Source organism: Crocodylus siamensis, chromosome 1, assembly GCF_052110815.1.
Source record: "Crocodylus siamensis isolate JL-2025a chromosome 1, ASM5211081v1, whole genome shotgun sequence".
Lineage (NCBI taxonomy): Eukaryota > Metazoa > Chordata > Crocodylia > Crocodylidae > Crocodylus > Crocodylus siamensis.
In genome coordinates, this window is record NC_143395.1 from 391036919 (window position 1) to 391150452 (window position 113534).

General features: G+C 42.6%; 2 protein-coding genes across 4 annotated transcripts; one reads left to right on the forward strand and one right to left on the reverse strand.

The window, feature by feature from the left end:
- Nucleotides 1–2080: 2080 nt before the first annotated feature.
- AASDHPPT (aminoadipate-semialdehyde dehydrogenase-phosphopantetheinyl transferase) lies at nt 2081–72458 on the reverse strand. 2 transcript variants are annotated; one of them, XM_090029934.1, is made up of 6 exons: nt 72293–72458; nt 69079–69304; nt 27510–27631; nt 26769–26930; nt 8182–8259; nt 2081–4405 (listed from the first exon to the last, which is right to left on the reverse strand). In XM_090029934.1, the coding sequence occupies exons 1-6, from the start codon at nt 72434–72436 to the stop codon at nt 4247–4249; spliced, it is 891 nt and encodes a 296-aa protein (XP_089886060.1). In that variant the 5' UTR covers nt 72437–72458; the 3' UTR covers nt 2081–4246. The 2 variants fall into 2 exon arrangements, with proteins under 2 accessions (XP_089886060.1, XP_089886051.1); XM_090029925.1 differs by lacking the exons at nt 2081–4405; nt 8182–8259 and adding an exon at nt 17650–18188.
- A 269-nt stretch (nt 72459–72727) lies between these two features.
- KBTBD3 (kelch repeat and BTB domain containing 3) lies at nt 72728–107249 on the forward strand. Of its 2 annotated transcripts, none has more exons than XM_090029948.1 (3): nt 72728–72853; nt 94405–94652; nt 97897–107249. In XM_090029948.1, the coding sequence occupies exons 2-3, from the start codon at nt 94429–94431 to the stop codon at nt 99515–99517; spliced, it is 1845 nt and encodes a 614-aa protein (XP_089886074.1). In that variant the 5' UTR covers nt 72728–72853; nt 94405–94428; the 3' UTR covers nt 99518–107249. The 2 variants fall into 2 exon arrangements, with proteins under 2 accessions (XP_089886074.1, XP_089886081.1); XM_090029955.1 differs by lacking the exon at nt 72728–72853 and adding an exon at nt 79868–80573.
- The last annotated feature ends 6285 nt before the right edge of the window (nt 107250–113534 follow it).

Genomic DNA, 113534 nt, shown 5'->3' on the forward strand with positions numbered 1-113534 from the left:
AAGAGGAAGAAGGTAAGCAGTTTGCTGTCACCTCCAAGAGGAGGTGCAAAGTGGTGGTGATTGAAGACTCCCTCCTGTGGGTCACTGAGAGACGTATCTGTCATCCATACCCCCTAGCTCATGAGGTCTGCTGCCTCCCAGGGGCTCACATCCAAGATGTAGCGGAGAAGCTCCCCAGGTTCATCCGGCCCTCCTACTACTGCTCCATGCTCCTTATCCACATGGGAACTAATGACGTGGCCAGAAGTAATCCAGACTGGGTCATGAGTGACTACAGGGCTCTGGGGGCTAGGCTCAAGGGGTTGGGGGCCCAGGTAGTCTTTTCTTCTGTGTTCCCTCTTTCAGGCTGCAGTCTCAGAGGGGAAGGATGCATTGAGGAAGTGAACTGGTGACTCTGATGTTGGTGCCACTGAGAAGGCTTCAGATTCCTTGACCCGGCTTCACACCACGCATTTCAGGGAGAGAGGACTCCTGGGAAGGGACAGCATCCACTACAGGAGGAAAGGTAAGTCCCTGTTCGTGGCCAAGATGGCCAATCTTCTGGATAGGGCTTTAAATTAAAATTGCTGGGGGACGGGGATACATAAATTCAAACATGTCCAGGGATCAACATACAAGTAAGCCCTGTATATAGGGATGCTTGGGAAGCCACTTTTGTGGGAGCTGAGGGAGTAGTTCTCCATCAGTGGTACAGGGAGATGCGGGCCTCAGTAGGAAGATTCAGGTCCCTATATACTAACACCAGGAGCAGGGGGAACAAGCAGGATCTAGCCCTCCTACTCTCTAGTGTGCATTATGATCTAGTAGGGATTACAGAGACCTGGTGGGACTCCTCACATGACTGGAGTGTAGCTATAGAGGGCTACACCCTGCATAGAAGGGACCAGATAGGGAAGAAAGATGGAGGCATTGCTCTCTATGTGAAACAGCAGTACACCTCCTGGAAGGCTGACATTGGCTCCAAAAATGGACAGCATGAAACTCCCTGGGTCAAGTTATGGGGGGTTGGGAAGGGGGCGTGGTGAGACCTAACTGTAGGTGTATACTACAGGTCACCAAACTAGGGGGAGGAACTTGATCTGGAGTTTACCTGAGAACTGACTGAGGCCACATGTGCACATGACATGGTTGTCACGGGCTATTTTAATTATCCATACATCTCCTGGAAGGAACACTCAGCCAAGCTGGATTGGTTCCAGTCCTTGCTGACCTGTGTTGAGGAGTGCTTCCTGGCTCAGGGGGTGCATGGGCCAACCAGAAGTGATGCTCTGCTAGAATTGGCCCTGGCCAAAGGAGACAACCTTGTGACCAACTTAAATATAGAGGGAAGTCTGGGCAACAGCAACCGTGAAACCATCATGTTCACTGTCCGATATAAGGCAGACAAATCAGATAGCAGGATTGAAGTCTTGGACTTAAAAAATGCAAATTTCAACAAGCTTATACACTTTTCAGCCTCCCTGGTACGGGTCAGAAAGCTGGCAATGTGCTGAAAGGTTGTGGCAAGCAGGAAGGTGGACACCCAATGTAGGAGCTGTGGCTCAGGCAAGAAACAAGTCAATAGCTGCTTTGATTGCTTCTTGGTCGTGCAGTGGAAGGAACTTGTAATGTATTCACAGATATGCTTCCAGCTTGTTCCTGGCCATGTGTGGGAAAACTAGCCTGCAGGATCCAGGGCTGATGAAATTTCAAGGGTAGAGCTCAGCACATGGGTAGGAGCTGGAAGACCAAGGGAGAGCATGGCAGCAGCCTTCACTGCTACTTTTGAAAGGAGACACAGCAGCTGATGAATGGTGTGCATCATGATGGCCCTCTTGACTAGGCTGGCACAGCCATCCTACTCAAGAGTACCATCATGACACACTAAATGTAGTAAAAGCTAATGCTAGTGTTGTGTAAGCCATCAACCAGTAGCTCTTTGTGTGCATATATGCACTGGACAGGTGCCTGTGTCACTGACATGCTTCAGACTGGAGAGAAAATTCCACCAAACTGCTTTAGTTGCCTTCACTGAGCAGGCCAATGGCTGCAATGGTGCTAATCATGCCCCCAGCACCCATGGGACACCCACAACTACCTCCACCCTCACCCCCAAATACCAACAAAGCACCAGCACTCAGTATGAAATTTGGCTGGGAGGGGGCACAGAGGGGAAGAGGAGGACATAGGATGGGTAAGGCCAAATTGACTTTGTAGGACCACACTCATTTTCTTCCCACTTTAAATCTTATTTAACACCAGAGGCATGACTTTAATGGTTGTAAATACAAACAGATTCTCATCCAATCAGAAAATGGAATAGCAACCCACTTGGACACAATACTGCTTCCACTGAAGTCAACAGGAATCATATTTGACTACTGTGGGAAAAGAATTAAGACTTTTATCTGAGGTCTCTTTATCTGGTCCCTATCCATCTCTTGAACCTTTTAATTGTTCTCAAGGATCTTTGCCTCCTAGACAAACAAAACAAAACAAAACAGGATACAAAATGAGATTTTTTTTAAAAAGGGATGAGAAATATTTGAAAATTCAAATCCTTACTGATCTCTCCAAAATGACTTTATTTTTTATATTACAATACTTTATATCCCCATGCTTTGGCTTTGCAGTCTGGCTTGGAAGACAGCACAACTCTGGGATATTTCAAAAGCAGTGATCTCCAAAGTAGCAGAGAACAGAAATAAATGTCAATCTAGGACTGCAGACATACTGTTAGGTATGTATCTGCTAACCAGGGAGCAAATACCAAGCCAGAAGACAAGATATTTGTATGGTATCAATGGAATAGGAGTACTAAAACAGATGTGAGAGAAAGGCTGACTGAGGCACTTATTAGGCCCGTGCGAAGCGGCTAGTATTTGCTTCCGATTCAGATTTGGCCAATTTGGGGGACACTGATTTGATTTGGTGATTTGAATCACTGTCCCAAATCAATTTGTCCAAATCTGGTTCTGAGATTCAGCCACTGCCGAATCTCCAAACTGAACAGGCCTCATCCCCCACCCACTCTCCCGGTCCCGTCAACAGCTGCCCCACCTGGCCTCAGCGTCCCAGCACTTTAAAAAAAAAAGCCCCACACTCACCAGCTCCTGTCAGGCAGGGGGGTAATCCCTGCTGCCCCCCAGTGCCCCATGTTGCATGGGGGGCGCTCTGCCATGAGCCCCCAAGGGGTCCCAACAGCGGCTGCAGCAACTGGTGAGTGCGGGGCTTTTCTGTTGTTTTTTTGTGCCAGAACGCTGTGGCCAGCAGAGCAGCCATTGATGGGGCTGGGAGAGTGGGTGGGGGTTGGGGGATACTCAGGGAGGCTGGGGGAGCAGGCAGGGGATGGGGCCTGATGGGGGTCCCCCCCATAGCCCTCCACACTTACTGGCACCGAGCCCAGGTCCAGCTCCCTGCGGCAGCAAGGGGAGACTGCCTAATCTCCGAATCTTTTCCAAATCTATTTGGAGGCTTCAAATCAATTCGGACCTTTTAATTGGTCTCCTGATTTGATTCGGATTTAGCCACCGAATTAGGCCGAATCTCCTCCAAATAGGTTAAGCAACTGAAGCTTCGCACAGACCTAGCACTTACCTTTGGAAGTCCAGGAATGACAACATGACTAGAAATGTCTTTCTCAAACTGGTTTTTATGCAGGTGTTGCTTCCCTAGCATCAAGAGTTGCTTCTGATTTACCCATCAGTCTCCTCTTGTACCAGATTAAGTTTAATCATGTTCTATAGAATATGCACTGTATAACAGCACCATCATCAGTACCCAACCCTGCTTTACTTTGGCTTTTCACATCCATTTGGGAATAAAATTATAATTTCATAAACGAGAGGAAATAATATTGCTTAAACACCAGCAGCATAAATTAAGTAAAAAACCACATTCTCTTTAAATATTAAACACTTGTTGGCTCGTTAAGAGCCACATTAACATAGCTCTGCTCATTGCTCCTGGCAGGGGGCAATGAGGGAGATGTGAGAACTGCATATCAGGAAAAGCAAATTACATAAGGAAGAAAAGGTGTGGGATCAACCTAGACTTCTAATTTCAGAGTCTCTTCAGTCTGAAATGAACCTATTATCTGGGACAAAGGGGCAAAGACATCAGCTTTGTGAATCTGGCACACCTTATCTTTGGCTGCATAGAGCAATATATTTTTTATCTGTATACAAACACCCATTCACAATTGTGGACCGTAAGTGTGAAGTCTTTGAAAATGTTCAGGTTTTTTTCCCCCCTTGTAAATGCAGTCTTATCTTGAATGAGAACTCTGTCGTGCTGGGCACTCCTGCTTTGAACAAAAGATATCCCACTGTGCAGGGTCTTCAGGTGATATAGGAATACCAGAGGCAACTAAATCTTCAAAAGTCAACACAGTGAACTGTGGCTGTGTCAGTTCTGTAGAAAGAACCTAAGGAGAATACAGTTTGGATTAGACACTTGAACCAATTTAATTATTCTTCCTTTGTTCACCTGCTGCCCTCCACGCCCCACTCAGTTCAAACTGTTCTAACTACCAACAAGAATAAAAAGAAAGGTTCAGATTTTCAGTAATATGAACCTTATCAGTACTGTCCTACAGAGGCAGAGCAATAGGGCAATCAAGACAGTCTGAAGATTTAGGGCCAGATTCTGTTCTAACTATGCAATCCTATTCCATCTTACTTGAGTCTGTGGAAAAAAAATTAACAGGCTTACTTTTATAACACGCCATCTCAGCCTTTAATCTAAAATAACAAAATGCACTGAGAAGGAGGACTCATTAAGTTCTTGCATTAACCATTTTTTGGGGAACTTAAGTAGTGAAATAGGATTTGGTCCTTAAATTCTGGTGTAAGAAATGAAGGGACAAAAAGAAAGCCAGAATGAGGAAAGTACTTATTCTACAGTAAATATGGTGCTTTGTTGTCACAGTGTGGATGCCTGAACCCTGAACATGCATGGGAGACCAGATCAATTTGAACAGCAGCAACCACTGGAGTTACACGTGTGGCCTTTGCCTCCTTGTTCTTATTTAAGAAAACATAAGGTATGAGTTGGCTCTGATCTTCCCTCAATTCCGCTGCTCCTTGAATACCACAATAACTGTGGTCTCCAAAAGCATATGGGGGTTACAACTGTTTTTTAGAAGGCAAGTTGTTGGTCAGTATCTCAAAAAACCCCTTTTATTTTCTTTGATTATGTGTCTGTGGATTTGATAGTAAGTGACTTGCAAGTAATGCCTTTTCTGGGTGGTAAGATGGACAGTATTTGCTACATCAAACAAGGATGGCCTGGCTCTATTCAAATTTGGCATCAGCTCTGGCAGCAGACTCCAACAAATATTGCCTGACAAAATTCTGTGATGTTACTGATTAGTGCCTTGTACCTCCACATACGAGTACATTTTTTATGCAAACAGAGGATGCTGTTTGAACTTTGGTGGAGTGAGCCTTGACATCTGGCAGAGAGATCAACTGATATTACCAGTGAGAAAGTTTACTACCCACTGAGCCATTTTGAATGGCTGCCTTTAGCCACAAATACATGGAGCAGCACACTTCTGGCAGTATAATATAGCAAAATTTTGGAAATATCCAGCATATGTATACTAAATATTTCTCTCCCTGTGAGAAGTTGTGTTTCCAAAAAAAGATAGGCAGTAAGGCTGTGCGAAATAATACCACTTCATCTCGACTTCTGTTTTACCGTTTCAAAGGGACACTGCTCCATTTTGTTTAACTGAAACTCTTTAGCTGTTTTGATGTTTTACCCATAGACAATCATGGGGAATCATGAAAATGCCTATAAACTTTGTCATTTCTTGCCTGATTCAGATGAAAATACCAGGGATGGTAGCTCCTTTTGAGGCCATAAAGCTTGCCACGTTTCAAGGAGATAGGTGCAGGGGTTTATAGGCAACTATACCTCAAACTGTTCAAAGCAAAACTCGTATCACATGCCAGCAGTGGAAGCCTGCTGTCATCCCACGTACAGATCTGAGGGTCCTCGCCCCCAGGGAGGGCTACAGGGCTGTGTTGGACTCTTCCCAGGGGGAACAGGTCCCCAGATCTGCATGTGGGATGACAGCATGCTGCCACTGCCAGCTGGGGCCAACGCCAGCACCTGAGTCTGTTCAGCACAGCCTGTGCCGAATGCCAGGAAGAACCCAGCACTGGCTCCAGCTGGCAGCAGCAGCCTGCTGTCATCCCACACACAGATCTCGAGGACCATGCCCCCTGAGAGGGCTGCGGGGTTGTGCCAGACTCCTCCGGGGGGGAGAGGGGGGAGGCAGGCCCCCGGATCTGCGCATAGGATAACAACAGGCTACCATTGCTGGCTGTGGCCAGCGTCAGCTTGGGTACTTCCTGGCTCTCAGTGTGGGCTGTCATCCTGCATCATCTGGGGGCCTGTGCCCCCCGGGAAGAACTGGGGGAAGCAATCAGAGAGCTGGGGAATCGAACAGGGAGCTAGATGTCAATATCAGAGCAATCTTTCTCCCTCTTCCCCCTCCCTCTCCTACTTTTTGTTTAGCTGCAGCAAGCCTGGTTTTGAAACTCAAAACGTTTCAAAATTTTCCAAGTGTCCTTGTTTAGATTCGAAACTGTTTCAAAGCCTTTTGTTTCATATTGATTTCAGTTTTGAGCTCAAAACACGTCAAACCAGATTCAAAATGAAACACCCATTAATCAGCCCTGATATGCAGTTTAATTAACTGATGCAAATAGGGTCATGAGGTAGACTTGGTGGAAGTGAGTGGAAGGTCAGAAGGCTTCAGATGCAACAAACAGTCCAGGACCCAGGGTGGTATGACTAGCGTAAGGTTCAGGTCTTGATCATAGAAAGTTAGGGTTGGAAGGGACCTCAGGAGGTCATTTAGTCTAACCTCATGCTCAGAGCAGGATCATCCCCAACTACATCACCCTAGCTAAAGCTTTGTCTAGACAGGTTTTGAAAACCTTCAAGGATGGAGACTGTCTGGGTAAAGTGATCCAGTGGTTTACTACCTTTCTAGTGAAAAGGGTCTTCCTAATATCTAACCTAAACTTCCCTTGCTGCAACCTGAGACTGTTGCTCCTTGTTCTGTCATCTGCCACCAGTTAAAACAATCTAGCTCCATCCTCTTTGGAAACCTCCCTTCAGGTAGTTGAAAGCTGCTATTTAGTGGTCTCTCAGTCTCCTCTTCTCTAGGCTGAATAAGCCCACAGAGTAATCAAAGATACTACTGATCTCCTCTTCCTACACCTGCATCCAAAAATCTTGTGCTTTCTTAGCTACAGCATCACACTGACCACATCTTCAAATGAATCTGTTGCAGGACCTGCAGGTGCTGTCCAGAACCACTAAATTCATGGATAAGACTTACAAGCATCTTGTTTCTAAATGTATTTGTCCTTCCCAGTTGTACCTGACCTTTTTTTGTCCCGCAGGCCAAACAGGCACTGCAAGATATGTCTGCAGGCTGGATGGGAGATTCCAGGTCTGTCTGTGGGCGGGATCTGGTTGGTATTCAGGGCTGGCTCAGCAGGGGCCTCTCTGGCAATGTGGGTGGGGAGGAAATGGGGGATGTGCAGCCTTTATCCAGATACGCAGGGGACTGGTTCTGATCTGGATGCACTGCAGTTGGAGGGAGTAGCTCAGCCCTGATCTGGATGTTTGGGGGCAACAGGGAGCAGCCTGGACCAATGTGGCCACGTGTGGGAGGAGTGACAGGGAGGGAGGCAACCTGGCCCCGATCCCATTGTGTGTTGGGTGGGGAGGGGAAGGATGGGGAACAGCCTGTCAATTCTGAGTTGCTGGGGTTTTTTTTTCCAATTAGGGAGGACCCATTATCCTTATTATAAGGACAGTATTATAGAATATGGGAAAATGAAATGCATGGCCACAATTTTTATTTCTCTGTTTAAGATACAGAATTTTAGGTAGTTCCCCCATAAAAAGAGTCTATCCACATGGTCCTGCTGTACCTGCACTAAAAAGTGAAAGAATGTGAGAAAGCCACCATTAAAGTGAGTCTGGACATATGCCAATATGCACATCCACGGCAGAGGTACCTGGCATACTAAGCAGTGGTTATATTACATTTTTTGGCATGTGATAAAGAACAGTGGGAGCAAGGGGACAGAGAGTGTTTTTACAGCAATTCTCCCAGAACTATGAGAAGCCCAATAAATTTGTCCTGAGAGAAAATAATTCATGAAGTCTTACTTCAGAATGCTTTTGTCCAATTCCTTTTGGTTTCCCAAGAGCAACTGCAACATGGTGGTGATCATCTAACCGGGTTTCCTAGTTGAGAGAAAGATGGACAGACAGACAGACAGAGAATAACTGTGAAGTTTCAGTGTATTCCATTTCTCCTTAGGTACACACTTAAGCTTAGTACTTGCAGAATATGTGATTTTTTTAAGAAAGGCTCGTAATTTGCCCAAGAAAAAAATCAATATCCTTTGAAACGCAGCAAATTATTATTGTAGAATAATGTGAATTCTAAAGCCAAATTGCCACTCAAGTATACTGACTATAAGGTAATTCTTTGTATTAATTTGAAAAATGCATTTTTCATTCTTGTCCAAACATGGCGATACAATTTTTGCTCAAACTTGCTAGAGATCAAGCACAGACAACTCAATCCAGAAAAGTGAAAGTTTTATAAAGTCCTCAGTGAGTGAAAATAGACTAAAATACTAGAGACTTTTGTACACTACAGCTGTTCTTAACATACGGCTACTGCAATGATTCTGTTGAGACAGTAATGCTAAAGCGAACATTAAGCTTTCTGTTAGGGGTGCATTGATAAAAATTTTTTGGGTCAATACCGATGACTGATTATTAACAAGCCATATTGGCTAATACCGATCTGATTCCCAATATGCAGCTTGGCAGCTTGGAGAGCAGTGTCCAGCTGGTAAATCTGTTGGGAGAAAAGTGGTTGGGGAGGGAGGGGAGCAAACTGAGGCACCTGCACTGAAGGAGGGAGTAGGGCTGGGGTAGGAGCAGGCGCTGCTCAGCCAGGGTGAGAAGGGCTGCTGGTCGGAGCCATGAACTGCTTATCCAGGGGGGCATGGGAAAGGGCTTCCGTCACTGCGTGCACCACTGGGAGAGGCAATAGGAGGCATGTGCCCCCTGGATTTGTGCGCGGGGCGAGGGTCAGCTGATGTTGCACACTTGGGGTCAGGGACAGCACTGGGCTCTTCCCAGTCCAGCGGGGTTGGGCCGGGGCTGCGCTTGGAGTGGGTGGTGGCACTGGGAGGAGGGGTTATGGGGGAGTGCGTAGCTTTCCCTCCCAGCGCCACCGCTGCCCACTCCGAGCACAGCTGCAGCCCAGCCCCCCATCCCGGGCCGGGAAGAGCCCAATGCCACCCCCAGCCTGTCCTTGCCCTGCATGCAGATCCAGGGGGCACACAACTCCCATTGCCTCCCTTGGGGGTGTACACAGTGGCGGGAGCCACCCCACCCCCCTCCCTGTGCACCCCGGATGAGCTGCTTGCAGCTCTGTCTGGCAGCCAGCTGGGCAGCACCTGCCCCGGCCCCATTCACTCTCTCACTGCAGGGGCCTTGATCTACACCCCCCAAGCCCCTTCCCTCCCCTTCCCCCAGCAGACTTAACAGCCAAATACTGCTCTGCAAGCTGCTGGGCTGGCCGTGTGCAAACTGCATCAGCGTATTTATTAGTGACATTATTGGCCATATCAGCCAAGAAAAGCTGATTACTGTTAATGTCAATGTTCCTTTTGTCAGTGCCAATATGATATGGACCAATGTATAGGTGCACCTCTACTTTTTGTTTTACCTTCCTGTGGATGTAGACAGACATAATAACAGTACTAATAAAGAATACTGCTATAAACTGCAATGATGCACTTGTTACCTCTGTATGACTTTGGAGTGATAAAAATGTAGCAAAATCACTTCAGCTGTAATCCTGCTTCATTCAGGGTCAAAATTCAGACTATTTAGGTTGCTTGTATTGCCACAGGCTCATGCAGATGTAACATACACAGGCTAACTGCTGATACAGGTTCTCAAGCTGCAGCTCATTCTCCTCCCTTTTAAATTAACTAAAATGTAAATTTTCCATACCCTGCAACTACAGGGCTTCCTGACATAACATCAAATCAATTTAAGCATAAAAATTCAAATTAAAAATTAAAAAAAAATGTTTAAGTGTAAATCCAGATTAAAAAAATATAATTTGGAGTGAAACAAATATTGTTCATTCAAGTTGTTTGAATAGAACAGGCGTGATAATGCAATCTGGAAAAAGGTGCTTTCTTCCTAACAACTGATATCTAGGAATTGTGTCACTGCTTTGTCCTGACTTAAAGATCAAGGACCACTTAACTGGGACTTACGCAGGAATTAAACATGCAATTCCTAAGGAGCAATTCAAATTTACCCAGTGCCAGCATCCCTAAATCCACCATGACATTTCAGTTATGTCTGCGAGGGTAATGCCTCCCAGCATTGCTCTTCCATTTTACATTAGACATTCATTGGTTTAAAAAACAAAAATCAGTTTGGTAAACAGATTAGAATGCAGCATTGCAGTCTCTCAAGAGAGTGCCCTCAATCCAAAGCTCCATCTTCCTTGATTTCTTTTTGGCCCCAAGATCCTTGCATTCTTGCCTGACCAGGGACCCAGACTTAAACAGGAATGAGGGGACATTCTAGCTTATTCTGTGGCCTGGTAGTTAGGGCATTTTCTGTTTCCCCTGGGAAATGGAAGATCTGGGTCCAAATCTGTTTGGGAGGGAGAGGAGATCTAGAACCTGAGCCTGCCTTGTCTGGGGTACAAAGCGAGTACCATCATTCATTCTGATTTACTTAGAAGTATGTACAAGTTTTGTGAATTGCAAGTAATTTTGGACATATAATGGATACCTAGAAGCCTTAGCATTTCCCATCAACTCCAGTGGAGTCTCTTCAAGTATGCATATACCATTCCCCATTCTCTACACTGAATACCCATTCTCTACATAATATAGCTACACACACTTAAAGCCTCTCCAGTGATGGGTATGCTAAATGCCTAACTAGGTAATTCTATATTTTGCTCCTCAAACAGAGACTCAACAGTTACACCAAGCCCCACATTTAGATATATACTAATACTATTTGAATACTATCTTAAGTTGCTTACTACCTTTTCACAAATGAATGTTAAAACTTCAAAAGCTGGCTAGAATGTAAGACACTAAAGTTCAAAAACCAAAACCTACTAAACTAGTAAATACTGTATTTTATGTGAGAGGGAAATGTAGGCGTATTTGAAATTTGCCCCCTGGAAAGAAGCCTTGCATTTTGATAAATTTTGCTTGCTCTTAAGCAATACACCACATTTTCCTGTTTTCTTCTCCTTCTCAGATACAAACCAGAAAACAAGTCCAGCACAAGGACTTCTATTACAGATGGATCGGGTTTGTCATTTGCACACACCTCACACAATACTGTTACTTTCTTCGAAAGGAGGAATGGCCATCTATGAGGATCAGTTGTTTGAAGAACTGCTGCTAAACAATTTATAAGGCTCCATAAGGTGGCAATGCTTCATGTTTGTCTAGACTGTTAAATGACTGTCTCGATTTTATCACCTCATTTCTCCTCTTTCACATTTTACATGTCCTAAGGGCAAAAGACTGATGAGATTAGAATACATGGCAGAATGCATTTACTTGTACCCTCAAGTCTGTATCGGTAAATCCTAAATCCACCATACAATTCTTTTAAAATAAATGTGCAGAAACTCTTTAAACTTGCTTACTGAACATATGCAAGTTTACTGAATCTTGTTTGTATAATCAGATGTTAGTGACGTTTAATGCCATTCATATGATCTGTAATGCACCCGATTTTCTTATTTCCTATTATTTTGTTACTTCACTTAATAGAAACACAAAACCAACTTATAAGATGAATTCTGTCACTAAGGGAGGCAAACAGCCAAAGAAAAAAAGAACAAGGACAGCAGTAGAGGAGTTCCTCTGTAGAGAAACAGCAGATCAAGCTTCTTCTTTCCAAACCAGTAGATGCACTGTGGAGTTCCATTTGTTCTTCCTTTACCTCCTTTAAGCAGATGCAAAGTAGTCACTTAACTGCTTTGAGCTATGGTGCTTTCTAGGATTTGAAATGCCCCTTTTTGAGGCCAGAAACCTGTCAAATCTAACTCTAAAGCCTTACCCTGAAAAACACATAAAATATCATCTTCTTACTCAACAGAATTACTTGAAAAACATATTCATTCATATTTGTTGACCTTAGCAACAAAAGTTTGGACTGATACACTGGTTGGCATTACAGAAATATCACTTAGTAAGACTGTTCCATATTTACTTGTACGCCAACAATGGAATTATTCATAAAGTTTCAATTACATAGGGAGCGCTTTACTGAAAACAACTGGGTTGATCAGCTACCTTGAAGATCCTATCTTAAAAGTAACATGGCTGTAGAGACGTCACAAATGTCCCTGACAGACATTAATTTAAGACATGATTAACCAGTTAATCATGTCTTAAGAACCGTTCTGGCCACATTTTCAATTAGTAAATAGCATGATAAAATGGGGACTATGCTACAAAGTTATATAAAACGTGTAATAACTTTCTGGTTGGTTTCTAGCATGCCTTTATTTGAACGTGTGGGCCAGTGCCCAACCTTTGGAGCACACACAGGCTGCGTGCTCCAGAGGCTGGAAGGCCCCTCAGCTGATGAGCTCCTAGGTGGGAGGATGGGGGCGTGCATCCTGCACTTCCACAATTGAGACCCCAGTCAGATGATTAGGAGGGAGGGTACCATGTGCTCAGGTAGCTGGGAGAGCTGCTGAGATGACCAGAGTTCCAAGCTGGGGGAGCACACCTTGTAGGTGTGCATCAGATCCTGCCGCTAATCTCATTGCATTTTTAATGTTTGTTAGGAGCCAAAGCTGAATATCTGCTCATATAAAAGTCAAAACCACATATAGCTGGCTTGCTTAGCAATTAGAATACTGCCTAATATGTAGGTGGATAATTAATCCTTCTAGCTAGTAGCACTGCTAGTGCTGTGCTATCTGCAGCTTGAAAATGGCCAGGTCTTGTCAATTTCAAGCCTGCTATTAAAGGTAAGGCCTTCTAAGTAACAGTGTAAGGAGAGGCAATGAAATGCCAATATCTGATCAACAGCTAATCACAGGCATTCAGCAATAAAGTAGCAAGTCTAAATGAGGTGTAAGAACAATCTATTCTAAAAATGAACAGGCCTGTTTATACTGCCTCAAGCAATGCCTTTAACATCACAAATCAATTGAGTTTGGAAAACTCCTAGTTCCATTTTCATGATTTAAATGGCTGCTCCCTTTGGCACAGGTTTAAAATGAGGCTTAAAGTTTAACCTCTGGAGCTGCACTAAGATTAAATTAACCACAGTGCTACTATGCCCAACTCTATACAAGTATTTCAGAATTGCTAGCACTAGATTCTGCCACTTTTACTTCCATCAAGCTCTTTTTATCCCATACTTATTAAAAACATACGCTGTTAGACTCTTTAAATCAGATCTATAATTACTGATTAACTGATTTTACATGTTAAGAAGCACAGAGTGAGCATTTCAAATCAATTAAAAGCAAGCTCATATAGTCTACAAAGAAGAAAATTAATGGCTTTCTTAAGTTCATATGGAAGGCCACTAATAAACTGCATGTATATACAAAGGCATGATAATTTCCTAAAATTATTCATGACTTCTGTTCTCAACTATTTTAACTAATATTTGCAATTGTATATTTGCAACAAAGAGAAAGAGAAAAACATTCATGATCTGAATTAAATCCTAACATTGTTTTATTTCCATATTTATAAGGTTCTTCAGTGTAAAACAAAGCTCAGAATCAGAGTTCAGAATCAGAAATTGCACACATATACTCACTTAGTCTGAAGAAGAGAAGAAGACTTGGTAAGAGTTTTCAAATACCTGAACAGTGATTACAAAGAGGAGAGTGCAAGACTATTCTTTGTGGCCAAAGGATACAAGACAAAGAACAATGGTCATAAATTGTAGCAAAGAAAATTTAGGTTGTATATTATGAAAAGTTTTCTGGCTCTGAGGGTAGTTAAGCATTGGAGGAGGCTACCCAGAGAAGTTATAGAATCTCCATCTTTGGATGTTTTAAAACAAGTTATATGAATACTTGGCTAGGATGGTTTACTTAAGGGACTGTCCTACCTTGATTGGGGTCTGAATTATATGACCATGTGAGGTCCCTTCCAGCCTTACTTTTGTATTATTCTATCCCAGTGGCGTTCAACTTTTCAGCCCTCTGGGCCAGGTGTCTGCAGCAAGGCCAGTCCATGGGCCAGACCCCTTATGGGGTCAGTGACTGGGGTCAGGCCCCATGAGCCCCTATATGGCCCTGTGCTGCTGTGGCTGGGTCCAGCCCCACACTGCTTTGACTGAGCCCTGCGTGCTGAGATTGAACCCCATGAACACAAGATACATGCACCTGATCTAACATGCAGGGCCATGCTATCCAACCCACCAGGCTCACCCTGGTTATGGAAATTTATCAGCAGAGAAGTGACAATTAACACTGCCATTGCTATCCCATTGCCAAATCTGTGGACCCATGGGGAGCTCAGCAAGCCAGGATATGGCCCACTGACCATGGATAGGGTTGAGCACCTCTGTCCTATACTGTAAATCAGGGATGTCAAACATGTGGCCCACCAGCCAAATTCAGCATTTGAAGTTGTGCTGTCTAACCTGCTGGGCTTCCAGAGATGCTGAGAATTTGGGGTGGACAAGTGGAGAATTTGGGGTGGGCAAAGCCCACCAATGAAATTCAGAGCAAGGAGTCCCACTGGGGATGTGTTGGCAGCAAGAAGCAAGCAACAGCTAGGTTAACTCCCCTCGATCTAGCCAAGGGGTTGGAATGAGTTTTACTTGCTGCTGTGAATGAGTAAGTGAAGCAGAAGGGCCACAAAATATTTAGCACAGAGCTCTGCAAAATCTTCTATGAACTGCTCTTCAGAACAATTAAAAATGAATCAGCAAATATATCCAAAATGTGGTTTCGGAATAATCACTAATAAATTTAGTAATTTTCTTGTCCAATAAACTCTTTTCAAAGACGTAGATGGAAGCAGGGTTGAGCATTTGTGGAGTGCTGAAACTTATTTACCACCAAAAAGAAAACACAAGAACTTTTTTAGAATCATAAAAAGTTTGGAAAATCTAATTCTAGCACAAGCAGTCCAATTTAATTAAGAGGGACAATTAAGTAATTAGGATTATTCAATTTAAGGAATGGCATAATCAAGCTTTTTATCTTTGTAAACAAATGTTATTTAAATACATTCTCACTTCAATCTTATTTTTCTTCACTTATTTGTTAAGAAGGCTGCTGTTTCTATTATGTAAAATATTCCTCTGTATTTTACCACAAACCAAGTGCTCAATACCAAAAAAAAAAGAATTTATTTAATAATAGTGTATTTTTCCTATATTTTCCCATCTGTTCAGACAGATGGATAGCCCCCCCCTCTGTACACAGAACAGAGAATTCTTATCCCTAACTAGGCACTCTAACTCCTCCCACCTTTTCCATCTGAGGTCCAGAGAGAACTTTTTTGGTCAATTAACCAGAATTTAAAGAATATGTTAGAAAAAAATAAGCAACACAAAATGGGAATCTACCTTGGAAAAACAGGTCCAAGAAAAAATATTACTAGGTAAGAAATTCTCTCTCAAACTCTGTTCACAGCACAGTTGGTGGGTGTTTGTAAAGCAATCTCTAAAGAACAGCAGGAAACAAATGCCTAAAAATAAGTAGATTGATTGTGACTGAAGTTATTTGAGCTCGTTCTTTTACCCCAACCGAAAAAAGCCTCAAACAAAACCAAATTCTGGACATACTGTTTATGCATTTTATCCGATTATCTCATACAAATTATGTAAATAGTCCCAAAAGCAGAGATCAGAAAAAGGGAGCCTCTTGCTTCATCATTTTCTAATCCCATGGAGTCTTGCACTCCTGATTCCCTGCTGAGGTTCAGCTTCAGCAGATGGGGTGGAAGAAATCTCTAGCAGGCATACTGGAGGTTAGAGAGCTTTCCTGGAAAGGGAGCTGTGTGGGTTTAATCTCCTTCAAGGTGGAAGTTCCCATTTCCAGGGCAAATGATCTGAACAATACATTATTGAGCAACATGCTCAGAGTATGGTACCAGATTGTTCCTTAAGGGATGCAAACAGTGATGAATAGTTTCTGAATTCCTCAAAACAGACTTAGGCAGGATTCAAGTATAAAATGCATCTCTCATTCAAAATATTATTGAGCTATATACTGTGCTTTCTCATGGTATGGAGAACTATGTTCTCACTAGTAATAGAACGCACTAGCATTTCTGTTCTTGCCAGTGCTGGAATGCACAATAGTGCAACAGAATTTCGCACATGTGTGAAGAGGTAGGACTGTGCTAAACTGTGTATTTGAGAAAAGATACATGAGTTCTGACTAAAAAGCAACTAGAGCAATTAAATCCCTCTTTGAATCCAGGCCCTGATAATTGCAACTGCTAATATTTTGCTCCACATCATCTAGGTGCACAGATTAAAAGATTATTACAGTTCACTAATACATGCTTCATCTGATGCCAAGTTAAGCCAGTGGTTCTCAGCCTTTTAAGACTCAAGTCACCTCTCCTTAGAATCACGGCAATCTCATTAGAATCTTGAAAAACGACAGCCCTTCGCTTTCACCTCTTCTTGATTACAGAAAAACACAGCAATTTTTTTGTTGGAAAGAACTCAAAGAATATATCAGAATATTTTTAACAGTATGGATTCCTATGTGAAATCTCTGGTTTATATTGCAAATCATATGGAGGCATTTGCACACTTAACTATCCAATTAGGATTGGGTATTTGACTAGTCATAAAACTACTCCATCACTTGGAGCACAAGGTGGGAGAAGAGGGAGCAAATGAGAGGCTGACCTGTGACAAAGGCTCAGTACAGGTGCAAGTCTGGGGCCAGTCAAAGAAGCAACAGGTTTTTGATACCATCTTTTAAGCAGCCATAAGCATGCTGCTGTAGCACGCTGTAGCCAGAGGAAGATTATGCCATGGTTTCAGGGCATCTGCCAATCTGCTGGGAATGGCAGGACTGCCATGGCCCCTCAGCCAGTCAGAAGTGTGAGGGAAGGGGAGGCCTGCCGTGATAAGCCCGCAAAAATGGCCAATGCTGCAATCAGCCTGTGAAACTGCCTGTCTGTCGCTTTGATTTGGGTAGGTCCCAACCAGTAATGGTGAAATGTTTCGAGTATAAATTTATTAGTACAGTGAAGACAGTAAGCTAGATTCTGGTAAAAAATACAAGCCCCCCCGCCCCCCAAAGTTAGAGAACTTATTCTAAAACAATAACATTTTAAAAAAATCAATACAATATTTTAGGATGTATAACTATCAATGTTAGGTAAATGTAAATTTGAATGATATTCAAGACTGAACATTCTTCTTTTCTTTGGGCTTTATCTTCAAACCCTAAGGTCAGTTAAACATTAAAAATCAGGAACAAAACACACACAGCACTATAAAAGAAAAAAATCAGTTTCTAAAATGCAGTATGCTGCTGGTTTTGGTTCTTCCCTCAGCACAGAGTTGCTCCTGCAGCCCCACGATGACTTACTGGAGAAAGAGAAAATGGTCAGGAGTGGAACTGGTCAGGAATGAGGAGCCGAGCAGGGATTGCCTGGAGAGTGCATTCTGACCTCTGCATGACGAAGAAGGAAAAACCTCCATTCCTCCCCTTGCTAACTGATGACCCTATAGGTAGAAAAAAAGTTCCCCAATGAAGCAGAATAGCTATGCTGGGATGTGGGCCAAGAGGTGACATGCTCTTCTCAGCCTTGCGGGACCCAATCCTGTGTGCTCCTGAGCAGAGCTCTTCAAGCTGCAAGAGCATATGCCTGGCTTTCACACCTTAGACATGCACCAAGGAATATCAGGGTATCTTTGTAAGCTGGGTTTCCCCACTTACAAAGATACACCCCTGTAACATCCAGCTTTCCCCACTTACAGAAATGCACCCCAAGATTCCTTAGAGAATCTCTCTGCGACAGGCAGCTGCTCCTAGGATATGGGGGGGCCAATTCTGCAGGGGAATTCCTGGGTTGTGCAGGAGTGGGCCTTTGTCCAAGAAGGCTGGAGAGTATGGGCAGCTCCGGGTTGCCTGGGCTGTCCTGCCAAAATAAACAGATGTTCACTGTTAAATAGCCACACAAATTAATACCTTTGTTGCATCCACAAATAATGGACATATGTGGAGCAACAAGGGGCGTGGATCACAGAATCACAGAAAACTAAGGCTGGAAGGGACCTGATAAGGTCATCTAGTCCAACCCCCTACTTAAAGCAGGGCCATCCCGAACTAGATCACCCCACCCAAAGCTTTGTCTTGCTGGGTCTTAAAAACCTCTGAGGACAGAGATTCTACAAACTCTCTGGGAAGCCTGTTCTAGTGTTTTGCTACCCTCCTGGTGAGAAAATGTTTCTTAATATCTAAACTTCTCTTGCTGCAACTTAAGACCATTTCTCCTTGTTCTGTTATCTGCCTCCACTGAGAACAGAGTAGCTCAGTGTTCACCCACCAGTCAGCCTCGATTTTGATTGACTGGTCGATTGTGAAGCCTCTAACACCCAATCTCAGTCTGTCAGAGGCTCCGCAGTCAAAAGCAGCAGGGCTGAGCCACACCCCCTACCGCCTGGGCTGGGCTGGGTTTTGGGGGTCAGAGCCCGGTTGGCTTGTTCGGAAGGCAGGGGGGGTGGGGCAGGGTGAGGGCCGGTAGATCCTGAGGTGCCCTTTACTTACAAAAAGTGATCTTCACCATAAAAAGATTGGAGACCACTGGTGTAGCTCCTTCCTCTATGGCACCACCCTTTTAGGTAGCTGACGGCTGCTATTAAATCCTCCAGTCTTTTGTTCTCCGGACTAAAGAAGCCCAGTTCCCTCAGCCTCTCCTTGGAAGTCATGTCCTCAGTCCTCTATTTTCGTTGCCTTCCATTGGACTCTCTCCAACTTGTCCACATCCCTTCTGTAGTGGGGGATCCAAACTGGACACAGTACTCCAGATGTGGCCTTACCAGTTCTGAACAGAGAGAAATAAGAACTTCCTACAGTGTGCTAGCAACAGTCCTACTAATTCAGCTTAGTATGCCTTTAGCCTTCTTCACAGCAAGGGCACACTTTTGGCTCATATTCAGCTTTTTGTCCACTGTAACCCTCAGGTCAGTTCTGCAGAGCTGCTGCCCAGCCAGTCTGCCCCCAGCCTGTACTGGTGCATGGGACTGTTCCATCTTAAGTGCAGGACTTCACACTTCTTACTGAACTTCATTAGATTTCTTTTGGTCCAATCCTCCAATTTCCCTAGGCCACTCTGAATCCAAGCCATACTTTCCAGCATATCTGTTATTCTGCCCAGCTTAGTGGCATCTGCAAACTTGCTGAGGGTGCACTCCATCTTATCTTCTAGGTAGCTGATGAAGACATTAAACAAAACCAGCCCCAGGACCAAGCCCTGGGGCACTTCACTTGATATTGGCTGCCAACTAGACATCAAGCCATTGATTGCTACCCTCTGAGTCTGACAATCCAACAAGTTTTCTATTCACCTTACAGTCCATTTATCCAACTTGTACTTTTTTAGTTTGCTTCCAAGAATGTTGTGGGAGACTGTCTCAAAAGCCTTGCTAAATCAAGGGATATTGTGTCCACTGCTATTCCCACATCCATAGAGCCAGTCATCTAATCATAAAGTCAATCAGGTTGGTCAGGCATTTGCCCTTAGTGAAGCCACGCTGATTGTCCCTAAATACCTTCTCCTCCAAGTTGCTTAGAAATGGATTCCTTAACAACCTGCTCCATTATTTTTTCTCAGGAATTGATTTCACAGAGATTAGGGCTGGAAGGGACCTCGGAAGAACACTGAGTCCAGCCTCCTGCCCAAAGGGCAGGAAGTCAGCTGGGGTCATAGGATCTCAGCAAGATCAGCATCCAATTTGCTCTTGAACATGTTGAATATAGGTGCTTGAACCACCTCTGACGGCAGGCTGTTCCAGATCTTGGGGGCTTGGACAGTAAAGAAATTCTTCCTTATGTCCGGCCTGAAACGGTCTTGCAGGAGTTTATAACTGTTCAATCTCATCATCCCTTGGGGCGTTCTGGTGAATAAACGTTCCCCACCAGGTACTGGTGGTCACCCCTCATAAACTTATAGGTGGCCATCAGATCACCCCGAGCCTACGCTTTTCCAGGCTAAAGAGCCCCATGGCTCTCAGCCTGTCGCCGTAAGGTCTGTTTTCCTGACTTCTGATCATGCGCGTGGCTCTTCTCTGGACTCTCTCAAGCTTCTCCACATCCTTTTTGAATTGTGGAGCCCAAAACTGGACACAGTACTACAGCTGCGGTCTCACCAAGGCCAAGTACAAGGGGAGAATGACGTCCCAGGACTTGCTTGAGAACCATCTATGGATGCAAGCCAGCATTTTGGTCGCTTTACTAGCTGCAGCATCACATTGCAGGCTCATGTTCATCTTGTGGTGAATGATGACCCCAAGTCTCTTTCTTCTGTAGTGCTAGCCAGGATAGCACTGCTGAGCCTATAAGGATGCTGCAGGTTTTTCCTCCCAAGGTGGAGAACCTTGCATTTTTCAGCATTAAACACCATGAGGTTCTCATCTGCCCATTTGCTGAGCCTGTCCAGGTCAGCCTGGATCGTCCTCCTGTCTTCTGGTGTGGATGCTTTGCCCCAAAGTTTGGTGTCACTGGTGAACTTGGCCAGTCTGCTTCTGACTGCAATGTCCACATCATTAATGAAGACGTTGAACAATATGGGTCGAAGCACAGAGCCTTAGGGGACCCCACTGGTTACGGCCCCATGACGATTCACTCTGGGTCTGATCACAGAGCCAGCGGATTGTGGTGGACTCAAGGCCGCAACTGGCCAGTTTCACCAAGAGGTGATCATGGGATACCAGATCAAAGGCTTTTTTGAAGTCAAGATATATAACATCAATCTCTTCTCTCTTGTCCAGGTGATAGGTCACCTGGTCGTAGAAGGTAATGAGATTGGTCAAGAAAGACCTACCTGCAACAAACCTATGCTATCCCTCAGGATGTTGGCATCTGCCAGTCCATTAAGGATGGCCTCTTTAACAAACTTTTCTAAGACCTTTCTTGAAGATAGGCACCACATTGGCCTTCTTCCAGTCTTTGGGCACTACACCAGAGCACCAGGAGTTTTCAAAGATCTGTGCCAGAGGCTGGGCTATAACTGAGGCAAGGCTACCTGGTATGTAGTTCCCTGGATTCCCCTTCCCTTTCTTCAAGACAGGAACTGTATTTCCCCTTTTCCAAATGTCTAGAACCAATTCCAATTGCCATGAGTTTTCAAAGACAATGGCCAGTGGCTCTGCAATCACATCAGCCAACTCCCTCAGCAACCTCAGGTGTACTCCAGGTGCGTCCGGCTCCATGGACACATTCAGATTTTCTAAATAGTCCCCAACCTGTTCTTTCATCACTGTTGGCTGCTCACCTCCTCCCCAAACTGTTCTGTTAGGGCCAGGAGTCTTGGAGCTGACCATGCCTGTGAAGACTCGGGTTAAAAAAAAAAGGCACTGAGTGCTTTAGCATTTTCTGCATCTTCTGTTACTTTTTTGGCTCCTCCATCCAGTAAGGGAACCACAATTTCCCTGATGTTCCTTTTGTTGCTGAAATACTTGTAGAAAGCCTCTGTCACCCTTCATGTCCACTGCTAGCTGCAAATCCAGTTGTACTTTGGCTTTCCTAAGTTCAGAATTTTTTTATGGTAGCACAAGGGCAATGAAGGTGACATCTCTTTTCATGTGGTCAAATAATAAATGGTTATTTGACTAATCAGCTGACATTAACTGACCCTACACCTAACAGTTATATTGAGCGATACCTCAGCACCCTTAAAAGGATCTTATGGGACACTGGTTGAGATGGTATGAGAACCCAAAGTTTGACTTCCTGAAAGAACATGGTGCCAGAACTTTATTGGAAGTTTATATAGTATAACGTATAACAGGAATAACAAGTTTCAATCTGAGTCTGAATACTAGCAAAAAGTATTTAGCAATGCTGGTATAGATAGTTCTCTTTTCCACCAACCGGTTTGATAAAATTTATTTTTAATACTTTTACAGTGAGGATCTAGGCAAGAAAATTATTCATTGGGCATATATCAAGCCCCATGCAATAATTTATTATGAGACCAACATTTTTGCTTGTGTTTCTTATAGTGCTAAAATGTTTTGTAAGTAATATAATTAGTTTAGAAAGTGGCTTCCTTTGTGGAAGAATTTGGCCTAACTTGTTAAATATTTATTAACTGTGGACAGGAATAGCTTTTATAAATACTTTCATAGGGGTGAACATTAGGAGAGAGAGAAAAGCACAACACGAAATGGCTACAAACTGATTATAAGCAAAGATTCACTATCTATTTAGATTTACATAACTATCAGTGATGGAGTTTTTAAGTAATTTTTTAAGCAAAGTAGCTGGGGTAAAGAATCAGAACCATTTTAAAGATCATACTCAAAAAGTTAATGGATTGATGTTCTTAGCTCAATAAACAGCATATAGATAATATACTGATTCAAGCATTTACTACATCCATGTTGAGGTATAATGGTTTCTTATTTGATGTGAGAAGTAGAAATCTGGGCATCTAAGGCTTCAAGGAACACCACCCCTCTCCCCTATGACTCTGCTTTTTAAAAACTTTCTTGGAAGCATTGGATATTTGCTACACCTAAGGCTAGAGGTGTTGACAGAGGTATCCCTCAGTGCTAAAATGCCTCATTCAGCTAAAGGGTCTGGCTTTTCTGCTGAGAGACAAAATAATAGCCATAATGGGTGTAAAAGGGGGCCTACCAGGGCCGACCTCCGTATGGTCCGCCCACCTGTTCTTGGGCTAACTGCCCGCCTTCTCACCTGCCATGCCTTGGTGTTAATTGATTAATTAGTAAATGTAATTAGGCAGAAGGCTGCCCATTTTTAGCCCTGCTGCTAGGGGGCACTATCTGCGGCTCCATTCCTCCCCTACACCGCAGCCCAAGCCTCGCAGGTGACATCAATGTTCTCATACGTGCCAGTCCCCCACAATGGGGCCCAGAATCCTGCTGTAGGACCCCCATATGAGTTCCTTCCTTCAAGTGGACTCTGCCGCCGTCATACCAGGCCATATATCTTCCTGCCACCGGTTCCCCTTCAGGTGTGGTCCCCTTACTGGGACCTTCAGCTCACACTAGTCCTGGCCCACGTCCAGGCCAGTCGGGATCCCAAGCCCCTGGCTCTTGGGTGTGCCTCTCGGTGGGCCTCCTTGCCCTTCTGACCCTCCTGGTCCTGGCCCCCACCTAGGCCAGTCAGGGGAAGCTCTGGCAGGCCTTGATGTATGACCCATACTCTTTTCCCAGGGTCCCCCTCCACAGATGTGGGAAGCTGGGGTTACCTCACATCATGACTGGGGCCTTGGGGTCTCACAGGGGACTCTCACTCCCCCCCTGCTCAGCAGGTCATGGTACTACTACTGGTGTTATATTCGATCCAAACTCTGGCTCCCCGTATTGGAGAACTTACTGGGGTCAGGACTCAGCTCTCTCTGGCTGAGCCCCCTCTCCCATCACAGGGCTCCACACACTGCCCCCTCACACTGGGGGCTCCACACGCTGCCCCCCTCACACTGGGGGCTTCACACTGCTCATAACGCCCCCTTTATTCAGGGTCTCAGCCCCACCAGGCCACCACTCTTGGCAGGGTGTAGTTTTTGGTTGTAGCCAGGACCAGGAGCCTCCTACCATCCTCTACAGCTCCTCCCTTACCTCCAGATGAAACTTGTCAGCCCTCAGGCCAGGTGATGTTGTTGCCTGACCTCCAGCAGCCAAACGGCCTTGTTTATAAGGCAGCCCTGAGCCTAAAATGGCTGCCCTCATTAGGCACCTGGAGGCTGCCAGCTCCAGGGCCTTAAAGTAGCAGGCACAACTAGTGCCCTGGCACAATGGGGATCAGGCAGGTTGTTTTCCCCCAAGTCAGACTGGCAAAGACCATGGGGTTTTCAGCTTCCTCCGAAGTACTAGGTATTGTCCTCATCAAACAATTCCTTCTTTCCCCACTACAGTATATTATGTATACAACATATATAATACAGGATATTGGTAGTGCTTTTGCTTCCCCTTCTTTCACTTGTGGCTAGTTACAAGATACTCTCTGTTCCTGGCTTTGTACCTTGCAGCTGTTATGTATGACAGTGTACAGTGAATGATTTTTTCGAATCTTTGGGTAAACAATTGCTTGCAAATGCAGGGGAATAGACTCAATGGCCCAGGAGGCCCTTTCCAGGCCTATGCTATTTTAAAACTGTTGAACTATTCATAAAATAAAAATGTTCTTTAAATGTTAAGGGGATATTTCATTTTGCCATATTCAACTCCTGGTCCCTAAACAAAAATAAAATGTTACAAGAGGATTTGTATTAAGCAAAAAGTGCTGATTCATAACAAACCTAAGCACATTTTATTCTAGCATGACCACTCTGGGCATTATAATCATGTTGGAGTAGCATCAAGATAATTTAATGAAGGACACTGAATTGATTTGCTTGAAAAATATTTACTGAAAGCATTTCTACTAAAGCCGAAACATTTTCTGGGGATGTAATACATTTTGATGCAGCTTTCTAAGATTGAAAGGTTACTGAGAGAGAGATAGAGACCAACTCAAATGAAAAAAGGTCAGGTTTTCAATTTGAAAATGGATGTTGCGCTACAATTCTGTTTTTTAAAAAAGTTGAAATGATTTTCGCTTTGTTTCAACTGGAAATTAAAGCAAATTTTGAAATCCTGAAAAACAATTCTGATATGGAACTTCACTGGTTAGCCAACTCATGCACTGAACACCACAACTACTATCAATAACGTGCAGCTCTTTGTCGGTTCTACTTCCTTCAATTTATGTAAGAATTCTTTTAACATAAGTTAGACTGAGCTTTATTACTGAGGACAATGCTAAAATTCACTTTGCACTGAAGCTGTGAAATGATGAAATACGTCCACTCAGTCCAACTCAGTCTTCCTGTGGTGAAGAGGCCTAGCATGCGTAGGAAAAGGACTTGGCCACCGTAGCCCACATCATAAACTTTCAGACATATCCAAAGCTTTTTACCTCATTCAGAACCTTGAAGATATAAATCAACATTTTGAATTTGACTCAACATGCTATGCATAGGGATCTCCAAAATTCGTGCTGGAAGTGGGTTGTGTGGCATGGCGCAGTGACTTCTTTAATCTTGGAGTTTCCCCTGCACACCCCCTGCTGCTGATTGGCAGATGAGCTCCATCACTTGGCACTCATGCCTGAAACTGCAGCTGTGGTTTTCACCTCCTGGCCATCAGGCATGGGTGGTGAGCAGTGGGGCCTCTGCCAAACAGCAGTGGGGGACAGCATGGGGGTAATTCTAAGATCAAAGAAGCTGCCATGCTGTGAACTTCTGGCATGAATTCTGGAGTTCACTAGCTATGGGCAACAGAGGGAAGTTTGATATGCCACAGTAATTCACACGGCTGAATAAAAGACACTGTGTTCTCCATATTTTGGAATTTTCTGAATGGTGATAGTTTACAAACTTTTCATTTAAAAAATGGCTAAAATTTGATATCTTTCATGTTTCAAGGATACTCAGGAGAGTATCCAACACATCCTCCTCCTGTAAAACATCATAACCAGAAGGAAACATAATTCAACATCCTGCTTGACACCAGACAACACTGAGATACACAGACTGTTCTAATATTTATCTGAGCCTAATTTGTACAAAATGAACTCCATCAGCTCTCCTGTGAAATATGAATTTTCATTTCCACCTTGGAGAAATTTTACAATCTTTTCATTCTCTTATGCCTTAGGAAGTATGTGTGCATCCAAAACCTTAAAAAAATTATACATTTATTTGCAAATATCTAGTGGGTTTAACTTCTGCCACAAGTTCCAATTCCTGTAAATGATATATGATATAAAGTGATATTAATTGAACGTGAGATTACAGACCTAACACTGTAAATAAAGAACCAGGGCACAAAATGCAGAGAGACAAGCTTAGTGGTGAAATGGAGAGACAGACAAAAAGAATAAGGGGGATTAAACAAGAAAATAGTGCTTAATTTCAGGCTATGGAAAAGCAACTGAAATAAACTTAATATTCATTCAATTTAATTATAATTAATGCTGGCAGTTAATTGTATTGATAGCTAACTGAACTGGTAACTAAAAGAAATCCGAAAAAAAATCTTTCCCCCAAATGTAGCAATCTGCTTATCTGAAACAGTTTGCTAGTGGGAGGCAGTTGTGGGGAGGGGAGAGGAAGCTGGAAAGGGAAGAAGAAAGATTCCCCAGACAAAAATGAAATTAAGCTACTGGTAGTAATTAAAGAATAACAGACATACTGATGCACAATAATGAAAATCAAATTACTGCAGGATTTTTAAGTTATATATTTGTAGGCACACTCTAGAAGGAACTCTACTATAAAACACATCACAATCTTGTCCAAGATCCTTGCCAATGTGTGTAAATCTTGGATTATGTTGAAACTACTGACATGCTGGAAGAAGAGTGCAGTGCATTGCGGTTTAGGATTTTTACAAAAAGCTGCTGTTAAAATTAAAATCTGTAATACAACCAGAATATTTAGTCGGAAATTGCATATAGCTCTACTACAATTTTTTGAAAGGGTCCTTACCTCAAAAGTCCACTCCTCTTCTTCATCCCCATCCAATAACATTTTTGTCTCCTTGTATACCTTTCCTACTTCCAGGTTCAATGGGGATGCATTAAACTCAATTCTTTGCAGATTAAAGCCTAGACCAATGCCTATAGCCTTTATAAAGCTTTCTTTCAGTGCCTAAAATATAGAATGACATTAGTTTAATTCATATTTGTTGCTTTTAATGTCTGAAAATGTATTGCACTAAATATAACTTTGTTTTGATCAGACACTGGCTCAAATGAATAATCTTATGATGTTAAAAATAAGGGTTAGTCTACATTTACATTAGTCTAATTACTAACAGCAGAATCCATCTCTTCACACATTCCTCCCTTTCCCTCAACCCCACGCCCCTCAATTAGCAAGGACAGTAGATAACCTGATGCTGTAATGCATACTTCATTATAAAACAACATCATACAATTAAGAAATAAAGAGCCAGATTGCGGACTTTCCTGGATGAACTAGGAATCTTTTTGTCCCACCTTAGTGTCAAAGCACCAAACATAATCCTCCCTTAGAATTTCAAGCGGAATAGTGACCCTTTGGCATGCCTAAAGACACCCTAAGGCAGCAAGAATGGATCCAAACACAGCCACTCAGATATTCAAATCATAATTTTTACATCATGACATTAAGAAAACATGGTATCAAAGAAACATTTAATAGTTATTCCTTGTGTTCTTAAAAGAAATACCAAAATATATATAATACCCAGTGCCTATAAAACATATCCAGCTGCATCCATTCATTGTTCATGGACTCAATTACACCCCACTCAGCATCTGTAAACTGGCGCTTCATAATGCGAAAGAAATCTGGAACTGAACCACTACCTGTAAATTAGAAAAGATATTTTAAAAAGGTATTTTAGTAGAGCAATAATTATAAGTGAATGAGTTGCCTCAAGTTACCATTCCAAGAAACAATGGCTCAATCTCAGCCTGAATTTCTGAATTCAACCTGTTCTAAAATCTCAAACCTAAGTAAGATGGCAAATGCCACTGTTCATACAATCAAATATACATGCAACATATTAAAAATGTAGAGCTGATGATAAAAGTCTATTATGACAAATAACATACTATGTGTAAAGCAAATGAATAAAACAAGTCCTCTCACAGCTAAAGTACCATCATAAGAAGATGAATATTGAGGGATGCTATAGCATTCTGCAGCTTTTTCAGTATCCTTCAGAATGACTGTATCTAATCGGTGACACCCTGATCACAATTACTTGTGGAAAGAATATGTCTAGAGAAGTCAAGTTTCCTGTGCTACTGCAGCAGAGTGATTAAGGCATCTCATTCTAGCTCCAGGGATCTGAGTTCAGCCTGAAATGTGCACCAAAGTAATTTTTGGATGGGCTATCAGAGGCATCTGGAGCAGTATTAAGAACTGTTTGAGGTTATTAAGAACACTTGTGCACCATTGGCTATAACTAGTCATTACATTTTGGGCATTGCCTAACCAACCTAGGAAGCAGAACTTTAAACTAGATTCCACGGGGGAATACATATAGGTATAGCTATATGTATTATAAGGATTCAAGCAGGGGTTAATTGACCTGTAAGATCCTGGGTATCTCTCACACAGCTTCTCATGGCCCAGAAGGCAGACCAGCTGTCTAATACGGCAAGGCCAACAGATGGACACAGCCTGAAAATTAAGGGGGACATGCCATAACATGAGATTACAGCCCTCAAGGCAGACAGGTTGTCTAACACAACAAGGACACACATCCAGGGAACCAAAGAAGTATGTACCATACTGTCCCATAACATAAGTGACACCAGCAACAAGGCCCCAGAGCAAGGTGGGGTCGGGGGGGTAGGGGAGGGAGGTGACAGTCCTGGTTTGGCGGGGAACAGACCACATTAGGAAAAGGCCCAGAAGGCTACATGAACATGTGACCACAGAGAGGCAACCAACTAGAGATAGCCATGGATGAAGAGTCATCAGGCATCATCAAGGAGGAAGAATACAAAAGCAGAGACTTGAAATTAACAAAGGGTCCTTCCCTTTGTCCTGTCCCTCCGTCTCTTCCTTGAGAGGGGTCCCCTTCCCCTGGGAAGGGTCCTCGAGGCCACCACGGACTGAGGGCATACCAGCAGCCTGTCTCATGCACCCTGCTGGAGGGAGGCTGTGGGCCTCGGCATCCCACCTCCAGAATGCTGACACCTAAGAGAAAGAGCCTCAGAGTGGAGCCTGCATCCTCACCAGATGTATTTTGACTGTGATGACAGCCCTAGGACTGGTAGATGTAGAACTGTTTGACTGTTTGTATTGTTGCTTTTCGTTATCATTCTGTGTCAATAAACTCGCCTATTATCAACTGGCAGGTGTTGTGCTTGTTCTGAGGTTTGTGCTCACCCAGAACAAAAGTATAAGGGCTCGGTTCCCAAAATCCAGTGTCGACAGTGGTCACAACCTTCCACTAACAGAGCACACAGTCCAGAGGAAAAAGTTCTTGAAGACACAACTTAACTTTGGGATAAGGCCAGAGAGATACAGGACTACAAGTGGTGCAAAAGGGAAGCAAGTAGATCAATAAGTCTGATGCATACATACAAATAGAAGAAGTATGGGGAATAAGCATGATAAGCTGGACGCTGCATTCTACAAAAAGAATTTTGATCTGACTGGCATCACCAAGACCTGGTGGGATAGGTCTTATGACTGGGATGTCAATATCAAGGCTTACTCTCTGTTTTAGAAGGACATAGTTGGTAGAAAGGGTAAAGGTCTTGCTTGTATGTCAAACAGACATACCTGTCCCCCAGTTCAGGAGGAAGATGACAGCAAAGAATGCATCTGGGTAATGATGAAAGATGAAAAATGCAGCAATGTATAATGATTGGGATTTATTATACGCTACCAAATTAGGAAGAGGGGGTTGATGAGGCACCCTTCAAACAGGTGACAAATCTATCCAAAAGCTACAGAATGGTACTGATGGAAGACTTCAATTTTCCTAACATCTGCTGGAAGAACAATGCAGCCAAACATAAATGTTGAGCTGGTTCCTAACTTGTGTTAAGGACACCTTTCTGTTCCAGAAGGTAGACAATACAACTAAGGTGTCATCCATCTTGGATCTTGTCCTGACCAACAGGGAAGAACTGATGGAGAAGGTGAAGGTGATGGGAAACTTGGGATAACATAATTATATGATAGAATTCCAGATCTAGAGATGGGAAAAGGATGAGGTCAGAAAAAATAGGATGCTAGATTTCAAAAAGTCAGATTTCATCTAACTCAACTATAATAACAGCAGAAGATACTAGAGATACTATATTGATTAATGGCACTTCTATGATATTGCAAGTGTGATTCTAGAAGCTGTGGACATCTCTGTATGCTTCACTACACACCCAAAGCATAGATCATTAATCTGCATAACTATGCAATCTATCTGTTAAATCTTATAACTCAGTAAATTGCCCTTGCAGAAACAATCTGTTTTCTTGAGCAGGGACTATCCAATTCTAGATACAGAAAAAAACATACATTTTGAAGATATTTTGACAGGTTAAGATGTGTTTTCTTGTATACAGCTTTTGCTTTAAAACTTGTAGTGACAATTGGAAATGTTAGGGTGTTTTTCAGCATCTCTTCACTCATCATGGCCTAGCAAGCAGACACCTTAACAGTAGGTCTTAGAAAATCTGGGTTTTATTTCTGTCTGTCACTAACCTCTAGATTACATTGGACAAATAATTTCCCTTCTATCTACCCAATTTCCCATGGGAAAAATGGAGATAATAATACTGAACTCCACTGTAAAGTGCACTTTTCTTACAAAGATAATCTAAACGCTCTAAGTGTTATTAATTGATATGGCTAAAGTAGATCCCCTATACTCTACCACAGTAAGATTTCTTAGAAAGTTTCCCTCTCTCTTTCAGTAAAGAATCAGAGTATCAAATGCAAAATGCTTCACATAATGGTAATATTTTGTAAGATGGAAAGGTACCCAGTAAGTTCAAGAATAGACTATAACACTGTTACATTTGGAGTGCAATAATTATATAGACAAAATGAACATGTTAGTGGATAGTTGAAGTAGATGAGAGCCACCTTAGGGTTCCATCCTTGTAATCACCTTCTCACCAGCCCATACATCCTTTAAACCTTCCTGATTTATTATATTAATTAGTACTTTTAACAAGCTGTCTAGCTCTCTCTCCCTCCTCCTATTTCCCTCCTCAATGCAATTGAAATCCTCCACCAGAATATGCTGCCTACCTCCACCTACATATATTTCTAATATCTTAAACAGAGTGATCCTTCCTTCTCTTTTAGCTGGCATGCATATATAAAAAAATCACTAACACTTTCTTTTCAAACTCTACCACCGTCTATTGCAGTCTCCCTTCCACAATCACTTACACTTGCTGCACTTCTGCTTCCTCAGTCTTGAGCAAAAACATGACTCCAGCTGCTTTGTTTGCATTTGACCCCACCCACCCACCCCATCCCTATCTCTTTAAAAAATTCTTGTAATCCCTCTCCCATGGGATTCCACATTCCTGCAAACATATTATGTCTGCTTTACCCCACTCAATATTGGCATAATCTTATCCCATGTCTTCCTCAATAATACAGTTCTGACATTTATAGATGCAACACACAGTCATTCTTATCCATTTAAATACACATCTATACCACATAACAAGTCTTCTATGCTGCTGCTTGATGCTGTCAGTTCTAATCCTCCCCTTCTTCACATCTGCAGTCTTTGCCAGTTGTTTTATTGCTGTAGCATTTAAGAAAGATTACCCCTTCCCCTCTCCCCCACCTTTCTGCTTCCCTCCTTCCCCTTTCCCTTGTCCATTAGACCCAGACCACATGAGCTCCGATGAGTTTTTTGTCAACCCACCTCCCTTTGCCCTCTCTCCTTGTCCACCTTCTTTTTCCTAAGCTTCATAACATGATGTTATGATGATCTTTTCCTAATTTGGCTGTCTTCTACCTCCTGTTCTATCCTCACTCCTTCTTCATCCTCTATCACTCTCTCTTCTTTCCCTTCTCTTTCCTCTGTCTTAAAGTAATTTTTCCACTTATTTTTCCTTCCTCTGTTGCCAGCTGCACCACTTTGACTACTGAAATTTCACTCTATTCCTCTCCAGATGTTCCTTTTTGTGATGTTCCCTCCACTATAATGAATTAGAATTCATCACTTAACATCATCTTCATCCCCACTTTTCCTTTCCTGTCTTTGCTTCCCCTCTGTAGACCTAGCTTTGTTTGAGAATGACCATGGGCATTGGTGCTGTAAGTGTCAGTCTTCGCTGCAAATAACACACTTCAGTATTTCTTGGCACTCTGCCACACTGTGCTCTTTCCTTTCACAGCTGTAGCCATATTCTTGTGGCCAAGTGTCCTTTCTCCTCACACTTGCTACAGAGTTTAGGTTGCCCAAAATACATCGTAACCCTCAGTGTGGCCCTACTTGGATTACTGGCAGTAAGTGCATTATCCCACCAGAACTCCTTTCATCTGCCTTCATTACCACCTGAGCTCTCCACAGTCCTGCCCATATACCATATGTATCATATATCTTCTTAACATACATAAATTTTTGTGCATAATTCTCCAACCATTTATCTTCCCAATCTACAGCATGTCCATGTACATTTGAATAATTAGTCCTTTCACTAGTCTTTTCTCTCTTACCTACTGCCACATCCATTTTCCAAAAATCCTCATAACCTTCTTGGCTCCAATACTAAATTTCCCAAGACTTCCAGTTTGGAAAGGTGGCCAGGCTATTAAGACATTCTGCTTTAATATCCAAACTTCAAACTTTTTTCTATAAATTCATATCTGTTCATCATCCAACATCTCTGTTCTCCTTCCCCTGTTCTTACTTGTCTTATTCTCAAACATTGATTACCTACCTTTCTGTCTCTCGCTTCTGAGCTTCTAGCACCAATCCAGGCAGTATACCAGGCCTCCACCCAGCCACTACACTTGATCTTAGCCAAAGGCAGCTGAGAAGCTATGTTGCTAATGGAACCTACCACAACAATAGAGGAGTGCAGCTCAGGGGTGGGTGGATGAGAATAGGATGGGTTCCAACACTGACAAGTGCAAGGTGCTGCACCTGGGATGGAAGAACCAGCAGCATACCTACAGGCTGGGGAACTCCCTTCTCATCAGTACAGAAGCAGAAAAGGATCTTGAAGTCATCATTGATGCCAAGATGAACATGGGCCAGCAGTGTGGGGGTGCAGTCAGGAAGGCCAATCACACCTTGTCATGCATCCACAGATGCATCTCAAGCAGGTCCAAGAAGGTGATACTCCCCCTCTGTGCAGCACTGGTCAGGCTTCAGCTGGAGTACTGCGTACAGTTCTGGGCACCGCACTTCAAGAGGGATGTGGACAACATGGAGAGGGTCCAGAGAAGGGCCACTCGCATGATCGGGGGGCAGGAGGGCAGGCCCAACGAGGAGAGGCTAAGGGACCTGAACCTATTCAGCCTCCACAACAGAAGGCTGAGGGGGAGATCTAGTGGCCTGTTACAAACCAGTCAGAGGGAATCAGCAGGCACTGGGGGAGTCCCTGTTCCCCCGAACACTACCAGGAGTGACTAGAAATAACCATCACAAGCTGACAGAGGGTAAATTCAGATTAGAAATCAGGAGGCGCTACTTCACTGTCAGGGTGGCTAGGATCTGGAACCAACTTTCAAGAGTAGTAATGGCTCCTGCCCTGGGGGTCTTTAAGACAAAGCTAGACAAACACCTTGCTGGGGTCATTTGACCCCAGTACTCTTTCCTGCTGTGGCAGGAGGTCGGACTTGATGATCTGCTCAGGTCCCTTCCGACCCTACTAACTATGAAATGCTTTTTTTCATTTTAAATAGAGTTGATAAACTCTTTTAAGAAAAGAATCCGATTAGCAGCCCTTCCCTCTACTCAACTTCTACAATCCCTTTCACAATCCGATGACTACACTAGTATGTGTTCCAGAGACATCACGGTCAGCTTTGCTTGTAGTATTCTAGTGCCTCCTTCATTACCACCTAGGACTTTTAACCACTCATGCATGACATTCCCCATCTCACTACCAATACTTCTCCCATCCAGACTTCACGTGCCTCCTACGCTTACACTCTTGATCCCAGTTTTTTCTTTCTGTGCCTTGTTACATTTCCCTGAAATACTCTTTAATTTACATCTTCAAGTTTTCATACTTCCCTTTCCACTGCAAAGCCAGTCAACTCTTTTCTCTGCAAACCTCAGGTACTACTACTTTCTTCATGTTCTCCTTCTCCTCATGCCCTTGTCTTGCTTTGTCTCACCACTTATACTTAACCTAAGCCCTCTGATGATTTCTGCCCAGAGTGCTCCATACTTTAGATCTGGCTCCTGACTACATGTTTGTACCTGTCAAATTTTTCAGTCCCATACAAGGACTGAGATCAGAACAAGATGAAACACAGCTATTATTCCTCTTAAAAATAACACAGAATCAGAAAATGAGGGTTGGAGGTATGGCAGAATGCCATCTCTGTTTCTCCCCAAAGTCTGCCATCAGGTGGATGCCTAATCTGACAAATTAGTTACCATGATCACAGCAGAGGGCACACACCTCTGGACCCCTGGGCTTCAGATAACCCTGAATTGTAACCTGAACTGGATACATTCCTGAGGGAGGGGAAAACCTGCTCCCTCTGCCTACGTGAGTGACCTCACACACACCTGAGTGGGGGCTTAAACTCCCTATTGTTCTAAGCAATGCCATCATGACTGGAAGGGGGCTAGAGACCCTGCCAGTCTACCTGGCAACCAGTGATGCATTTCAAACTGGTTGGCTGGCAGCCAACAATTGCTGGCCTTCATTTGATCAGGTAAATGAGGTCATAAGGTCTATATAAGTTAAGGACTGCCCAGAAGGCAAGGCAACAGCGATGATGAGAACTCTCAGGGAAACTGGACCACCTGAAACTCACGCTCTCCTTTGAAACTCATGGTGAATGACCTGCCTGCCTCCAGAGGGAATCTCCACCTGCCTCTGGATGATACTTGTGACTAAGCTACTTAAGATCTAACTAGATATATAGCTTGCAGTAACTCAGATGCATGATCAAAGGCTATCATGCCGCAGTTTGCTCCAAGGTATTTCTCTGGTATTTCTCTACTCTGTACCCTATTCCAAACCTACTTGTTGTTACCAATGAAGTTCTCCTTTATACCTAGCATGGGAAACTTATTGGGAGAGGGTCTAAATTATGCCTTGGGGTCCCCTTGGTTCAGCTAAATAAGGGAGACCACTATTTCTGCTTCAGACTGAGGGAAGCACCCTAAGTTCTTGCAGTAGGTCAAGTACCCTTAAGGACTACTAGGCCTGTGTTTCCCAGAGGCACAAGTCCAAGATCAATCCAGACCCTGGATGGTGGTGGTGTTACCCCCAGGATTGTGGGTGTGATCCAGGAAGGAGGTTGGCTGAACATGAGGCGCCCCCAGGGAGGCAGTCGGAGCCTGGAAGGTGGTCAGCTGCAGTGAGGTGGGTGGCTCAATGCAGGAGCACCCCCTACTGGCCCACCACAGGAGGGACCTCAGGAGGTCATTTAGTCCAATTCCTTCAAAGCAGGACCATCCCCAACTTTATTTATTTATTTATTTTGGAATCACTGCCTTTATTTCCTCCCCTGATATTAACAGATTATAAAAACAAAGCTATAATTTAAGAAAACTTAACAACATGACAACAATTTTCAAAACAAAACCATGATTAGCATTGTCTTATTAATATAAAGCTATTTCCCACATTCAAAAAAGTTTGGATTACTGACCAAATATGCAGGTGCCTACAAATTCTCTGCTAAAGTTTTGAATGATTGTACTTACACATTTACTAAATTTGTAAGCCTGTCTTTACAATTTTAACTTCTCCCATTTAACATTGTATTTACTCAAATTTAAGACAGCTCTGAATTAAGATGACCCCCCAATAACTAGATTTTATATGTGAAAATGTATAAATTTGTTATAATATTTCAGGTATAGAATCTAATTATTGGAGAGTTATCTTAAATTAGTTCTCCCCCACACATACACTATTACAGCAGGGAAAGCAGTGGCTGTGGGAGGTCAGGTGACTGGGGTGGAGGGGGAGGGGTTAGGCAGGCCCCTTTGCTCTCTGCCCCTGCCCCACTTCCTTCCCCCTGCAGCCTTCCTGCTCCCCCTACATGCCTCCACCCCCACTCCTGCCCCATGCCCTCTACCCACTCCCCACAATGTCTGTCCCTTCCCCCCACAGATCCCAACAGTCTCTGTCCCTCACTGCATTCACTCCTCCATCTCTGCCCCTTCCCCTCTGCTCCTGCTCCCTGCCTCCTTACCCTCAGACATTGCTGGGGCTTCTGTTCCTTGATGGGCCACAGACCACAGCATGTGAAAGCAAACCCCTTGCTAGGCACTGCTGATGACTACCCGGGTAGGGGACAGATTTTCCCTGCGCTATATGCCTGGAAGCAAACCCAGCCCCAACTGGAGCTGAGCTGTCCCTGACAATAAAGGGGGTAAGGATGTAGGGTAGGAGCAGAAACTGTAGAGGGCAAGTCGAAGAGGAGGGGGGCAGGGGGCTGCTGTTTGACTCTAGCCCCAACCTAGGCTCAGGGCCAGAATCGGAGCTGTAGTAATCACCTGCCCTTCCTCCCCCGCTCCACCTTGTACTTTAATCTAAGATGACGGTCTTCCCCCCTCAGTGCTGACTGAGGGAAAATCCCTCATCCTAGGTTTGAGTAAATATAGCACATATTGTAAGTCAATGAAGGTTACGCCTAAACGATGTAGGACAGAAAGCAACTTAGTAACTTTAACAAATTCTATACAGCAAAGATGCATGCACTTTAATTATACCAAGGCAGTTTGTTCTTGGAACCAGCAAAGACAAAGACCTGTCAAAAAAAATGAAATGCATCTGTGCTACTATATGACGTGTGTTAGAAAAGGGAGAATAAATTCAATTCCAAGATAAATCCCTTGAAATCATTACTTTTTTTAATAGGATGCCTTCATTTAAATAAGCAGGCTTCTTTAAAGAGTGTTTAGATTTTGATTTTAAAATCAGAGCATGGTTAATGAATATGAACATGTAATAACATGTTAAAATGAGAATTTTAACCTTGTACACTTAATTTATAAAATTCATAATTTTTCCCAAAATATACTCACAGTGCAATTTTTAAAAGATGTCTTTGAGATTTAACTTTGTACAATTCATTGGATATAGGTTAACACTTGTTTTCTATATTAGATCAGCATTAGAGGTACTAGTATAGATAAGCTAATGGTGCCCTTCACTGAATGAATATGTTTTCATTCTTATTAAAATAAAAATTAAAAAACCAACATTACCACCACTTCATCATAGGCTCTCAACATTTTGTCTTTGTGATGCTGTAATATTTTCTAAATGTAAAATCTAAATTGTGTGAATTGCACTCTTAATCCTGAAAATAACAGGGTAATCAAAACAAGGCAGAATGTAATTTTTTCACCATCTAAATTCAATACAGTTAACCAAAACATTACGATGCCTTCCCCCCACCCTTTGACAGGCCACCTTAACATTTTCAGGCAAGATATAATTGATTTGAACTGTTCTATATTCATTTATTTATACTAAATTCAGACTACTATAGAACTCCATCTGGAAAAGGAGACAGGATGGAAAAGAATGATCAGGGACACTGGAAGCCACCTTTTTTTGCAGGTATGCCACAAATTTCCTGCACCCTCCTGAAGTGCCATTCCAATCCACCTCCCCTGCCCAGCCCGCTGTTCTGCTTTTTCTTCCCCCCACCCTGTACTTCCAGTCTGATCTTCAGCTCTGCTTTCTGCTCCCTGCCCTATTGCCTTTGTACTGCCTGCTCCTCCCTGGTCTGCCTTGTGCCATACAGAGGTTGCCTGTGTCACGTGTGCTGCAAGCTGGTCTAGGAAAAACACTTGAGAACTGAAGGACAACTTGGTTCAAGGATTCTGGCTTGATCTGGAGCTAATCCTACTGGAAAGTTTTTTTTACAAGAAACCTCAAAAGCATGAGGTGATCCAAGAACTACAGGACAGTTTAAAGACACTATCTCAAAAAAGACTAAGGAGTTTTTGGGGAGTGGGAGACTGATGGCAAGTCTATGCTACAAAGGCTTTTCTGGAATAGCTAGAGTTGCCAAATGATAGTGAAGGCACAACACTTACTGACTAGTGTAAGTTGCATCTGTTTTTTAAACCACTGAAACTTTCAAGGTGGCCTGGGACCCAGAGACCTACTGAGGCTGTCTGAAGAAATTACACTTTCCTAAGGCTACCATTAGAGGATGGCAAGTGTTTCAGTAAGAAGGACAAACTAGACTGATTTAACGTTTAATTTAATGATTGAATGATTTGTTCCTGTGCTAGAACAAACACTACTTTGGTTTTCAGGAGACTGTTTTGACAGTGTAAAAAAATCACTGGTTGTAAACCCACAGAGGGAAAAAAACTTGATGGGTAAAATAGATGATACATGGAATATTTTAAGTCCAGAAGCAGAACTGCAGATTGTGTCTCTGAAACAGATAAAAGAACACAACTCAAGAACTGAGAAATCCGAAAGACCAGGAAAGGGACAGAGATCCAGCATGCCCTGCCACACAAGGGTATTGATTTAGCTTTTATTCTCAGCCAATTCAACTTTTGTGAGGCATACAGAACTTTACAGTAAAAGACTGTTTTCCCCATGCACTATTTTTAATAAAAGAAGAAAAAACTTTTCAGACTTTCCACAAGTTGTTAACATAACTGTAGTTCTACCATGGAGTTTCAAAGACACTGTATATGAGGCATCTGTATGTAATAGCCGAGTGAAAAGACTTGGTTTGCTTCCCCTTCATACAACAGCAAAAAAAAGAAAAGAAACTATTCTGTTGCCAGGAGAAAGAATTCATTTACCATAAATAGCTACATGCTGCACACACCTGCCCCCCAAAAATCAGCCCCTCCAAAATTGGGGTGCATGTTTTAAGCAGGGAAGTTGGTTTTCTTTGCCAGACTAGTAGTACAAAGTAAAAACATGAAGACACTGTGCTGCAAAATGGATGCCAGCTTCTCCCTCAGCCAGCAAGCAAAAATCAGCTGCAGTCCAGTGTTAACCCTTTCACACCTGCTCTCAAATTGGCAAACTGGCCCCAAACTGCTGCTAATTTGAGTGCTTTCTGGCAGAAAGAAGCACCAGCCATTTTTCAACAGCCTCCCCATGAAAAGAATAGCTCTAGGTCATGACCCTGGAAAAATTTTTCTATGTTCTGCCTTCTAGAAACAAGCTGAATGTCTTATTTGCGAGTGAGCACTATGCAAATGTGTGTGCTATAATGCATAGGTAGATTACTAGAAATAGTATATCTACACAGTAAATTTCAAATAAGATTTCTGGTTGCATATTGTTTCTTGTGCGTTAGGAAAACACCTTCCACAGCTCTAAATAAGTGAGATACAAAGACCATTTATTTGTTTAGGCTGCATCAATGTTGATGCCATGCTTGCCAAAAACAAGGGTAAGAAGATGACTGTTCAAACTTCCAGTTGCAGATGCATGTGTATTTGCCCCCTAACATACATAAAGCACACATAAATGGTTTTGAACAGTTCTGCAACTGCTGTAGCAAAACACTGCTCCTCTTTGTCCTCTTTGTTTCTTGGGTAAAAAGTACTGGGGTCACCTCAGCAAAAAGCTTTTCAATGACAGATTTCACTATTTCTCTAGCAAAGCTGGACCAGTGCTTAGCCACCCTCATAGACAATTCTTCTCAATAAGTCACCTAAATCTTCCTTCGTTCAATGTAGGCTGGCTATTTCTTGACTTATCCCCTGCAGACACAGGAAATACTCAATCACTTCTTTCAACCTGTATTGTATTTCATGACTGTTATCAAAACATCCAATCTGTAGGCCACTCTAGTCGCTTCTTCTTTAAACTAAAAAAACTCAGGTCTTCCAACCTTTTCTTATATGCTACATTCTCTAGACTTCTCATTTTTGTTGCTCACTTCTGGATTTTTCCACATTTTTTCTTGAAATGTGATTCCCCAAACTGAATGCAGGACTTCAGGTGAGGTGAACAGTGGAAAAAAACATTTCCCATGACTTGTGTATGACCTCCCTGGCAATATACCTATTTGTTATTAGATTTCTTAGCAACTAGACACTTGACTCACTTAACTTGTAATCCCTTGTACTCCTGCATGTTTTTACAGTACTACAACCAAGCCAGGCATTCAGCATTTTGTATTTACCCATTTGACTGCTCATAATACCATATTTATCTGAATCTAAGACGACTCTGAATTTATGACAACACTCAAATAATTAGTGTACATGTATACATTTATTATAATTTTCCATGTGTAGAATGTAATTATTGGAGCATTGTCATAAATTCATCCCTCCCTACTACTTCAGGCAGTGAGGGGGGCAGCAATGGCGACAGAAAGACAGACAGACAAGGGAAGCAGTGAGAGGGCACGTGGTAAGGCAGGTGGTAGGGGGGACAATACTGGGAAGGCAGTGGAGGAAGCAAAAGTGGTAGGGGTCAGGCAGTATGAAAGGCATGCAATTTATCTCCTGCTGCCTTCCTCCTGCTCTGCGTACCCTGCTTTGTGCCTAACCCCCACAGCCTCAGGCCCCCGCCCTACTTCCCCTCTCAGTGCTGCTTCTGGCTCCAAAAGCCTTGGATCCCTGCTCTCTCCTCCCCCTGAAGTCTCTACCCTGCAGCCTGCCCCTCCACCCCACCCCTACCTTTGCTCCAGCTCTGGCAGGCTTTGTCCCCACTGCAGCCTGGGGGGTACTGAGTATGGTTCCAGCCCCGTCCTGTAGCATCAGTGTAAAGCCAGCCCTGTTGCTACAGGGCTGTGCTGTGCTCTGTGCTCCAAGGCCGCAGCAAGGAAAGGTATGAGGCGAGTACAGTAGGAGGGTGGAAAAGAGGGGGAAGGAGTAGTAGCACAGGAGGGGTGGAGGGGGAGACTGGGTGTGCTGGAAGCCTGAGGCTTTAGGGAAGGAACAGCAAGGGGGGCCAGGTGGCAGCTGGAGGGTGGAGTTGGGGCTAGAACTGGAACTGCAGCAGTTGCTTGCCCCTGCCACCTCATCCTTGATTGCAAGATGAGGGGTTCTCTCCCCACCATGTTAAATAAAAAGTCAATAAGCCATTGTCTTTTAATCAAGTAAATATGGTACTTAGCAATAAATGAGACCATCCTATTCATTTCACATCATGTTTCCAGTTTATCAAGACAACACTGATATTAATCTGATGCTCTATAAAAGGCCTACTACTTTACCCAGCATAAAGTAAGTGCAATATATATATATATTTCTTTCCTCTAACTCATTAATAGATATATCAACAGTACTGAACCCAAGGAAGATTTGTCAGGTGAACAACTTGATAACTCCTTCAAATGAAATTGAGCTGTTAATGACTACTCTTTGAGGCCATTACATAAGCAATGATGTATCCATCTTCTGATAGTTTCTTCCAGAACATATTTCCTTAGTTTCCATATGAAAATGTCAACAGCAAGTGCTGACAGTCTTATTATAGTCAAGGCACATCACATTTTTTGACAAATCTTCACTTTTATGTTTAGGCAAAAATCACCACTCACTTCTTCGCATTCCAGTGAACTGGCTTCTATTTACCCAAGTTCTAAGTACATGTGAATATTCAGTAGTTTCTCTTCCATTTCAAAATAAAATATTTTAGATTTTCAAATGAATTCTAGCTGCACTGGGCATTCCTGTATGTATGTATGCATGTGAACGTTTGGTATATAAATATTTTAAAGGCATATAAGGAATCCAGACTAAACAGAAGCATTCTCCCAAAACCAGAGGAATTTAATTCCAAAACCTATTTCCTATAATATGGAGTACTGTGCCACAAGCAATCTATTATTAAACAAAAACCAGATTGATTTGGAGTGACAAATATGTTATAGTACAGATCAAGTAGATGAAACACCCCTGATAATTTTTAAGTCTTAAGTGAATATATTGAAGAAAGCTTAGGGTGGGAAATACTACATCCTCACATCTAAGACTGTAGACTTAAAATGATCCTATCAAGATGAATGTTACAAAAATCCACTTAGTGCTCTCTCACTTCTACAGCTCTATCACTATTGCAGTTCTACAGCTGTATCATTTCATCTACTTGTGGCACTATTTCACTGAAGCATGTTGCCTCTCCCTCCTGCCACCAAGCACCATGCCCACCAGGGTCCGAGGCCCCCAGATTATGTGATCCACATTCCTGGCCATGCCCAACTTCCAGTTGCCCACTAGTAGTCCAGTAGACTGGATCTAGAATGTGGGCCATATGTTTGACCCGCCTGCTCTAGGTAATCTGTTCCAGGGCTTAACTACCCCATAGTAAAAAAGTTCTTCCTATCCGACCTGTATTTTTGTAGCATTTCTGAGCCCCGTGCCTTGTAAGTACAGAAAACAGTCAATTCACTATCCTCGTTATAACCACCCTTCATATGTTTGAAGTCTTATCAGATCTCCCCATAGCGTTCTACTAAACACTCCTGGTCCTTCCAACCTTTTCTTGTAAATAAGATTTCCTAGATGTCTAATCATTTTTGTTGTACATACACCTCTCCCCAGTTTGTCCATATCTTTTTTGAGGCCTCACCAGTGTTCAGTAGAAAGGAAGAATCTTTTCCCTTAACTTGCTTAAAATACTCCTGTTAATATATTTCAGTATTTTTGGCTTTTTTGCAACAAAATACTGTTGACTTATACTCCAGCCACCACCAACTACAAACCTCAGGTTGTTTTCCAAAGTACTGTAGCCTATCCAGCCATTCCCTAAAGTGTTGATAATTCTATCCTAAGTACAGGCATACCTCGTTTTATTGCGCTTCGCTTTATTGCGCTTCGCAGATATTGGGTTTTTTACAAATTGAAGGTTTGTGGCAACCCTGTGTCGAGGAAGTCTATCGGCGCCATTTTTCCAACAGCATTTGCTCACTTTGTGTCTCATGGGAGGAGGTCAAAATATCAACATTAGCAGGAGTTTGGAAGAAGTTGATTCCAACCCTCATGGATGACTTTGAGAGGTTCAAGACTTCAGTGGAGGAAGTAACTGCATAAGTGGAAATAGCAAGAGAACTAGAATTAGAAGTGGAGCCTGAAGATGTGACTGAATTGCTGCAATCTCATGATAAAACTTTAACGGATGAGGAGTTGCTTCTTATGGATGAGCAAAGAAAGTGGTTTCTTGAGATGGAATCTACTCCTGGTGAAGATGCTGTGAACATTGTTGAAATGACAACAAAGGATTTAGAATATTACATAAACTTAGTTGATGAAGCAGCGGCAGGGTTTGAGAGGATTGACTCCAATTTTGAAAGAAGTTCTACTGTGGGTAAAATGCTATCAAACAGCATCGCATGCTACAGAGAAATCTTTTGTGAAAGGAAGAGTCAATCAACGCGGCAAACTTCATTGTTGTCTTATTTTAAGAAATTGCCACAGCTACCCCAACCTTCAGCAACCACCACCCTGATCAGTCAGCAGCCATCAACACAGAGGCAAGACCCTCCACCAGCAAAAACATTACGACTTGCTGAAGGTTCAGATGATGGTTAGCATTTTTTAGCTAGACTACAGTATAGCGTAAACATAATTTTTATATGCACTGGGAAACCAAAAAAATCATGCGACTCACTTTATTGCGATATTCGCTTTATTGCAGTGGTCTGGAACCGAACCCGCAGTATCTCCGAGGTATGCCTGTATAGTACTTTGCACTTGTCCTTACCACATTTCATTCAGTTTATTTCTAAATACTTTTCTAATTTACAAAGGACATTTTACATTTTAATCCTATCCTCCAAGGAAACCAGTACCCCACTCAGCTTGGTGTCAACTCCAAATTTACTAACTGTGCACTCAACTGCAGCATCCAAGTATTTAAATGAAGATATTAAATAATACTGGATTCTGGACAGGCTGTTGGGGAACTTCATTTGACAGCTCCTCCCAGTATGACAGTTAGCTTTGGATGCCTACTGTCTGAGCATGATAATCCACCCTGTTGTGCTCCAGTTTGACATCGCACTTCAATCTAGACTGTATTTTTTGGCTCTAGTAAGAATATCATGGGAGATAGTGTTGAAAGGTTTCATAAAATTAATGGACAGCACATCCATTGCTCTCCCTCAATCCACAAAGACCACCTTGTCACAGAAGGAAAGCAGACTGATTAAGCATGGCTTGCTTTTGACAAATGTATGTTGGCTTAGGGAGGTCATTGTAGCCAGTGGGACTGCTCATGCTAGGTTTCAGGTTTAGGATGGTTGCTTTCTCATGGTACAAGGATAATTAAAAAACACTGAAGAGGTCATACTTAAATACCAAATGAAGGAATGTCCACTGTAATGACAACTTTAATTTGAAAACTAAAATTACATCACTAATAGTCCCTACCCTTTTTGTCAGATATATTTCATAGACATTAGGGGTTGGAAGAGACCTCATGAGATCATCAAGTCCAGCCCCCCTGTCATAGGGAGGAAGTCAGTTGGGATCATATGACCTCCAGCAGAAACACATCCACATGTTTTTTGAAAGGGGCCAGAGTAGATGCTTGTACCACCACTGGGGGAAGTTTGTTTCAGACCCTGCACACTCACACTGTAAAGACCTTTTTTATGTCTAGTCTAAATCGGCCTTCCTAGAGTTTATGGCTGTTAAACCTTGTTATCCCTTGGGGAGCTCTGGTGAACAGCTGTTCTCCCAGGTCCTGATGCACCCTTCTTATATAATTATATGCTGCCACCAAGGCCCCCCTGAGCCTTCTCCTCTCCAGACTGAAGAGTCCCAAGTCCCTCAGCCTCTCCTCATATAGCCTTTCCTCCAGGTGTTGGATCATATGAGTGGCCCTCCTCCGAACTCTCAAGCTTCTCCACATCCTTCCTGAAGTGGGGGGCCCAATACTGAACACAGTACTCCAGCTGCAGTCTCACCAAGGCCGAGTAAAGCAGGAGGATGACTTCCCTGGTTTTGCCTGAGATGCATCAGTGGATGCACACCAGAGTTTGGTTTGCTTTACCAGCCACATCATTGCACTGGTGGCTCATATTCATCAAGACCCCCAAGTCCCTTTTGGCCATGGTGCTAGCGAGTGCAGCGCTGCCAAGTCTGTAAGTATGTTGAGGGTTCTTTCTACTGAGGGAGAAGCAGCACCTCACATTTCTCTACATCAAAGGCCATCAGGTTTTGGTCAGCTCACCTTGAGAGCATGTCCAAAGTAGCCTGTATCCCCAGCCTATCCTGCAGTGTGACTGCTCTCTCCCATAATTTGGTACCATCCGCAAACTTGGCCATTTCGCATCTGACTCCTGAATCCAGATCATTAATGAAGACGTTAAAGAGTACTGGCCCAAATGAGTAGCAGCAGTTGTTCATGAATCAAAGGAATAGAAAATAGAGGCAAAACAAACAAACAAAAACCCAGGGTTTATTACACGCACACTCTTTGCATTGATCCTTGCTTCTTTCCAAACCTCTATTTTTTCACAGATCAGCATACAAGTCCCACCTATATTTGTACTTGCCTTTCAAATACATTGGAAGCATATACTCTGACTTTAAAAAAACCTGAAATTTAGTACCATAAGTGGAGTTATGTACCATCAGAACTCAAATTCCAGATAGTGAGGATCCATGTGTAGATAATACTGTCACAGAAATTTCTGACAACCCAACGTTTTTTGCTGAAGACAAAAGTTCATACCAGAAAAATTCTGGCACAAACTCCTTTCAAGTGTTATCTATTTAAGAAAATGTATAATTAAAGAAACTAATCTTTTGAGCTTCTGAAATCAGAGAGAGTTTGTTCATTGAAAATATAATTTTTTTCTTGCCAAAGTTAGCAAATGATCCTAAATGGCTGACTGTACAATGCTATATTAGCAAATGATCCTAAATGGCTGATTGTACAATGCTATATTAGGTCATCTAAATGACCTTTTGTACAATGCTATATTAGGTCATCTAAATACTGGCTTTAACTCAGTATTTAAAGAGTTTTCTAATCCCTCATACAAATCCTAGCAGATATCCAGTTTATACTTTTTTTTCATTTAACCTTTTAAAACACAAGTTTAGTTTCTAATCTAATCACTCATCTCTCTAACAAACTGTGGTGGGAACTCATATAAAAATGTGCTAGAACACTGACCAAAACAGGCCTCACTGAAGGCAGACCTCACAGCCATGAGGCTCAGACTGAAAGTTGTCTGTAATATTAGGCTTTTCAGAGCCCTGTCAAAGCTGACTCATAAAGATGATTGTTAAGGTTGATTGTTAAAGATGGTGTCAGAGAGTCCAGCACACATGATAGTGACAGGAGGTGGGGCATAGGGTAATTTGATAGAAGTGTTAATGTTTCCTGTATACATGTCTGATTTATACAGAATTGTTCTGATCCATGCATAGGAACAGGACTTGAAACTTTAGGAACCTTGCATCAGACCTAGGGGACACCACGTGCAAGTTATGTCTGTGTCTTATAAGCATCCAGTGCTAGCATTCTTGCAAACCTTTGGACAAGCATGTTAATGAGTTAGTATTTTACACATAATGAATATGTCCATGCTTTTGCCCCTAAACTATGCCTGCAGTCATTCTTTGCATAATGTTGGGGTCTGCAAGGGAACCCACACTGCCCAGGAATAGCAGACAACACCCTGATAGCACTCACACAGAAAACTATACCGATCAAGAGAATAGAAGACATCTCATCCTGAAGTGCATTTCAATCTTCTGAGGACTCCAAACTCTAAAAACCCCTATTACTGCCCTTATTATTACAAAGCTTGACAGCCTCATTCAAAATCATAAAGCTTAACTTTTGCCTAGTTGAATCAACTTTATTGAAAGGGGCAACTTCACCAAGGAATCCTGATTAGATTCCGTTGGTGTATATATAGCAGCTTCTCTTTACGACTTCATCCATGGAGAGGATAGAAAGCAGTTAGAAGGATTGAATCAAGCAGTTAGTACTAAAAACCAGACTGAAGATTATATGCAAGTTATAAAAAAAAAAAAAAATCCACAAGCTTTAAATTACTGGTTCTGGCCAAGAGAGAGTGAATTCACTGCATGTATCAGTGAGTTGCATTTTTGATGTAAATGCATCAAGAAAGATAAATGGATATTTTGTTTCAGTCTGCAAAATTGATGGGAAGGATTTAGTACTACTGTGCCCTCAGCCCAAGAAGTCCTCTGACACCTGGAAGTACCTGGGAGATGGAGAGCTCTATTTGCTTTTTAAGCAGCCCTACCTGACTGCTTTTCCTCAAGAAGTAGGCAAGTGGAGAAGACAGCTACAGATGGGGTCTTGTGTGAGCCTTTTTTTAGAAGCAGGAGTAAGCAGAATACCCAAATAGTCCACTATGCATTAAGATTTTTAGCCAGAGACATAAATTAAAGCAGGAGTGCTGTATTTTTAACATGACTTCCACTTTTCTTTTTAAAGTGATAAGCCAAGTGAATAAAAGGAACATTTTAGTTTAGGGCACCCCCTTTCTTTTTGAGACTGCTCCTCCCTCACAAAAAAGATTACAATATTTGACTCTCTCTCCATTAGTCAGACTGAAAAAGTTGCACGTGATATCAAACAATGCCAGTACAAGCTTCTACGATGCAACTGTTATTTGAGTAGCAAAACTACTGCAATTTTAACTCTGTTTCATTCAGGTCAAAGTTAGGACAATTTAGCTAACTTTTATTGCTACAGGATCATCCATATTTGTAACATTACAGTTAGATCATAAAAGGTAATAGTTAGATCATAAAAGGTAATATATGTTCCTGAGCAGCAGCTCCCTCACCCTTTTTAAAGACAGTAAAAGGTTTGTCTATACCATACATCAAATTTAAACCTAATTTCTCTCACAAATATCAATCTTTAACTTGTACACAAAGGGTAAGAAGTAGTTTCAAGGGAGTTCTGGTTGTTCTTTTATACTAGTATAGTCCCAAAGTTTGTACAGAAGTATTGCAGTATCAGATAGAAAATTCATAATTTTATTCTCTTAAGATTTGCCCAAGTCACTTAAATAGCCTGTGGCAGAGTAAGAAACAGACTCTGTGCTCTGTTTGCCAACAATCAAAAAACATAAACATAAAAGCCATGCTGTATGTATATTTATGCAAAATTCAAAACACAAGGCAAGGAAAATTAAATGAACTATATAAAATAGAAGCAAAAATAGAATTAAAAAATGCAGGAAAAGATCACGGGAGTGTGTTACAGAGAGGATGTTAAAAATCAATAAGGAAAAAATATCTAAACAGATTCAGTAAGATTCATACTTTTGAGATGTAAGACAAAACAGCCAGGCAGAACCATTGGGGCTACTAAAAATATTTGTTGTTGACAGACTCCGATAATATTAGTGAAAGCCTGAAAGAATTCTGCATTTTGGTATTCACAAGAGAAGCTGGAGGTTTTATCCTTGAGACTGGGATATATTTTCATGGGAGATGGGGTTGGAAATTTAATGTTAAAAGTGAGAGAGAGAGAAAAAATCTGACAGCAAATCAGGCTCTGAAGAATGACCTCACAAAATTCTCAAGGCAATAGCAAAGTGAAAAAGAAAACTTTTGACAGATTTTTATGGTAGTTGGCTTTAAAAAATGGAAGTTCAGGACTGGACCACTTTCTCATCACTAACATACTTCTCTTTTAGATTCTTATTTCATTCTAGAGACCTTGAATTTAGTTATGGCAAAAACTAACACATGACAGCAAGCAATAAGAAGGACAATTGAAATCATAAATATAACTTAGTAAAAGAATCCGCTATCTGTCCTAAATAAAAAATTGTTAATAAATTTCTTTTAAGAATGTTACAACTTGGCTTACTAATGTTTGTAAACTTTCCCTGGAAAAGACTGAAAGCTAAATGTCTTTTGCAGCTCGTTTCTACTAATCTGATCAAGAAAATATTTTGCCTGCTTTTCCAGCCAATCAAAAAGGCTCCACTTTGTTGCTAAAATTAAGTGTTCTTGAAAAAGGATAATTATGTAACTTCTGCAGTAAAACTCAGTAAGTGAAGCTACTATGTTTACTTCTTGGTGTGCCCAAAAGAAATACTGCACATTGACAGACATGTGGGGACCTTCCCACTCCCACTCCCCACAGTAATACAAATGCAAATCAAGAGTGGTTATTGGAAATACAAATGTAAAACTGGCATAAATGCAAGAATTTCTCTAGAATATATAAGATATTGCTTACCTTACCTGGTAAGGTATATTACACCATGTAAAAGATGGCCTGCAAGAAATGTTTTATTTCTGCCTTATTTTGGATTCTTTAGTATTTTAAAGCCAAAAATAACAGTTCTGTGTTTTATATTATAAATTACGGCCCTGTCTACTCTTTGAAGGCTGGGGACAAAAAAAGACATTACAGAAAAGGCCAAAGTGAAAGCTGGGGAATTAACAAGGCAGGGGAAAGATTCAAATCAGACTATTTAAACCTGGCTGGTTTTAATAGTCTTTTCCTTCACTGGGTAACATTTTACAAATCGTTATTAGAGACTGAATACCATAAAAATATGCTTTGCATTTTCTCTCAAGTAAACCAGGGCAAACTAGAGTTGACATTACAGGTATGTCTGTAGCAGTGGCTCTCAACCTTTTTGAACCCCAGATACTGCTCACTCCCTAACTCCCTTGTGCCAATAACTTCTGTGAAATGAGAGGCACCTCATTTCCAAAACTTACTAATTACAGTGCTTACCTCCTCCCACAAGGGTGCGTAGTGATGGTGCGGAGAAACGAGCAGCTGGACAGGAACAAGCCTATGCTTAACCCCTCAAACAGGGGACAGTGGGAAGAAGGAATGAGGATCAGTTGGGCAGGGGAGAATCTGTGCCACACCCTTCAAAGGATCTCAGCACCCCAGGGTGCCACTACACTCTAGTTGAGAATTACTGGTTTATGGTTTTAAAAAAATAAACAGTACAGAGAGACAGACAACCCTGTTCAGTTCTCACTCCTGGATCTTCTCTAAGTAATATGTAGAATATGTTCTCTTAAATATGAGTGAAAGAATAAAACAAACTGTCAGACCAATTGGTTGTGAGGGAAAAATAAAAGACAACAAAAAGACACGTGAATAAAACTTGATACTGATGCAAACGAAGATTGCATTGCACTATTCACAGCACAAAGTCACCAATTTCAATACTGGTGCCAGCCCTAACCATTTTCCAGGGTCGTGGACCAAGCTACACAAGTGGGCCTGAAGCAGAAGACCGCAAAGCCTCTTTTTTAATAACTGCAGAAGGAACCTTTGCAGACAACCTAATTAGCTTAGTCAGCAAAGTGAAGAAAGCAATCAACATATCCAGTTAAGCCAGTAATGAGATCAAATTAAACAAAGCAAAAGGCCAGGAAGGGAACATTTAACAAGGTTTAATAGGTAATCCAAACACAGGACAGGTATATCACAGCTTTAGTTTACAACTGCTAGCAGTAGTCAGTGATGCAGCCAAATGTATTAGACAGTTTTGTTAAAACATATATTTGTTCTAAGTTTCTTAACTAAGTTTTAAAAACGAAGAAGCCTCATCAATGAAAACCATAAACAAAAGTGAAAAGAAAATAGAATGATGGCAAGCTGCATTCCAAGATGGTAAAGGAAGGAGGTAAGAAATGCATCTTTCCAGAACCATACTTTTTACAAGGACATAAATCCTAACTGGCACATTCCAAGTCCACAGAAAAACTGGCTCAGCTCATTTTCCAAAGTTTCAGTCCCTGGTACCCATTATACATTTATGCCACAATTAACATGTTAATTGCATCATAAATTCCAAGGGTGTTGCACATTTACCCAGTTTAAGGTGCCATCAAATAGCAAACCAGCCATATAAAGGTTTCAAATATAATGTACTTTAAATTGAATTTGTGGCATGTCCACAAACCAGGGCTGTTGGTGGCAGATGCCCAACAATCAGCTGATTGTCAGAAATCAGCCCTGGACATACTCAGGTCTCCAACCAGTGGTGCTGACAATCTTGTCAACACCAACCTGGGGCTGCCCCAGGTTTCCAACCAGCCCCAGGGCTAGCACAAACAATCTAGTGAAGGCCTCCCAAAGAGTTTCATTCACTGGGAACCTCTGGCTCCTCATGCCCAGAAGCCCAATCAGAGTTGCTGGATGTGGGGTTTACACGCCCTCGGGAGTGAGCCCTTGAACTTGACCTGGACTCGTCCAGGGCAGAAGCTGACAATCAGCTGATCAGCAGGACAGCCCAGGGTCTTTAACTGGACCATGACAATCCCGATACTCAAGCCTTCAGCTCCCCACTATGCAGCACTTGCACAGCCTGTGCCTGCAGCCCCACACATCTGACCTTCAACTTGCCAATGCAGGAAGATTCCAGGATCTGCAATGGCAAGTATAAAGTGCACAATTAGAGCTGATCCCTGCTCCCAAAAAATCGCATCCCCTTCCATGTATGTGTTCAGATCAGATCCCATGGTGCCAGTAAATGAACGCATGCCAGGGCCCTCAGTAAAACAAAGAAATGTTAATAAACCATTTTTAATTTTTATTAGAATAAGCTATGGATAAATATATACTGGATGGAAAAGTTGAATTCAGCAAATTCAAGACTGCTGCCCACCTTTCCCAGTCTCCCAAGCTGATATAGGTGAGAATCTATATTGTGCTACTGCGGATAGCCAGACAGACACTGGGATAAATGTTTATTCTTGTATTTCAGGGTGTAAATAATGAAAGATTGGTCTCCTTCATATTTCATCAGTAGCCAAACAGTTTGATGTAACCTAGGTAGAACAAGCAGCGGCACCACGGGTGGTTGCTGTGTGGTAGGAAGTTTCATAGTAGCTAGAGTCAGGAGGGACCTGAACAGATCATTTAGCCTGACCCCCTGCCATAGGCAGGAATGAATGCTGGGTTCACAAGACCCTAGACAGATGATCATCCAACCTCCTCTTGAATTTGCCCAAGGCAAGGGCGAGGACTACTTCCCTGGGAAGTTGTTCCCAGATTTTGGCCACCCTAACTGTAAAATATTGCCTTCTGATCTCTAACCTAAACCTATTCTCCAGCAGCTTATTACCATTGTTCCTCATCACTCCAGGTTGTGCTGTGGAGAAAAGGGCTCTACCTATTTGCTGTTGATCTCCCCTGATGAGTTTGTAGGCAGCCATCAGGTCCCCCCTCAGCCTCCTGTTGCCGAGGCTGAACAGGTTCAGGTCCCCCAGTCTCTCCTCATAGGGCCTGTCCTGCTGCCCTCTCACTAAGCAGGTGGCCCTCCTCTGAACCCTCTCCAGACTGGCCACATCCTTCTTGAAGTGCAGTGCCCACTACTGGACACAGTACTCCAACTGCAGCCTGACCAAAGTCGCATAGAGGAGGAGTATCACCTCTCTGGACCAGCTTGAGATGCATCTTTGGATGCATGACAAGGTACGGCTGGCCTTGCTGGCTGCGGTCTGGCACTGGCAACTCATATTCATCTTGGAGTCAATAACGACTCCAAGATCCCGTTCCGCCTCTGAGCTTTCAAGAGGAGAACTCCCCAGCCTGTACGTATGCTGTGTACTCCTTCTCCCAAAGTGCAGCACCCTGCATTTGTCAATGCTGAACCCCATCCTATTCTCATCTGCCCACTTTTGTAGTCTGTCTAAATCTATTTGCAACCTCTTTGTCCCTTCAAGTGTGTCCACCTTGTCCCATATCTTAATCACCAGCAAACTTGGACAGCGTGCTTTTCACCCCCTCATCCAAGTCTCTGATGAAGATGTTAAACAGTGCGGGCCCAAGGACCGAGCCCTGAGGTACCCCCCACTGCTCACATCTCACCAGGTTGAGTACAACCCGTCCACCACTACTCTCTGGGTGTGCCCCATCAGCCAAGTTTTTACCCACCCAACTGTGTAGGTATCAATGCCACAGTTGCTTAATTTATTGATGAGGATGGGGTGAGAGACAGTTGTTTATACTACTCTGCCACTTTTTGTGGTATAGCACAAGTGACACCACAGGGTTGCCACCCGAGCATTGGCCCTACCGGGCAGTCAATAATTTGACTTGGGTGATGATAACTACCCTCCCTACTAGACAAAATGGAGGACCATCAAGAAGAGTCATCATTAAAAGGTATGGTGACTATTTGGATTGAGTCTCTAAGCTTGCAAAAGAGGTCCTGATTCTAGATGGGTTGTAATCTTGTCCCTGCAAAGTCAAGTAATCACAGGTTTGTGGTAATACCTAAACCAGGGGTGGGCAAAATACAGCCTGTGGGCTGGATCTGGCCCATGAGGCCATTCTATCCAGCCCGTGGGGCCCCTAACAAAATTTGGAAAATTAATATTTCTCTGCCCTTGGTTCCTGTCAAGGATCCTGACAGGATCCAAGGGCAGTAGGACCCAGGAGAAGCCCAGTGGGCTTCAGTACCAGCAGCGCCCACGCGGCCGGGGCAGGGAAGGAGAGCAAGGGGGGGGGAGGAAAGCAGCCCCTCCCCACCCACGCCCAATGCCCCACGCTGCAGCTGCTTGCAGCCCATGTGGGGCTGCCTGTGCCTGCTCTGGACAGCACCAAGTGGGCTGCAAGCACCTGCAGCATGGGGCGCTGGCCATGGGGTGGGAGAGGAGCCACTTCCCCCTCCATGCTCAGCTTTTCCTTCCCTACTTGGAGAAAAGCGGCCCCTCACGTGCCCCATGGCCAGTGCCCCACACTGCAGGCACTTGCAGCTTGCCTGGGGCTGCCTGTGCCTGCTCTGGACAGCCCCAAGTGGGCTGCAAGTGCCTGCAGGACGGGTGCTGGCCATGGGGCAGGTAAGGGGCTGCTCTTCCCCACGCTCAGCACCAGCTTCTTCCCTGCCACCGAGCAGGGGTTCAGGGCTGTGCACTGCCCCCTGCTTGTACCACGGGGCTGGGGGGCACTGGGTGTGAGCAGGTGGGGAGCCAGTGGGAACACAGGGCCCGCACCGATTTCTCGGGGCCAGTGCCAATGGGGCCCAAAGCAGGGTGGCAGGAGGGCAGGGTCCCAGCCAGCAGTGGCTCTATGGGTTCCATTGGTGCTGACCCTGGGACATTGGTCCCAAGACGGTGACCAGGAGGCAGGGCACCTGTCAATGAGTGGGGCTACCCATGTGGCCCTGGACAGCCTGCCAGAACTGGGTAAGCGGCCCTCCGCCCAAAATAATTGCCCACCCATGACCTAAATCATGACTGAGATTTTTATAAAGTAATGTATGTTACCTCAAGAACATCAAGTTAAGGTTTGATTCATAAAGACCACATGACGTAACCCCACAATAATACTGTCATTGCTGTAAGCCCCAAGAAATTTAAATAACAACAGGAAGAAAATGATCTATGCCAGATCATTCAAAACTGGACAAAATTATTTCCTACACTCTGCTTTAACAGCTATCATCGGACTACATACTTTTGGCCAGTATTTCCCTTAACAGTAGGTTCAAGTTTAAAAAAAAAAACAAATTTAAAACTAATATTAAAAAATCTGAGTCACTTAACCCTTGAAAATAAAATTCTTAAAACTGAAATGTACAATATAATCTCCTTAAGATATCCACAACCAAGACAGGTAGCCATTTAAATCATGAAAAAAGGAGTAACCATTTTCCAAATACCATCAAATTCAATATTAAAGGTGCTGCATAAGCCAATTCAAATGCATCTACTAACAAGTACAGGAAAGGACAGCTGTTAACTGTTCAGATGTCATTAGACTAATTTTTTCTTTAGGTTAACAGAAATATTCTGATTCCCCCAAAACAGGTAATGAAACTATGGATCAACATCTGTCAACCAATTATTGTAGAATTTTACATTTATATTTAGGATTATTTATTCTTTAAAACAGTAAGCAAACTGTTAAGATGCACTGGATCAAACAACACTAAATCAATGTTAATTAAGCAAACCTGCATTATATGTGAAGGAACATTAAATTATAATGAACTCAACAGACCCACCCACTGGCACACTGACAAGTTTGACCCAAGTGTTGCCCAGCCTAAGACTGAAGAGAGGTCACAAGCAGTTAACCTGACAACGCCATATCTCAGTCATTAGCTAATTCACTGAAATGTGGTATATGGTCTCCAGCAGGAGTACATTTGTGTGTAATTAATTCTTGGCATGTCAAGTTAAAAAAATGGCAGATGCTCTATAATTTCAGTAGTAGTCTCATTTACTACTTGTAGGTTCCTGCTGTGCCAAACATTGTACAGTAATATAAACTTGCTAGTGGGAAGATCAAGAACTGAGGAGTGCCCTGGTATGATTTACTAATGCGATTCTTCTTTCCCCTTGCAAAAAAAGCAGTTAAGACAGGTCTTTATTTCCTTAAGGGGTTCATGAACCACACTCTTAACTGTTTGTGCTTGCAATAAGTAACTCGAGAAAGAGAGAGAGACATTATTTGTTTGATGGAACTTACAACCCTCTCCTAAGCTTTCAAGTTCATAAGGTTCATAACCTTAGGATGTACAACATATTTCAATAGAAAACTGAAATACTGCAGAAATTTTGCACCGAAACTCACATTTTTTACTATAGATGTCCATACAACTATAGCAATTAACATGTATTTTTCAAGATAACAAGTGCGTAGTACTTCTCATGAAAACTGTCATGGTTTCAGGCTGAAATTTAAAGAAGCGGACTTTCAATAAAGACAACATCATACTAGTTGCTGAGGGAGTGACTGAAGATATCAAAAATGGCACTCAGAGTTTCCTACTGGATGACAGGTTTTTAAAAACAATTCATGACTTAAATAAACAAGACTCTGCTTGTCTCTAAATATACTTAAGACCAGACACTGCTGGTGAACAATACCATTATATTTATGTTAAGTTACCAGGTCTTCAAAATTGTACTGCATTTGATGAAACTGTAATACCGAGTCCTGCAATATCACATACCTTGGTAAATCCTGGCCTCCAAAATGAACACTTTAAAGAAAAGCTGAGCTTTAAGTTCATCTACTATATTTACACATCTGTCAAGCTATATCCAACAGATCTCAGAAAAAATATGTTACCAGGACCACTATTCCAGAGGTGGCCAACCTGTGGCATGATTGCCCCCACTGCCTTATGCAATGCTTAAATACTCCCCTACCTCTCAGATACTGATCTACAAGATGTTTTCCCAGATACTGCATGCAGTAGCCATATTAAGTTATTGTGAGACAAACATTACTACTATATGTGCTTTATATCTTAGCTTTACATCCCCAGAATGCTGAAAATAAATGGCACCATTTCAAGGCTCTATGAGCAGCCATTCATATATTGAATAAAGAGCTCATGGTTGATACTGAACCCAGAAAATACTGAGATGATGCTGGTGAGAAAAGGCAAGCATTCTGAAGAATTCTCTTCCCCATAACCACCATTTCTGAAGACGCAGAGGTCGCCTATACATGTGCGTGTTTGCATTCTAATTAGAAAGCTCCAATGTTGCCTCGCCGTCATGTGTATTAAGCTCCGCACATTTTAAAATGGCTAAGGAGGAGCTTTATCTAAACCTTGTGGAATGAGCTTTAGGTGAAGTGTCCAGCAGCCATTTTAAAATGTGGGGGGATTTAGGGAGCGGAGCTTAATACACATGATGTTGAGCTGTTTTAATTAGAGTGGCTGTCCAGGACTGCTCTAATTAAAACATGATTATCCAACATCTGGAAGGCATACTGAAATGCCACAGTGGAAAACCCCTCACGTCTTTTAGCTGCAGCTAGTCAGAAGACTGCTCCTGATCATACTGAATTTTATGCTGATTCAGCTTCCACTGACTTGACCATTACAAGTCTTTTAAGAACGAAAGCCTATATACCCTAAGAAAGCTCAAGCTGGTCCAGAATGCATCAAGTCAGTAACACATCATCCACCACATTTAGTTACTCTGTACAATGTATGATCTACTACAATAATGAAACTTCTGACCAAGAGGGATCCTTGCTTATTTAAGTAGCTGGAACTTTCATTGAAGTCTGTCCAAGAATATTGAATGGCAAAAGCAAGGTCTGAATTACGGGGGAGTTCAGGGGGGCTGAGCCCCCCCCGTAGGATTTGAAAATCAACCGGGAGGGTGGGGGAGTATCTCCAAATTTATTATGGCATTGTGATGGGCAGTCCAATTTTTTTTGCAGATCCCCTCCCCAAGAGTCAAAGTGTAATTCGAACCCTGCTCAAAAGAGATAAATATATCCAACATTCTCTCAACATATATAATTAAATGAAAACTTCCCCTCTGCTCCAACATATTACATCAAAATGGTCTCATTCTCATGCGTCCTCTCTCATTCTTCCCAAAATCAAATCCAAATGACACCAAAATGCAAGCTGGTAGGGAAAAGAAATAGCTGTCCTTTTTCATGTCTGGAACCACTCCAATTATACACTGACAGGAACCACATGAGAACCTATATATTCAGAGAAAACATAAATGGCACAGAGAAATAATGTCAAGTCAGTAGTAGGATGCTTTTTTCAAACGCTACCTCCAGATGGTTTCTTGACTGAAGTATTTCTTACTGAAAATACCCTTTAACACATATTAACATGCTAACAGCCCATACTTTCTGTAACAAAACTGCAACATACAGTATGCCTAGCAAAGATAAACCTGAGATGGTCCTGGTCATTAACACCATAGTGTGAATAAGACAAGAGTACAATGTTACTATGCAAATAGCAAAAGCTTACCTCAGTCCAAGTTTTCCTGAAAAACTGCCAATGGCAAAGCCACACATTACTGTCTTCCATTGTTAAAAATCAAAGCTTCTGCTAGGATGGAATTACATCAAAAGAATTGCAGTCTTAATAACTTCTCACTTTCTGAGCAAGGATGCTATACCTTTAAGATATATTTCTGCCATTTTAAAGATCAGTCTGTAAAGTAGGAAGTTTTTTCTAAGACATTATCTCCAAACTTTGAAATTGGTAAGTCAGAGCTCTGAACTATATTCCCTTGATGATTAAAACAGAGGAAGTCTTTATAATGAAGGAATAAAGACCCTCTCCCTAGTTTTACATTTCTTGAAACAAACAAACAAAAAAAAACTTGTAGAGATGAATCCAGTAATTTTAGCATTAGAAATGGACAATACTACTAAAAACTCAACTTCTATACATAAATTAACATGTGGTTCAACTGGTCTTTCTTTTTTGTTCTAGTAGACTTTGTTAATGCACATCATTACTTCCATTTTCCTTCTACTGAGAAGTATTTCCTTTTCTCCAAGAGCCATGCACAATTCTGCCTAGCCCCCTTTCCTCTTTAGATTCAAAGGACAAATCAGAGGGAATCTGTCATCATTACTTGAAACTGTGGGAGCAGAACAAAAGCCACACTATTATTCAGACAAGTATATTTGCTGTTCCTCTTCTCTCTAACGAATTTCTCCATTAGCTTTTTCCCTACAACTTTTCATCCTCTTTGTTAGTACATCACCTTCAACATTTTTTTCTTAACAAACATTTCTAATGTTCCGAGTATATTACATTTTCTGCCACCATTACCAGTTTCAATTAAAGTGTCATTATCTCTGTCTAAAAATGTTAAGATGTAGTCATTTCTCCATTGTTAAAATTAACAATAAAATAAAATTGATCAGATGATGTCTGCTGGAAGAAAAGAAACAAAATTACAGTAGCCTCTTTTCCCTCATTTCCTTTTCAATCATTGAAAAAGTGAAGCTAAAGATGTTTTTAATTCACTCAAGATGCTATGAAACAAGCACATACTTAAAAACACTACTGTAAATGTTAAGTGATCGTTTACTTTCATATTCTTAAATTCTGATCTTTTTTCTCAATGAATCATTCTTACCACCTTCACTGTGGTCCTCCAGTTAATACTGGAGACCAAAACATAAGCTTTGTACCAGCCTATGGTTGGATAAATACACCCAAGAAAAAGAAGTCTTCATTTTCATCCAAGATAAAGAAACTAACTAAGCACAAACTAAGAAGCAGCAATAAAAGTCTCAAACTCCAAAAAAGTAACAGAATACAACTGGAGTGCTAGATCGCAGGCCAGAATGTCTCGACTTTGCTGCCAGTACACCACCCTTAAATTTAAGGTTCTTAACACAAGAAGTAAACTCCTCTTTTATTATGTTGGCTTTCTAGTTCTCATTTTATCGAGGACAGAAAATCCAAGAATTTTTAATACTCTGTCTATATAGTCCTTAACTCATTATAAAGGTTGCTTATAAATTATCAAAACAAAATATAGCTATGCTATTTTGGGGGTGGGGGTGGTAACTAAACACGGATCCTTTGTACAGGATATCTGGAGTCTATACACATACTGAGCAGTGCTGAGCTGTGGGGTCACCATGGCCTAAAATGCTGCTGACTCTTGCTAGGGCCTAGGCCAGAAGCAGACAAAATATGGTCTGCAGGCTAGATGTGGCCCACCAGGTGCTTTGACATCTTCGCCTATGTGCCCTCTAAACTGCAGGGAGTATGCACTGATAAAATGCCTCGCTGGCTCCTCATGCCACTTTGGCTTCTCTGCTCCTGCAGGTAAGTCAGCCCCATATTGAGCTGCCCACGACCATTCTGTGGCGGCTCCCTTTGCTAATGGGGCATCTCCTGGCAGGGTCTGTCTTTCACTCCCAGTCTTGCTGCTAAAGAAACCATTCAGGAAGCTTCTTGCAATGATTTTCCCTGTGGCAGACAGCAAAACAAACCCTCTGTAATTTCTACAGTTGGACCTGTCACTTTTCTTCAAGACTGACATGATCACAGCATCCCTGCAATCATCTGAGATTTCCTCATTTCTCCGGTTCCTTAAGATGAGGGCATGGAGCAGTGATAAAAGCTCCTCCTCCCTGCTTGAAGATTTTGGCAGGGATTCTATCAGCTCCAGATGCCTTGTTGTTCTTCATCTGCTTGAGGGCTTTCCTCACCTTCACATGGGTTGGAGAGATTCCAAGATCATCTCTGAGTAGGTGTTGTGGGATGCAGTTGAGAACGTTCTTGTCAACAACAGAGTCTTGATGGAGGTCTTCAAAATGCTCCAACAGTTATTAATGGCTCCCCTTATCTTGAACAGGTCTCCTCCATCCTCAGGTCTCAAGGGAGTTGATCCCCGAGTCCTCAGACTGTACAGTCGATTTACACGAGTATTGCGTTCTGGGGGAATTTTGTGTAAGCTGAATTCACGTAAGTCGGGAGAACTTTCCCCATAGGAAATAACAGAATAGTGAGGGGTTGTGTACGCCATACCTTAGTCATAGCTTTTTCCCTGTTTTCTTGGCAGAATCGCCTTTAGAAGGCACGTCTAGCATCTCACCAATGCATATTGAGATACTGCTACCACAATGGTGGCACAGCTCCGCTTGATTCCGCCTGCAAATTTTGTAAGGCGTTTGCGTATATATGCAAATCTTACAAGCATTCACATATATACACAAATGACATGCAACTCAATGGGCATTTTCCAGTCTGGACCCTAATAAAAAATTGCATATACGTGAGACACACCTAAGTTGAAATTGCGTAAATCAGGGGTCTACTGTAGATGGTATACCACTAAAGAAACCGTGCATATCATGGATATCAGCAAGATGTCAAATCTCCTTTCCTTTGTCTTCCCACCATTTGGTCTTCATATTGCAGGTCCTCCTCTGGACCTCTGCCTTGGTTGGTTGGTGATTCAATTTCTTTTGCTTGGAGGTGGTGTCATTCTGCCAAGCACAAAAGAACTTGCACTTGCAGTTGACTAGCTCTCGGGTCTCCCGGTGTTCTCATAAAGCCAGTCCTGGTGTTTCCTGGTAGAGAATCCAAGTGTCTCCACAGATGCTGATGATAAGGGACTTGAAGGTACCCCAAGCATGGCTGACATTCTCCCGTTCTTAATTGGAATTTGCCGGTTTTTCATTGAGGTCCTAGTGGAAGAGATGCCACTTGATTGGGTTCTTGAGTCCTTCAACATTGATCTTCCATCATCATCGCTTCTGCTGCAGCCATCATTTAGGAGCCAGTTTGAGTGACATAACTAAATGGATGACTCAGTGATTGGTCCAGCGATTGTCAGCTCCTGTTATACCTCAGGTGATGTATCCTTGCAACCACAGACACAAATTGTGACATAGTCGATAAAGTACCAATGCTTAAATCATAGGTACTACCATGATGTCTTGTACCTGTTTTTTCTGGTGGAACAGGGTGTTGGTGATGGTGACTTCATATTCTGTGCTTTTGATCAAGAGAAGGATGCCACTGGTGGCAGAGCTATGCTACTACCCAGCACATCCACAAGTAACAAAAAGTGGAATGGCCTTCATGGAAAATTACCTGCGATATAACTATATCTCTGACGAATAAGCAGTCTTAGACTAAGCAGCGATAGCACCACAGTAATGTGGCGGAGACAGCAGGCAGCAATGCTCTCCCTCCTGAAAAGCCACATATATCCACAGATGGTGCTGTGACAGGGTGAGTATGGGTCACCACTATAATAAGCCTGCCTAGCCCCGAGCCATGGGTCTACAAGACCCCAATGGCAGAGCTGGCAGAAGATGTTAGAATCTCAACAGCTACAAAGGTGAACAAAGGCTGCAGCAGAAATAGATCTTCAATTGTCTTGGCCTCCTTTCAACTGGATGAAGGTCCTGTTCTGTGAAGAACCATGTGGAAGCTGATGTGCATGATGAAAAAAATCACACACAGACATCTTCTATGAAAAGAGCTTTAGCACTTTTTCCAAGACCTTTAGTTTGGACTAAATGCTTACAGACATCAGATGCTTTCTATTCAAAAGAAATGACTGTACAACACAATCATGTGTTAAACCCCCTGGGGGTCTTTAAGAGGCTGGATGACACCTCACTGGGGTCATTTGACTCCAGTACTCTTTCCTGCCACGGCAGGGATCAGACTTGATAATCTACTCTGGTCCCTTCTGACCCTACCAACTATGAAACTATGAAACTGTGTCAGGGTATTGCAAGGAATAATGGAGGAATATAACAGCAGTAGCAAGGGATTTTGTAAGGTAGACATTAGAAACTAATAATGAAGTAGTACCTTATGTTCAGTTAAAAGTTAAGCAATACTGAAGGATACCTTAGCGTGCTTCACAAGCAGTGAACTCTTTGTCCTTCTAGCAGCCAAGAAAAAGAGATTATGGATGTTCATATACAAATTCACAAACTTCAAATATTGCTCCTAGGCTGGCTGACCAACTTAGAAAACTAACTTCTCATGCCTTCTAATAAACTTCAGTGTAGGCTTGAAATATCCAGGAACAGAAGGCAGAAAATGTTATGTGGCTTAGATACTTGAATTTTGAATCAACATCAGAAATTTCAGGATCAAACCAACTACTGGATAAGATAAGTCAGATTCCGATTAGCCTAGGAAAGATGAGAGGGAAAAAAGGGTAATCCAATCAATGTCTAGAATTCTGTTTAAAAAAATATTACCTGACTTATTATAAATCCAGTACCAGAGCAGGAAGGCTCTGGAAGTAAAGTTCTGAATTTTGCAAAAATTAATATTCTCTTTAATAATGCATGGTTATTTTTTAAAGTCTTTGAAAATGAACTTGTGTTCCAGAAGTTGTGTGTACTGGTATATCAACATGCTACACATTATTTAAGTCAAGCTAATAGTTGCCGTTATAAAAGTTCATGCCCCTGGGTTAAAAGACTGACATAAAATCAGGAACTCAATTAACTTCTTCATAGGCATTAGTTTAAGAATGCTTATCATGCCACTCTTCAAAGCTTTAAAAATCATTTTGTTGTATTGCTTCTCATGCAAAATGATATATATGTAATTACTTCCATTAACAGATATATAGAAAGGCATGCATTTTCTCAAATCACTGAAAAGTTCATCTTAATACAATCTGAAACAAACTAAAAGGCACTAAGCTCAGTCTTCAAAATTAAGTTAGGAACATGATTTAAATCTAGTAGTAGTACTGGAATCATTTCTATTTAGGAAATTAAAAATTTTTGTTCTATTGATCTAGCAAAGAGTAGATGAGACTACCACAATCATGCTCTGCAGGATAACAACATATTTAAAACAAAAACATATAATGCATATAATCCATTAATCTAAACAGGGGAAGAGAATGATGAAAATTGCATGCAGTTCGTCCTCTTAGTTCAGTGGAACCTTTAAGTACTAGAAAACTATCACTACTCTCTATATACAAGATGAAATTCAACTCAAAGAACAGGCAATACGGAAAAAAATAAAAATATCAAATGTTTCACAGCATTTAGTCTGCTCACGCTTATATAAGTGAAATGTACAAAATTGCAACATATTTTACAGTAGTGATCAGATGGTGTGTTGTTGCTGAGATAGTCCATGTAATATGCGAGGCAAGGATTCCTGTGGGCAATATATTTTATTGGACCAACTGCCTGGATGAGATGGACAGAGGCAAGCTTTTAGGTATCACAGTATCCTTCCAGAGATCTGAAGAAGGGAACTGCAATACCCTTGAACCAACTGCATTGTCTATCCCAACCATGCAGTTTCTCCAATAAAAGACATCGTCCACAAGAATTTTTGCCTCCAGCATATTTCTTAAAATTCAGCTGAAATGATTCATGATGCTTGCACATAATGTACAAAAGAAATGATTATACAACACAATCATGTCAGGGCGGTGCAAGGAATAACTGAGGGATATAACAGCAGTAGCAAGGGATTTGGTAAGGTAGGCATTAGAAAATCATAATGAAGTAGTACCTCATGTTCAGTTAAAAGACATGCAATATTGAAGAATACCTTAGTGTATTTCACAAACAGTGAACTCTTTGTCCTTGTAGCAGCCAAGAAAAAGAGATTAGGGATGTTCATATACAAACCTGTACGTGCAAAGAGATTACGAACCTGGCAATCACAGAGCAACAGCACCACTTTGTGGAGCTTTCAGTGCCAGCAATCTTTTCCAAGGGAAAGGCACATACAGAATAGAAGTCACAGTGTGTCGTTTTACTCTGATAAGAAAAGGAGGCTTCTAGACAAAGCCTAATATGGAAAAAAAAGCAGAAGTTTGCTATACCAGGGATGAAAACTTAGTTCCACTTTTAATCTTGTTGCCTGAACTAACTTGCAACATTTTGTACATAAAACAGAAGACTAAATTTTATTAGTGTGGGTCTTTCCATTAAAATATACTATGCCAAAGTGACTAAATGCTTATATCATTTTTATTTCCAAACCTCAAATACAAATATTACTTTATGTTTATAAATTAAAATTAACTATAGTAGAAAGGATAACAGTATGGCGATAACAAAAAGTTTTTGTTTTTTTTACAGAATTTGAAAATTATGATTTTTTCCCCTTGTACCATAGTGATAAAATATTGTCATAGGAGAACTGACAAATTACACATTTTGTTTTAAGGAATAGCTCTGGTTTGTAATTTCTGTAATATGAAATTAACTTGTTTTTCACTTACATTAAACAAATGTTTATTATTCAGCTGTAAGTGGCAAAGTAGGCATTAAAGTTGTCCTTCACTGACAAGAGAAAAAAAAATGGTTGCCTGGGAACACCTGTCCTGTTCACCGACCAGTGTTCTGAAGGGGAGGGTGCTCAGCATTGTGAGGATGTAGTGTCACCCACTGCACCTGCTTGGATCCTGGTTTGGTGGAGCAGCTGGTGTTCCTCAAGGTGAACCTCCCGCTGCTGGGGTTCCCCAAACTCCAGGTGCAGATGGAGTGAATGCCGCCCTCCTCACTGTCAGCCCCTATTTCTTTCCTTTCCTTTTTTCATTTGTTAAACACCATTTAATACCCTGCTCTCAGAGCTGGATGGGGCACTCACTGCCTCACCAGCCAGCAGGGGAAGAACATGCTCCTGCTGAGCTTCTGTGTCAGGATGAACTTGGAGGCATAGGCTGGGGCTATGGGGAAGGAGGAGGCCCCAAGTCCTGAGCATGACCACTAAAAACTGTACTCTGCCAGGGTCAGGAGGCCGGGTGGGACTGCTGGCAGTGTGGCAGCTCCAGGAAATGCCAGGACTGAGGATCTCCTTGGTGAACAGTGGGTAGGAGATGCCATAACCTTCAGCCACCACACACACGCATACAGTCCTGGCTTGGGAAAGCCCAGACCTGTCATGTCTTTGACAGGCCTGCAGCTTGCTGGCTGCAGTGGAGTTGTGAGGCTCCAGGTGAGCTCAGCTTAGCTGTCTGGGATGCTAGCTTTTCGGTTGAAAAACCTTTTGTCAGGCTGAGGAAGCACCTGCAATTGGTGCATGTGCTGTTCACGGATGGAAGGAATAGTAAAGAAGCCAGAGGCTGGCATGCAGTGCAGGCAAGAAAGCCAGTCAGTAAAAATGGAAATGGAGGCCTCAGGGGAAGAGGGATGGGCTGGCGGGGGGGAAGAGGGATGTAGCTGCGCAGGTAAAAGTGGAGAGGTACCTGGGGAGTCAGATGTCTGGTAGGTTGTAATGTGTCAGGATTTCAATCGCTATATTTAATCCATGGATTTCTGTACCTAGGGAATCCTCAATTCCCTTTGAAGATAAGGCCTGAGAGATTGGAGACAGGTTGTGTTCTGCTGTTGTCTTTGACAGATTTTCAGTGTGTGCTCATTCTGGTGCACTGTTGTTGCTTGGTGTCTCCACAGATTTTCCATCAGGGCACTTGGCACCCTGGTGGAGATATGTATTGTACTGTGAAGACATCTCCATACTGGAGATATTGTTGGCAGGTTTTACGTGTCTTGTCATGGCATGGCCTGGATCCATTCAGTGCATTTTGGACTGCAGGAAGTTGGCTTCTGGTGATGCAATTAGCAAGGTTAAGTACTTGTTTGAATTTACAAACCACTTTTCACAGATGAGCCTATGAACTGTACTTCATCAGCCTCCTAGGTAATAGGTACAGAAACTCATGGACTCAATATAGACTTTGGAATTCTGACACACTAGAACCTGCTGGACACCTGACTCCTCAGTTACCTCTCCATTTTTACCCCAGCTGCTACATCCTTCTTATCCCCCACCCCAGCCTGTCCCTCTCCCCTCAACACCTCCTTATTCATTTTCACTGACTTGCTTTCTTGCTTGCATTGCATGCCAGCCTCTGACTTCTTTACTATTCCCTCCATACAGGAACACCACACACACCAACTGCAGGTGCTTCCTCAGTCTGATGAAGGGTTTTTCAACCCAAAACCTTACTAAGATATCTTTCTGTAATTATTCAGTTGGTCTGCTAAAATATACCAGATTAGATTGACCGAAAGGATCTTGTCTGCCAGTGCCATGTCCTTAGACCAACATCCCTAGCACCTGACTGGAAGGATGCAGGGCCCTGGGTACATCTAAGCCCTAGGGCTGGGGCTGGCAGGGAAAGTTCTCAGGCAGCTGCTAAAGAAGCTCCTGCAGGAGAGGAAAGAAAGGCTCTGTGACGTTTTGGCTACCAGAGATGCTGCTGGTGCTACTGTGCTGCTGCTCACTAAGCTTTATTTTACTTGTTATTTAAAGTGGTGGACCAGTCTAAGACTATAGGGGAAGAGGAGGCATCACTGGGGCACACTACCCTGTTATATAGAAACCCCAGCACCAGTGAGGGCACACCTTAACACACAAAGTCACACGTGTCACGAGTTTTGCTCGTTAGCAGCCTGAGGTAAGGTTTCTCAGAAACCCCTGCACCTACCTTCTTGAAAGCTTGCAAGCATCATGACCTCAGCAGGGACTACCATGCCTGAAGTTTTCCCCCTGCTGTGCCTTAACACACACGACACAAATTTTGCTTGTCAGCAGCTTGAGATGTAGTTTCCCAAAACCCCCCTGCACCAATCTCTTTGAAAGCTGGCAGGCATCATGGCCTCAGAAGGTGCTATATTCCTGCTACTTTTATTCCAATTAGGCAAGAAATGACAAAGTTATAGGCAGTTTCATGCTTCCCCATTATAGCCTATAGGTGAAACGTTGAAAACAGTGTTGAAACAAGGAAACTGTTTCAACATAACAAAATGGAACAATGCTTTTGAAATTAAACGAAACTCGAAATGAAACTGTCCCATCAAAACGGCAAAACAAAATGGTGCTCTTTTGCACAGCCCTACTATCCAGTACTTAACCAACTAGAATACTCCATTAACCAGAGTTTCTGGCCGGCTGGCCAGACATTGGGGTGGGAGGAAGCTTGTAAGCAATGGCTGCCACCACCCACCACCCTGTGCTGCTGCCACTCCACATGTGACCGCTGACATCCCACTCCCCCAGTTCCACCAGCTGGGCGCTGCAGGGGGAGGGGGGAAGCTCACATGTGGTGGCTATTGCCGCCACTCACCACCCTGCACTATGCGTGTAGCCACCCCCACTCCTCCTCCCCCTCCCCGCGCCCCCAGTTCCATGTTACCTGAAAACCCTGCCAGGTTATTTCAAATAACCAGAGTTTTTACATAACCAGCAATCCCCTTACCCTGGGGATGCTGAATAAGAGATTTTACTGTAGTTTAAAGTGATTTTGGAATAGTTTTGACAGGAAGGTTTTTAACCCTGAAGTTGTGTGTCACCTAGGTGTTCTTTTACTTTTTTACTCTGTTATACACAACAAAAATGAATAACTTTAACAGTGTTTTAGAGATTCATGTTGATATTTTGGTTTGCTCTGGAGTAGAAGATATGACTAGCTAATCATGAAGAAGAAAGCACAAGGGATTTTATACATCTGCGAAAACAACATATACAGCACTATATATGCCAAATGACAGTCTTATTCTATATTACATAGACCACATTTTCTCGCATATAACATGCTCCCAAATATAAATACACACCCTAGTTTTGAAAGGCCCCAAGAAGGACAAAAAAATCTTATCTTGGAGTAGAGGTCTAGGGTTTCTAGAGCTGAGAGAGTCACATGCCAGGGCCCAATTTGGTACACCACACTGAAGCTACATGTCCAAACCCAAACTAGAACACCAGCACTGGAGCTGTGTGCCAAGTCCAACCCTACACATTGACTCTGAGATCACACACTGACTCTGGAGCAACATGCCAGGACCCAGGCCATGAGCTGGATCAGACTTGGTGCAGTGGGTGCACACTCCCATGTACTATCCCAATCCAGTCCACAGCTGGGGACAGCGGTTCCCCATAGGTCCTGAAATTTGGCAGCAGAAAGAGTGGGGAACAGGAGGGGTGAGGAGGCGGTGGGGGGAGGGGTTGGGCATTCCTTACCCTGGCTCCCAGATCTGCAGCAATTAATGCTGCCACTGCTCCACCTCCCTTCTCCCTTGAAATTTCCACACCCATGTGGAGCCCTTTGCTTTTGTATAATGTACACCCCAATTTTCCCCAGCTGGTTTTGGGCCCAAAGGTACAGGTTATATGCAAGAAAATACAATATATGCTTCTTCAACTCCTTTAAGGTCAGAGAAGGATGAAGCATGCACCTAACCTCCACATCCTACTTAGTGGATAATTAATTGTTTACTATAAGTGTCATAGCACATAAAAATGGACAAACTGATGACTGTGGAGGAAATATGGAAAAAAATGTCTTCTACAGAAAATGAAATACATTTCTTACAGTTTCATATCAATTTTGTTATTTGTTTATACATTTTCTAAAGAAGCAACTTGCTCAGTGGGAATTAACGCCAGTAAAAAAAACAAAAACAAACAGGTGCTGAAAGTTCCAGTATACTTCTCTCCTTTAATCTAGCCATACTTAAAATGAACTTGTCTATATGAAAAGCTCGTCACAAAACTACATGTTTTTGGAACACATCTAGAAATCATTTATATTTACAGTGTTCTGCTTTGCATTTCATTCATCTATAACCAGGTTACCTTCCAGTTTTATGCCAATGAATAAGCAAACTGGCAACTTCTGTGAAGTTTAGCATTTTAAAAAACATTCAGGCAATGAAGATTTCTCCAGATGTCAGTCCTGCAGATTGCAGGGAGAATCAAGGAGGCTACTGGCTGGCCCACGGTTGTATTTTCAACTTGAAGGATGGAAATATACAAGGAGAAGCACAGCAAAATGAGTTATCAAAAATGTTATAGCAAAACAGAAGCAAAAAAATATAACCTGTGATGTAAAAGAAACCAAATACAAGTTTTGGCTCATTCTTGCTCTTCTCCAGTAACAATTACTACTTAACTACTTGTTGATTTTTAACAACCTTAAAACATTCAATAAGGAGACATTATAAACTTTGCTTTGATAATGCTAACATATTACCTGGCAAACTAGTCTTCATGATATCAATGCCAACCTGAAGTTCAGGCTCAGCTGCAACGACGGCATAATCGCCTTGATGAGACACATTAAAGTTGAAATTGGAATGGATACTGGATATGCTATTTGCCAGGAAAGGTTTCCCTTTCGATGTCCTTTGCAAGACTATTTCATTCCAAGGTATCCGCAGTTTTTCTGTGATTAGTTTCCTTATCAGCAGACGCCCAGCCTGTGAAATAAAATAATTTAAAGCTGATACAAACAGAACTACTATTCTGTGTACAAAGAACAGGTTGTAGCTGCTAAAGTTCTACCATGATAATTTTAGTTTATATACATTATCGGTAAGACAACACAGAACTAAATATTGATTTTGAACTACATAACTATTTACAAATGCCTTAACATGGGGTAAATTAACAAAAAGGTTAAAATGTATCCACTCAGTTCACCATTGTAACAATTATTTGTTACATAGCAGCATTATATGCTGTACAATACCAGGCACAAAAAAACCAATTCCCTTTCTAACAAATCAAACTGTAATTAAATAGGATTTTCTACCTTTTACATAGCCTGTTTAGCATACTCTCTGCCCACAAGTCCAACACTGGACAATATGTCTTTACAGCCTATTCAAGTGAAAAACTTAGCTTTCCCCTTTGTATTGCTTTTATTTAAAGCCTAAATGAGGGTTTGTAGAAATAGGTCTAGAGCATTAAAACATTTTTATAAGTGTCTGACATTTCATATTATTCAACTTGCTGTCATAGATAAGCATAAAGCTAAAAGTTCAGGTTCCATGACTTTTCCAAGATGCATCAACTTATGTTCTTTTATATCATGTGCTTGTGTTGTAATGCATGATGCTGATCACCAGGGATCCTGCTTTCCTTTAATAAAAAACAATCCCCAATCTTTGGATTTAAAAAAGGTAACCTAAAATCCGCATTTTTCTTACGATTAAAATTAAATGCCACTAATAATAGATATCTACATATCTCTCTATATCAAGAGAGAGAGGTGTTTTATTTTAATTATGGACAAATGTGGAGTTGGGGTTACTTTTTTTAAACCAAAAACTGGGGATTTTTTTTTTTTTAAATCAGAGAAAATCAAGATTCCTGCTGATCACTCACTGGATGTCACATCACAAAATAAAGTTGTGAAAGAGTTTTCTTTCACTATCTTTTTAGAGCACCTTGCTGGGGGCGCTGAGCAGAACTTCAAGGCATTGTCTGGGGAGCCTGGTGTTTATTGCATATTATTCTACTTGAGTGTTGTAGTATTTTCTTCTAAGGTACTTCTCTATTCATCCCCCTTCTCTCCCCCACGACCCAGCCAGTCTCTCACCCATTGACTCCTCTATCTACATTTTCACTGACTGCCTGTCTTGTGTGCTCTTCCTGGATGGGATGAAAAGTTAAACCAGAGGCTGGGCTGGTCTGCATACATCAACTGCTGAAACTTCCTTGGCCTGACAAAGGGTTTTTGAACCCGAAAGTTTGCTTAAAAATTGTTCTCCAACTATTTAAGTTGGTCTAATAAAAGATATCAGATTCACGCAAAGAACCTTGCCTGCCTATGTCCTTAGACCAACATGGCTACAACCTACACCCCTGTAGTATTTTCATATTTCATTGGGGGGGTGGAGGGAACGTGTTAGTATAAGTCACCCTGAGCCTTCTCTGGGGAAGGCAGGCTGTAGAGAACTCAGTGGTTCTCAACCTTTTCAGACTCAAGACACCCCACAGTAACATAAGAACTGCCATTTACTTGGTCAGACCATAGGTCCATCTTGCCTAGTCACTTGTGCATCACAGAGCCAGAGAATGGATGCTGAAAGGGAGAGAGAACTCGTTCCGACCAGGGCTTCCCTCCCCACCACTTATTTTCTCTCACTTCTACCCTCCAGCATTTAAGGTCTAGGAAGTTCTGACTCAGAGGCTATACCTTCAATTCCCGTGATGCTGATCATCCACTGGATGTAACATTAACTGCCTGTCAATAGCTACTGATGCCCCTTTCCTCCAAGAATTTGTCCAAACCTTTTGAATATGGCTAAACTGTCAGCTTCCACAGTCTCTGGGACCAACAAGTTCCACACCTGAATGGCACTGTGTGAAAAAGAACTTTCTTCAGTTTGTTTCAAACTTATTACTTAATATTTTCCAAGGGGGACCTTGAATTTCTCTCCTAGTTTTTACTCCCCTCTTGGCTACATAAGGAAAACTGAGCAAACTTTCCATCATAAATGACTCACAGGCCCACTCTACATGTTACCTTTACTATGCAATTAACCAGGTAGTCAAACCTTAAATTGTGCCCCAGCTACTCATTCCACCAATTAAAGGCACAATTAAGACAAAAAAGGAACAAAGTTATTCCACAAAAGACATGTACAGAAAAAACCTTCAGATCTCCTGTGTGATATGAATTTTCAGTTCCACCTAGAACTTTTACAATCTTTGCAATCTCCCAAGCCTAATGAAAGGGGCCCATGCCTAAAAGCTTGCAAAGGAAGTTTTTTTGCAAACACCTAGTTGGCCTAAAAGATACCACCTCTACAACAAGTTTTGATTCCTTTGTACTAACTTTGTGGCTTGTTAAAATCACACCATTAATTGAAGGCTTAGCCAAGCCCTCCAACCAGGGACTAGAGCCCAAGCAACATCTGACAATAAAGTGGGGGAACGAGAAGGGCAAAGAGAGGGAGACAGAGAGCTGCCAGCTCTGTCTGAATCTATTCCAGGTTTCATCCCAGGACGTAATTATGGCATGTTGCAAAGGCAAATGCATGACTATTACATTTTAAAAACCTAGTTTTTAAAATGTAACAGTGTATGAATAATAATATCATAATTAATGGAATAGTGTTTAAAATGACAAATGTATAAATCAGACCCAACATTTAATAATATTTATTGTAATGCACGCCTTGTCACTTATCTCCCGGATGACTCTCAGCAGTCTCCTGCAGATTAATGTCCAATTCCCAGGTCAATCCTGGACGTTTGGCCTGCCTAGCAGAGAGTACCAGGGGAGGAGGCAGGGGGAGAGACTGTAGCGGGCCAAGAAGAAAGTAAAACCCCCTGCCCCAGAGCTGGGACAGTGTGGTCAACGGGCTCCCTCTGCCGCCCCCTTGTGAGGGGCGGAGACGGTCGCAGTGCTGCCCCCAATGCAGCTTCCCAAGCCCCGCTCCCCCCTCCCCGGGTACCAGGGCCGCCTTGGCGTCACGGGCAAAGACGAGCCGGTGGACGCGGTCCCGTTCCTCGGGCTGCACAAGCCGCGCAGCCAACAGCCAGTCCCGACAGCTGGGGCGCCAAGCGGCGCAGGGAAAGGCCCATCGCACGCGCTCCATGACCGGCCACAGAGCCGTCTGATCCAGGCCCCGCCCTCCCAGCACAGTGCGCCTGCGAGGAGGAAAACCCCGCCCCTTCCCTCCCGTGCGCTTCGTGCGGAAGAACCCCGGGGGCCAATCCGTTGTCAGTACAGCCTCGTGAGTGACAGGGATATACCACGAGCCTCCAGCCTATCAGAGGAGAGGCGGTTGCCGTTGGGAACGTGGCGTCAACAAGAAGCGGGGCAGGAAAAGAAGATGGAGGAGACTAGCGGCCCGTTAGGGTGGGTGGGCGGGCGGGCTTTCCCTCATTGACAAGGCGAGGAGCCACTCGCAGCGCGCCGCCGAGAAGAGCGACGGCAAGGAGAGCCAATGAGCGTGCGCTGGCCATGCAGGGGGTGGGACTGATGAGCGGAGAGCTGGAGGCGGCTGCTGCAGGTGGGTGGCTGCGCGCTGTGGAGCGGGGCCTGGGGCGGGAGGGGGCAGCCGCCGCCCGGAGGTGTGAGTGCGAGAAGCACGTCCGTCCCGGGACAGGGCCACTTTCAGGTTGTGAGGGGGTATCCCCAGCCAGCCGCTGCGCGGACTGCCGGAATATGCGCCTCGGAATAAAGCCTGGGGTGTTTACTGAGCATGCGCGAGCCATATGAGCATGCGCTGTAGCGTCTGTTGAAGCAGCGGGGCTCCCTCCTGGCATCCTCCCTCTCTGGGCGGGGCAAGGACGTGTCTGTCTGGGGAGGGAGGAGCTCTGAGGCGTCCGTTCCGCATCTTGTCTCCTGGCCAGCTACAGAGGAACAAGCCCGCTACTCCCCGAGCCCGATTTAGTGCTGCCTCCGAACAGCATGGACTGGCATCTAAGACGATGCCCCCCCAGGCTTCCATTTTGTAAATGGGGAATGTATCAATTTCCATAATTTTCTAGGTGTAAACCTAAGTATTGGAGGGGTGTCTCCTGTTCACGCTCCCTGTACCTTCCCCCCCACCACTCAGCACAACCACTGCCCCTTCCCCACAATCACTCAACACAGTCAGTGCCCCCTACAGTCACTGCCCCTTCCCTTCCCCTGCTCCCCTCAATCTCAGCCTCTCTCCTCCACCTCTTTCTTGTCAGATGTTGCTCTGACGATAGTCCCTGGCTGAAGGACAGCATGTGGGAGCATGGTCCTTGCAAGCAGGGGGCTGTTTCCCTGTGCTTTGTGCTGGGGGAAGTCCAGCTGGAGTTGAGCTGTGCCTGACAATAAGGGGTGGGAGGGGGATGCAGAGTAAATACAGTAATTGCCCTTTAAAACCTTGTGTAAACACCTTTCCCACCCCTATCTTGGTAGGACTCAAACCTTGGGCTCCTCAGCCCTCAGGAGTTAAACTAATCTGTTTTCAGCCTAAAGGCTAGGGTTTGCTGCAAGACAAGGAGCTCAACTAGCCAGTGCTAGGGATTTTAATACCCCAGCACTGACAGAACTATGCCGTTTCAAGGCTTCTAATAAAATGTTTGGGAATCTAGTATAAGCCTTGAAAATGACAGATGTTGGTCAGTTCCAGGTCTCCCATTACAAAAAACCTGCAAAATCAGGCCTTGTAAAATGTTTCAGTCAGAGGTCTAACCAGCAGAGTTTGCCCTGGGCAATCCCTGTTGGAAGTGGTGGAGGGCAGAGCACAAGGTAGTGACATGGGAATGCTGTTGCTGCTCTGGCAGAGACTCCTTGGGAGGCTGCCATTTTGACACTCCCACTAAAGTCGGCACCAGGAGCTGGTACCCCACCCACCTGCCACAATTTGCACCCACAAAAGAAATTTAACCTGAACAAAATGTTTAAAAAAGAATTACCTGTTCAATTATAAAAGTCTTTCCATTATTCTCTCCAAGACTTAGTGAAACAACCAATATATACAGAAGCAGGAATTATTTTTTTTCCTTCCCCACCTTGGTTCAAAGAGAAAATTTATATTTATTGACTAACTTCAGGGGAGGATTGGGTAAAACCAGTATTAAGAAAGTAATGTTATATGAGTTCAGTAAATGCAGTTTTAATTTAGGGTTATATAGTCCATATCATTAAGGAAGTACTTGGGGCTACACTCTAAACTGTGTAGTAGGATTATAGCAATTTTGATGGAATCTAGGATTCCACAGAAAGCAGAATTTAATTAAAGAAGGTTCAATCAATTTCTGCCCTTTTTGTTACAAGTAAAGTATATATAAACCAGTTTTATGTCTTAATAAGTTTAGTTGATTTATCTTGGTTTTCAGGAATAAATATTAATTACAAGTACAAGATGCAAATGTTAGGTTAAAGATGCAATGCAAGTGATGTGTTTAGCGATAAAATCCATAGAAATTAAAAGTTACAATGCGCATATGTTGGATTTCAATTATAGAGGTGCCCAGGATATTAGGAGGGTAATCAGTTCTTCTATATAAATTTCTTAAATATTTGTATCTTTGCATCACAAATAAGACAATGCTATAAACTCAATAAAACTATAAGTTTGTTTAGAGGCTGTTTGTTTTCCAGAATGGAAATCCAACAATGATGTCTTAGTTCCTCAAAGAAACTTCCTTATTGAATTAAATTTATACATTTAATTCCTGGACTTTGAAGTCTCGTCTCTTTTAAATAAAACAGTAACCAAAAACTTAATGTCAGGAGCAAATACTGAATGTTTTCTGAATGCTTTTAACTTAAGAGGAGAGGGGTTTGTCTTGGAATGATATAATGATGTGAGGATATGCAATTAAAGTTCACTACTTACAGAGAGGAAGTTCTCCACTGCTGGAATCTTCCAGGAATCAATGCCATTTCAGTGTGGCATACTGGTACCATGCTGTTTCCTTCAAACACTTCTAAAGAACCAAAAGCTTGAAAACCTGCTTGTCTCCCTTCTGTCTAATAATACTAAATCTTAAAATGTATTATTGATAAATGCCATTTTTGTGGATTCAGATGTCTCTGAATGTCACCAGTATCCGTTTTGGGTGTTTGAAAAAATGATTGACTGAATATTAATTGTCTGTAAAGTTCAAATGAAGTTCATCTGTCAGTGCAGAGATGGTGTCAATTGAGTAGTGGTTGTTTTTTATATTTTTTTCCCCCAAAGTCAGTTTACTCGCACCAAGATAATATAGTACTCCACAACTCTTTCTGTTGGCATAAAGTAGAGAAATCATTCTTTTGATAACTTGCTAATTTGGGTCCGATTTTTCCTACCAAGTTATGCTGGCAGAACTTTAATTCTGTTAATAAAGGTTGGCATGTGTCTGTGCGTAACATTCTATTATTTTCAGAAGCCTTTTTTTTTTTTTTCTTCCTTTGGCCAAGTAAAAGCAGCTCCCCATGCAATGTAAAACCAACTGAGAGTTCATCTTTCCCTTTGTTGCTGTAACCCTCCTCCAGCAGCAACCAACAGGTCCCTGGGGGCCATGGCCCCCTCCCACCCTTCACATTGGTCTACCACTGCAGCAAATGTTACAGTTATTTCACCTTCCTGCTGAGCACATGTATTTTCTACCATAGGATGCCTCCACACTTCATTTGAATTTGATACCCTCCCTAAGCCCAACCTAACGTTTTGCTTTTCTTTCATCTCAGATGCTCCTTTGAGACCCTACGGGCAATTACAGTAAAGTTTAAGAGCACTGTGCCCACTCCTACTGTGTTCAGAGATACTGTTTTGTGCCTTTTGGTTGGGGCGGGGGAAAGAGAATTGGCTTTTTTCCCTGAAAGATGCAAATCACAGCGTGTGAATGCGTGGCAACGGTCCTGGATCCACATACTTGGATCCAAGTACTCCACTTAAAGCAAGCTAAGCTAGCCAGCGTGGTAGTGATGAATTCTTGGTCTTAAGTGTTTCTGCTTCAGTGTCTGGCAGGTGCAGCTATGCTTCTAGTCTAGCCTACATATCTTCACATACATATGGAGGATCTTGTTCACCTGGACAGAAATGTCTTTTAAAATCCTCCAAGCAAACCTCCAGAAACAAACCATGTCCGGAGGCTCCACAGTAGAACAGCTTTGTTTCTGCCCAAGAATGGATCATGCTTCCACAGCACTCCACAAGCTCTTCCTCTGGAACCATTTCTGATGATGGTTACAGAAAAGGTAGTTGTCTGCATTAGTTTGAAATCAGGCAATAAGCAGAGAAAGATGACACCTTAGTTCACATCATTAGAAGATTTGAATGAGCTTGCAAAGAGCCAGGTTCCTCCCCCTTTCCCTATCCTTTGTATTTACTGGTGGTATCCCCTGATCTTAGTTCATAGCATCTGACAAAGTAGGCTGCTGCCTATGAAAGCTTCTGACTTTGAACTAGTTAATCCCCGTCCTGTGTTCTTGTAACAGGTAACCTGTGAAGTAGTCTGGAAATCCTTTAAAGGCATTCAGGATTTGCATGCTCTGGGTCTTCATTGCTCTCAGCAAGGAAGCATCAACCAAACTAACAATAGTTAGCAAGCACTTTTCTTTATTTTTTTTAAACTTCCAGACCCTGGAATACAAGGCATGTATTTGCCCAGAAAAATTACTGTGGAAAATGGGACAAAGGTGTCCTGCAGCAAGAAAGCTCCCTTAGCAAGCAGTCTGATTGTAAAAACTGCCTCAAATATTTTCCAGTAAACTTGCAGCAGTTTAGCAATTATTTTTCCCCTCTACCACTGCTAGAAACTTAAAGCTTCCAGTTTCTTGTCAACATCCCTGGCACTGAGCAGGGCATTTGTGACAAAAGCAAAGTTGATGTTAAGGAGGAGGCAGAAGTTGCTGAAATGTGGGTATGGCTAAGAGGAAATGGAATCATTGGGCACTTGGGGATTGGAAGTAGAAGGAAAATATGGGAGAGTAGCAGCAGCAGGGAGAAGTAAATGAGCATGTGTACACTAGGAAAGCAGCAGGAAGAAGGGTTGCAGAAATTAATAAATCACCAGACCTAGCATGCTGCATTTCAGCAGCCCAGCTTCACTTCCACAGAGAGCACCCTGTCTATTTGAAGAGAACCAGAGGTGAGGACACCCCATTACCCGGTCATACTGCTCAATGCTAATGGAAGGGAAAGACATTAATCCCTGTAGGCAGCAAATTCCAAAATTAATAATATCAGGATTGTTTTAGTTGAGTGATCCCATGTGGTTTGCTCGTTTTGTCAGTTTTCTCAGATTTAAAGCAGTTTACTGCTGTTTGAGATTACTTTGGGTAAACCTTTTATTTTTTAATTCTGGCTTTAAATTTGGTTAATAAAAATGTGATGTCTACATGAATATACATGCTACTTCCAGCTCTGCCCAGACAGGACCATGCTGTTTTAAAAAATCAACAGACATAGACAAGGCACAGTACTTGGAGTATTACTTTAGGTCCTCCTGCTGTCTCAGCACTGTGGGGACTATATTTATTGCCCCAAATTAGTGGACATTTGCTTTACCTCCCCTTGGGATCCCTGGTGGAATCTTTCCCTTTTGTCCTCACAAATGTTTTGTAAATGCAGCATGTGGGGGGGAATATTTGAATTGATAAGGTCAAGCCTTTTCATGAGACATCTCTAGCTTCCCTTCTGGCCCCCTGGAACAGTGGACAACTCTTGGGGCCAGGTCTCATGCTGGCCTGCCCTTCTGTCTCTCTGGGGCAGTCTGCCCAGTCTCACCTGCTACAACTTCATTGCTTACATAAACTGACGGTATAATGCAGGAACTGGCCATTCCCAATCCCGATGCCAGGGGGGCACTATCTGTGGCTCCGAACCTCCCCTACACTGCAGCCCATGCCTCACAGATGGCATCACAGTTCTTAGTGTCTCCAGCCCAGAGCTGAGAATCTGGGGTTCCAACTGGCCTTAGAGGCGAGGCCAGGGCCTGTGTGGCCAAAGTGTCTCAGCTCTGGGCATTCCTACAGCCCCAGACTGGGCCCAGTAACCTCCACTCTAGACCCCAGCTGGATCCCTCCAATCAGGTGGCCTACTCTGCCCTTCTTTCTGGGCTGCCTAGCTCCTTGCACTCTTCCCCCCTCTCAGGTGTGCCCCCCTTAGGATCTTTGGCCACACAGGCCCTGGCCTCATCTCAAAGGCCAGTCAGAACCCCAGATTCTCAGCTAGGCATCCCTTCCAGTGGGCCCCTGGCCCCTTTGACCGTTCTGGTCTTCCCCCCAGCATTGACCAGTTGAGGATGCCTCAAGTCAGGCTTCTGAGCATCTTGCCTACTCTCTCACAAGGGTCCACCTTCTCAGCCCTACTATGGGGTTACCCTCCCAGTTATTAAGGCTCTCCAACCCACCTGTCACCAGAGTGGTAACTGGCCTGGTATTTCCTGGGCACCCCCACAACACTAGGAGCCTCACCAGGCCACCCATCCCTGGCAAGGTACAGTTTTAGATCATGTCCAGGACCAAGAGCCATCCCTATAAGGTCTCACAGTTACCTTCTGATTGTTCCTGCTGTAGCTCAGCTAGGCAGTGTTTTTACCTGGACTAGCAACATCAGACTGCAACCTTTATATACCAAGTTCTCAAAATGGCTGTTGCCATCAAGCACCTGCTGGATGCCTGACCCAGCCCTTAAAGTGGCAGGCACCAACAATACCCTACCACACCCCTAAAAGCAGGGTTTCTCAATTTGTGGGCCATGACCTAAAAGTGGGTTGCAAAAATATATGAAGGGGCCATAAACAAACTTTAAAAATGGATTATCCTTTAAAGAAGAAAAACATGAGAAACTGTGGCTTTTCCTTTGCAGGCTAGCAGAGTTCTAGCTTGGAAGGAGCTGCTTAGGGCTCCCCATGCCCCACACACCCACCCCCTGCCCCACACACTGGGGGGGTCTGGGGGTGGGGGGCAGTGGGTCAGGAGTGAAGGACATTGGATTGGAACTGGTCACTGATATTTACAAATCGGTCCTGTTAAAAAAAGGTTCAGAACCACTGCCCACTGTCATCCTGTAACTACTTACCTGGTAGTTAAACGTCTCCTTGCTGTTGTCAAGATTGCCAGTGTATGACTAATGAGCCAAGGTGGATGAAAGTAGGTTTTGTTCCCAGTGTTTAATATGGGAGTTGTGGAAGTATGTTCCCATTTCCATTTTTGAAAAAAGCTAGTTCACCTTAGTATGTAAGTATTGCACAAATTTTTTATCAGCCAGCACATTTATTTGTAAACTAGTCCCTCTGATACATCAGTCCCTGCACAGGTAGAATATTGAAGTACTGGAAAGTTAGGTGTATGGAGGGAGCAGAAAAAGTGTATGAGCCCTGCTTGTTTTACCTCTCATCCCCTTCTCTCCTTTGGAAATGCCAGTCATTTCCTTTTTGATTCCCCAAATGACAAACATCTACAGGAAGATGTGCCTGGTGTCTCACCCTGGGATCACAAAAGCTTATGCTATATAACTCTGATACAGTTATTCTGTAAAATTTGGTGTCTCCACAAGTACTGCCACTGCCTGCTGCTTGATTTGTGTTAAAGCACTGAACGATAGGAACAAGCCAAGCATGCACCTAAAGGCTAGTGACAGAAGTTACAGATAAACTGATTTGAGTGATCTGTTCAAGGTTTAAACCTGTAACAGAACAGAAGTTCAGCATGCATAAACCAGTTTCAAAATGGCTGAAACTGGTTTAAGATAAACCAGGTTGAATGTAGTATCACACTTAACTAATTTAGGTCAAACCGGTTTATGAAACTTCTATCCCAGACCCCTTCCTGATTGAAGTTAAATCAGAGTATTCCAGCATGTTCTACAGCCCTGGACTGGACTGTGATGTATGCTTCAGAGAGCAGGGTTGGCCCTGCCCTTCTGCTCCCTAGCTGGAGCAATGAAGGCTAGCTCACTAGCCCCCCAGGCAAAACCTGGCTAAGGTTTGGGGCCAAGGAGAAGGGTTAAATTCACCATCCCCCAAGTAGAGAACTGCCCTGCCCTGCCCTGCTCTGCTGGTTTACTTAGTGCTAGCTGCAGTTGTGGACTACAAATCCCAGAGGCACCTGGAAGCAGGAAGAGGAAGTGATAAGCAACCCTGCAGAGTCCTGCTGATGTGATTGTGGACCGCAAATCCTAGAGACCTTGGGGGCAGCAGAAAGAGGAAGTAAATACACAGCCCATGCTGGCTACATGCCAGAGAGCTATGCTGTAGCACTCCCCAGCTTCTGGCTTGAGCCACTGCAGGCATGTGGCTGCGTTTCCTGAATCAAAAGTGAGTATCTGTTCATTTGCTAATTGGTCCAAACTTTGCAGCATAGACTACTCTGCAAAAACTGAATCAATTCAGCCTCAGGCTTTTGAATGTCTGTGCTTAGCCTAAGGATGCCTTCTGCACGTGAACATATTGTAGCTACTGCCTATCATCCTAGACTTGCAAAAGCAAGAACTCGTGTTTAATATTGTTTGTGTGATCTGTGAGTGAATCTGTTAGCCTGTGACTCCTAGTTGTTTTCTGTAGTGTCTACTGATTCTCTTTATTCAACCATCCTTCCCTCCACAACTGCCTAGATTCTGCTTCTCACTGCAACTGGTCAGATAGTGCAGCTACAAAGGAATGACATGAATTTCTAGTGTTTAGAGACTAGCATTGTGGAAGGAAGATGCTAAACCCACACTATTCTCTCAAGGCAGTCTCAGAATCCCATAATGTGCTTCTTCCTTATTTGACAGTGCATTTTATTAAAATATGTTAACAAGCCCCTGGATGCCTTCCAGTGTGTCAAGCAGGTGACACAGCTGTTTGTGGTGAGAATTCTTACTACCAGTACAAGTACAGTGATATGGAGGGACCCTAGTTTTCTCTGATTAAAAAAAAAAATCCCAGATTTTCCATTAAAAAAGTAACCCCCTAAATCCACATTTTTCCATGATTACAATGAAACGCTACTAATAGATATATATAAATGTGTATAAAAATATAATAATAATATATATTAGTGGTGTTTCATTGTAATCATGGAGAAATGTGAATTTGGGGTTACTTTGTTTAAATGGAACATTATGGCGGGGGGGCTCTATCAGAGAAAAGCCTGGTGGTATGTACATGCTGTGGTGGCTCAATAGTGTTGGCTGTTTTTGAGTTAACTCCTGCTGACAAAACTTTGTAACAAACAGAGCCTTGGGGGCCTCTTAGAATGTAGATGTTACTTACTATTTCTTGATCATAACTGATGGGTAATTAAGTATTCTAAAGAGTAAGGTCCCCTAATAGAATAAGTTGAGAATTTCAATGCCAATTTTGATATGATCTACTGTTATATTTTAAATACAAAGTTCAAAACCACCCAGAGGTCAGTTGTACCACTTGTATTCCACTTCCTGAACATTAATTTAGAAGCTAGTTATGAATACCTAAATAAAAATGGTTGTATGAGACAGGTCTTCTATATATTTTTATTACTTTCCAATGTACAAAAGGATGATAGGTCATACAAGAAGCATAGTGAAATAGTATCTCTTGCCTGAAAGAATTTACAGGCTAATCATTTAATTTCAGTGAGTTTTGGATGAATAGAACAGGTGTGTTGGTTGTAGCTATGTTGATCTAAGGACATATATGGGCAGACAGAGTTCTTTGGGTAAATCTGATATATTTTATTAGACCAATGCAAATAGTTTGAAACAACTCCCATTTACTTTGGATGAGACCCTTCAGGTGCCAAGCCCATGAACTTTTACAGACACGCTGAAGTTTACACACACGAGTTGTCTCAGTGCACTCATTGGGGCTATTCATGTGCATAAGTATGTACAGGCCTGGGGCTGAGGTTCCAATCCTGCATTTAAATAATTCTTATTTTGTATGACTAAAGCTTTGTGGGATGAGGGTCTAAATTGTTAATGTGCATGAATTTCTGTATCTAGAAATTTGGAGCAAGTTGTCAACATTCCATTCACTTAAGTACCTATTGGAATATGGGAAAACATCCTGAGATACCAAAAAAAAAAATCTGAACATTTTTGTTTAGGTAAATGTCCTTTAGAATTATAGGGATTTCCTTTATTCTTAATGTTAGATTTTAACATGGGCTTCCATGATATAACTTGCCAGATTATATAGTATTCTATAAAATTCAGTTTAGAAGCAGCAAAGGCAGCTAAAATTATTAAGGTTATAAACATTTTAAAATAAACTGTATGCTTTACAGTGATACCTGGTATTAAAGTGGAAAGAAAAGCAGAAAATAAAATTAAAATCTATCACAAATATATGCAATTCTCAAATTCTCTACCATTCTTTATTTTCTATGGTCACAATACTTTCCTCTTGAGAAAATATATCCTAGGATATCCATTCGTATCTGTTAAAAAAATGATATCTAGTAGGAAGAGTCCACCAGATGACTGAAACAGGCAAGTGTCTGTCTGTGGGGGAAATGTTTTTCCTAAAGTATCCACTTGTGTCGGACAGACAATTACTACAAACCATTAAGTAAAGCAATTTCTCCCACCAAGGACTGAAGAGAGATTACATTCCAGGGTGTTTTATACTCTGAGTTAATGGAAAGTTGATTCCTTTATTTAGTATAAACAGGCATTTCTAAAGTCGTGTTAAAGCTGGGATGGTTCAGGATGAGAAGCAGAATTTGTGAGGTAATATCTCTTATTAGACCAACTTATAGTTGGGAGAGATTTTAGCAAAGGGCAAAAACTGCCCTTCCTCAGACTTGACAAGCAACTTCACGCCTAGTTAAATACTACTTAGAAGAAATGCTTTTATTTAATTCCATTATGTTAGCAACAAGTTGCAGATGTTCAGCGCCCTGAGGATGATTTGTTTCTTACATAAGTTTAGAAAGGAGATGGCACTATGCACTTTAGTTTCTTTTTTTCTTCACGTTGGGTGTATCTACACATATGTTTTAATGCAACCCCAATCAGCAGGGGGTGTATGGGGATCAGCCTGACAGCACAGGGCTGTTCCCCTCCTGGATCGACATGCTGTGGAAGGGCTGGCTAGGACACAAGGGTGCTTCAGTACAGGGCTAGTTAGTAAGCAGTCCCCACACCCCAGCCAGCCACATCAGTGTCTATATGTGTGGTGCTGGGGATAAAAAACTGTAGCAGGATAATACTTGTATTCACAAGTGCTACCCTGCTGCAGATTTTATTAGTTTCCTGCACCCTGATAGGGCTGCATATGTAGACACCAAGATGTTTACTGCAGAACTAATTAGTCTGCTCCTCAGTAAACATCTTGTGTAGACATGTCCATTGAGAATTTTCCACTTTAAATACCAAATTTTGTTATCTTCCATGTGCTGGTTCCAGACCATAAGACTTGTTTGGTAATATTGTTCTAATAGAACAGCTGAAAATTGCAACCTTTGAAGACTGTAGCCAGGGAAGTCAGAAGTCAGATTATTCATATATGTATTACCGGAGTGCCTAAACAACTAAACTAAGATAGTGTTTCATTATACTAGGAGTTGTATAAATATAGCATGAAACTATTTCTATCTCAAGAAGTTCATGCTGAAGTTCTGTTTGTTTGTTTTGTTGTAGTAGGTTTCCTAAAATGGGCCATAATGCTCTTCCCAGAATACAAATTGGATGAATTGTCACTTTGATATACTGTCATAGTTATCTATTAGATATAGTTTGTCTTCCATATCATTTACCTTTCTTTTGACTCCCATGTAAGGCTAAGATGTTGTCTGACTTTCAACACTTAACTGCTGTTACCATAAATCTAGAATTCTACAAATATCCAGGAAATAAAATTCACTTTCAAAAAGGTATTTATAGTTTCGTAGTTTCTAGGGTCAGAAGGGACCTGAGCAGATCATCGTGTCCAACCCCCTGCCATGGCAGGAAAGAGTACTGGGGTCAAACGACCCCAGCAAGATGTACATTTAGCCTCCTCTTAAAGACCCCCCAGGGTAGGAGCCAGCACTACTTCTCTTGGAAGTTGGTTCCAGATCCTAGCTGCCCTGACCGTGAAGTAGTGCCTCCTGATATCTAGCCTAAATCTACCCTCTGCCAGCTTGTGACCGTTATTCCTGGTCAGTCCTGGTAGTGCTAGGGGGAACAGGGGCTTCCCCAGTGCCTGCTTGTCCCCTCTGACTAGTTTGTAACAGGCCACTAGATCCCCCTTCAGCCTTCTCTTGTGGAGGTGAACAGGTTCAGGTCCCATAACCTCTCCTCATAGGCCTTGCCCAGCTGCCCCCTGATCATGCGAGTGGCCCTCCTCTGGACCCTCTCCATGTTGTCCACATCCCTCTTGAAGTGCGGCGCCCAGAACTGGACACAGTACTCCAGCTGCAGCCTGACCAGTGTCACACAGAGGGGGAGAATCACCTCCTTGGACCTGCTTGAGATGCACCTGTGGATGCATGACAAGGTATGGTTGGCCTTCCTGACTGCATCCCCACACTGCCAGCGCATGTTCATCTTGGAGTCAGTGATGACTCCAAGATCCTTTTTCATCTCTGTACCGGCAAGAAGGGAGTTCCCCAACCTGTAGGTATGGTGCCAGTTGTTCCTCCCCAGGTGCATCATTTTGCACTTCTCAATGTTGAATCCCATCCTGTTCTCATCCGCCCACCCCTGTAACCTATCTAGGTCCGATTGCAGCCTATTCCTCCCTTCTAGCGTGCCCACATGCCCCCACATCTTAGTGTCATCAGCACATTTGAACAGGGTGCTTTTTACCCCCTTGACCAAGTCACTGATGAAGATGTTGAACAGTGTAGGCCCGAAGACCGAGCCCTGTGGAACCCCACTGCCCACATCCATCTAAGTCAAAAATGACCCATTCATCACCACTCTCTGGGTGCGGCCCTCCAGCCAGTTGGCGACCCAATTGACTGTGTGGGTGTCAACACCACAGTCCCCCAGTTTCTTAATGAGAACAGGGTGAGATACAGTATCGAAGGCCTTCCGAAAGTCCAGGAAGACTGTCCACTGCTATCCCTGCATCTAAGGATTTGGTGATCTGGTCATAGGCCACCAGGTTGTTCTGACAGGACCTGCCACTAATGAACCTGTGTTGGTTGCCTCTAAGCCTAATCTCCCCTGCTAGCCCCTCGTGGATATGCGCCAGAATAATTCTCTCAAAAAGCTTACCCAGGATCAAGGTAAGACTAACTGGCCTATAGTTTCCTGGGTCCCCCGTCCTCCCCTTTTTGAAGATGGGAACCAGATTGGCCCTCTTCCAGTCCTCTGGCACCACACCAGAACACTACAAGTGCTCGTAAAGTCGTGCCAGGGATCCCACAATGACCTCAGCCAATTCCCTCAGAGATCGTCCGGACCAGCTGATTTGAATACATCCAGTCCTTCCAGAAGTTCCCTAACTAGTTCCTCACTAACCCTTGGCCTAGGTGCGCCTCTCCTGGGATCTAGGGTCCCAGAAGGGGGGTGACTGTTCCAGTCCCTGCTTAGCAAAATGGAGGCAAAGAAATTATTAAATATGTTGGCTTTGTCATCTGGTGTGATGACCAAATTTCCTAGCGTGTTCTCCCAGGGCCCCACATTATCTGGAGCCTTCTTTTTGCCCCCTATGTATTTAAAAAAGGACTTCTTGTTGTCCTTCATCCAGGAAGCTAGTCCCAGTTCCATCTTCACCTTGACCTTCTTGACTGCCCCCCTGCAGCCCTGAGCAGCTTCAGTATAATCCTCCCTCGTGATGGCCCCTCCCTTCCATTGGGTCTATGCCTCCCTTTTTGGCTCCCCTCCCCTCCGGGACCTCAGTGCTTTCCCGACTATTCTCCTTAGCTCATTGAAGTCCGCCCTCCTGAAATCTAGGGCTGCTTTCTTGCTGTAGGGCTTTGCCACCTTGCACCTTCACTGGATGGTGAATTCCAGCAGGTGATGATCACTGTTGCCCAGGTGGTCAAACATCTGCAGCCCAGGTCGTAACCTGTGGCCAGCACTAGGTCCAACAAGGCATCTCCCTTGTATTTATTCTTCATATAGAAAAAAGTACATAGAAATAATTTGAGTCCTTTTTTATTTGTTCCATTTGTAAAATGAAAAAATTTGAGTGACTTAATGAAATTTTGAAACCTTAAAAAAAGTTTTTCACAGAGTTCCCAATTCACTGGGTGCATCTACATGTATGCTTTCCTGTTGAGTTGACTAATTAGCTCTGCAGTAAAGACTAGGGAGAGAAGTTACACATAAACCAGCTTACCTGATCAGAAACTGGTTTAAACCTATAACAGAACATAAGTTCAGTGCATATAAACCAGTTTCCCCCATGCACATAAACAAGCTTCCCCCGTGCTACTCCAGGAGCAGGGAGCAGGAGGGAGTGTAGCCAGATGCTGGTAGCCTGAGGGGAAGGGAGGAGCAGTGTGCACACTAACACGGTGCTGGCTCCGTCCCATGCCAAAGATCCCATCAGGCAGAGCCCACCATGCAGAACCTGGGCCAACTCCTTCGGAGGAGTGGCAAGCAGTGCCGAACACCAAGGTGGATCTGGCTGCAGGGTGAAGTGGGGATGTAACCTGGCTGCAGGCACAGAGGGCCATGTGTGGGGGAAGCTGGGGCTAATCACGAGCCTGGCTCTGCAATTATAGTTGGGCCTGCCCCCCCACCCTCATTTCAGCTTCCCTCCAGCCCAGGACTCACTCTAGTGCCGTCAAACCCCCCCCCCCCCCCCCCCCCCACTTCTAGCCTGAGCCACTGCAAGCAGGTGGCTGCATTTCTGGAATCAAATGTGAATGTCTATTCACTTGCCAATCAGTGCAATCTACACAGCTTAGACTAACCTGCAAAGACTGAATCAATTTATAGATTTCATAGACATTAGGGCTGGAAGGGACCTCGGGAGATCATCGAGTCCAGCCCCCTGCCCAAAGGGCAGGAAGTCAGCTGGGGTCATAGGATTCCAGCAAGATAAGCATCCAATTTACTCTTGAAGGTGTTCAATGTAGGTGCTTGAACCACCTCCGCTGGCAGACTGTTCCAGACCTTGGGGGCTCGGACAGTAGTGAAATTCTTCCTTATGTCCAGCCTGAAACGGTCTTGCAGGAGTTTGTGACCGTTCGACCTAGTCATCCCTTGGGGCGCTCTGGTGAACAAACGTTCCCCCAGATCCTGGTGGTCACCCCTGATAAACTTATAGGTGGCCATCAGATCACCCCTGAGCCTACGCTTTTCCAGGCTAAAGAGTCCCATGTCTCTCAGCCTATCATCGTAAGATCTGTTTTCCTGACCTCTGATCATGTGCGTGGCTCTCCTCTGGACTCTCTCAAGCTTCTCCACATCCTTTTTGAATTGTGGAGCCCAAAACTGGACGCAGTACTCCAGCTGCGGCCTCACCAAGGCCGAGTACAAGGGGAGAATGACGTCCCGGGATTTGCTTGAGAAGCATCTATGGATGCAAGCCAGCGTTTTGGTCGCTTTACTAGCCACAGCATCGCATTGCAAGCTCATGTTCATCTTGTGGTCAATGATGACCCCCAAGTCTCTTTCTTCTGTAGCACTATCCAACGTAGCACTGCCAAGCCTATAAGGATGCTGCAGGTTTTTCCTCCCAAGGTGGAGAACCTTTCATTTTTCGGTGTTAAACACCATCAGGTTCTCGTCCGCCCATTTGCTGAGCTTGTCCAGGTCAGCCTGGATCACCCGCCTATCTTCTGGCGTGGATGCTTTGCCCCAAAGTTTGGTGTCATCGGCGAACTTGGCCAGTCCGCTTCCGACTCCAATGTCCACATCATTAATGAAGATGTTGAACAGTATGGGTCCCAGGACAGAGCCTTGAGGGACCCCACTGGTCACAGGGCACCACGATGAGTGACTGCCATCAATTACAACCCTTTGGGTCCGACCACGAAGCCAGTTTCCCAGCCAGCGGATTGTGGTGGAGCCAAGGCCACAACTGGGCAGTTTGGCCAAGAGGTGATCGTGGGATACCAGATCAAAGGCTTTTTTGAAGTCAAGATATATGACATCAATCTCTTCTCCCTTGTCCAGGTGATAGGTCACCTGGTCATAGAAGGAAATGAGATTGGTCAAACAAGACCTACCCGCAACAAACCCATGCTGGCTATCCCTTAGGATGTTAGCCTGGGCCAGTCCATCAAGGATGGCCTACTTAATAAACTTTTCTAAGATCTTCCTCAGGATAGAAGTCAGGCTGATGGGCCTGTAGTTAGCCAGATCCACTCTCCTCCCTTTCTTGAGGCTCAGGCTCAGGCTTTTTGATTCAAAGTGCTACTGTCTACACATGTGCCCATATGTGCCCTAGTTTAACATGCTGTGGTCATGAGTGCATGTGTAAACGCTTTGCCTGGGAGAAATAAACTTTGGCATGAATTGCACGGGAATTTATTTTTTCACCCTAACTGGAAGTTTCATATCAGAAAGGAATCCTTTTGAAGTTTAAATGATTGATTATTCATTGTCTCTAAGACCATATATGAATTCCATTTTCCTTCCAATTTGCTTATTGGACATAGTTAAATGCAGATAATCAATTTGTTTTACCTTTTTTCAAATATGATTCTGCTGGTTTGAGCATATATTCCCTTCCCTTATGCTTGTGAGATTACTAATCAAGTTGTATAAAATGGGAATCTGTGGAAGAATTGTTAGTTAATTAAGGAATTGGCCACAGAGCAGCTGACAGTGGATATTGTTGAAAGACAAATATTGAATTGGAGGGAGATTGTTAGTGGAGTTCCTCAAGGATCAATCATGTGACTAATATTATTTAATATTTTCATTAAAGGCCCTGGCAAAAATTAGTAAGAAAATACTGATGAAATGTGTTGGTAGCTCAAAGTTTTTAGGAGGTATCATTTGCTACAGAAAGAATTGAGTGATTTGAAGATTGGAGTAACAGAGAGAGGATGAAATTCAGTAGTTCAGAATCCAAAAGTTCCATTTTTGACCACTGAACAGTGAAGTTATGGAGCAGCCTTCCAGTTGAAGCGGTGGTAGAAATAAAAATAACCATTTTTAAGATGAAATTGGATTAGTTTATGAAAGGAATTACATGATGTGGTTGTTTCTGGTAATGAGGGACTAATTTAAGTTATTTTAGAGCTCCTTTCTTCTCTGTGTTCTTTATTGCTGGTTCAAATGGTACTCCGCATTAGATCCTATATTTTGTGGAAAGAAAACAGTAGCTGAGGGTCTGCTTTAGAAATTTAGATTATGTATGGATGTAATAGGAGAAACAACAACCAATCACAGTGACACAGGGCTAGCAAATGGGGGAGTTTGAGTGGAGAGTTTTCCCAGCCATTTTCTTTCTCTGTAAAGTTGCTGAATCGAAGCAGGTGAAGGAGAAAGAGGGATTTTTTTCCAGGATATAGCTGCAGAAGAGGAAGAAGAAGCTAGCAGGAAAATCAACAGGATAGCTGGAAAACCCTTGGTACTACCAGCCTTTCCTCTGCCTGTACCTGTGCAAGCTGTGCCTAGGCACAGTCCCTGACCAGGGAGACCTTTATCCCAGTTCTGGCCCGGCTTTGCAGTGACTGCACCCTGCATGTCCCAGCCAGGGATGACCAGGCGGTGAAGTGCTTGCAGTATGACAGGTTCATTCCTTGCTGGGTTTTTGGTTGTAGTCATGTTGGTCTAAGGACATAGGCAAGCAAGGTTTATTAGGTAGTTGTGATATCTTTTCATTACGCCAACTGAGTCATTGGAAAAATTTCTTTGCAAGCTTTCAGGTGAAATCACCCTTCTGCAGGCATAGGGAGTCTCTGCTTTTCTGAGACTTCAAGGAATGAAAGAAGCTAAAAGTGAGACAGGATGTCCGTGAGAATATAAATAGGAGGAAATTACGAAAACGTGCATCCCTGCATTTTCTGACCTTGTATTCAGACTGAAATGCCTGTGTATCTCCTAGCTAAGCAGTATACTATTATTCCTCGCCTAAAACTTAGCATTTTAAATTATGCAAACTTCTGGGGACTTCCTTCAGTCCTCAGCACAATTAAGATGTGCTAGCACAATTAAGAAGTATAATTCTGGCTTACTTTTGTAAAAGCTAGAATTACCTCTCTCAGTAAAGTTTGTCAGAATCAAGCCTATAGAATAAAAGAATCATACAAAAGTAGGGTTCAAAGGGACCTCAGGAGGTCATTTAGTCCAGTGTTTCTCAACATGTGGGTTGTGACTCAAAATGGGTTGCAAGAATATATGACACATTTTTAAAAATGGATTCTCCTTTTAAAGGAAAAAACATGGGAAACCTGCAAGGGGCTGCTTGAGGCCACCCCATATCCCTGACACCCCCCCTGCCACACACAACCACCCCCTGCCCCACACACTGGGGAGCAGGAGGCAGTGGCTCGGGAGTGCAGTGCACTGTGTCGGGACAGGCTGTTGATGTTTACAAATGGGTCCTGGTACAAAAATGGGTGACAAACACTGATCTAGTCCAATCGCCTGCTAAGAGCAGGGCCATCCCTAACTAGATTATCCCAATCAAGGCTTTGTCTAACTGGGCCTTAAAAACTGCCAAGGATGGAGAGTCCACAACCTCTCTGGGTAACCTGTTCCAGTGCTTTACTACCCTCCTAGTGACACAGTTTTTCCTAAGTTCTAACCTGAACTTCCTTTGCTGCAACTTGAGACCGTTGCCCCTTGTTCTGTCATCTGCCACCACTGAGAACAGTCTAGCTCCATCTTCTCTGAAACCACCCTTCAGGTAGTTGAAGGCTGCTATTAAATCCCCTCCTCAGTCTTCTCTTCTCCAGACTAAATAAAACCAGTTTCCTCAGCCTCTCCTCATATGTCATGTGCCCAAGCTCTGTAGCTATTTTCATTGCTCTCCACTGGATTCTTTCCAGATTGTCCACTGTAACCCCCACTGTAGTGAGGGACCCAAAACTGGACATAGTACTCCAGATGTGGCCTCACTAGTGCTGAAGCATAAAACCTAACTAAGTCCTTACCATAAAACCCAGATACTTAGTTTCTGCCTTACCCAGGCCACATTTTTTTTGCAAATCTTTGGTATAAGATTTCCTTCTTGACTTTCTCGTAGTCCCATCATGGATCGATAGGCTACTTGGGCCTTCACTATTAACAAGACCCGCAACTGCCCAGCTCATCGGGACTTCTTCAGCTTGGCCACCAAGGCGGCCAGCTTGAAACTTTCCAGGAATACCATGTATCAACATCTTTTGGTATTCTCAATTTGACCGCATCACTCTGGTGCCAAGCTTGTTGCTCGATCTAGCTTTACTTCAAAACCAACTATTGTGCCAATTGCTGCTGCTGTTGCTGGAGGACTTGTCCCACCAAGTGTAGCATCTGCTGGACAGGATCCACACCAGCTGTCACCGCCACCACAGGAACTTCCATTCTTTTGGTTTCCTCTCAGCCGTCACTGATATTCCCAGCCAATGCAGCAGCTTGTCAAGCAGTCACTGGATACGGGGGGCATGCCTTTGCACCTGATTGGCATTCACTGGTCCTCTCCCGCATGTCGTGACCCTCTGTCAGTCTGCTTGGGGTGGCTCTCTCTCTCTTTCTCTATTCTCTCCTGCCATGACTTTGATGTTTTGAGGATGTAAATGAAAAGGGAGGGGTGATGGCTTCCCCGCTCCAACAACGACTGACTGCTGGTTCACGCTGCTGAGTTCTGTGCCAGCAAAAGACGGAACAAAAAAGCCAAACAAAAAAGAAAATGTATTGACCATGCCGAGTCCCCTTCCCAGTTGTCAGGGTCAAGACAACCCCTTCTGCTTTGCTTGCCTTCTCCCAGGTGCTTGAATGTCGGTGCCACAGGCAAATGGTTTTTTGGTTTTTTTCCTTCCCCCTCTAATTGCCACTGTGCACGGCTTAATTGGCTGCCCGCGATGGTTAATCAGCACACAAAAACAAGCCGAGAGAGTGTCCCTTTTCTCTCTCTCTCTCTCTCGCTCTCTCACTCTTCTTTTCCTTTTAATGAGGACTCCTCCGAGCCTACAAGACCCAGATCAGTCTTTTGCCCCATTCCCAGGGACTTCTGTCTTGGGCTGGGTATGGCAACCGTCCTACCTGCCTGTCGTCTTTCATGCTTACTCGCCTCTCCTCCCCAGTTCCCTGCTCGGCCCCAGATATTGACGCAGCCGCTGATTCCCACCAATCCTCCTCGCTGGATGAGGTGGTAAAGCAGATCTGGAGTGGACTGGGAGCTCCCGCTGTAGTGTAGAGGTGTTATTCTAGCTGGACCTGTGCTCATGGTATCCTCTGGTTGTTCACACCCCCTACTTCAGGAGATGTGGAGAAGATTGAGAGAGTCCAGAGGAGAGCCACTCATATGATCCAAGGCCTGGAAGGAAGGCCGTATGAGGAGAGGCTGAGGGACTTGGGACTCTTCAGTCTGGAGAAGAGAAGGCTCAGGGGGGACCTGGTAGCAGCCTACAACTTCATAAGAGGGGTACATCAGGACCTGGGAGAACACCTGTTCACCAGACCTCCCCAAGAGATAACAAGGTCTAACAGCCATAAACTCCAGGATGGCCGATTTAGACTAGACATAAGAAAAAAGTTCTTTACAGTGCATGTGTCCAGGGTCTGGAACAAACTCCCCTCAGAAGTGATGCAAGCACCTACTCTGGACTTCTTAAAAAGCAGCTGGATTTATTTCTTGCTGGGGTCACTTGATCCCAGCTGACTTCCTGCCTATGGCAGTGGGCTAGACGCAATCTCATGAGGTCCCTTCCAGCCCCTAATGTCTATGAAATCTATTAAATTAATCCACGTAGATATATAGCTTCCAGTAACTCAGATGCATGATCAAAGGCTCCCCAGCCACCCCTTTTGCTCTTAGGTATTTCTCTATACTGCTCTACCCTGTACCCTATTCCAAACCTACTCCTTCTAGTTAATAAAGTTCTCCTCTATACTCAGTGTGGGAGACTTATTGGGAGAGTGTCTAGATTATGCCTGGGGGTCGCCTTAGTCTGGCTGACTGTTTGTGCTTCAGACTAAGGGAAGCACCTCAAGTTCTTGTAGTGAGTCGAGTACCCCTTTCAGATCCATAAAACCTGTGTACCTCACGAAGCACAGAGCCACTAACAGACTGAGACTTGTAAGTGGTGGCAGCGCTACCCCTGGGCTTGTGGGTGTGCTCCAGGAAGGGGCTTGGCCAGACATGAGGTGCCCCCAGGGAGGCACTCAGAGCTTGGTAGGTGGTCAGGCGCAGTGAGGTGGGTGGCTCAGTGGAAGAGCACCCCCTACTGGCCTGCTACAAGGCCTATAAGATATAGCGTGTGTGTATTTTATTTTAATAATGGCAGTCGATGAAAAGTTAAAATTCCTTTTCTTTTTCTTCATGATCAGGAAGTAACTTTTTTCCTACTGCCTGATCTGTCCTAGCTCCTGGCAATGGGAGTTCAACATTGTGCCTACTCCATTCTTCTAAATAAGCAAAAGCAGACTAATGGTTCCATTATAGCTGCTCATCTCCCTTGCAGTTACCAAGGACAAACGTAGCAAATGTAGCCATCTATGTGAGTGTAAAGATGGACAGTCTAGTTCATGCACTGTCTCCCCACGTATGCCATAGTAAAGAGACAGTACAGTCTTTTAAACTAAATACAGTAAAAGCCGTGTTATCCAGCACTTTATTAACTGGCATGATGGCTGACGTGGCAAAAATGAAACCGGAAGTCCCACTTCCAGTTTTGCCAAATCCCACTTTGCGACAGCCCGGGCCAAAACAGACTGCGCACGGCCTCCCTCCCTGTCCCCCGGCACAATGACACCTGTGCAGGGCCCCTCTCCCTGTCCCCCAACACACTGATGCCAGGGAGTGAAAGCCTAGGGTGAAAGCCTGGCGCACTGGATGCTGTGGGAGGGGCGGTGGCCCAACCAGGTAACCAGCAAATTTAGTTATCTGGCACTCCTCATTCCCTATGGGTGCTGGATAACAGAACTTTTGCTGTACTAATGAAAAATCATATAAGAATCATAGCTGTGTTTACTGTATTTTATTGATCTATATGTATCTGTATTTCACAGGCTAAAATTAATAGGGTCAAATTAACCACACTGAAAAACCTCACATAATGAACAAATTTGACAGCATTATTTATGTATTAAAATTTGAAATAGCATTATACAATCAGTGACTTATTTCTCCATTTCAGTTCTACGAATAGTTTGATGAAAACATGGACAATCAATGGGATACCATTAACAGATCAACTTGCAATGGAATTTCTGTTCCTGAAAAGAAAACAAACTCCTTAGTGGCTGAAGGTCATGGGATACAAATTTTAAAAGTACTGCAAAGGTTCAGAGAACAAAATATTTTTTTTGACTTTAAAATACTTGTAAAAGATGAAATTATTCCTTGTCATCGTTGCGTGCTGGCAGCATGCAGTGACTTTTTCAGGTAAAGTTGCTTGTAGTATGATTTTGAAGGGAATGGATATTTTTTATGTTCTTGGTAGGGAAAGTATAACCATATATATTTATAAAATAGATCAGCATGACTTGTATTTATTCTTAGTTTTGAGCATTATATTAAAGATTGTTAAATTATGCATGTAATACGTATGTATTATAACCATATATGTAAATTATGTATACTTTCATTAGGCTCCTAATCTGGGCCTAAATTTAGACATGCATATTAGAAAAAGTAGAATAGCTGTGAATCTGAAGTGCACATCAGCCTACAATTTAACAAGTAAATATACTATCCTAACTACTTATTAAGCATAGTGGAAAGGCCAGGCTTATGTGTATTCTGTATCCACATAAATGTCCACAAAATGGAATATGGGTTTGGAGGTCCTAATACTCACATCTCAGACATTGTTATTGTAGAATGGCAACAGGCAGATCATGAATATATTTTATATTATAGTAAATTAGTCCACAACATTATACAATAAACTTCATAATACATTTTACAGTTTTTCTGATGCGTTAAGAAGGGAGATGTTTGGTTTAAATGTAACTTAAAATCTAAGGTTGATTTTTATTTTTTTCTTATTTTTTACAAATTTGTCCAAATGTCAAATTCAGCACCCAGACAGTAAATGGGTTGGTCAACTTTCCTTATGGTACCAGGATTTATAAAGGTTAATGAATGATTTTTGCTCATCCATATAAAGGATATAGTCTTTTCTATTACAACATGACTAATCTTCATTACCAAAGAATCTTGTTAATCTTTGCTCTAGTAAGGCACAAATTTGCAAATCTACACTGAAAGTATATTTCCAGGTATACTGTTCACTGAAGCACAAAACATGTTTTTCTTTGCTGAGGAATTAAAACTACTGAAAATGAGGTAATATTATCAAGAAGGTAAAAACGGAGTAACATAACATTGCCTAGCCCAGCCCCTGCCATGAACTGAAGCCCTGAGATGCTCACTGAGTACATATTGAGACTTTTGCTACTTGTTCTTCCTACCAGCTGCTTCTCCTGATGCTTTCACTGAAAACGCAGTTCTTATGCCAAATCCCTCTGAGTGAAGAGGAACTGGCTGGCAACACTACAGGGAGCAGAAGTTCTTTACAAAAGTTACCTCCATAATTCTGCTTCCCACCTGTTTCTGCAGCAGTTCCTATGAAAACTACCCCGTCCCTCCTTGACAATCAAGAGTAACAGGAAGCAAGTAACGTACTCACCAGGTGTGTCTGTGTGCATTTACTGCGCAGTAAATTACTGCACAGTTATGTGGTTTTTAAACCAGCGTCTACAGATGTAGCCATTACAGTGCAGTAACACTGTGTGTGCACCAACCTGGGAATAAAGTTACTCTCAAGTCAATTCGCACAAGCAGGGTTACTGCACAGTAGCTATTCAGGAGTAAATTTGCTATTTGCATCATGCGGGTAGCAAATTTACTCCCGAGTCAGCGTAAGTTGCCATCATTACTGCGCAATAACTTAAGTTACTGTGTAATAATGCATATGTAAACACTTCCACTGCCTACCTACTGAGAGGATAGGATGAGGAGCTGAAAGATGTGGGTCATTTTTTCCTTCAGCAGCTGGAAGTCCATCACCAACTTATTCCTCTTTTCCTGAAGAATTCTGAATTGTGCACAAAGGCAGCACTTTCTCAAGAACTATTGCTGAAGAAAAGAGAAACAGTATAAGAAGAAATATTTCTTCTCATTCATTCCTTCAGCTACTTCCTACCTCACTTTTCTTAGGCTCCCTACATTAGCTAATATGGATTATTGAGGTATTATTACATATCAAGTAGTCTAGGTATAAGCAAAACATATCACGGTATATTTCACAGAATATCTATGTTATTAAATATTTTAGAACACGATGACCTACAATCAATTGTGGCATAAAAAGATGTAATCCAATAGATTTGCACTTTCTCATACAGCTGAACTTGGTCCCCTATATTAAAGAACATACCACAATGGAATGCAAAGTACATACAAGAAGTGTGAAGGAGATATTAGTTACAATTTAATGTTCATTTTGTTGCTGTGCCACAGAGTGCTGCGACCCTCGCTGCTTTCACTCAAGATGTAATCTCTTAATTGCAGTAAATTTCTGTTGATGGAGGATTCAGCGCAGCAGTTACAGGCTCATTGTAATATGACTCTGGGCATATGCAGATGGTCTGAGTAACCTGGAACTCAGGAAAGTTCTGATTAAACAAAATCCTCCCTGCATATTGTTTGTAGGAAAAATCCAGGAGCCTAGCAGAAAGTTAAGGATCTGAGTGTGTCAGACAGACCCTACTGCTTTATAAACTAGGCAGCAAGAAACCAAGAACCTGCATGAAAAAGACAGGCTACTTTTGTGCTAGAAACTCAACATGAGTTTCCTAAATACACTGTGGCAATGTACCCTGGAAATGAAGGAATTAGTTTGGAAATGCTTTAGCCTGAACACATCAGTGCTGTAGACCCTACTCTCTGGCGGTGACATTTTAAAATTAAATCATTTGGAACAATGCATCATAGAATGACAGGTAAGGATGGGTCCTGTAATGCTCCATCCTATGTTCCCTCCCTGTCTCCCACTGCATTCTATTAGTTAATATTATTATCTGTTCCCATGACTTTCTGTTTCTCTTCACCAAGTCCCATGTTCCTATCTGTTTTTTCTGACATCCTGTCCGTACCTTTTCACCATCATCCACCTAGTTGTCAGGCTTTTAACCTGAAAAGTATTTTTGTCTCAGCCGTCTTCTTTTAACCCAGAACACAAATTTAAATACTTCTTCTTTCAACAGAGTATTAAAAAAAACAAACCTTTCCTCTCTCTCCACCCTACCAATTCGTACCATCTCATGTACCATTAGAGCCTCCTTCTCTCTGGCCTTGAAAGCTCCAGTCTATTTTCTGTCCCCCAAATCCATTGAAAACATTGTTGCCAAAATCATTTTCCTTCCCTATCACTTCAACCATCTAACTTCATCTGTTTTTCCATTGGCTCTTCTTTCTTCACCAGATTAGATTTCTTTTCCTTACCTTCATAGTGCTTCATATTTTAGCCCTAGTCAGCCCATCTGCTGTAATATTTTATTGAACTGTGTTGATTTTTCCTTCTCCTTTTCAGTATCATGTTTTCTTGTCTTCCCCATCTTTGCAAGATGATTTTAGATGTGTTATCTAATCTTTGCGTGTATCTTCTATATTTTATTTGCAGAGCCATGTTTGAAGTTAACATGAAAGAAAGAGATGATGGGAGCGTTACTATAAGTAATTTGTCACCTAAGGCAGTGAAGGCTTTTCTTGATTATGCCTATACGGGAAAAACAGAGATAACAAATGATAATGTGGAAATGCTCTTCCAGTTGTCGTCATTTCTTCAAATTTCACTCCTTTCCAAAGCTTGCAGTGACTTTCTAGTAAAAACTGTTGATCTTGTCAATTGTTTACAATTGCTTTCCTTGTCAGAAAGTTATGGGTCTGTTCATTTGTTTGATCATACACTAGAATTTGCACTGCATCATTTTTCCTTTTTGCTCAGATCAGCTGATTTCTTGGAGATGAATTTTGAGATATTACAAAAATGTCTTGAAGCAGATGAACTAAATGTCCCTGAGGAAGAAACTGTGCTGAAAGCTGTCCTTCAGTGGACCAAACATAACTTAGAAACAAGACAGAAGCATCTGCCTCAGTTGATTAAAAAAGTAAGATTACATCATTTATCTGAAAAGACCCTGCAGGACTTTTTGCACTCTGAAGAACATTTGTTTAAGACTGCTAATTGCTTAGTAATAATGAATGATGCAATTAAAAGTGTGCAAAATTCCAGTGGACTGTTTCCAGATGCTCGTCCTTCAACAACAGAAAAATATATATTTGTTCACAAAACGGAAGAAAATGGAGAAATCAGGCATACATTTTGCTATAATATCAAAACTGATAAATGGAAAGAGCTGCCACATACACACATGATTGACCTGCCAGGCTCAAGTTTATGTAGTTATGGAGAAAAGATATTTATAACTGGTGGGTGCAAAGGGAACTGCTGTAAGACTATTAGACTTCATATTGCTGAGCCATTTCATGATGCTACTGACCAGACCTGGTGTTACTGTCCAGTCAAAAATGAATTCTCTTTGGTGTCACCTATGAAAAAAACAAGGACAATGCACACATCTGTCATGACCCTAAATCAGTTGTTTGTAATCGGTGGAAAAACCCAAGGAGCACAAGACACAAGAAGTCTTTTGGATGTAGAGTCTTATAATCCTCTCTCCAAAGAATGGAAATCTGTAAGCCAGTTACCAAGAGGCATATACTATCCAGAAGCAAGTGCATGTCAAAATATAATTTATGTCCTTGGCTCTGAAGTAGAAATTACTGATGCCTTTAATCCATCCCTTGATTGTTTCTTTAAGTATAATGCTATGACAGATCAGTGGTCTGAGCTTGTAGCAGAGTTTGGACAGTTCTTTCATGCAACGTTAATCAAAGCTGTTCCCGTGAACAGCACATTGTACATATGTGACCTTTCCACCTACAAGGTTTACAGTTTTTGCCCAGAAACTTGTGTTTGGAAAGGGGAAGGATCTTTTGAATGTGCTGGCTTTAACGCAGGAGCAGTTGGAATAGAAGACAAAATTTACATACTAGGTGGTGACTATGCTCCAGATGAAATTACAGATGAAGTGCAAGTCTATCACAGTAACAGGTCTGAGTGGGAGGAAGTCTCACCAATGCCAAGAGCCTTAACTGAGTTTTACTGTCAGGTAATTCAGTTTAACAAATGCAGGGACCCGTGGTTCTCTCTTTTGGCAGAGTGCTCTGAAGGATTTTAAAGGTTCACAAGGTCAAAATAGCATACTTAAGTTTTAACTGTTTAAAAGCTGTTTAAAAAAATCCTGTAAGTTTTATTTATTTTAAACCCTTCTGTTTAAAATGTATTCAGTAGGCTTGTGTATATGTATATTTTGTTGTTCATAACTAAACATCTTAATGGGATGAATTAAGATTTTTTTAATCCTGGTAGAGGGAGTCTAGACACAGCATTGTCTCAATTTTCACTTGCTGCACTGACTTTAGCAAGGGTAAATACCAAAGAAGCCTTGATCTTCACAAAGCATTCAGTCTGAATAATTAACCTGAAGACAGTAGTCATTTCTACAGTTTGATTTTTTTTATCTCTTCCTTGTGGCCTGTTTCACTCGCTTCTTGTGCCTTGGTAGTAGCCATACTTGCTGTTTTAATTCTGGCCTTGTGGTAAGGTAATGTCTTGAGACTGACACTTTTCTACAAGGATTGCTGTATTGTATGTGGCTCACACAGTAACTTCTTGCAGCTCTACAGATAGTTATCTCAGCAGTGCTACCAGCCACAGGTAGGCCAAAAGAGAAAGTCTAACCTAAGTCTTCCATCTATCAAGCATAGAATGCTACTTACTAAGCCACTGTTAAGGTGAACTGGGAGGCACAAGTTTGTAATAAAACTGCTTCAGTGAACTAAATTGGAAGAGTCCATATAACATTGTATATAAAATGCTAAGTAGAGAACAGAAATAAACAAATCCTCCATCTGTATAAATTAAAATAGACATGTTTCTGAAGTCAAGTCACTGCATTTTTTTAAATTATAAATAAAATTTTAACTAAACTAAAACCATTCAAAATATGCACTTTCACCTTGTACCCAACAATCCATTTTGGATGTACATATCACATGATAATTCCTACTCTAAATATATTGCTTGAGAAAATGCTATGGTCGGCTAATATAATAATGGTAATGTTTCAGCAAAACATTTCATTTGGCAAATTTAGCACTCTACTTCCAAAGTAGAGTTGTCTTTGATGGAGGAAAAAAGTGCTGGTTAAGCATATGCATCTTCCAGTGCCCCATCCAGCTGCTTCAGGCATGTACTGGGATCTGAACTTTCTTTTATGTGTAATGTATGCTGTAGTGACAATATATTGAAATAGTAAACTCATGTTACCTAGGAAAAACACTACACATTTGTTTAGAGCATATACTATGTCTATGTAAATTGAACAAATAAATAAAATTCCAGAGATGTTATAGATAATTTTCTTGCTGTGCACAGGGGCCTGCAGCAAGGCAGTAGCCCTAGACTTTCAGAGGGCCAACTTCAGTGAGTTGAGATTACTGGGAGAGGTGCTGGGGTCCTCAAGAGTAGGCAAACTCAGTGCCCAAGATGAATGGTCATTCCTTAAGGAGACAATACTCAGAGCCCAAGGGGTGACAATCCTAACAAGAAGCAAGGGGGGCAAGAGTGCCCAAAAGCTCTCCTGGCTCACCAAGGGCATTCGTGAATGTCTGATTGCCAAAAAGGTGTACATCTGGTGGAAGGGAAGGGCTATCACCAAAGAGGAGTATACCTCCACCGTTCGGTTCTGTAGGAGGGCTGTTAGAAAAGCTAAGGCAGATATGGAGCTAGGGCTAGCGTCAAGGATCAAAGATAATAAAAAGTCCTTTTTTAAATTTATAGGGAGAATGAAGAGGGCACTGGGTACTGTGGGGCCCCTGCAGGATATGCTTGGCAATCTGGTGGTTGCACCAGAGGAGAAAGCAGACCTCTTTAACAAATTCTTTGCCTCCATTTTCTTGTGCAGGGACCAGGACTCCCCAACCAAGAGTCCAGACAGACTCAGGAGAAGCATCATTAGGCTAAGGTTGGGGAGGACAAGGTTAGAGAGCTTCTGGAGGGGTGGATGTGTTCAGATCAGCAGGTCCAGATGCTCTCCACCCCAGGGTGTTGAGGGAATTGGCAGGGGTTATTGCTGGGCCCCTGCCACAGCTTTACGAGCACTTGTGGTGCTCTGGCCAGGTGCCAGATGATTGGAAGAAAGCCAACGTGGTCCCCATCTTTAAAAAAGGGAAGAGGGAGGACCCGGACCACTATAGGCCCATTAGCCTTACTTCAATCCTGGGGAAACTCTTCGAGAAGATGATCAAGAAGCACACCTGTGATGGGTCAGCAGCAGGGATGATGCTCAAGGGCAACCAGCAAGGTTTCATTAGGGGCAGGTCCTGTCAGACCAACCTGATTGCCTTCTACAGTCAGGTCACAAAAACATTGGATGCAGGTGTTGCAGTGGATGTAGTCTTTCTGGACTTCAGCAAGGCCTTTGACACTGTCTCCCACCCCATTCTCATTAAAAAAACTAAGTGACTGTGGCATTGATGCCTACACAGTCAGATGGATTGCAAATTGGTTGAAGGGTTGTACTCAGATGGTAGTAGTAGACGGGTCTTTTTCAGCTTGGAGGGAAATGGGCAGTGGAGTCCCCCAGGGCTCAGTCCTTGGGCCCGCACCGTTCAATTTCTTTATTAGTGACTTGGACAATGGGGTGAAAAGCAGCCTGTTTAAATTTGCTGATGATACCAAGATTTGGGGTGAGGTGGGCATGCTAGTAGGGAAGGACAGATTACAGCAGTACCTGGACAGGTTACAGGGGTGGGCTAACGAAAATAGGATGGGTTTCAATACAGACAAGTGCAGAGTGCTGCACTTGGGCAGTAGGAACCAGCAGCACACTTATAAGCTGGGAAACTCCCTTCTCAAGAGCACGAAGGCAGAAAGGGATCTTGGAGTCATTATTGACTCCAAGATGAACATGGACTGACACTGCGAGGTCACGGTCAGTAGGGCTAACTGTACCTTGTCATGCATCCACAGATGCATCTCAAGCAGGGCCAAAGAGGTGATCCTCCCCCTCTATGTGACACTGGTCAGGCTGCAGTTGGAGTACTGCATCCAGTTCTGGGCGCTGCACTTCAGGAGGGATGAGGACAGCATTGGGAGGGTCCAGAGGAGGGCCACCCACATAATCCGGGGACAGCAGGGCAGACCCTATGAAGAGAGGCTACGGGACCTTAACCTGTTCAGCCTTCACAAGAGCAGGCTGAGAGGGGGACCTGGTGGCCATCTGTAAACTCACTAGTGGGGACCAGCAGGGTTTGGGACAGACCTTGTTCCCCCGAGCGCCCTTCCCCCTCCCTCGGGTAACAAGGAATAACGGCCACAAGTTGTTAGAGAGTAGGTTTAGACTAGACATCCAGAGGCACTACTTCACAGTTAGGGCGGCTAGGATCTGGAACCAACTTCCAGGGGAAGTGGTGCTGGCTCCTACCGTGGGGGTCTTTAAGAGGAGGCTTGACGTCTACCTGGCTGGGGTCATTTGAGCCCAGTTTTATCTCCTGCCCAGGGCAGGGGGTTGGACTTGATGATCTACAAGGTCCCTTCCAACCCTACTTCTATGAGTTTTCTATAAAAGACAATCTGGATAATCTTAAAAAAACACACAGAACAGTTCATGTCACCTCTCTGGGTCCATTTTCCCCCAAATCAAGCACAATATTAATGTCTGAAGTTCACTTCCTTTTTGTATTGTATTTCCTTTTCAGATACTATACAAGGTCCAAGTTCCATGACTGTCTTTGCATATTGGCATCAACTAATCTTATGAGGCTAGTCAAGATTTACCATGAAAATTTTCATAAAAGTATAACTGAAAATTATGTAAATATGAAGAACTGTTTTTTCAAATGAAAAATTCTAGTTTGTATTAAGGTATAGATACAATTTTTCAAAATCATATATTTTGTTATAGGTTTAAGACTCCAGATAATATTTGCCCTTTTATTGCTCCTTTCTCAGATGATCTCCAAATTTTTTAAAAACTACGCTTGATCAGAAAGTACTTTACAGTCCTCCCACTGAAATGCAAGTACCTCATTGTTAGAACACACTAACTTTTTGTTAGTTTAAAACAACTATATAGCACAAATGAGGAAAAGTGAAGAATACTAATTGTATCCAATTGAACTCGCAAGAAAAATATAGATAATCATATAGTAGAATAATTTATTTTCATCTTTAACCAGGACTCTTGAACTCACATGCCCAGGCTTGTATGGAGTCTATATTGATCATGCGTTGTCACAACTTAAGTGTTACATTTCATCACAAATATAGGAACTGATTCTCTATTGTTTTGCCCTTTTGGGGCACATCCAGATGAGGATGCATGTGTATTTTCCCAATGACAAATAGCAGGGGCACATAGTTGTGCCCCTGCTACTTGTCCCTTGGGAATTCTCGTGCACATGCACTCTGGCGCACAACAAGTTGCCCTGGGTGGGGTAGGAAAGGCTAGGGCCAGCACCTGGGCTGGCCCCATTAGCCTTACCTGTCGTTCTTGGGACTTCTCAGAACTCTAGTGGTGGTGATCCAGCACGCAGAGCCTGGCTGGCACTTGAAGCATGGCTCTCTCTGGCCAAGCTCCAGTTTCGGGTGATACAGGCTGCCATCACACATGCCAGCCCACTTTTTTGACACTGGGATCTCCCACCGTTAAAAAAAATCCACACAGCACAGTGAATGCCTGCACGTACAACGTTTGCAGTTTGCAGCACTGCAAACATGTCTGCAGCACCTCATACCACATGTGCACACTTGTCTGGATGTGCTCTTGTGGTGTTTGCCTACATTACATATAATGTAAGTGTAGAATTGATGTAAAATAAGAAAAAGAAGAGAAATGTGCGATTCTCAGTATAAGAGGTGTGCATGACTACACAAGACACACAGAGAGAAATAGATCCATATTTTTTTTTAATTGGGACCATTATGGACAACTTACCAATCTACACAGTGAGCTTTGAGTGAGATAAAAGAGTCATAAAGACTACTCTGTACAGCATACTCACATAACTTGGATGTCTACTTTTAAACACTGAATGGTTCTTTTTTTTCCTGACACTTGAGAGGTAAATCTCACCATAATTTATATCTCGTAATTCCTCAAATATTAATAATGAAAAATTACCCTTCATATAAAAATAAATGTGTTTCTTGCATGCTTTCTTAAAGCTGTGCTACATTTTTCATTCCTAGAAAATGACTTAGAAATGTCTTTAAATCCAAGGAAACATTTGTAAACAATAAGGCTTACCTAAGATTTCGAATGAAATTGAGTGATTTCTTTCATTACATTTTCAATTCAAGAGGGGAAATAATACCTAAAATATACATTAAAAGACATATGGCAATTATATGGAGTTTTACTAATTTAAAAATGGATGATCAGTTTCTCTGCTTGATTTATCTACCTGAATTTATTTAGTTTACACCACAAGAAAATTTTGCCCCCCATTTCAGGACAGCACTTTAGTTAAACACTTTAATTAATGTTATGCCTATTCAATAAGTGTCTTTTATTTTTTCTCTGATACAGAAAGCATGTGACCTTAGGTGGTAGCTAAAATGGTTAGATGAACATCTTGCTGAGGTCATTTGACCCCAGTATTCTTTCCTGCCATGGCAGGGGGTCGGACTAGATGATCTGCTCAGGTCCCTTCCGACCCTAGAAACTATGAAACTATGACCATAGATTAAAAATACCCAAATGGAATAATAAGCATGCCTCAGCATAACCGTTGGATGCACTGATAAAATATATATGATCCAGTTCCATACCCATCACAATTATAGTCATGGATATTACAAATTCTGGCTGCAGATACTAATAAGTCTGACAATTCACACAACCCTGAGTGTGGTGCTGACAACAATACAGGAACTGACTCTGGCAAGTCTTTCATGAATTTCAAAAGTTTTTGAGTAAGGACTGCTATAGTGATCAAGAGATAATACAGTTATATTAGTTAAAGTACTTGGTAATTTCTGTTGCCTCCAAAGAAGTTCATATACAATGACATAATTTTTTTATTGCTATGCAATTCTGTTGTGCAGAAAAAATTAATTGGCACAAGTCTGCATTCAGAGAGAACAGAACTGGACCCAAATTTAGGCATGTTACATTAAAAAACAGGCATCATAATATAGTTAAGGTCCTACCCTTTTTCATCTCCTTTTATGAATAATCCTTAATCATGCAAGTAATCTCAGTGAAATAAACATAACTGTTGAAATGAGTAAGGATTATTTCCATGAGTTCTAGTTGCAGGATTAAATCATAATTAGTAAATAAATCTATTACAGAGCTTTACAAAACTGTTAAACAATTACAACAGTTACAAATTAATGTAAAGCATTTGTTTTAATTATTTACATTGAGATTTCTAAACTAAAGCACATTATTCTTTTTTAAAAGTCCAAAAAATGTAAATTTAAGTATTATACATCTTTTTGCTGTATTCTATGATATTTATTTAAAAAATTACTTGCATGTAAATGTCTTTTCGCACTTGTATAACGTTACCAAAACAAGAAGTGTTTAATATTCACATATACTATGTAAAAAAATAAAAAATTGCAGCATGATGACTATAATATACATTAAAGTGATGTCATGTAAGTGATTTCTTTAATACCCAGTTATTATTTTATTGGCTTATCTTAAAATTGAAAGACTGCTACCACAATGTTAAGGCTTTTTGGTAACATATAACCAATTTTAAGTTTTGGTAGTTATCACAAATGTCAATATTAAAATATTTTATATTCAGCCATTATGTTTGCAGACTTAGCGTATTTTGGTTTGTATTTATTTAATCATGTATTTATTTTTTGCTTATATATAAATGTTAGTAACCAGTTAAGCAGGGATGGGCAAAATGCAGCCCATGGGCCAGTTGCAGCCCGCCAGGCCATTCTTAACAGCCTGTAGGGCCCCTAAAATATTTAGAAAATTAATATTTAACTGCCCCTGGCTGTCTGTCATGTTGCCCTTGATGGCTTGCCAAAACTCAATAAGCGGCCCTCCACCCAAAATAAATGCCCACCCCTGAATTAACAGCAGGTTAAAGGTTAGTTGTGTTTGCAAGAGGTGCGTCTACACATGCAATTAGTGTGTCATTGAGCCCGGTCAGAGCAGGAGGCTCCAGGGGTCAGCCTGCCAGTCCCCTGGCTCAGCGTGCTGCAGAGGGGCTGGCTGGAAGGCAACCTCTGCACTGAAGCACCTTCATGCCCCAGTCAGTCCAGGCAGCGTCTCCATGTGCAGTGTTGCAGAATGAAAAAACTCCACAGCAGGATAGTACTTGTATTTAGAAGAACAATTCTGCTGTAGAGTTAATTAATTTGCTCTGGCCTAATAGGGGCATGTAGATGTGTGAGGTTTATTGTTCAGCTAATTAATCAACTGCAGAATAAGTGTGTGGACACGCCCAAGATGGGGTTGCTTTAGTGACTCAGATTAATGCCTGGTGTGACTCTATGAGGAAACTTTTACAAATTGCTCTGATAAATACTGTTGCATTATACAGAAATGGAGACTGGCACAGGAAAGATGTGTAGCCTAAATCATTCAAAGGTGCTTTCAATTTTGGCTATCTTGAGAGCTTCATGATTTATTTTTATTAAAATCAGTGGAGTTACAGCAGGTGAAAATTTGGTACAGTTTCTATTTGAACATTTTTCTCACACTGCATTATTCCCAATATCTGATAAGGAGTATAGATCAGTAACATTAATATGCCATAGTTTTATATACTGTTGGTGCTCTTTGGGCCCCACTGATATGCAGAAAAAATATTACCAATGATATGCATTTTGCTGAAATGTTCATTTTGTGAAATAAAATGTGAACATTTTATCTGTATTGTATGAATTCTTTCATGGTAAATCTCAGAATATAGAGAACCTCCAGTATAGTTAGCTAAATTAACCATATTAGCAATAGGGATTGTGTGTGTGTTTGTGTGTGTGTATTTTAAGAATGTAACATGGGTGTGTGTGTGTGTGTGTATGTGTGTGTGTGTGTTTTAAGAATGTAACATGATTTCTTTATTCCAGTCAAGATCAAGCTGTAGGCCAGGTCTACACAAAGTGATGCACTAATTTAAACAAAGAGTAAATTTTAAGCTGGTGTGGTTAAACTAATGAACGTTTACTGCTTATGAAGTCACCTAAATTATTTTTTTGGTTAAAGTAAATAGTCTATAAGAGAAAATTACAACAGATCAATTAAAGGTAAGATTTTAAACCAATTTATTTAAATCTCTGCAAAACAGTGTGAACATCTATTTTGGGTTAGATCAGGTAGGAATCAGTTTAATCTAAACTTTGATGAGCCACTCAATTTGCTGTCAAACAGCTTAATTAATGCAGATTTACAATTGCCCTGTGGTGTCTTGTACCCTTCCAAAATGTCAGGTTCACTGACACTCAAGCCTCTGAAAAATCAGGAAATAGATTTAATGGCAACACAACCTTAACTCTGCCTCCCCCCTTGGGAACTATCAGCATGTAGTTCAACCATCTTCACAATTCCAGGTGTAGCTGTACCAACCAGTGAAGAAATTCACTGTAAAAGTTTGGCAGTGCTGTGATTGTAGTGTAATAAAAACGAACAGGAGTTTGGCCATAGTAAATAAGTTGAAGAACAAAGGAAGGATGTTTACCTTGAGAGATCCAGTTGCTTCATTTTAGCTGGGAATCCTGTAGATTGATCAGAAGTAGTGCACAGGAACTTATTGCCTCAAAGACCATTAGCAGGGTGAGGTATACGAGAGGTAAGTAAGTGATGATACATTAAGTAGAATACAGATAAAAATGGTTGCAAAAAGAGTGAGGGTTATAAAAGGCAAATTATACTCATTTTTGAGGTACTTCTCTTGATTGCAAGTTTTTCCTTAAGAGAGGAGTTAAACCAGAGGTGGGCAATTATTTCAGCTTAGTAAGGGCTGTTTATTGAGTTTTGGTGAGCTGTTGAGGGTTGCAATGGTAGCCCTGCCCCTTGATATTTGCCCCCTGGTTGCTATCTTGGGACTGGAAGTTCCACCCTCTGACACCTGACCGTTGCTACTGGAAGTCCCTTCACTTTCCCTTAGAAGTACTCCTTTTGGGAGTAGGGGTTGCCATCTTGGAACCAGAGAAAAAACGAATCATATATTAAAAGTCAAATATCTATTATAACATAGTTTAATTTAATTCAAAAAATATTTTTGTCACAATTTGTATTTGCGTAGTGCAGTGGTTCTCAACCTCTTTTTGTACCATGACCCATTTGTAAACATTAATGGCCAGTCCTGACTCAGTGCCCCTCATTCCCACCTGCTGCCTCCCGCCCCCAGGCCCCAGCCCTCCGGTGTGTGGGGCAGGGGGTGGGTGGGTAGGTGAGGCAGGGGGAGACCCAAGCAACCCCTTCCAGGCTGGAACTCTGCCAGCTTGCAAGGGAAAAGCCACTGTTTCCCACATTTTTCTCCTTTAAAAGAGAATCCACTTTTAAAGTTGGTTGATCTATTTCTAAAATTTGTTTGCAGCCCTTTCATATATTCTTGCAACCCACTTTTGGGTTGCGGCCCACAGTATGAGAAATGCTGGCATAGTGTATATAGAGGTGATTGCATAATAACTCAAAAATAAAGTCTTACTCTTGTATATAGTGCATGGGGGAGTGTGGGGTGTGGTTGGGGGCTGTGTGTGTGTGGTGAGGTGTGGGGTGCATGTGGATGTGTGTGAGGTTTGTGAGGGAGTGTGGCTGTATGGGTTATTGGGTATGTTGCTAGGTGTCTGTATCTATGGGATGGGTTGTGAGGGCATGGTGTGGGTATGTGGGGTTTGTGGGGTGAGAGGGAAGGTGGGGGGTGTGGGGACTCCACAGACTCTCCCTCCCCATGGTGCAGAGCCCCTGCCACTGGCAGCAGCAGACAATGGGCCTTCAGGGTGCTCGTGGCCCATGCACGGGCTGCCACCTGGCAGTGCACAGTTCCAGCCAGTTCCAGGAGCTGGACATGGTAGCAAGAAGTGGAGCCAGGTTGGCCTGCCTGTATTGCCTGGGGCTCCCCATGGTGCACATGTACCTCCCAGCACTCATGTCATCAGAGAGAAGCCCTGCATGATGGAACCAGTGGCCTGGGACTCTGCTGGAATTGGTGGAGAGCCCCATCCCCTGCTTCCTGGTAGAGTCCCAGCAACTGCACATGGTGTCAGGCAGTGGGGAAGGCAGCTGGCTTGTCACGCGGGGCTTCCCCCTGGTGCAGCACGAGTGCCGGGAGCTGCATGTGCACCACAGGGGGCCCTGCACGAGAAGTGAGCCAGTCTAGCTCTGCTCCTTGCTGCCACATGCTGCTCCTGGAACTGGCTGGAGCTGCATGCCACTGGGCGGCAGTGCCTTTATAGGCCATGAGCACCATGAGGCCTTGTTGCTACTGCCGCCGGTGGCAAAGGATGTCTGCCACTGGGTGGGCAATGTGTAAGGTAGTTCCCTTCCTCAACCCCACACACCCACCCAAACTTCTGCCCCCTGGGTGCAGGCTCTGGGCTCTGGGCTCCCACCAGCCCCAGCCCCACACTATGCAATCCGGGCTCCCGCCCAGCTCCAGCTCCCTCTTCCTCCCCTCTACCCTCACTGCTTCCCTACCAGTTGCCCAGAGCAAGCGCTGCAGCAGAGACAAAAGGAAGAGCCGCTGGAGACTGAAGAAGCCAAGCAGATCCTCGAGCAGATGCAGCATGGCAGCAGCAGCCCCACCTGGATGCTGGGCAAGCTGGCTGGGCTGGGCCCTTCTGCATGTGAGGGTGAGAGTGAGGCACATGGGCTGGGCTGGGTACAATTAATTGGTGGGTGCCCACAGGCCAGATGAAATTTCCTGGGGAGCCAAATGTGGCCTATGGCCCATATTTTGCTCACCCCCGAGTTAAACTCTGCTACAGTCATAATATGCCTTATTCCCTGAACCATATGCAGTGTCTGTAACAGCAGAGCACAAGAGTAAGTATTATAGATTGGATCACTACTCAAAGAGGGCAGCATTGTGCTATTTTACATTTTCTGCTTTTTCTAGGTTTGACTGTCACACTGATGTTCTAGAAAGGGACAAAAATCCTCTATACCATGAAGATTTCTGTCAGAAAATTTCCTTTTAACACTTTTTCAGAAGTCTGTGGTTATATGGGCAGCTGCTGTTCTCATGTGTAGGTTTGCTAGCAATATACCATGTGGTTGAAAATTAATAATTCTTAACTTACACAGTCCTTTTCATCTCCAGATACTTCATCAACCACCACTCCTATTTCAGAAATGGGAAATCTGAGAGATGCAGGGGTAAAACAATTTGCAATCACCCAGAAGGTTGGTGGCAGAAAACTAAAATAGAGCCCAGGTCCCAGTTCATTGTTATGCCCACTTAGTTTTGTGGTTGCTTTGTGATTTTTAAGTCTCTCTCCCCGTTCCCCCATCCTGTATAATTCTTTATAAAACAAGAATAACAACCTTAATTTATAAATGTGTGGTCTGAAATAACTGGTGGTGGTCCAAAAATCTTGACTATTTTAGTACATGGCAAGCACAATAACTTTAGGCATGACAGAAAAGACTACTGAGTCTTTCTTCTACCCCCTCTCTCTCCCTCCAGCGTAACAGCATTCTGGAATGGGTGTTAGTTTAGTTACAGGAGCATCTATAGTAAAATTAACGTGGGGTGGAAATGCTATCTACCAAATCACTGAGTACAGCACAGATCTTTAAGCTGTGATAACGTGATTTTATATCACCTTTTTTGTCCTCAGTTCTGGCTTGTGCTGGGGCAGCCTGTGGTGCAATTCAGACAGCTCTAGAGGGTTGTGTAAATTGTTTCCACCTATCTGCAGCTGCTGATAGGTAGCAGTTTTACCCAGAATTTTCACAGCATTTCCACCCCTCTTCTCCACTCCCTATACATTCCTACCTCAGTACACATCCTGCACTTGAATGTGGAGATGGTCAGAAGATAAACTAAGGCAGGGGTGTCAAAGATACAACTTGCAGATCACGGTCATCCAGCCTGTGATGCTGCCTGTGGGACATGGACTGGACCCACACATCACATGTGACATGCTCCAGACTGGTGCATGTGCCACACACAGCACGTGGAACCTGTTCAGGACACATGCTGCATGAGGCACACAGGCTGATCTGTGGGCCCATCTTAACCTGCAGACAAGCCTGATGCCACTTATCCAGCTAGTAGGGCCTGGTGACTTTGATACCCCTAAGGTAGGCATTCCTATTTAGTTTCTGCACCTTTTCCAGGGCCAGATCTGTGAACTTGCGTGTTCTTGATATTGAACACCCGTGCTGCACTTTTTAAAATTGCTTTGAAATAATATGATTGTTATTTTAACACTAGGAGTGCTTTACTCCTGCTTTATCACGGTTAGCTTAACAAGTGAATTCTTCAGTGATCTTACAGTCTTTGAACCCATTTTTAGTCCTTTTAATTTTATAGCTGAACAATGAGAATGAAAGATTATGTTCTGCTTCCCTGCATCCTTAATATTCTGCTCTTGTCACTATTACATTAAGATAAAAAAAATTATTTCCCTTGTGTTATACTTGCCAATACCTAGGTCCAACAAAATTCAGATGTTACAGCCAATAGTCATATTTACTTCTCCATTTATTTTCTCCACCAGGTCCCCTTAAACACCAGGAAATGAAGGAATACTCCAAGATTATTGGTTTGGGAAAGCTAATGCAAACTTTCCCCACAATTAGGTAATATAAACAATTCTATTATGGGGGCTAGACCACAACTCAATTCCTTTTCTCCCTAGAAAATGGGCATTTAAATTATGTATATATTTGGTATATGAAATGACTACTTAGGAAAAGGGGGTTGAAATGACTACTATGTATATGTACTTTGATGGCATGCATTGTTTTAGTATCCAAGTGTTTCACAGTAAAAATATGTCTTCAGAGCTCTGTGCAGGTAGGATACATATTTAATCAAATTGGCAGAAGGAAAAAGCCTCAAAGGATGTGTCTATACATGCATTTACAGCTTAAATTTACTGTGCAGTAAGCAGAAATAGGCCAGTATTTACACGTGAAGATGTTAAACTGCATTAACGCTGTGTGGTCTGACTTGGGGCTAAAGTTAGTCCCTAGTCAGTCCACACACAGTGTTACTTCACAGTAAAGTGTCTACCTGTGCACTACTGCACAGTAACTAATCTGGCGTAAATCTGATGCCTTCATGATACAGGTACAAAATTTACACTCAAGTTGGCATTTACACTCAAGTCAGCCATATTTACTGCACAGTATGAGCGTGCACCTGTAAACACACACCTGTACCGCACAGTAATTTTGGTTACTGCACAATAAATGCACACATGTAGACGTGCCCAAAGCATAATTACTCTTATCCTCTATTCTTTCTTCTTTTTGTTACTTTCAATTGTTTACATTTTTAAATAGTTCTTTAAGATCCCTGATCAAGGCATGCAGCACATTGTATATTTGTCCACTGTTTCTATGCACTGTCAATGAATGAATAATACTATCAAATTAACTTTTTGAGATTATGCATGGCCAATGACAAAAAAAGTTACACAATCAGGTCTAGTCAGTGGTGTAGCCATGATATCCTTTTTTGTATTTCTTTTCCTAATACAGAACTGAATCTGCGCAAATATTACCAAACTTCTATAGACATTATTGGCCAGTTTTAAAAAAGACTTGACCAACTCTTTCATACTCCCTTTTGTTTGCTTTCTGCAAATATTTTAGCAAATAAGCTTTTTAAATGGATTTCTCATTGAACTACATATTTTGAAATCAAGCTGCAAAATATTTATTTAAAGAAAGTTATACTTTTCTTATTTAACTTATGTTACAATATTAACGTTAGGAACCAATTTAATCCATAGAAAGTATATGCCAAGTCAAGTTTAACTTCAAATATCTAATACTGTAAATATTGATATGGTAAAACATAAATGTAATCAGCATTCAGTAAATAGCTTTGGTAACAAATACAGGTACAAATACTATTATTCATGGACCATTATGAACGCAAGGGGGCACGTTTCAAATAATTTATATTACAGGTTGTATGCCCTTTGTTTAACCCTATGCAGAAGCAGGTGTTTAGTATTGTGTTATCAAAGCA

Excerpts from the sequence above, each read along its gene's own strand:
- AASDHPPT (XM_090029925.1), bottom strand. The coding sequence starts at position 72,436 with ATGGAGCGCGTGCGATGGGCCTTTCCCTGCGCCGCTTGGCGCCCCAGC. Across the intron at positions 69,305-72,292 it reads GTGACGCCAAGGCGGCCCTG|GCTGGGCGTCTGCTGATAAG; the intron begins GTACCCGGGGAG and ends TTTATTTCACAG. Across the intron at positions 18,189-26,768 it reads AAGAGGAGTGGACTTTTGAG|GACAGCCCAGGCAACCCGGA; the intron begins GTAAGGACCCTT and ends TTATTTTGGCAG.
- KBTBD3 (XM_090029948.1), top strand. The coding sequence starts at position 94,429 with ATGGACAATCAATGGGATACCATTAACAGATCAACTTGCAATGGAATT. Across the intron at positions 94,653-97,896 it reads GCATGCAGTGACTTTTTCAG|AGCCATGTTTGAAGTTAACA; the intron begins GTAAAGTTGCTT and ends TTTTATTTGCAG.